At 43.8% G+C, this 144,179-nt stretch overlaps 2 protein-coding genes and 4 long non-coding RNA genes across 8 annotated transcripts; 1 reads left to right on the top strand and 5 right to left on the bottom strand.

The window, feature by feature from the left end:
• The first annotated feature begins 3,375 nt into the window (after window positions 1-3,375).
• Window positions 3,376-4,218, top strand: LOC113566222. The gene is made up of 4 exons (XM_026990941.1): window positions 3,376-3,432; window positions 3,491-3,671; window positions 3,728-3,883; window positions 3,946-4,218. Coding segments are annotated over exons 1-4 (612 nt in total). The 5' UTR covers window positions 3,376-3,430.
• Window positions 4,219-27,184: 22,966 nt separating this feature from the next.
• LOC113566228 lies at window positions 27,185-27,882 on the bottom strand. Its single transcript, XR_003409004.1, has 2 exons — window positions 27,718-27,882; window positions 27,185-27,657 (listed from the first exon to the last, which is right to left on the bottom strand). It is a non-coding gene; the product is annotated as an uncharacterized LOC113566228 (long non-coding RNA).
• A 4,874-nt stretch (window positions 27,883-32,756) lies between these two features.
• LOC113566227 lies at window positions 32,757-33,453 on the bottom strand. Its single transcript, XR_003409003.1, has 2 exons — window positions 33,290-33,453; window positions 32,757-33,229 (listed from the first exon to the last, which is right to left on the bottom strand). It is a non-coding gene; the product is annotated as an uncharacterized LOC113566227 (long non-coding RNA).
• Window positions 33,454-38,459: 5,006 nt separating this feature from the next.
• On the bottom strand, window positions 38,460-39,157 carry LOC113566223. The gene is made up of 2 exons (XR_003408999.1): window positions 38,993-39,157; window positions 38,460-38,932 (listed from the first exon to the last, which is right to left on the bottom strand). It is a non-coding gene; the product is annotated as an uncharacterized LOC113566223 (long non-coding RNA).
• A 5,002-nt stretch (window positions 39,158-44,159) lies between these two features.
• LOC113566224 lies at window positions 44,160-44,846 on the bottom strand. Its single transcript, XR_003409000.1, has 2 exons — window positions 44,682-44,846; window positions 44,160-44,621 (listed from the first exon to the last, which is right to left on the bottom strand). It is a non-coding gene; the product is annotated as an uncharacterized LOC113566224 (long non-coding RNA).
• Window positions 44,847-49,848: 5,002 nt separating this feature from the next.
• On the bottom strand, window positions 49,849-114,123 carry LOC6603470 (G1/S-specific cyclin-D2). 3 transcript variants are annotated; one of them, XM_002028413.2, is made up of 5 exons: window positions 113,569-114,123; window positions 77,182-77,403; window positions 56,615-56,789; window positions 50,371-50,516; window positions 49,849-50,310 (listed from the first exon to the last, which is right to left on the bottom strand). In XM_002028413.2, exons 1-5 carry the CDS (start codon window positions 114,115-114,117, stop codon window positions 49,990-49,992), a joined length of 1,413 nt encoding a protein of 470 aa, XP_002028449.2. In that variant the 5' UTR covers window positions 114,118-114,123; the 3' UTR covers window positions 49,849-49,989. The 3 variants fall into 3 exon arrangements, with proteins under 3 accessions (XP_002028449.2, XP_026846749.1, XP_026846750.1); XM_026990948.1 differs by lacking the exons at window positions 49,849-50,310; window positions 56,615-56,789 and having other exon boundaries at window positions 50,413-50,516; XM_026990949.1 differs by lacking the exons at window positions 49,849-50,310; window positions 50,371-50,516 and having other exon boundaries at window positions 56,726-56,814.
• Between the last annotated feature and the right edge of the window lie 30,056 nt (window positions 114,124-144,179).

Here is a 144,179-nt window from a genome sequence, read left to right as displayed (position 1 = left end):
ACAAAACAACCTGTCTGGGATCATCACAGTGGAGGCGATGCGGCCATCGGACTCAGACGAGGAGGTCCGAGCAGGCCGGGCCCAGCAGGAGCCACCAAGACGCCCACGCCGCCGCAAGCATCCAGGCCAAGGAACAGGCACCGCCGTCACCCCACGCGCGACTCGAAGACGCGTCGAGCCAGGACACGTCAACCTGGACCCCAGAGCAGCTCCCCAGTCGCGCACAAACTGCGGCTGCGGTCCCCACCACCACCGCCCTATTACCTGTACCTCATGGGAGAACCGCTGACCCCACGGCCGAACTACGACAGCAGCTCCGACGAAGGGTTCACCAGCCCGACGATGGAGGCCGACAAGCACTGGGAGCCGACCTGCCAGGCAAGCACCGATGGAGAGTTCTTGCACGACCGACGCTTCGGAAAAGCCGCCCATGGCCGCCCATGGGTCAAGCACTCCGTCCGGGAGCTAAACCGCCAACTGGAGGCCGAGCGGGCCACGACGGGCTCATACTCGGACGTGAGCGAGGACGAAGATGGGCCGGCCAACTGCCAGAAGAACACTCCAGCCAACATCGCGGTTGACGTGGCACCTTGGACCACCTGGAAGGACGCCGACAGGACCCTGCAACTACTGCTCGCCTATCCACGGCCCATCACCCCACCCAGGCCCGAGAGGGAGATCATCCCCGCGTCGGACAACGACACAACAAGCGACGACGAGGTACAGCTCCTAGGAGAGGACGACACCACTCCGCTACGGATCAGCGACGGCAGGCTGGGCGATGCGCTGCCCCGACGGCTCCGGAACCTCGGCCTTCAGGATGAACACGAGCCACCCAGACACGTAACCGGCAATGAGCTGCCACAACTGCTCCAGGAACTCGGCCTGGGGGACGGACCCGTGTCCCCGATACCCAGGGATGACGGAGACGAGGAGGTAACCTGGATCCTGGGAGGGCAGGAGAACCCAAACGGCCCGATCCCGGACACCAACTGGGACGACGGGTGGCACGCCAGACTGCAGGAGTGGGACGCGCAGAAGGAGGCGGCAGCCCCGGAAAGAAGGAGAATCCCGATTGGCAGCCGCTGGACCACGCACCAATGAAGTGGCTATCGCCAGTTCCCACCGACCACAACGCCCCGAACCCGGAACCGACGAGCTGCATGGCCCGAGAGACCGAACCAGGAAACCCGAGCCAACCAAAGGAGGACAGCGACCTGTCATTGGGCTTGGAAGAGGCAGAGGCCGGCGGACTGCTCACAGCATTCGAGGAGATGCCCGAGCTAAACGCGCTGCAGGAGGAGAAGGAATGGCCAATCGCCCCAGTCGCCTGGCGGGTAAGCACGCCTGACCGCCGCATCCCGCAAAGCCTGCTGGAAGGCGCCAGCGCTCAGGCAAATGCGGCGCGTCACGGGCGCAGCCGGATCCGCAGCCTAGAACACCACGACGGCCAACGCTTCCGCGTATGCATCAGCGGAAATTTGGTGCGCATTTCACCGCGCCCCAACCCGAAGTAGGAAGGGAGTGTGAAGGCATAAGCCTCCACAACACTGACCACGACACCATCCCCTGAAGGGACCGCCCCGACGGCTTGTTATCTAATTTCATTATTATCTCAGTTCATTATCACTATTATCCGATTTTATTACTTCTATTATTATTAGTATTACCAAGACAAACAACAATGAATCCTTATTTTCACCCATTAAAGTAAGAAATAGGCTAAGAAACCCCAAAACAGTAGGCCTTTTTACTTATTAGAACTAAGAGAACCAACACGTAAGAGAGACGCACACTACGGCCACGCAGCGAAGAGAGACGCACACTACGGCCACGCAGCGAAGAGAGACGCACACCACGGCTATACGAAGGCGAAGAGAGACAACATGAAAGGGAGCGAAGCGGCAGAGAAGCCGCCGATCGGTCTTACGCCCACGCAGCCGAGGAAAAGAGCCGACGGCGAAGCAGGCAATACACACACGCAGCCATACACCCACGCAGCCGAGGCCGGCAGCCGAAGGCGGCGCAGCAGCGAAGCGGCAAAGAAGCTACGAAAAAGAAAAGCCGAGGCCTGGCACGGTCCAGCGCGAGCCAAGCTCGAGAGTGATCTCCGAGGGCTGAGCCAGACCGGTTGTGCGGCGGAAGCCAAAATAAATGTGAAAAACTAGCCGTGACCGCGCCGTGTACGCAATAAGCTGTGTTCGCCCGCACGCGGTGAAAAACCAGCTGTGACCGCACCCACGCGGTGTGCAAAGGAAGCCCCCGAAGTGACGAGGACCCGCCGTGGGAGAACAGAACCCAAAGAAGGGACACAAGGGTGAGCCACCTCACGTATGTGAGCTCTGGGGGGGATAGATCGGTGCAGTAGGCAGGTATAAGCAGAACATTCCCGCAGTTTAGATATTATGCCCACGTGTTGTTTATGATAATTTTTTGGCGTTTATTTCCCCGCTGCAAGCGCGGGATTTTAAGTAGGGAAATGATCCGAAAACAATAAAGACACCAACCTCAACCCACCTGTCTCAGAACATTCGCCCGTAGGAGTCACTCACCCCCCTCCCCTTCTCTTCCCTTTTCCCGGGAGGCCCGGCGAAGTGGATGTGAGTCGTGGATTCATGCGGCATTCACCAAGCTGGGTTTTCCCTCTCCTATACCTTTCTCCCCTGGGGACCCGGCGATGCTGGATGTGAGTCGTGGATTCACGCGGCATTCGCAAAGCTGGGTTCCCTCTCCTACACCCTCGACCGGGGGACCCGGCGACGCAGATGTGAGTCGTGGATCATGCGGCATCTGCTAGGCTGGGCTCCCCTCTCCCACACCTTTCCGATCCCTGACCCAAACCCCGTCTCCCGCCACACATGACCCCCAACGCACGTCTCTGCAGCTCCCAAGCACGGCTTCACCCACGCCTCGTGGCCGGGCCAGGCCCGACCATCCCACGATCCACCCCACGGGCGCGCTTTCGCCACAAGCGGCTCTCCCCTTAGGTCCTCACACAACAAATTTTGCTGTGGGGAAGGACCGGGCCCTGGACAGACTGACAAGCTTTACCTCGGCCTGAGAACTTCCTTACAACAGCCAATACTGCCAATCAGCCAGGCTCCGTTTTTCACATTCACAAAAGCTTTCCGATTTACTTTTGAAATCACATAAATTGGGGCTCTCTTGTGCTTTCTTTATAAATAATTTTATTTTAACCCAAACTAAAATTTGGCTCGGAAAAAATTGGCCACAGCAACAACAAATTTCGTTTTGGTGTAAGCAGCTGACGCATTCCGATTTGGTTATCGGAACGTTGGCAAGTAATAAATTTTTGCGTATAACAGCACAAATGTGCATGTAACAGCTCAGACTGTGCTTGTAGCATGCGCTTAACAGAACATCTGGGTGAGCACAGCTGTTTCCCGCCCAATTTAATTTGGACTTCAAAATGTAAGTGCAGCAAATTCATTTTTTATTTCAAAATTACCGCTTTGTTCTTTATATCCAGGGTAAAGCATAAATCATCACTTCAAGATGAAATCCTGGTGGGTTTTATGAAAGACAACCCGTACTTGGCAAAAGGATTTGTGAAAGGCGACCGAGTTGTTGTCGATGCCAAGTGGGCAGAGCTTTGCGGCGCTCTCAATGCTGTTGGGCCGCCAATCAAGGACGCATTGGGTTGGAAAAAGGTATGTGTTGCACAACAAAAGGTAGCACACTACTATATTCAATTCTACAATTTCAGGTTTGGGCAGATTGGAAAACAAACATCCGCAAGAAGATGGCAAAAAACAAATCCGAAACTCGAGCTACAGGTGGAGGGCCCTTCGCTCAGCAATCGCTTGGGGAATTGGAGGAGGAAGTGGCCAAGCTATGTGGCCTCTACGAAATGGTGGAAGGAGTAGGTGGGCCATTGTATGGACTTCCCCCCATACGACCAAGGAGGCCGACACTGGGGTTAAGTGCGCGATTGAAGACCCCATTGAGGAGGAACCCTCAGAGAAGGTCGAACCCTTAGAGAAGGAGGAGCCCATGCCGAAGCGCCGTCGAACTAGACCAGCGCAGACCATGGACCTGAACGATCTCTGCGCTGCTCAGCTGAATGAAATGTCGGCAATTTCCAAAAAAATGTCGGAACATTTCGAACGAATGGAATCGTTAGAGAAGGAGAAGCTCGAGGTCCAAAAGGCGCTTGTAGATAAATTTAGCCAAATGTTGGACAAATTGGAGAAATAATTAGTTTCCTATTAGTTTTTTTGTGAAAGTTAGCTTTATTAGTTATAAAATCGAATGACACAAAGAAGAAAACATGACAAATTTTGCATTTCAATAAGGAATGGCCTGAGCTATTTCATCGCGTATAGATGATCCATTATTTTCAGTGTCGTCGAATTCATTTTCAGTGTCTAGAGGGTGGTCAAATCGAACATCCTCCTCGATTAAGACATTACGTCTTCTACAAATATTGTGCAGGGCACAGCATACATTTATAATTTGGCAACAAAATATTGGTGGGTAATTTAAAGTGCGTTGCAAGCAACGGAAACGGCTTTTAAGGACTCCAATGGTGCGTTCTATAATATTTCGTGCTCCAGTATGCTTTATGTTGAATCTGTGCTGATAGGTGGCTATCTCCGCGCTCCTATAAGGAGTCAGAACAAAACTCTCTAGAGCGTAGCCCGAATCAGCCAAAACAAACCCATTAATGGTCGTGGATAAATATTCCCTAACAGGGGAGTGATTCCAAATGAAGGAGTCATGGCAGGAACCAGGGTGCGTGGCATCAATAGCAATTATCTCCATGTTGTAGTTACACACCACCATGGCATTCATGCTATAAAATCCTTTCCTATTATAGAACACGGAGTGGTTTTGTACAGGCTTTAGTATTCTGATGTGAGTTCCATCCACACAGGCACCAATTCGAGGCAATTTAAAGTTCCGATAGAAATATTCATATGATTGTTGCAATTGATGATTATTCATCTGCAACGAAATGAACTCAACACATAACAGCGTGTCCATCAACGGAATAAGTTTGTGAAGAATCTTTCCAGATGTACTGCGTCCAATGTTTATATGGTGGTCTTTGGCAACTGCCCACTGGTAGCAGCCAGTGGCGAGATATCGCATTACTGAAGCCAATTGCGTAGAGGGAGATAACTTCCTGGTAACACCTAAATGGGGTTGAACTTTCTCCAAAATCATTTTGAATGTTTTTTTGTCGATCCGAAATGACTTCAGAAATCTGAAAGCTTTACCATTAGCAATTTAATTTTCAATACGCATGCTGTTACTCACAGTTCGTCAGACATGTTAAATACACAAGTGTTGCATCTAAGATGTCTAGATCTTCTTAGATCACGTAATTTCTGCAATCGTTTTGCTTCAAAACAAGCAATTGAAAAAATAAAAGGCATTTTAATCACGCTGTATTTTTACAAAGCAGCCAGGTCAGCTGTTTTTGTTTGCCAGAAACGATGAAAAAAGAAACATATCGATAAAAAAAATATGTGAAAAATGGAACCTTAAAACGAAAACGAAACGTTTTGGCTGAAAACGTAATCCGCAAAAGTAAATGAAAAACGGAGCCTGCCTGAATATGTTGGTTTTTTTCATCTGGTACAGAGGAAAGTTTGATCAGGTCTTCTGGTGTCTGCATATGTAGTATAGAGAAAAATATTTTTTAACAATTTTTTTACAGTCGGTCCGGTTCAGCGCATTTTATCATAATTTATTGTACCAATACGTTGTATTAAATGTAATTCGTTACATAATTACCCATACTAATAAATCGGTATGTATATATAAATGGAGTAAAAAAATTTACGGGATCTCATAAATTGAGAATGGCTGAGCCGATTTGTCTCATTTGGTTTTCAGCTGTTTAAATTTTCCAGGAGAAGGTTTATACGAAAACACTCCCGAAAAAATGTACTTTTTATTTTTTTTTTTTAATACTAGCCGTAGTAGCCGTATTAGCGGAGAATCCATTGCCATAGTCGGAGATCAGGTCAAAACTCTTTATATTCTCCATCAAGAAACAATCAACTGAGTTGTCTACATTTCTTATCCGTGCAATTACAATGAGCGCCACAGCAAAACGAGGCAGGGCCGGCTAGTTAAACAACAAAAATCGAAGTATAGAGGCCATATAAAGAAAATTCCGTTTTTTATAAATAGACTTTAAAAAAAATTTAATAACGTCAATTATTATGTATTCTTCTTTTTATGTGTAATTTAATTTACAAGGACTTGGAGGAAACTAATATATATTTAAATACTAATATTTAGTATATTGGCTCAAAAAATACTTTTCTCAAAATTGTATGTCTTGTAACTCATTTTTATTAGGCCGTCAGCCATCGGGTGCTACAGGGGGACAAACGGATGACGGGTCGGCTCGCACAACTGTGAACTCGGAACTGAGGCTCAGCCGCTCCGGTTGGTAATACCCGGTGCGGTCTGCGTCACACACCCCCCCCCCTAGGACACAGAGGGTTGCGAGCGAACCGTCACCCGCCGTAACTGTGCACACCGGTGGAAGTGCGACTATACTCTCCCCGTGAGGGCGGCTGGAAACAGGTCCTAGCACGGTCATGTCTCTGCTAGGATGCTGGCAAATGGTAGTCGGGCGGAGAGAAGAAAACTCACAGTGAAATTACCCCAATCCAAGGTGACACTGTTATATGCCGAGGGATGCATGGCCGGGGGGGTGCCCGGTCGCTAATATGCGGACTCTGCATACCTGCCGACCTCCAGTTTAAATCAGTCTTCCCGGGACAAGCGGGCTATGCCTCGGGTGACCATCCCCTTCCCGCCTACTCGTGGGAACTACTATGTCAAACACTCAAAATATAAAAACCAACAAAACCGCAAAGGAGCTCGGTACTCCTCTTAAAGTACCGGAGGGACAAGCCAATCCATCTGCACCAGTGCCTGGGAAACCGGGTCCAAAGAAGACGGGGAAAGAGACTGAGTCGGTCCACCGTCTTCAGGCAGCAGCCGCCGCGGAGGGGAGGCCCGAAAAGCCAATCGGGTCCTTCCAAGTCGGGTGGCTCCAAGGGCGAAGCGGATACCGGGGTGGCTGCCAAGCAGAACGTAATCGCGGCTGGTAAGCGCACCGGGACCGAAGGACCCATGGGAGCTCCGGCGGGCAGCGTCTCTGCACCACGGGGAGGATAGCCGTCGTACCAAGACAGGAGACGAGCGGCTTTCATCCTGCCCAACGAAGACCCGAACTTCAGGGCGTCAGCCGACGGAAAGGAGCAGAGGCTGTGGGCCTCCTCAATCCTTCCTCTGTTCCAGCCAGCCAAAGCCGGAAAGGGCGCAGCCAAGGCCCCCAACAAGCGGCAACGCTCAGCGGAGAACCCCGCAAATCAGCCAGGCCAAGCCCAGCAAGCCAGCGGGTGAAGACCCACCTCACGAACCGGTCGTTCGCTGAGGTGGCGAGGGGCAGGACCCTGATCGGTGTCCTAGACAGGGGCGCCGAGGACGGCCATGTCCCTCGCGATAAGTGGCACCTGGTGGAGAACGAGATCCAGGACCGGTTCCTACTGGAACTGGAGGAGAACGGCGGACCACCGCCAAAGTGTGAGGACGCAGGGTGGCATCATGGCAAGGTGAAAGCCATCGCCTGCCAAGACGCTCGCTCTGCGGCCCTCTACATGAAGGCGGTGGCGGCCCTCAAAGAGGTCTATCCAGGGGCGAAACTGGAGGCCGTGAAGTGGGAAGATGTCCCTAGTCGCCCGAGAGCCAGAGCGTGGGTCTCGGCTAAGCCTGCAGAGCCTGAGAAGATCCTCAGGTTACTGCAGGTCTGCAACCCCCACCTTCCTACAGCCGATTGGAAGGTGGCAAAGGTGGAGGATATCCAAGGCCAGAGGCGCCAGATCATCCTCGTCCTAAATGAGGAATCCATTGATCTCCTCGCAAAGTCGGACGGTGTAGTGGATTATGGCTACAAGAAGGTCACCATATCCACTTACAAGTCCGATCGCAAGGGCAGGCAAGCGGAGGTCGAGCCAGACCCGGAGCTGCCGGAGATCCTGAAAGAGGGGGCCTCGTGCGAGGAAGACAACCCGGCGTCGGATGCGGCGTCCATGATGTCGGACGACATCTTGGACGACTACGCGTTCGACGAGAGCGACCTAGCCAGAGGTCTCACTCACATCGTTGTCGGGGAGGAGCCGGAGTCCCCTGACAGCGATCTAGAAGCAACAATGGTGGAGGCGAGCCTCAGGAATGTCGTTGACGCTCCTGCAGATAAACCTCCACCATTGTTAGGCAGCATGCGCTGCTCTACTGCTCCACCTGGCCAAGGGTGGAGCCGACATAGTCCTCATTCAGGAGCCCTGGATCCTCGGAAACAGGGTCTCCGGTCTGAGGACTTCTGACTACAAGCTATATGTAGCTGAAACCGCAGGTTGCACTTATTTTTGCTCCCAAATTTCAGCAATGAAGACCACACCGCAGTGAGCCTCGAAGGCCAGGAGGCTCTGAACAACCAGACCCCCCTCCACACGCGCCTCTCCGGGCTTTAATCGCAGACTGCTCGGCCAAGGACATCGGCCTAATTGTGGGGTGCTATGCCAATGCACATCACTGTCAGTGGGGAAGCACTGACACAAACGAAAGGGGTGAGTACCTTTTCAGTTACTTACTGACCACTCAGATGGTCTTATTAAACCGGGGTAGTGATCCCACCTTTATCATTAAAAACCGCAAGGAGGTCCTGGACCTCACGCTTGCCTCTCATGAGATACAGCGTAACATTGTATCCTGGAGGGTCCTGGAAGAGCACTCCTTCTCGGACCACAGGTACGTGGAAACTGTCTTCTCCTTCTCAGTACCGAAGCCAGTCCGATTCCGGAACATCAGGCGGACAAACTGGACTCGGTACTCTGATTACCTCTGTCGTGTTCTCCCTGAGCCCCCATCTGAGGAGGAGTTCTTCACGGAGGCCACGACTCGTCTTCTTAAGATCTTTACCGACGCCTGCAATAAGGCGGTCGATAAATCCTGCCCCTCTGGCAAGACCAGAGGCCGGAAGAAACCTGAATGGTGGACTCCTAAACTGGGGGAACTACGGAAAGCCTCCCTGAGACTCTTTAACACAGCTAAGGCTGAGAACGTTGAGCGGATCTGGGCCGAATAAAAGGTCAGTCTGTCAACTTATAATAAAGAACTTAGGAAAGCCAAACGTGCCTCATGGCGTAAGTTCTGTAGCGAAATCGAGAATAGCTCAGAAGCCTTGCGCTTGCGCAAAGTTCTCTCGAAGACTATACCCACTCTGGGCTACCTGAAGAATGCCGACCAATCGTGGACAACGTCCAGCAATGAGTCGCTACATCTTCTCCTCAACACCCACTTCCCCGGCTGCGATGAAAACAGACCACACTACTTCCGTGGCCTCAAGTGATATTAAGAACCTGCTAAGCCAGCAGAACATTTCCTGGGCAATCAAAAGCTTCAAGCCATACAAGACTGCGGGGCCAGATGGCCCAACTCTCCCTCTCCCAACTATCCCTGCCCAACTGATTCAAGTTGGACAAAAAGCCACTAATTGGCTCAAAAGGATATACGAGGGAATCTTCTCCCATGGATATATCCCGGAAGCCTGGCTTCATACCAAAGACGTCTTCATTCCTAAGGCAGGCAAGCCCTCGCGTACTGCCCCCAAAGATTTCAGACCCATAAGTCTATCGTCTTTCCTTCTGAAGACAATGGAACGGCTTCTGTGGATGCATCTCACGGTGAATATTCCGCCTAATCTCAGACTTCCAGCATGCCTATCGGAAGGGAAGATCCACCGAAACGGCCCTACACACGATCACATCGATCATAGAAGCGTCTCTAACTGTAAGGAGTACACCCTAGTAGCCTTCCTTGACATAGAAGGCGCCTTTAATAACATCCTCCCGACCGCCATCACGGGTGCATTGACGGACCTGGGGGTTGACTCTCGGACGGTGAGCCTGATCGATCAGATGCTGCAATGCAGGACGGTTGAGGCATCACTGGAGACGTCAACGTGCATCAGATTTGTCAGCAGAGGCACACCGCAGGGCGGAGTCCTCTCGCCCCTCCTATGGAACGTGGCAGTGAACTGCCATAGATAGAGGGGGGTGGCTGCCGCGTGGTGGAGTATGCGGACGATGTTGCCATGGCATTCTGCGGTAAATTTCCGCAGACGTTGTGTGAGTGCATGACAAGTACTCTCACGAAAATGTCGAAATGGGCAGACAAATGCGGGTTAGGCGTCAACCCGTCTAAAACGGAACTGGTGCTTTTCACTAGGAAGTACAAAGTTCCGGCACTGATTCCCCCAAGACTATGTGGGGAAACGCTAGTCTTCAGCAACAACGCCAAGTATCTTGGCCTAATCCTCGATAGAAAGCTCGATTGGAAATTGAGCATAGAGGATAGAGTAAAGAAGGCCACAGTGGCCCTCTATACTTGTAGAAAACCATCGGACTAAAATGGTGAATTACCCCTATATAGTTCGGTGGCTTTACACCGCCATCATACGACCAATTATATGAGGTGCTGGTATGGTGGCCAGCCTTAGACAAAAGAACATGCCTCAATAAACTCAGCAGAGTTCAACGCATGGAAGAGCTATGCATAACTGGCACTACCTTAAGTGAAGCCGCCCTCGATACTATGCTGGACCTTCTTCCCGTAGACCTCATGGGAAAGAAGGTTGCAACACTTTCCGCCCTCAGAATGAGGGAAGCCAAACTATGGAAAGTATCCGCATTTGGTCACTCTGGGAATCCTGACAAGACTACCGCAATCACCAAAGAGGACAGATTATTGTACCCCTAGGGACCACCTCTCGTCGCCTTCACAGGTATCAATCACACCTAGGGAGGTGTGGGAGATGGGGAACCAGCACCCGCAAACGCGGTCCACTTTTACACTGATGGCTCAAAGTTAGACGGCCGCGTGGGTGGCGGAGTCTACTGCAACGAGCAAAACATCAGTCATTGCTTCAGGCTCCCGGATCACTGTAGTTTGTTCCAAGCGAAGGTTGAGGCAATCAAGAGGCCATCTGTATCGCCTCTAAACTATCCCTAGATACTCACGTGGTGAGCATTTTCTCGGACAGCCAAGCAGCTGTCAAAGGGCTAGGCTCACTATCATCAAATTCAACGACTGTAAGCGACTGCCGCAGGTCTCTGCAAGAGATCGCAGAGCAGCTAGCTATCTTCCTTACATGGGTCCCCGGACATAGGGACATCGTGGGGAATGATGCCACCGACGAGCTAGCCAGGCAGGGCACTACAATTCCTCTCTTATCAGAGAGGGAGTAGGTAGCGGTGCTTTTGGCTACGTGTAGGCTTCTTACGCACGAAATATTCGAGCAAAAGGCGAACGGGAGATGGCAGCAAACCATCTCCTGTAAAGTCTCGAGATCGATATGGCCTCATCGATCTAAAAAACGCTGGGCGGAGCTATATAGGCTCAGTAGAGTACAATGCTCTGCAGTTATCCAAGCAATCACGGGACACTGGCAGATAGGCCTCACGCCGTTAGGCTGTCAATCCCTCACAATGACTTCTGAAGGAGTTGTCGCGACGAGGAAGAGGAGGAATCGATCTCCCACTTCTTCTGTCATTGCTCGGTCCATGGAAATCGCCGTCTTCGGTTTCTCGGGGCCCCTTTTCTCACAGACATTTCGGACCTTTTCGAAATCAAACCTGAGACCTTGTCTAAATTTATCCAAGCCGCCGGATGGGACTGCTCTTAATTTGCAACAGTTTGCTCTCCACGGTTTTAGGCATTGAGAAGGGGCACACGCCCATGCGGCATCACAACGGACGTTGTTACAGGTCCAAGTGAGCTTGGGGGGTTTCATCGCTCCTACTCAGGCTACCGCCTAAACCTAACCTAACCTAGGGACGGCACTGACGGTCGGCTCCCTCGCGACAAATTGCACTAGTCGGAGAACGAGCTCAAGGACAGCTTTCTGCAGGAGCTGGAGGAGAGCGCGGGCACCGCCTAAATTTGGGGACGCCCAGTGGCAGTAAGGCAGAGTGAAAGTCATCACATGCCAAGAAGCTCGTACGGCGGCCCTCTACACGAAGTCGTTGGCTGCGCTACCCCCGGAAATCTACCCCGAGCCTAATTAAAGGTCGTAAAATGGGAAGATGTTCCCAGCAAAGCGAGACCTAGAGGATGCGTTTTGGCAAAGCCTGCGGAGCCGGAGAAGATTCCGAAGAGAGGCACCAGTTGATCCTCGTCATAAACGAAAAGTCGTTAGATGTTATCGGATAGACGGGCTATGGCTAGAAAAAGGTAACAATAGGTATCTGGTTTCAATAGGTTTCACCCCTATTCCCCTATCCCGCCTCGAAGGTGGAAATCAATCGTCCACCATATCGGTCGTAGCATCAGTGGTGGCAGACGATATCCTGGACGGCTACGTGTCTGACAAAAGCGACATAGTCAGGTTTCGGAGATTGATCGATGCCGATAAGACAATGGTAGAGGGAAATCTCAGTTATGGCACTGGCACACCTGTAAAGAAAACCAGGATCCCTGGTCTCCGGTCTGAGAACTCAAGACTGTAGCCCACACGTAGATGCCACCACAGGTAAAACACGTACTTGCATTCTTGCGCTTACTTATGCTCCCAAATTTCAGCAATGAAAACCAAACATCAGTGAACATCGAAGGCCAGGAGAGCTCACTAAGGATCTATTCAACATACATGAGTCACGAACAACATCACAGACTGAGAAGCCAAGTAAACCGTCTTAATTGCAGGGCTCGACAAAAATAAGTTTTAAATTTTCTACTGACTCAGATGGTCTTATTAAACTTGGAGGATCCCACGTTTATCATTAAAAACTATAACACCGCGAAGAAGCCCTGAACCTAACCCTTGCCTTTTACAAGGCACAGAGTTACATAGTATCCTGCAGTCCCTGAAGAGCATAGATCTGGATAGAAGAGCTACGTGGACCATAGATACGTGAAAACTATATCTTCTTTCGCCATACCGAATCCAGTTCAATCCCGGAACCTTACGCGGATAACCTAGACTACACTGAGTCACACTTAGAGAGGAGATTTCATGGGAGGCGAAACCTCTTCGAAAACTATCTAATGACGCCTGCAGGCGCTCAATAAATCCTGCCTTTTTAGTATAAGAATAGTTTAAGGTAAGTTTAATAGAGTACGGAAGAAGAAACGTGGTCACAACTTTGCGCCGTTTAAAAAAATATTTTCGAAATTTCCAACAGAAGTGGGGATACAAAATTTGGTTGGTATAGCTCTAATAGTCTAATAGAGCCCTAGGCGCTCATAGGGACTGACGGACGGACAGACATGGCTCAATCGACTCGGCTATTCATGCTGCTCAAGTATATATATATGTACATATACATCATGGGGTCGGAAACGCTTCCTTCTGGACGTTACTACACTCATCCATTTTCACCACAAATCTAATATAATTCTATACTCATTCTGAGTATCGGATATAATTATTGTCTAAAGAAAGTTTTTAAAAGTACCACAAAAATTTCCGTTTCTATTATTTTTTCCATGACTGTAAATCGCCTTTACGCATTATAAAGTACACTTTTTGTGCGGTCTTTTATGTTTTTTCATATTTTGATTCATTACTTACAAATTTAACTTTACCCTGCTGGCTCCCGTGTATGGTTCAATTTTTCATCTTTCCACCTTGGTTAAAGCTTTGAATCAAACCATTTGTTTAAATTAAATAGTCTTTTTTAACAAAATAAGTCCTATCAATTAAATATATTTGTCCAAGTATCAAAGGCTTCGATTAAATTAAGCGCATGTCCTATTTAAATAGCCCAAAATGATGCCCCATTAATGGTTTTTTCTATATATTTTAAGCATGGTCAAATTACAATCATTAAATATTAGAACAGGGACATCGATAAGAACGATGTTGCCGACAAACTGGCCAGGCAACGTACTACCTCTACAATCGGAGAGGGGACATAGCAATCCCATTGGCCACGTGCAGGATTCTCACGCTCGAAATTTTTTATGGACGTTGACATGCAATGACTGCATCTTACAAGAGGCGATGCAATTACTGCACTGTCATGTGGCCCGTGTGCCACCAGCAGAAGGCTGTTACGCGCGGATCCCAGGCAAAACGCAGCACCCCTCCCGCCCAACCGACCGAGGGGCGCTGCCGCATTACGCGAGGTGCGTAGCCGAACCAAACGCGAACATGCAGGAAAGATAGTTGTAGGACTAATATTCGAGGAAAATTAGCACTACACTTGCTAAGAAACTAAGCATGCATTCAAAATACAACTAAAAATACCACTACAATTACAAAACACTAGAAAGGTGTGGGAGGATTAGTAACTTAATAAGAGGAAGAGAAATAGTGGGTGATATAATATGGTAGAGGGAATTATAATTCGAGCATAAGTCCCTAAACAGTTCATGCTAGGAATAATTCGATCTACAAAGTGGAAGGAACAACGGTATAACATTTCTAGTGAGTCTAATAGGAATCGTGAAGTTTATGCGGCCTGTCTATGTCACCCCTGATCATGTTGTGCACAAAAATCACACCAAGCATTTTCCTACGGTTAACTAAGAATGGGAGGTTTACTAATAGTAGTCTACTAGAGTAAGACGGCAGTCTTACATCCGCATCCCAGTTAAGGCCCCGCAGAGGAAAGAGTAAAAAGTTTTTCTGTACTTTGTCCTTGTCTAGTACTTTGTACTGTGGGAACCATATACAGGAGCCGTATTCTAAGATCGGAAGAAATATCGAATGGCCTTATTTACCATGGTAGAAATGTGTTCAAAAAACTTAAGCTTGACTCTTAAAAAAGAGTGTGAAGAATAAGGGGACTAGATGGCTGCCATGTAGTACTCCCGAAGAAACCTTTACTGGTAAAGAGAGGGAGTTTTTGAAGAGGACTCTTTGAGACCTGGAACAATGGTAGCTAGAAATCCATCTCAGGAAGTTGGGCGGGAACCCTAGAAGATCAAGTTTATGCGCAAAAAGGGAATGGTTTACAGAGTCGAATGCTTTACTAAAGTCGGTGTAAATGACATCCGTCTGTAAGTTACCTTGAACGCCTTTAATAATGAAAGAGGTAAACTCTGTAGCAAGGTAATAATTAGCCCTCCAAATCGGGTGGCGGAGCAGCAGCTGATCCCTAGTCAATGACCTCAGTCGAGGTGGCGGCCACTAACCGTGGAGGCATTAACTCGGTCGCCGGCTTTTTACTATTGGAATCCTTCCAGACCTCTGTGATATGTCACTATTACAAGAATATTTCAAAACTTCGCCCCGCCCACTTCCGGCCCCACAAAAGACGAAAATCTTTGGCATCCACAATTTTAAAGATACGAGAAAACTGAAAACGCAGAATCGTAGAACGATATCTTTTAGACTGACGAATCTTAATTGGATCGTATCATTAGTATAGCCAGCATCAAGAAAACAATTTCATTTTTTCTCGCCCTGTCTCTCTCTAACACACACGTAGCATAGCCGGCTTTGCTTAGGTTAGGTTAGGTTAGGTTAACGCGGGCGGCCCTCAGCGCGGCCACGCATAGGCCAATCTGACCCTTAGTTATCCGGATAGCGGGGTGTATGAACCGTCGCGGGAGTGATTATGCATATAAAATATGTAAAAAAATAGTACAAATGTATTCCATCAGCATGTATGTATATGGGGTCGTGCAGATGTATGTATGTATCTTTATTTATGTTTTATCTGCATACCAGTGGGCTGTTTTTTCGGTTCTTTTTTTGGCTTTTATCAGCAAAAGAAATTGTAGGTTAAGTACTCGGCGACATTTACCATCAATTTTGGGTGACAGCGCACCCCGGATAGAACTGGCGGTAGGAGAGGCCAATTACTGAAATGGAAATAAATACTTGGTTCACTTTTCAACATAATCTGTTTTTAGAGAAATTAATTATATCGAGTGGTCCCCCAAATAGTAGCCAAGGTCGCCCCTCTCCTTCTGCTGAACTATTCTTTTTTAATAAAAAATAGAAGACAATATTCTGTGGAGAGAGCAAAGGGGAGTAGAGGTTGTTGCGGAAGTAATTTGTAGCCCAGTGTCCATTGGAATTTTTCGAGATAAAGATTGATCAGCCGGCCCTTCAGTGAGCATTTAATCTTAAGGAACATACATAAACAATATACTTACATAGAGAGTAAAATGCTAGGAATGGAACATGTTCAGACATCCTTGAGCAAAGCAGTTTTACTCACAGTCCTAATGGCAGTCGCTTATGGGAAACTTGTCCACTGAATCAACGTCATTCGCATCATTTGATCAATGTGAAACATTCATTACTTTTGAAATGTTAGAGAAGAAGATGTCTTAAGAGTATGGAGCTGAATACAAATGAAACCAAAGCAATGTCTTTGTACGTACACACTAGATGACATAATAGCTAGAGTGAATATAATATCATAAATAATGGTGCAATATCATATGGGCACAGGGTGTGGCATCTTTTAAGGCGTTTGTGAACCGATGGACGTGAATTCAGTTCAATTTGAGCCATGGATCGCTCTACATCGAAACAATCCGCTGAAGTAGTCCTTCATATCGTGTGCATATCGTCGAAACGCGTGAAAAAGGTCTGAACGCAGATCTCCCCAGAGTTGAGGCCTCCGGGGGCGTTATTTGCGGGTTAGCAAGCCTCAATGCCAGTGAATAGCTCAAGGCCGAAATCATCGCTTTACCTCCCGAGAAGCTCGAGGAAGCGATGATTGATATTGTGTATCGATTGCTTTCCCTTACAGTTATTCGATGTTTTAAAGTCCCCGAGAATCGAGGTGTTTTTAGCATAGGCCAGCAGTTCCTGTGGCATCCTTTTGAAGGCATCTTCCAGTGATGCCAGCACTGGGGCGCCCAGGTATCTTCTCCTTGCCCTGAGAGTGCCGGACAGTTGCAGATGAGATGTTCCAGGATTTCGATAGCCCCAGGCTCATCACATTTCCTACAACTGTCTCTGTTGGTGATGCCTAGCTTTGATGCATGTACAGCAGCCAGACAGTGACCTGTAAGTATTCCCACTAGCAATCTACAGTCCTTTCGTGGTAGGTGCAGTAGGTAGTGGCTAAGTTTCTCGTTGCGTTCCTTGCACATTATCTTCGAGGTTCTGCAGGTGATGGTACTCCTCCACCTGCTATCAGTCTGTGTTCTAGCCTGCTTCTCTAGATCGCCTTGCAGCGTTCTAAGGGAGACAGGCACGTTCTCGGCTCTCCTATTCTCAAGCCCGACGCCTTCCTTAGCTAGTACGTCCGCCGCTTCGTTTCCTTCGATGCCCTGGTGGGTGGGAACCCAATAGATTCGCACTGTCTTTGTCGTACTTAGGATGTCTAATTCCTCCCTGCTCGCCAAGACACTTCTGGAACTGACCGCGGACGACTGCATGGATATTATCGCCGCTTGGCTGTCAACGAATAGGTTGACCGCATCGTGTGCTCGTGCTGTGAGGAGAGCGACCTCCGCCGCTTTCCCGATGGCAAAAACTTCTGCCTGGAATATGCTGCATTGGTCTGGTAGCTTATACGACAGCCTTATCTCAGGGTCTGTACAGTATAGGCCCGCTCCTACTCCTCCGTCCATCTTGGAGCCGTCTGTGTATATATTGAGGTGCTCAGTTTGGTCCCTTCCAATTTTCCAGTCTTCAGGTCCCAAAGATGTGGTTGTTTTGACGTCAAGGCAAGTTTGGGGGGGTCATGTAATCAGTTGATCTGGTCATTTCCCTGCCGATTGAACTATGCCCGTATCCTTGTGGCGATAGATTTCCTGATGCTATGCGGCATTGTGCTGCCTTTCCCGCAATCAGGCGAGCGTGAATGTCCAGGGGGTCGATTCCGAGTACAGTTTCGAGTGCTTTTGTTGGGGTTGCCCTCAGCACCCTTGTAATACAGAGCAGAGCCTGTCGCTGAGTCTTTTCCATAAGCTTATGGTATGTCTTCTTTTCAGTAGCCAGCCACCACACTAAGGCTCCATACAGCAGAGTTGGTCGCACCACCGAGATGTAGATCCCCTGCATTAGAGCAGGTGACAGGCCCCATGTGCTGTTGAGCGCATAAAGCGCAATGGTGGCCTTCTTCACCCTTTCCACTACATTGGGTCTCCATGCCAGCTTGCTGTCCAGTACTGTGCCTAGGTATTTCACCTGTGCTTTTGGAGTCAGCCTAGTTTGGTCAATTTTCGGGGGGGGGGGGGTCCATATCGGTACCTTGTACCTCTTGGTAAAGAGGATGAGGTCCGTCTTGTCCACGTTGATACTGAGTCCTACCTCTTCCGCCCACTCATGTATCTCCCTGAGTGTACGTTCCATTAAGGAGCTGAGGGTCGATGGACATACACCCGTAATAAGTATGCTTATGTCATCTGCATAGGCTGTTATCTTCGGGGCCTTCCTTTCAAATCTCTTAATGAGGTCGTCGACCACCAAATTCCACAGTTGTGGCGACAGGACTCCACCCTGAGGTGTGCCTCTGTGTGCCCCCTTTACCGTGGAAGCAGTGCCCCACTCTGATTGCACCCATCTACAACTTAGGAGGTTTTTGATCCAGACGTTGATAGCAGGGTGCATGTTATTCGCTTCTAGGCGACTTGTTATTGCGGTTGTGGCCACGTTGTTGAATGCTCCTGAGATATCCACAAATGCTCGCAAAGCATACTTTTTGTTGTGAAGGGCGTTCTCGATGGTGGCTACTAGCGAGTGTAGTGCGGTCTCCACTGATTTCCTTTTGGTGTAGGCGTGTTGGTTTGTTGACATCAGTCCCCCTACCTCATTCCTGATGTGTAAATTAGACAGCTTTTCTAGTGTTTTTAGTATAAAGGAGGTAAGGCTTATCGGTCTGTAATCCTTGGGACTCACGTGGATGCACTTTCCTGCCTTAAGGAGGAAGACAACTCTCGAGGTTCTCCATTGGATGGGGATATAGCCCGGTCTTAGGCATGCTGGGGTAATAACCTCTTTGTTCAACTGCATCATGGCTGGGAATATCCCGTCCAGTCCTGGTGCTTTTATGCCCGCGAAGGAGTCTATGGCCCAGTGGATTCTCTTAGTGGTTAACAGACCTATTGGTGCTGTTCCTCGGTTGCTAGGTCCTGATGCTCCTTGGCGTCAGTGACCTCGGTGCATCCAGGGAAGTGCGCCTCCTTTAGTGCTGTTAGGGCTTCTTTACTGCTCTCTGTCCACTATCCGTTGTCTAGTTTTAGTTGGCTCTGTACTGTTGGCTGCTTTGAAAGCAGCTTCTAGAGCCTAGCGGTTTCGGGCACTTTCTCAATGTTGGAGCAGAAGTTTCTCCACGAGTTCCTTTGTGCCTTACGTATTTCCTTCTTGTAGCTTCTAAGTAGGATTTTCTATTCCTCATTGACAATCTCTTGTTTGGCGAGAAGAATTCCTTGAGGTTGTTCCTTTGGAGAGAGAGATCTCGGTTCCACCAGAGTGGATTGGACCTCCTATTCACTGAGCCCGGATCCGCGAGCTTCGAAGTAACTGTCTTTTCAAACTTTACCCAGTTTGTGTTCCGGGGGTTTCTATAGATTGTTATCTTCGAAAAGTGTGTTTGAATTCGCACTTGAACTGAATGTACTTATGGTCTGAGAAGGATGGTCTTTCGAGGACTCTCCAGTTAGATACCAAGGTATTCTTTCCCGTGACAAGAGTTAGGTCTAGCACGTTTGACGAGGTGGCACCCACGAAGGTGTGTTCCTCCCCCACGTTTGCTACGTCTAAGTTAGTGGATAAGATAAAGTCTAGGAGTGACTCACCTCTATCGTTGATGTCGGGGCTTCCCCACACATTGTGATGGGCGTTGGCGTCTGCGCCAATGAGGAGTTGCAGATTTTTGGAGCCGGCTTCTGTCACCAGACTCCTAAGTTCTTCCGGTGGGGCGGGCCTGTCGTGTGGCATGTAGCAGGAAGCTGCCATTAGGCGCTTTTCCTCGCTCTCCAGCATCACCACCGTCAGGTCATCCGTGCTGTAATGAGACATAAGATGAGCATGGATTCCCTTCCGTACGAGTACGGCGGTTCTGTTCCTGCTTACCGATGTTGAGTAGAGAAGGCTGTAATTTGAGGACTTTAGTCCGGAAACAGAGTTGGTCTCCAGACCTAGGTCCTTCTCGACCTCGCCTGTCTGGAGGGTGTGCGCATCTTTATCCTCGGGGTGGCGCTTTTTCAGCCGTAGGTATACGCTACCTACGCCCCACGCCATCTTCCCGAACTTGGGATACAAGATGTCCTCCGCCTCCTTGCTGATCTGGAGGATCACGTGCTGGCCCCCCTCGTTGGGTAATGGGCTACGGGCGTGCAGAACCTTCCAGTCAGCCGTTGGCACGTCCGGATCTTGCCTCTGCAGCAGCTTCAGTGCTCGCTCCCCCTGGACAGCAATGGGGAAGAGCACCTTCGCCTTTGGTATGGACGGGATCAGCTCCCTGTCTACCACCTCCAGCTTGGCCCCCTCCCACAGAGCTTCCAGTAGGGGCACCTTCTGCACCAGCCACTGCCGCGTTGGGTCGTCGTTGCACTTGAGGATTTTGACCCCGTTCAGCCATCCCGCTCCATCGAACGTGGGCATGGGAGCGCTAGGGTCCTCCTCCATTCGCGAGAACAGTGCCTCGACGAGCTGCGCGTGGACTAACTTCCACTGCGCCGCCGTCATCTTCCCGTTCTCGTCGCTGCGATCGATCAAGGCCACAATGAGATGTATCTTGGACACCTCGCTCATGGCCTTCTGTCTCGGCTTCCTCGTCTTTGGCTGGGGGATGGCCACCTTGGGCCCGCGTTGCCGCTTGCTCGCCGGAGTGTCTTTGGCAGCACTCTCGATCGAGCGTTGCTTCTTGGTGACCAACATCTCCTCCACCTTGTTGGCGAATCCACCGTTTGTTGCCTTCATCTGGGGCAACTGCGCGTAGTGTTCGCGGCCCTCCTGTACCCGTTGCTCAGCCCAGGCTAGCTTGGACTTCTCCTCTTGGGAGATATCCGCCTTGCCCCGGAGCCGGCTCAGTAACTTGAGGGCCGCCTTATACTGAGCTTTTGCCTTCATCCCCTCCCTGGAACGCTTCGGCCCTTCCCTACGCAGGGAGCTGGTACCTGGTTCCGGCGAGCGGAGAAGGCTTTCCTCTTCGGTCTTGCTTATGGATAGCACGCTCTCCAGGTCCGAGTCTGCGTCGACAACGGCACCCGCGCGGCTCACCCTCCAACGCGTCGTTTTAGTGGCAGTAGTATTACAACTGACATGACCTGCTCCCGCCATGCCCGAGGTGTGACCGCTGGCGACACGCAGAGAGGATTGCTCCTCCCCGTGCCCGCCGGTGGTAGCAGTCACGCTTTCCACCGACGTTTGGGTTGACATCCCAACCCGTGCTTGCTCCTTATCTGCCTCCATATTTGGCCCGAAGGTACATACCGGTTAATGTTTTTCGGGGGGACCACCCCCTAGCGTTTTCTGCCTGGCCTTGGTTCAGTTCCCCCGACTTTAGATCCGGAAGACGATGGACCATAGCCTTAGCTAGACACTGCATTACCCCGGGCAAGGCAAGCGACATTGCATTATCCTCGCCCGGGATAATGCAGTGTCCATTGCCCAGCCGGCACCCTCGTGGAGGGTTCAGCTAGAGGGTTTTTGCCAGCTCAAAATGAATATTGGGGTATATTAGATTTGTGGTAAAAGTGGATGTGTGTAACGTAACGAAGGCCGTCAGCCATCGGGTGCTACAGGGGGACAAACGGATGACGGGTCGGCTCGCACAACTGTGAACTCGGAACTAAGGCGCAGCCGCGCCAGTTAGTAATACCCGGTGCGGTCTGCGTCTCACACCCCCCCCTAGGACACAGAGGGTTGCGAGCGAACCGTCACCCGCCGTAACTGTGCACACCGGTGGAAGTGCGACTATACTCTCCCCGTGAGGGCGGCTGGAAACAGGTCCTAGCACGGTCATGTCTCTGCTAGGATGCTGGCGAATGGTAGTCGGGCGGAGAGAAGAAAACTCTCAGTGAAATTACCCCAATCCAAGGTGACACTGTTATATGCCGAGGGATGCATGGCCGGGGGGGTGCCCGGTCGCTAATATGCGGACTCTGGATACCTGCCGACCTCCAGTTTAAATCAGGCTTCCCGGGACAAGCGGGCTATGCCTCGGGTGACCATCCCCTTCCCGCCTACTCGTGGGAATTACTATGCCAAATAATAAATATATAAAAACAAACAAAACCGCAAAGGAGCTCGGTACTCCTCTTAAAGTACCGGAGGGACAAGCCAATCCCTCTGCACCAGCGCCTGAGAAACCGGGTCCAAAGAAGACGGGGAAGGAGACTGAGTCGGTCCACCGTCTTCAGGCAGCAGCCGCCGCGGAGGGGAGGCCCGAAAAGCCAATCGGGTCCTTCCAAGTCGGGTGGCTCCAAGGGCGAAGCGGATACCGGGGTGGCTGCCAAGCAGAACGTAATCGCGGCTGGTAAGCGCACCGGGACCGAAGAACCCTTGGGAGCCCCGGCGGGCAGCGTCTCTGCACCACGGGGAGGAAAGCCGTCGTACCAGGACAGGAGACGAGCGGCTTTCATCCTGTCCAACGAAGACCCGAATTTCAAGGCGTCAGCCGAAGGAAAGGAGCAGAGGCTGTGGGCCTGCTCAATCCTTCCTCTGTTCCAGCCAGCCAAAGCCGGAAAGGGCGCAGCCAAGGCCCCCAACAAGCGGCAACGCTCAGCGGAGGACCCCGCAAATCAGCCAGGCCAAGCCCAGCAAGCCAAGCGGGTGAAGACCCACCTCACGAACCGGTCGTTCGCTGAGGTGGCGAGGGGCAAGACCCTGATCGGCGTCCTGGACAGGGGCGCCGAGGACGGCCATGTCCCTCGCGATAAGTGGCACCTGGTGGAGAACGAGCTCCAGGACCGGTTCCTACTGGAACTGGAGGAGAACGGCGGACCACCGCCAAAGTGTGAGGACGCAGGGTGGCATCAAGGCAAGGTGAAAGCCATCGCCTGCCAAGACGCTCGCTCTGCGGCCCTCTACATGAAGGCGGTGGCGGCCCTAAAAGAGGTCTATCCAGGGGCGAAACTGGAGGCCGTGAAGTGGGAAGATGTCCCTAGTCGCCCGAGAGCCAGAGCGTGGGTCTCGGCTAAGCCTGCAGAGCCTAAGAAGATCCTCAGGTTACTGCAGGTCTTCAACCCCCACCTTCCTACAGCCGATTGGAAGGTGGCAAAGGTGGAGGATATCCAAGGGCAGAGGCGCCAGATTATCCTCGTCCTTAATGAGGAATCCATAGATCTATGGAACGTGGCAGTGAACACACTGCTGCGGGAGATAGAGGGGGGTGGCTGCCGGGTGGTGGCGTACGCGGACGACGTTGCCATAGCATTCTCCGGAAAATTTCCGCAGACGTTGTGTGAGTGCATGACAAGTACTCTCACGAAAATGTCGAAATGGGCAGACAAATGCGGGTTAGGCGTCAACCCGTCTAAAACGGAACTGGTGCTTTTCACTAGGAAGTACAAAGTTCCGGCACTGATTCCCCCAAGACTATGTGGGGAAACGCTAGTCTTCAGCAACAACGCCAAGTATCTTGGCCTAATCCTCGATAGAAAGCTCGATTGGAAATTGAGCATAGAGGATAGAGTAAAGAAGGCCACAGTGGCCCTCTATACTTGCAGGAAAGCCATCGGACTAAAATGGGGAATGACCCCCTATATAGTTCGGTGGCTCTACACCGCCATCATACGACCAATCATGCTCTATGGAGTGGTGGTATGGTGGCCAGCCTTGGACAAAAGGACAGGCCTCAATAAACTCAGCAGAGTTCAACGCATGGCAGAGCTATGCATAACTGGCGGGCTACGCACTACTCCAGGGGAAGCCCTGGATACTGTACTGGACCTCCTCCCTGTGGATCTCATGGGAAAGAAAGTGGCAACACTTTCCGCATTCAGAATGAGAGAAGCCAGACTGTGGAAAGCATCCGCGGTTGGGCACTCGGGAATCCTGATGAGACTCCCGCAATTACCAGAGAGGACAGATTACTGTATCCCCAGTGATCACCTCTCGACGCCCTTCCAGGTATCAATCCCATCTAGGGAGGACTGGGAGAACCAGGGGGCGAACCAGGACCTGCAAATGCGGTCCACTTCTACACTGATGGCTCAAAGCTAGACGGCCGCGTGGGAGGCGGAGTCTACTGCAGCGAGCTGAACATCAGTCATTGCTTCAGGCTCCCGGATCACTGTAGTGTGTTCCAAGCGGAGGTTGAAGCCATCAAGGAGGCCATTTCGATCGTCTCCAAACTACTCCTAGATACGCACTTAGTGTGCGTCTTCTCGGACAGCCAAGCAGCTATCAAAGCTCTAGGCTCAAAATCGTCGAACTCAGCGACTGTAAATGACTGCCGCAGGTCTCTGCACGAGATCGCAGAGCAGTTAGATCTCTTCCTTATATGGGTCCCCGGCCACAGGGACATCGAGGGGAATGACGCCGCCGACGAGCTAGCCAGGCAGGGTACTACGATTCCTCTCCTATCGGAGAGGGAGCAAGTAGCGATGCCCTTGGCTACGTGCAGGCTCCTAACGCACGAATTGTTCGAGCAAAATGCCAATAGGAGATGGCAGCAAACCGTTTCCTGTAAAGTGTCAAGATTGATATGGCCATATCGATCGAAGAAGCGCTCAGCAGAGCTGTATAAACTCAGCAGAGCACAGTGCTCTGCAGTTACTAGAGCCATTACGGGACACTGGCAGATCGGCACTCACGCCTCTAGACTGTCAATCCCTCATAACGACTTCTGCAGGAGTTGTCGCGACGAGGAGGAGGAGGAATCGGTCCCCCACTTCTTCTGCCACTTCCCAGCCCTTGGAAATCGTCGTCTTCGTATTCTCGGGGCCACTTTCCTCACGGACATTTCGGACCTGTCCGTAATCAAACCAGGGACCTTGTCCAAATACATCCAAGCCACCGGATGGGACTGCCCTTAACCTGCAGTAGTATGCTCTCACGGTTCGGACAACGCGAAGGGGCACATGCCCATGCGGCAACACAACGGACCTGTTTATAGGTCAAAGTGAGCTTGGGGGCGGGAGGCTCTTATCCCCCCCCCCCCCCTCCCGGCTGCCGCCTAAACCTAACCTAACCACCTCCATCCGCTCTCTGACTAAGCCGGGCTTACAACTAAATGCCGCAACCTACGTTATTCCGGAATTGGCCCTATGTGGTGGTTCTCTTGAGAAAATTACCCTGGTGGATGATATTGGTGTTATATTAGACGCCAAGCTAAAGTTTTCTAAACACATGTCGACAATGGTAAATATGGCCATGGGCGTACTTCGGTTTATAAAGAGGTGGTCAAAAGAATTTGACGACCCATATATAACAAAGACTCTCTATACCTCGCTAGTTCGTACAAAGTACACCAGGACCGTATAGAATCAGTACAGAAAAACTCTTTACTCTTTGCTCTGCGGGGCCTTAACTGGGATACGGGTGTGAGACTTCCATCTTACTCTAGTAGACTGCTATAAGTAAACCTCCCATCCTTAGTTAGCCGTACGAAAATTCTTGGTGTGATTTTTGTGCACAACTTGATCAGGGGTGACATAGACAGGCCGCATAAACTTCACGATTCCTATTAGACTCACTAGAACTGTTATAGCGTTGTTCCTTCCACTTTGTAGATCGAATTATTCCTTGCATGAACCGTTTAGGGTCTTATGCTTGGATTATAATTCCCTCTACCATATTATTTCCCCCACTAAATCTCTTCCTCTTATTAAGTTACTCACACACCTTAACCTTACACACCTTTCTAGTAATTAGAAATTGTAGTGGTATTTGTATTTGTATTTTGAATGCATGCTTAGTTTCTTAATTAGTGAAGTGAGTCTGACCAACTTAAATTTTTCATGTTTTTTACTAGACTAGAAGCTATTTTTACAAAAAATAATCATGACCATAGCGATAAGACTTCTTTATATTTTCGGATACCTTGATTTTTAATATTAAGCAGTCGATGTTTTTTGACTTATATCCCTTTTTGTAAATAGCTGGCCTTAACTGAGGCACATTTGCAGGTTTTGCAGCTTAGGCACGAACTCAATGCTTTGTTAAGTGCTTAACAAATGAGTGGGAAGCAGATCAAGGATAGTGGTGTTCAGTCTTCTTCAGATGAGACAAAGTTGCGACAATGTTTGAAATAAACAGAGAAATGTTGAAAAAACCCACAATGTTGCGAGAATGTTAGAAATAAACAGTGTAACGTTGAAAAAACGGACGCATGGTATGAGAAATGCTACATTGTGAAAACAGTCAAGGAAAACACTTAGAAAAGAAAGGTTTATCCAACGGCTTCGAGTTGTGCGATTATATGTGGTTAGTCTACACGTAATATAACATACGGCTTTTCCTGTGATTACGGATTTTCGGAAATTCCGCCAAGAATTTGCCGAAAAACCAAGAAGGTATTCCCATATATATGGGAGGATCTGAACCCAAAACAAGCAAAAAAAAAAGTGGCCAAGAGGCTTCAGAGTTTTCTGGCATAATGAGCAGACGCTATTATCATTCGCATAATACCTATCAACAAATTTTTTAAGCGTCGGAAGACAATTGTCCTTGTAATTTTGCGCATTTACAGCCAATACTGCCAATATGTTGGTTTTTTTCATCTGGTACAGAGAAAAGTTTGATCAGGTCTTCTGGTGTCTGCATATGTAGTATAGAGAAAAATATTTTTTAACAATTTTTTTACAGTCGGTCCGGTTCAGCGCATTTTATCATAATTTATTGTACCAATACGTTGTATTAAATGTAATTCGTTACATAATTACCCATACTAATAAATCGGTATGTATATATAAATGGAGTAAAAAAATTTACGTGATCTCATAAATTGAGAATGGCTGAGCCGATTTGTCTCATTTGGTTTTCAGCTGTTTAAATTTTCCAGGAGAAGGTTTATACGAAAACACTCCCGAAAAAATGTATTTTTTATTTTTTTTTTTTAATACTAGCCGTAGTAGCCGTATTAGCGGAGAATCCATTGCCATAGTCGGAGATCAGGTCAAAACTCTTTATATTCTCCATCAAGAAACAATCAACTGAGTTGTCTACATTTCTTATCCGTGCAACCACAATGAGCGCCACAGCAAAACGAGGCAGGGCCGGCTAGTTAAACAACAAAAATCGAAGTATAGAGGCCATATAAAGAAAATTTCGTTTTGTATAAATAGACTTAAAAAAAAAATTTAATAACGTCAATTATTATGTATTCTTCTTTTTTATGTGTAATTTAATTTACAAGGACTTGGAGGAAACTAATATATATTTAAATACTAATATTTAGTATAATGGCTCAAAAAATACTTTTCTCAAAATTGTATGTCTTGTAACTCATTTTTAGCCTGCCCTAGAATCTTAAATGTTTGCGTCCGATAGGGTAGGGTAGCCTTAAAGCAATTTTGATCAGCGTTGGCGTCAGCAGTAGTAAATGTTAAGGAGGGTATTGGCATTTGCCTCATGCGTTGCGGGCGCTGCTGATGATATTGCTGGTTTGGATGAGTCTGATAACGTCTCTGGCAGTACATTTTTGCAGAGTTAGGAGGTTCAATGTCAACAAAAAACGGCTGTAGGTTGCGACTGTGCTCTTCAAAAATGGTCTCCATATGCAACATACACTCTTGCAGTTGAACCTATTTATATAAAAATAAAATTTAGTCAATGCCTTGGACTTCACTCTTTCTTATACAAACTTGTTCGATGCTGGTTAAGTCCGTAAGTAGACCTAATAAAAAGGGAAGATTATGGCCTGTGCGTAGATGCCATTTTAGCCCACTCATTGAAGCGGCTATACTCGATGCTGCTATTGTGCTAGCTGGGTACTTTGCAAATTGATGTTCTGCGAATAACAGTTAGTATATAAACATTTTAATAAGAATAATAAAATATTAAAATACCGAATATTCGGTAAAATGCACATCCCCACAACAAAGAATGTCTGTCCAGAGAAGGGTTGGTAATTTCGGCTTCAGAATTCCAAAGGGGGCCATCCAAAACACATGATGGGTATATTTTGGTATATTGTAAGGAATGGGCAGATCAAGCAGGCCAAGAATTGGGTTCTCATGCCGTATTGACTAGGAATAGTTTTTCTTAGCTTAAACTTGGTTCGCCATGGAGCTTAAATTTTGTTTGAAATATTGTGATCCCATAATTGTAAAATTTAAAAGTAAGAGTTACTCTCTGTCTACATTCCTCGATTCAGAAAATAAAAAAAAACGGAAAGGATCGTTGTGAGGTGCTGTGGTGACCGCAACTCTACATTTATACCCGATACTAAGTCAGTATAGCTCTGACATCTAACAGGAGTGTGGATACCAAATTTTGAAATTTTGAAACTAGCTCGTCAAGATCCGATATCACAGGAGTGTGGATCAAAAATTTGGTTGCTCTAGCTTTTATAGTCTCTGAGATCTAGGAACTCACTTTTAGCAATAGGCAAAGCCGACCATGAAACCTGTGTGTTAGAGAGAGACAGAGCGAAGAGAATGAAATTTTTTTCATCATTTTGGCTGTAATAATTATACGATCTAGTTCAGATTTTGCAGTCTAGAAGATATAATCATTCTCTACGATTCAGCGTTTTCTCGTATCTTTGAAATTGTGGATGCCACAGATTTTCGACCTTTGTGGGGGCCTGTAACAGTGACATGTCACAGAAGTCTCGATACAAACTGTCGTTGCTCTAGCTCTTATAGCCTCTGAGCACTAGGCGCTCATAGGGACGGACAGACAGATATGGCTCTATCGACTTGGCTTTTGATGCTGATCAAGAATATATATACATTATGGGGTCGGAAACGGTTTCTTCTGGACGTTTCACACATCCACTTTCACCACTTATCTAATATACCCCTATACTCTGCGAGTACTAGATATAAAAATTTACTGACTCAATATGGCAGAAAAAAATTAAAACAAAAATTTCGACTCAAAATACATACTCCTTTTGAGACATTTCAGGTATTCAAAATTGAACAAGTTATACCTTTTTACAATGTTAAAATTTAAGAAGAAATTAGAAACCTGATGAAATTTTGTTACATTTACATTCATCTTCTATTTTTCATGGCTTTACACAATTACCCAAGATATCTGCTGTTCATTGAAATAGTGTTGCTTTCGAACAAAATCAAAAAAAGAAACTCAAATTAAAACCTATGTTATATGTTCTGTATGAGCTGCTTTACCCCGGCCTGGCATGGGTCAGTAAGGTCCTGCCAACGTTTCAATATGATTTGAGCCAATAATTTTAATAATTCTTAAACCACTTGCCAAAATTGAGTTCAGGTTGGCGGATTGCAGTTGGTAGAATTCCTTTGACCTTCGGCTATAAGATTTCGATGAGTTTAAGATCCAGTGACTGAGCTAAACATGGCAGAACGTCGATATTTTCGGAATATTTTTTGTTCAGGGCATCAGTAGATAATTGCCGCGCACTCGATGTCGCGCGTTTGGCGGTGCGCTCGGAAGATCCACAATCCACACGGCGTTCACCGCAGCGTAACGCTTAAGATAAGTTAGTTACGCTCCCACCACCGTTTTAACCGGCGCGCTACCAACACGTTACACCCAAGTGATCCAGTAGCTATTTCTTAATAATCTTGAACTTGAATCCCCCGCACATATTTATGTACATATGTCTATGGCTACTTATACATTTTGAATTAGCATATACTTGAACATATGCATACATATATATATTCACTCATGCCTTCATAGTTATATACCGTTTTACCCGTTGTTTCTCGTCAAAAGGGTGGTTCGTTAACCGAAGCCGCGGTAAATACCACTTACAGCCATACATACATACATGCAAGCAAAAGAAGCAGTGCATTCCTTTCGTTTTTTCGCTTCTCCACCGGTTGCTTGCGTTGTATTTGTTGGGATAGTTTTCGATGCCGCGCTAAAACTTAATGGAACGCCAACAACGCCCTACCTTGCATTTCGAGGGTATATTTTTTTTTTTAACTGCCGGTTGCAACCGACTCTATACATTGGTACCTCGTGCCTCAATATTATTGTTCGTCCACAATTTTCGCTCTTGGTTAAACATTTATTGATCGTAGTATTTATATCTGCACATTCCGGCCACATTTTACAATTTCCATAATATTGTTACGTTTATACAGTTCGTATTTTCTGGGTTGAGAATATGCTTTCGATGTCTTGTTGCTCCCCTCGGCAGTCCCTCTTACGGTTCCGAGCACTATGGACCAATCCGCAGCCATTTTCACACGGTCCAAGTTTGCCTTCGCTGCAAGCAGACTGACCCGCTTCGATCAGAAGCTCGACGCTCCAGATGCTAGCACTCCAACCTGCTCGCTCTCCCAAGTCCATCAAGATCAACTCCGAAGCCTGTGGGCAAAGGTGGACGCTGAGTTCGAGGCCTGTTCGGTGGCGATGTCGGAAGCGGATCCAAAGGGTGGTAGCTGATGTCCAAGGGATGTACGATGACTGCTACACGGTCTACGCGTAATGCCTTGCCGAACTGAACGATCAGCTCGAGCCCCCGACTGTCTCTCACACGCCGCAACTGGCCGTTCAAGTGCAGACTTCCGGCGGTAGCCGCCATTCTCCATGTGACACTGGGACTACCAGCAGTGGCCCACGTTCCGAGACCTGAGGTCTCCATTCTCAATTGCCGCTTAGTCAAAGAAGATCTGCAGTTTTTCCAACCTACGTTATTCCGGAATTGGCCCTATGTGGTGGTTCTCTTGAGAAAATTACCCTGGTGGATGATATTGGTGTTATATTACGCGCCAAGCTAAAGTTTTCTAAACACATGTCGACAATGGTAAATATGGCCATGGGCGTACTTCGGTTTATAAAGAGGTGGTCAAAAGAATTTGACGACCCATATATAACAAAGACTCTCTATACCTCGCTAGTTCGTACAAAGTACACCAGGACCGTATAGAATCAGTACAGAAAAACTCTTTACTCTTTGCTCTGCGGGGCCTTAACTGGGATACGGGTGTGAGACTTCCATCTTACTCTAGTAGACTGCTATAAGTAAACCTCCCATCCTTAGTTAGCCGTACGAAAATTCTTGGTGTGATTTTTGTGCACAACTTGATCAGGGGTGACATAGACAGGCCGCATAAACTTCACGATTCCTATTAGACTCACTAGAACTGTTATAGCGTTGTTCCTTCCACTTTGTAGATCGAATTATTCCTTGCATGAACCGTTTAGGGTCTTATGCTTGGATTATAATTCCCTCTACCATATTATTTCCCCCACTAAATCTCTTCCTCTTATTAAGTTACTCACACACCTTAACCTTACACACCTTTCTAGTAATTAGAAATTGTAGTGGTATTTGTATTTGTATTTTGAATGCATGCTTAGTTTCTTAATTAGTGAAGTGAGTCTGACCAACTTAAATTTTTCATGTTTTTTACTAGACTAGAAGCTATTTTTACAAAAAATAATCATGACCATAGCGATAAGCCTTCTTTATATTTTCGGATACCTTGATTTTTAATATTAAGCAGTCGATGACTTATATACCTTTTTGTAAATATTTTTTTTCGAATTTGCTCAAAACTTTTTAACTGGCCTTAACTGAGGCACATTTGCAGGTTTTGCAGCTTAGGCACGAACTCAATGCTTTGTTAAGTGCTTAACAAATGAGTGGGAAGCAGATCAAGGATAGTGGTGTTCAGTCTTCTTCAGATGAGACAAAGTTGCGACAATGTTTGAAATAACCAGAGAAATGTTGAAAAAACCCACAATGTTGCGAGAATGTTAGAAATAAACAGTGTAACGTTGAAAAAACGGACGCATGGTATGAGAAATGCTACATTGTGAAAACAGTCAAGGAAAACACTTAGAAAAGAAAGGTTTATCCAACGGCTTCGAGTTGTGCGATTATATGTGGTTAGTCTACACGTAATATAACATACGGCTTTTCCTGTGATTACGGATTTTCGGAAATTCCGCCAAGAATTTGCCGAAAAACCAACAAAGGTATTCCCATATATATGGGAGGATCTGAACCCAAAACAAGCAAAAAAAAAAGTGGCCAAGAGGCTTCAGAGTTTTCTGGCATAATGAGCAGACGCTATTATCATTCGCATAATACCTATCAACAAATTTTTTAAGCGTCGGAAGACAATTGTCCTTGTAATTTTGCGCATTTACAGCCAATACTGCCAATATGTTGGTTTTTTTCATCTGGTACAGAGAAAAGTTTGATCAGGTCTTCTGGTGTCTGCATATGTAGTATAGAGAAAAATATTTTTTAACAATTTTTTTACAGTCGGTCCGGTTCAGCGCATTTTATCATAATTTATTGTACCAATACGTTGTATTAAATGTAATTCGTTACATAATTACCCATACTAATAAATCGGTATGTATATATAAATGGAGTAAAAAAATTTACGTGATCTCATAAATTGAGAATGGCTGAGCCGATTTGTCTCATTTGGTTTTCAGCTGTTAAAATTTTCCAGGAGAAGGTTTATACGAAAACACTCCCGAAAAAATGTATTTTTTATTTTTTTTTTTTAATACTAGCCGTAGTAGCCGTATTAGCGGAGAATCCATTGCCATAGTCGGAGATCAGGTCAAAACTCTTTATATTCTCCATCAAGAAACAATCAACTGAGTTGTCTACATTTCTTATCCGTGCAACCACAATGAGCGCCACAGCAAAACGAGGCAGGGCCGGCTAGTTAAACAACAAAAATCGAAGTATAGAGGCCATATAAAGAAAATTTCGTTTTGTATAAATAGACTTAAAAAAAAAATTTAATAACGTCAATTATTATGTATTCTTCTTTTTTATGTGTAATTTAATTTACAAGGACTTGGAGGAAACTAATATATATTTAAATACTAATATTTAGTATATTGGCTCAAAAAATACTTTTCTCAAAATTGTATGTCTTGTAACTCATTTTTAGCCTGCCCTAGAATCTTAAATGTTTGCGTCCGATAGGGTAGGGTAGCCTTAAAGCAATTTTGATCAGCGTTGGCGTCAGCAGTAGTAAATGTTAAGGAGGGTATTGGCATTTGCCTCATGCGTTGCGGGCGCTGCTGATGATATTGCTGGTTTGGATGAGTCTGATAACGTCTCTGGCAGTACATTTTTGCAGAGTTAGGAGGTTCAATGTCAACAAAAAACGGCTGTAGGTTGCGACTGTGCTCTTCAAAAATGGTCTCCATATGCAACATACACTCTTGCAGTTGAACCTATTTATATAAAAATAAAATTTAGTCAATGCCTTGGACTTCACTCTTTCTTATACAAACTTGTTCGATGCTGGTTAAGTCCGTAAGTAGACCTAATAAAAAGGGAAGATTATGGCCTGTGCGTAGATGCCATTTTAGCCCACTCATTGAAGCGGCTATACTCGATGCTGCTATTGTGCTAGCTGGGTACTTTGCAAATTGATGTTCTGCGAATAACAGTTAGTATATAAACATTTTAATAAGAATAATAAAATATTAAAATACCGAATATTCGGTAAAATGCACATCCCCACAACAAAGAATGTCTGTCCAGAGAAGGTTTGGTAATTTCGGCTTCAGAATTCCAAAGGGGGCCATCCAAAACACATGATGGGTATATTTTGGTATATTGTAAGGAATGGGCAGATCAAGCAGGCCAAGAATTGGGTTCTCATGCCGTATTGACTAGGAATAGTTTTTCTTAGCTTAAACTTGGTTCGCCATGGAGCTTAAATTTTGTTTGAAATATTGTGATCCCATAATTGTAAAATTTAAAAGTAAGAGTTACTCTCTGTCTACATTCCTCGATTCAGAAAATAAAAAAAAACGGAAAGGATCGTTGTGAGGTGCTGTGGTGACCGCAACTCTACATTTATACCCGATACTAAGTCAGTATAGCTCTGACATCTAACAGGAGTGTGGATACCAAATTTGGTTGCTCTAGCCTTAATAGTCTCTGAGATTTGTGGATGCCCCAGATTTTCGTCCTTTGCGGGGGCGGAAGGGGGTGTGGCGAAATTTTGAAACTAGCTCGTCAAGGTCCGATATCACAGGAGTGTGGATCAAAAATTTGGTTGCTCCAGCTTTTATAGTCTCTGAGATCTAGGAACTCACTTTTAGCAATAACCATGAAACCGACCATGAAACCTGTGTGTTAGAGAGAGACAGAGCGAAGAGAATGAAATTTTTTTCATCATTTTGGCTGTAATAATTATACGATCTAGTTCAGATTTTGCAGTCTAGAAGATATAATCATTCTCTACGATTCAGCGTTTTCTCGTATCTTTGAAATTGTGGATGCCACAGATTTTCGACCTTTGTGGGGGCCTGTAACAGTGACATGTCACAGAAGTCTGGATACAAACTGTCGTTGCTCTAGCTCTTATAGCCTCTGAGCACTAGGCGCTCATAGGGACGGACAGACAGATATGGCTCTATCGACTTGGCTTTTGATGCTGATCAAGAATATATATACATTATGGGGTCAGAAACGGTTTCTTCTGGACGTTTCACACATCCACTTTCACCACTTATCTAATATACCCCTATACTCTGCGAGTACTAGATATAAAAATTTACTGACTCAATATGGCAGAAAAAAATTAGAACAAAAATTTCGACTCAAAATACATACTCCTTTTGAGACATTTCAGGTATTCAAAATTGAACAAGTTATACCTTTTTACAATGTTAAAATTTAAGAAGAAATTAGAAACCTGATGAAATTTTGTTACATTTACATTCATCTTCTATTTTTCATGGCTTTACACAATTACCCAAGATATCTGCTGTTCATTGAAATAGTGTTGCTTTCGAACAAAATCAAAAAAAGAAACTCATATTAAAACCTATGTTATATGTTCTGTATGAGCTGCTTTACCCCGGCCTGGCATGGGTCAGTAAGGTCCTGCCAACGTTTCAATAGGATTTGAGCCAATAATTTTAATAATTCTTAAACCACTTGCCAAAATTGAGTTCAGGTTGACGGATTTGCAGTTGGTAGAATTCCTTTGACCTTCGGCTATAAGATTTCGATGAGTTTAAGATCCAGTGACTGAGCTAATCATGGCAGAACGTCGATATTTTCGGAATATTTTTTGTTCAGGGCATCAGTAGATAATTGCCGCGCACTCGATGTCGCGCGTTTGGCGGTGCGCTCGGAAGATCCACAATCCACACGGCGTTCACCGCAGCGTAACGCTTAAGATAAGTTAGTTACGCTCCCACCACCGTTTTAACCGGCGCGCTACCAACACGTTACACCCAAGTGATCCAGTAGCTATTTCTTAATAATCTTGAACTTGAATCCCCCGCACATATTTATGTACATATGTCTATGGCTACTTATACATTTTGAATTAGCATATACTTGAACATATGCATACATATATATATTCACTCATGCCTTCATAGTTATATACCGTTTTACCCGTTGTTTCTCGTCAAAAGGGTGGTTCGTTAACCGAAGCCGCGGTAAATACCACTTACAGCCATACATACATACATGCAAGCAAAAGAAGCAGTGCATTCCTTTCGTTTTTTCGCTTCTCCACCGGTTGCTTGCGTTGTATTTGTTGGGATAGTTTTCGATGCCGCGCTAAAACTTAATGGAACGCCAACAACGCCCTACCTTGCATTTCGAGGGTATATTTTTTGTTTAACTGCCGGTTGCAACCGACTCTATACATTGGTACCTCGTGCCTCAATATTATTGTTCGTCCACAATTTTCGCTCTTGGTTAAACATTTATTGATCGTAGTATTTATATCTGCACATTCCGGCCACATTTTACAATTTCCATAATATTGTTACGTTTATACAGTTCGTATTTTCTGGGTTGAGAATATGCTTTCGATGTCTTGTTGCTCCCCTCGGCAGTCCCTCTTACGGTTCCGAGCACTATGGACCAATCCGCAGCCATTTTCACACGGTCCAAGTTTGCCTTCGCTGCAAGCAGACTGACCCGCTTCGATCAGAAGCTCGACGCTCCAGATGCTAGCACTCCAACCTGCTCGCTCTCCCAAGTCCATCAAGATCAACTCCGAAGCCTGTGGGCAAAGGTGGACGCTGAGTTCGAGGCCTGTTCGGTGGCGATGTCGGAAGCGGATCCAAAGGGTGGTAGCTGATGTCCAAGGGATGTACGATGACTGCTACACGGTCTACGCGTAATGCCTTGCCGAACTGAACGATCAGCTCGAGCCCCCGACTGTCTCTCACACGCCGCAACTGGCCGTTCAAGTGCAGACTTCCGGCGGTAGCCGCCATTCTCCATGTGACACTGGGACTACCAGCAGTGGCCCACGTTCCGAGACCTGAGGTCTCCATTCTCAATTGCCGCTTAGTCAAAGAAGATCTGCAGTTTTTCCATCCGCTCTCTGACTAAGCCGGGCTTACAACTAAATGCCGCAACCTACGTTATTCCGGAATTGGCCCTATGTGGTGGTTCTCTTGAGAAAATTACCCTGGTGGATGATATTGGTGTTATATTACGCGCCAAGCTAAAGTTTTCTAAACACATGTCGACAATGGTAAATATGGCCATGGGCGTACTTCGGTTTATAAAGAGGTGGTCAAAAGAATTTGACGACCCATATATAACAAAGACTCTCTATACCTCGCTAGTTCGTACAAAGTACACCAGGACCGTATAGAATCAGTACAGAAAAACTCTTTACTCTTTGCTCTGCGGGGCCTTAACTGGGATACGGGTGTGAGACTTCCATCTTACTCTAGTAGACTGCTATAAGTAAACCTCCCATCCTTAGTTAGCCGTACGAAAATTCTTGGTGTGATTTTTGTGCACAACTTGATCAGGGGTGACATAGACAGGCCGCATAAACTTCACGATTCCTATTAGACTCACTAGAACTGTTATAGCGTTGTTCCTTCCACTTTGTAGATCGAATTATTCTTTGCATGAACCGTTTAGGGTCTTATGCTTGGATTATAATTCCCTCTACCATATTATTTCCCCCACTAAATCTCTTCCTCTTATTAAGTTACTCACACACCTTAACCTTACACACCTTTCTAGTAATTAGAAATTGTAGTGGTATTTGTATTTGTATTTTGAATGCATGCTTAGTTTCTTAATTAGTGAAGTGAGTCTGACCAACTTAAATTTTTCATGTTTTTTACTAGACTAGAAGCTATTTTTACAAAAAATAATCATGACCATAGCGATAAGCCTTCTTTATATTTTCGGATACCTTGATTTTTAATATTAAGCAGTCGATGTTTTTTGACTTATATCCCTTTTTGTAAATATTTTTTTTCGAATTTGCTCAAAACTTTTTAACTGGCCTTAACTGAGGCACATTTGCAGGTTTTGCAGCTTAGGCACGAACTCAATGCTTTGTTAAGTGCTTAACAAATGAGTGGGAAGCAGATCAAGGATAGTGGTGTTCAGTCTTCTTCAGATGAGACAAAGTTGCGACAATGTTTGAAATAACCAGAGAAATGTTGAAAAAACCCACAATGTTGCGAGAATGTTAGAAATAAACAGTGTAACGTTGAAAAAACGGACGCATGGTATGAGAAATGCTACATTGTGAAAACAGTCAAGGAAAACACTTAGAAAAGAAAGGTTTATCCAACGGCTTCGAGTTGTGCGATTATATGTGGTTAGTCTACACGTAATATAACATACGGCTTTTCCTGTGATTACGGATTTTCGGAAATTCCGCCAAGAATTTGCCGAAAAACCAACAAAGGTATTCCCATATATATGGGAGGATCTGAACCCAAAACAAGCAAAAAAAAAAGTGGCCAAGAGGCTTCAGAGTTTTCTGGCATAATGAGCAGACGCTATTATCATTCGCATAATACCTATCAACAAATTTTTTAAGCGTCGGAAGACAATTGTCCTTGTAATTTTGCGCATTTACAGCCAATACTGCCAATATGTTGGTTTTTTTTCATCTGGTACAGAGAAAAGTTTGATCAGGTCTTCTGGTGTCTGCATATGTAGTATAGAGAAAAATATTTTTTAACAATTTTTTTACAGTCGGTCCGGTTCAGCGCATTTTATCATAATTTATTGTACCAATACGTTGTATTAAATGTAATTCGTTACATAATTACCCATACTAATAAATCGGTATGTATATATAAATGGAGTAAAAAAATTTACGTGATCTCATAAATTGAGAATGGCTGAGCCGATTTGTCTCATTTGGTTTTCAGCTGTTTAAATTTTCCAGGAGAAGGTTTATACGAAAACACTCCCGAAAAAATTTATTTTTTATTTTTTTTTTTTAATACTAGCCGTAGTAGCCGTATTAGCGGAGAATCCATTGCCATAGTCGGAGATCAGGTCAAAACTCTTTATATTCTCCATCAAGAAACAATCAACTGAGTTGTCTACATTTCTTATCCGTGCAACCACAATGAGCGCCACAGCAAAACGAGGCAGGGCCGGCTAGTTAAACAACAAAAATCGAAGTATAGAGGCCATATAAAGAAAATTTCGTTTTGTATAAATAGACTTAAAAAAAAAATTTAATAACGTCAATTATTATGTATTCTTCTTTTTTATGTGTAATTTAATTTACAAGGACTTGGAGGAAACTAATATATATTTAAATACTAATATTTAGTATATTGGCTCAAAAAATACTTTTCTCAAAATTGTATGTCTTGTAACTCATTTTTAGCCTGCCCTAGAATCTTAAATGTTTGCGTCCGATAGGGTAGGGTAGCCTTAAAGCAATTTTGATCAGCGTTGGCGTCAGCAGTAGTAAATGTTAAGGAGGGTATTGGCATTTGCCTCATGCGTTGCGGGCGCTGCTGATGATATTGCTGGTTTGGATGAGTCTGATAACGTCTCTGGCAGTACATTTTTGCAGAGTTAGGAGGTTCAATGTCAACAAAAAACGGCTGTAGGTTGCGACTGTGCTCTTCAAAAATGGTCTCCATATGCAACATACACTCTTGCAGTTGAACCTATTTATATAAAAATAAAATTTAGTCAATGCCTTGGACTTCACTCTTTCTTATACAAACTTGTTCGATGCTGGTTAAGTCCGTAAGTAGACCTAATAAAAAGGGAAGATTATGGCCTGTGCGTAGATGCCATTTTAGCCCACTCATTGAAGCGGCTATACTCGATGCTGCTATTGTGCTAGCTGGGTACTTTGCAAATTGATGTTCTGCGAATAACAGTTAGTATATAAACATTTTAATAAGAATAATAAAATATTAAAATACCAAATATTCGGTAAAATGCACATCCCCACAACAAAAAATGTCTGTCCAGAGAAGGGTTGGTAATTTCGGCTTCAGAATTCCAAAGGGGGCTCTAAAACACATGATGGGTATATTTTGGTATATTGTAAGGAATGGGCAGATCAAGCAAGCCAAGAATTGGGTTCTCATGCCGTATTGACTAGGAATAGTTTTTCTTAGCTCAAACTTGGTTCGCCATGGAGCTTAAATTTTGTTTGAAATATTGTGATCCCATAATTGTAAAAGTAACTCCCTGTCTACATTCCTCGATTCGGATTTAAAAAAAAAAACGGAAAGGATCGTTGTGAGGTGCTGTGGCGACCGCAACTCTACATTTATACCCGATACTAAGTCAGTATAGCTCTGACATCTAACAGGAGTGTGGATACCAAAATTGGTTGCTCTAGCCTTAATAGTCTCTGAGATTTGTGGATGCCCCAGATTTTCGTCCTTTGCGGGGGCGGAAGGGGGTGTGGCGAAATTTTGAAACTAGCTCGTCAAGGTCCGATATCACAGGAGTGTGGATCAAAAATTTGGTTGCTCCAGCTTTTATAGTCTCTGAGATCTAGGAACTCACTTTTAGCAATAACCATGAAACCGACCATGAAACCTGTGTGTTAGAGAGAGACAGAGCGAAGAGAATGAAATTTTTTTCATCATTTTGGCTGTAATAATTATACGATCTAGTTCAGATTTTGCAGTCTAGAAGATATAATCATTCTCTACGATTCAGCGTTTTCTCGTATCTTTGAAATTGTGGATGCCACAGATTTTCGACCTTTGTGGGGGCCTGTAACAGTGACATGTCACAGAAGTCTGGATACAAACTGTCGTTGCTCTAGCTCTTATAGCCTCTGAGCACTAGGCGCTCATAGGGACGGACAGACAGATATGGCTCTATCGACTTGGCTTTTGATGCTGATCAAGAATATATATACATTATGGGGTCAGAAACGGTTTCTTCTGGACGTTTCACACATCCACTTTCACCACTTATCTAATATACCCCTATACTCTGCGAGTACTAGATATAAAAATTTACTGACTCAATATGGCAGAAAAAAATTAGAACAAAAATTTCGACTCAAAATACATACTCCTTTTGAGACATTTCAGGTATTCAAAATTGAACAAGTTATACCTTTTTACAATGTTAAAATTTAAGAAGAAATTAGAAACCTGATGAAATTTTGTTACATTTACATTCATCTTCTATTTTTCATGGCTTTACACAATTACCCAAGATATCTGCTGTTCATTGAAATAGTGTTGCTTTCGAACAAAATCAAAAAAAGAAACTCATATTAAAACCTATGTTATATGTTCTGTATGAGCTGCTTTACCCCGGCCTGGCATGGGTCAGTAAGGTCCTGCCAACGTTTCAATAGGATTTGAGCCAATAATTTTAATAATTCTTAAACCACTTGCCAAAATTGAGTTCAGGTTGACGGATTTGCAGTTGGTAGAATTCCTTTGACCTTCGGCTATAAGATTTCGATGAGTTTAAGATCCAGTGACTGAGCTAATCATGGCAGAACGTCGATATTTTCGGAATATTTTTTGTTCAGGGCATCAGTAGATAATTGCCGCGCACTCGATGTCGCGCGTTTGGCGGTGCGCTCGGAAGATCCACAATCCACACGGCGTTCACCGCAGCGTAACGCTTAAGATAAGTTAGTTACGCTCCCACCACCGTTTTAACCGGCGCGCTACCAACACGTTACACCCAAGTGATCCAGTAGCTATTTCTTAATAATCTTGAACTTGAATCCCCCGCACATATTTATGTACATATGTCTATGGCTACTTATACATTTTGAATTAGCATATACTTGAACATATGCATACATATATATATTCACTCATGCCTTCATAGTTATATACCGTTTTACCCGTTGTTTCTCGTCAAAAGGGTGGTTCGTTAACCGAAGCCGCGGTAAATACCACTTACAGCCATACATACATACATGCAAGCAAAAGAAGCAGTGCATTCCTTTCGTTTTTTCGCTTCTCCACCGGTTGCTTGCGTTGTATTTGTTGGGATAGTTTTCGATGCCGCGCTAAAACTTAATGGAACGCCAACAACGCCCTACCTTGCATTTCGAGGGTATATTTTTTGTTTAACTGCCGGTTGCAACCGACTCTATACATTGGTACCTCGTGCCTCAATATTATTGTTCGTCCACAATTTTCGCTCTTGGTTAAACATTTATTGATCGTAGTATTTATATCTGCACATTCCGGCCACATTTTACAATTTCCATAATATTGTTACGTTTATACAGTTCGTATTTTCTGGGTTGAGAATATGCTTTCGATGTCTTGTTGCTCCCCTCGGCAGTCCCTCTTACGGTTCCGAGCACTATGGACCAATCCGCAGCCATTTTCACACGGTCCAAGTTTGCCTTCGCTGCAAGCAGACTGACCCGCTTCGATCAGAAGCTCGACGCTCCAGATGCTAGCACTCCAACCTGCTCGCTCTCCCAAGTCCATCAAGATCAACTCCGAAGCCTGTGGGCAAAGGTGGACGCTGAGTTCGAGGCCTGTTCGGTGGCGATGTCGGAAGCGGATCCAAAGGGTGGTAGCTGATGTCCAAGGGATGTACGATGACTGCTACACGGTCTACGCGTAATGCCTTGCCGAACTGAACGATCAGCTCGAGCCCCCGACTGTCTCTCACACGCCGCAACTGGCCGTTCAAGTGCAGACTTCCGGCGGTAGCCGCCATTCTCCATGTGACACTGGGACTACCAGCAGTGGCCCACGTTCCGAGACCTGAGGTCTCCATTCTCAATTGCCGCTTAGTCAAAGAAGATCTGCAGTTTTTCCATCCGCTCTCTGACTAAGCCGGGCTTACAACTAAATGCCGCAACCTACGTTATTCCGGAATTGGCCCTATGTGGTGGTTCTCTTGAGAAAATTACCCTGGTGGATGATATTGGTGTTATATTACGCGCCAAGCTAAAGTTTTCTAAACACATGTCGACAATGGTAAATATGGCCATGGGCGTACTTCGGTTTATAAAGAGGTGGTCAAAAGAATTTGACGACCCATATATAACAAAGACTCTCTATACCTCGCTAGTTCGTACAAAGTACACCAGGACCGTATAGAATCAGTACAGAAAAACTCTTTACTCTTTGCTCTGCGGGGCCTTAACTGGGATACGGGTGTGAGACTTCCATCTTACTCTAGTAGACTGCTATAAGTAAACCTCCCATCCTTAGTTAGCCGTACGAAAATTCTTGGTGTGATTTTTGTGCACAACTTGATCAGGGGTGACATAGACAGGCCGCATAAACTTCACGATTCCTATTAGACTCACTAGAACTGTTATAGCGTTGTTCCTTCCACTTTGTAGATCGAATTATTCTTTGCATGAACCGTTTAGGGTCTTATGCTTGGATTATAATTCCCTCTACCATATTATTTCCCCCACTAAATCTCTTCCTCTTATTAAGTTACTCACACACCTTAACCTTACACACCTTTCTAGTAATTAGAAATTGTAGTGGTATTTGTATTTGTATTTTGAATGCATGCTTAGTTTCTTAATTAGTGAAGTGAGTCTGACCAACTTAAATTTTTCATGTTTTTTACTAGACTAGAAGCTATTTTTACAAAAAATAATCATGACCATAGCGATAAGCCTTCTTTATATTTTCGGATACCTTGATTTTTAATATTAAGCAGTCGATGTTTTTTGACTTATATCCCTTTTTGTAAATATTTTTTTTCGAATTTGCTCAAAACTTTTTAACTGGCCTTAACTGAGGCACATTTGCAGGTTTTGCAGCTTAGGCACGAACTCAATGCTTTGTTAAGTGCTTAACAAATGAGTGGGAAGCAGATCAAGGATAGTGGTGTTCAGTCTTCTTCAGATGAGACAAAGTTGCGACAATGTTTGAAATAACCAGAGAAATGTTGAAAAAACCCACAATGTTGCGAGAATGTTAGAAATAAACAGTGTAACGTTGAAAAAACGGACGCATGGTATGAGAAATGCTACATTGTGAAAACAGTCAAGGAAAACACTTAGAAAAGAAAGGTTTATCCAACGGCTTCGAGTTGTGCGATTATATGTGGTTAGTCTACACGTAATATAACATACGGCTTTTCCTGTGATTACGGATTTTCGGAAATTCCGCCAAGAATTTGCCGAAAAACCAACAAAGGTATTCCCATATATATGGGAGGATCTGAACCCAAAACAAGCAAAAAAAAAAAGTGGCCAAGAGGCTTCAGAGTTTTCTGGCATAATGAGCAGACGCTATTATCATTCGCATAATACCTATCAACAAATTTTTTAAGCGTCGGAAGACAATTGTCCTTGTAATTTTGCGCATTTACAGCCAATACTGCCAATATGTTGGTTTTTTTCATCTGGTACAGAGAAAAGTTTGATCAGGTCTTCTGGTGTCTGCATATGTAGTATAGAGAAAAATATTTTTTAACAATTTTTTTACAGTCGGTCCGGTTCAGCGCATTTTATCATAATTTATTGTACCAATACGTTGTATTAAATGTAATTCGTTACATAATTACCCATACTAATAAATCGGTATGTATATATAAATGGAGTAAAAAAATTTACGTGATCTCATAAATTGAGAATGGCTGAGCCGATTTGTCTCATTTGGTTTTCAGCTGTTTAAATTTTCCAGGAGAAGGTTTATACGAAAACACTCCCGAAAAAATTTATTTTTTATTTTTTTTTTTTAATACTAGCCGTAGTAGCCGTATTAGCGGAGAATCCATTGCCATAGTCGGAGATCAGGTCAAAACTCTTTATATTCTCCATCAAGAAACAATCAACTGAGTTGTCTACATTTCTTATCCGTGCAACCACAATGAGCGCCACAGCAAAACGAGGCAGGGCCGGCTAGTTAAACAACAAAAATCGAAGTATAGAGGCCATATAAAGAAAATTTCGTTTTGTATAAATAGACTTAAAAAAAAAATTTAATAACGTCAATTATTATGTATTCTTCTTTTTTATGTGTAATTTAATTTACAAGGACTTGGAGGAAACTAATATATATTTAAATACTAATATTTAGTATATTGGCTCAAAAAATACTTTTCTCAAAATTGTATGTCTTGTAACTCATTTTTAGCCTGCCCTAGAATCTTAAATGTTTGCGTCCGATAGGGTAGGGTAGCCTTAAAGCAATTTTGATCAGCGTTGGCGTCAGCAGTAGTAAATGTTAAGGAGGGTATTGGCATTTGCCTCATGCGTTGCGGGCGCTGCTGATGATATTGCTGGTTTGGATGAGTCTGATAACGTCTCTGGCAGTACATTTTTGCAGAGTTAGGAGGTTCAATGTCAACAAAAAACGGCTGTAGGTTGCGACTGTGCTCTTCAAAAATGGTCTCCATATGCAACATACACTCTTGCAGTTGAACCTATTTATATAAAAATAAAATTTAGTCAATGCCTTGGACTTCACTCTTTCTTATACAAACTTGTTCGATGCTGGTTAAGTCCGTAAGTAGACCTAATAAAAAGGGAAGATTATGGCCTGTGCGTAGATGCCATTTTAGCCCACTCATTGAAGCGGCTATACTCGATGCTGCTATTGTGCTAGCTGGGTACTTTGCAAATTGATGTTCTGCGAATAACAGTTAGTATATAAACATTTTAATAAGAATAATAAAATATTAAAATACCAAATATTCGGTAAAATGCACATCCCCACAACAAAAAATGTCTGTCCAGAGAAGGGTTGGTAATTTCGGCTTCAGAATTCCAAAGGGGGCTCTAAAACACATGATGGGTATATTTTGGTATATTGTAAGGAATGGGCAGATCAAGCAAGCCAAGAATTGGGTTCTCATGCCGTATTGACTAGGAATAGTTTTTCTTAGCTCAAACTTGGTTCGCCATGGAGCTTAAATTTTGTTTGAAATATTGTGATCCCATAATTGTAAAAGTAACTCCCTGTCTACATTCCTCGATTCGGATTTAAAAAAAAAAACGGAAAGGATCGTTGTGAGGTGCTGTGGCGACCGCAACTCTACATTTATACCCGATACTAAGTCAGTATAGCTCTGACATCTAACAGGAGTGTGGATACCAAAATTGGTTGCTCTAGCCTTAATAGTCTCTGAGATTTGTGGATGCCCCAGATTTTCGTCCTTTGCGGGGGCGGAAGGGGGTGTGGCGAAATTTTGAAACTAGCTCGTCAAGGTCCGATATCACAGGAGTGTGGATCAAAAATTTGGTTGCTCCAGCTTTTATAGTCTCTGAGATCTAGGAACTCACTTTTAGCAATAACCATGAAACCGACCATGAAACCTGTGTGTTAGAGAGAGACAGAGCGAAGAGAATGAAATTTTTTTCATCATTTTGGCTGTAATAATTATACGATCTAGTTCAGATTTTGCAGTCTAGAAGATATAATCATTCTCTACGATTCAGCGTTTTCTCGTATCTTTGAAATTGTGGATGCCACAGATTTTCGACCTTTGTGGGGGCCTGTAACAGTGACATGTCACAGAAGTCTGGATACAAACTGTCGTTGCTCTAGCTCTTATAGCCTCTGAGCACTAGGCGCTCATAGGGACGGACAGACAGATATGGCTCTATCGACTTGGCTTTTGATGCTGATCAAGAATATATATACATTATGGGGTCAGAAACGGTTTCTTCTGGACGTTTCACACATCCACTTTCACCACTTATCTAATATACCCCTATACTCTGCGAGTACTAGATATAAAAATTTACTGACTCAATATGGCAGAAAAAAATTAGAACAAAAATTTCGACTCAAAATACATACTCCTTTTGAGACATTTCAGGTATTCAAAATTGAACAAGTTATACCTTTTTACAATGTTAAAATTTAAGAAGAAATTAGAAACCTGATGAAATTTTGTTACATTTACATTCATCTTCTATTTTTCATGGCTTTACACAATTACCCAAGATATCTGCTGTTCATTGAAATAGTGTTGCTTTCGAACAAAATCAAAAAAAGAAACTCATATTAAAACCTATGTTATATGTTCTGTATGAGCTGCTTTACCCCGGCCTGGCATGGGTCAGTAAGGTCCTGCCAACGTTTCAATAGGATTTGAGCCAATAATTTTAATAATTCTTAAACCACTTGCCAAAATTGAGTTCAGGTTGACGGATTTGCAGTTGGTAGAATTCCTTTGACCTTCGGCTATAAGATTTCGATGAGTTTAAGATCCAGTGACTGAGCTAATCATGGCAGAACGTCGATATTTTCGGAATATTTTTTGTTCAGGGCATCAGTAGATAATTGCCGCGCACTCGATGTCGCGCGTTTGGCGGTGCGCTCGGAAGATCCACAATCCACACGGCGTTCACCGCAGCGTAACGCTTAAGATAAGTTAGTTACGCTCCCACCACCGTTTTAACCGGCGCGCTACCAACACGTTACACCCAAGTGATCCAGTAGCTATTTCTTAATAATCTTGAACTTGAATCCCCCGCACATATTTATGTACATATGTCTATGGCTACTTATACATTTTGAATTAGCATATACTTGAACATATGCATACATATATATATTCACTCATGCCTTCATAGTTATATACCGTTTTACCCGTTGTTTCTCGTCAAAAGGGTGGTTCGTTAACCGAAGCCGCGGTAAATACCACTTACAGCCATACATACATACATGCAAGCAAAAGAAGCAGTGCATTCCTTTCGTTTTTTCGCTTCTCCACCGGTTGCTTGCGTTGTATTTGTTGGGATAGTTTTCGATGCCGCGCTAAAACTTAATGGAACGCCAACAACGCCCTACCTTGCATTTCGAGGGTATATTTTTTGTTTAACTGCCGGTTGCAACCGACTCTATACATTGGTACCTCGTGCCTCAATATTATTGTTCGTCCACAATTTTCGCTCTTGGTTAAACATTTATTGATCGTAGTATTTATATCTGCACATTCCGGCCACATTTTACAATTTCCATAATATTGTTACGTTTATACAGTTCGTATTTTCTGGGTTGAGAATATGCTTTCGATGTCTTGTTGCTCCCCTCGGCAGTCCCTCTTACGGTTCCGAGCACTATGGACCAATCCGCAGCCATTTTCACACGGTCCAAGTTTGCCTTCGCTGCAAGCAGACTGACCCGCTTCGATCAGAAGCTCGACGCTCCAGATGCTAGCACTCCAACCTGCTCGCTCTCCCAAGTCCATCAAGATCAACTCCGAAGCCTGTGGGCAAAGGTGGACGCTGAGTTCGAGGCCTGTTCGGTGGCGATGTCGGAAGCGGATCCAAAGGGTGGTAGCTGATGTCCAAGGGATGTACGATGACTGCTACACGGTCTACGCGTAATGCCTTGCCGAACTGAACGATCAGCTCGAGCCCCCGACTGTCTCTCACACGCCGCAACTGGCCGTTCAAGTGCAGACTTCCGGCGGTAGCCGCCATTCTCCATGTGACACTGGGACTACCAGCAGTGGCCCACGTTCCGAGACCTGAGGTCTCCATTCTCAATTGCCGCTTAGTCAAAGAAGATCTGCAGTTTTTCCATCCGCTCTCTGACTAAGCCGGGCTTACAACTAAATGCCGCAACCTACGTTATTCCGGAATTGGCCCTATGTGGTGGTTCTCTTGAGAAAATTACCCTGGTGGATGATATTGGTGTTATATTACGCGCCAAGCTAAAGTTTTCTAAACACATGTCGACAATGGTAAATATGGCCATGGGCGTACTTCGGTTTATAAAGAGGTGGTCAAAAGAATTTGACGACCCATATATAACAAAGACTCTCTATACCTCGCTAGTTCGTACAAAGTACACCAGGACCGTATAGAATCAGTACAGAAAAACTCTTTACTCTTTGCTCTGCGGGGCCTTAACTGGGATACGGGTGTGAGACTTCCATCTTACTCTAGTAGACTGCTATAAGTAAACCTCCCATCCTTAGTTAGCCGTACGAAAATTCTTGGTGTGATTTTTGTGCACAACTTGATCAGGGGTGACATAGACAGGCCGCATAAACTTCACGATTCCTATTAGACTCACTAGAACTGTTATAGCGTTGTTCCTTCCACTTTGTAGATCGAATTATTCTTTGCATGAACCGTTTAGGGTCTTATGCTTGGATTATAATTCCCTCTACCATATTATTTCCCCCACTAAATCTCTTCCTCTTATTAAGTTACTCACACACCTTAACCTTACACACCTTTCTAGTAATTAGAAATTGTAGTGGTATTTGTATTTGTATTTTGAATGCATGCTTAGTTTCTTAATTAGTGAAGTGAGTCTGACCAACTTAAATTTTTCATGTTTTTTACTAGACTAGAAGCTATTTTTACAAAAAATAATCATGACCATAGCGATAAGCCTTCTTTATATTTTCGGATACCTTGATTTTTAATATTAAGCAGTCGATGTTTTTTGACTTATATCCCTTTTTGTAAATATTTTTTTTCGAATTTGCTCAAAACTTTTTAACTGGCCTTAACTGAGGCACATTTGCAGGTTTTGCAGCTTAGGCACGAACTCAATGCTTTGTTAAGTGCTTAACAAATGAGTGGGAAGCAGATCAAGGATAGTGGTGTTCAGTCTTCTTCAGATGAGACAAAGTTGCGACAATGTTTGAAATAACCAGAGAAATGTTGAAAAAACCCACAATGTTGCGAGAATGTTAGAAATAAACAGTGTAACGTTGAAAAAACGGACGCATGGTATGAGAAATGCTACATTGTGAAAACAGTCAAGGAAAACACTTAGAAAAGAAAGGTTTATCCAACGGCTTCGAGTTGTGCGATTATATGTGGTTAGTCTACACGTAATATAACATACGGCTTTTCCTGTGATTACGGATTTTCGGAAATTCCGCCAAGAATTTGCCGAAAAACCAACAAAGGTATTCCCATATATATGGGAGGATCTGAACCCAAAACAAGCAAAAAAAAAAAGTGGCCAAGAGGCTTCAGAGTTTTCTGGCATAATGAGCAGACGCTATTATCATTCGCATAATACCTATCAACAAATTTTTTAAGCGTCGGAAGACAATTGTCCTTGTAATTTTGCGCATTTACAGCCAATACTGCCAATATGTTGGTTTTTTTCATCTGGTACAGAGAAAAGTTTGATCAGGTCTTCTGGTGTCTGCATATGTAGTATAGAGAAAAATATTTTTTAACAATTTTTTTACAGTCGGTCCGGTTCAGCGCATTTTATCATAATTTATTGTACCAATACGTTGTATTAAATGTAATTCGTTACATAATTACCCATACTAATAAATCGGTATGTGTATATAAATGGAGTAAAAAAATTTACGTGATATCATAAATTGAGAATGGCTGAGCCGATTTGTCTCATTTGGTTTTCAGCTGTTTAAATTTTCCAGGAGAAGGTTTATACGAAAACACTCCCGAAAAAATGTATTTTTTATTTTTTTTTTTTAATACTAGCCGTAGTAGCCGTATTAGCGGAGAATCCATTGCCATAGTCGGAGATCAGGTCAAAACTCTTTATATTCTCCATCAAGAAACAATCAACTGAGTTGTCTACATTTCTTATCCGTGCAACCACAATGAGCGCCACAGCAAAACGAGGCAGGGCCGGCTAGTTAAACAACAAAAATCGAAGTATAGAGGCCATATAAAGAAAATTTCGTTTTGTATAAATAGACTTAAAAAAAAAATTTAATAACGTCAATTATTATGTATTCTTCTTTTTTATGTGTAATTTAATTTACAAGGACTTGGAGGAAACTAATATATATTTAAATACTAATATTTAGTATATTGGCTCAAAAAATACTTTTCTCAAAATTGTATGTCTTGTAACTCATTTTTAGCCTGCCCTAGAATCTTAAATGTTTGCGTCCGATAGGGTAGGGTAGCCTTAAAGCAATTTTGATCAGCGTTGGCGTCAGCAGTAGTAAATGTTAAGGAGGGTATTGGCATTTGCCTCATGCGTTGCGGGCGCTGCTGATGATATTGCTGGTTTGGATGAGTCTGATAACGTCTCTGGCAGTACATTTTTGCAGAGTTAGGAGGTTCAATGTCAACAAAAAACGGCTGTAGGTTGCGACTGTGCTCTTCAAAAATGGTCTCCATATGCAACATACACTCTTGCAGTTGAACCTATTTATATAAAAATAAAATTTAGTCAATGCCTTGGACTTCACTCTTTCTTATACAAACTTGTTCGATGCTGGTTAAGTCCGTAAGTAGACCTAATAAAAAGGGAAGATTATGGCCTGTGCGTAGATGCCATTTTAGCCCACTCATTGAAGCGGCTATACTCGATGCTGCTATTGTGCTAGCTGGGTACTTTGCAAATTGATGTTCTGCGAATAACAGTTAGTATATAAACATTTTAATAAGAATAATAAAATATTAAAATACCAAATATTCGGTAAAATGCACATCCCCACAACAAAAAATGTCTGTCCAGAGAAGGGTTGGTAATTTCGGCTTCAGAATTCCAAAGGGGGCTCTAAAACACATGATGGGTATATTTTGGTATATTGTAAGGAATGGGCAGATCAAGCAAGCCAAGAATTGGGTTCTCATGCCGTATTGACTAGGAATAGTTTTTCTTAGCTCAAACTTGGTTCGCCATGGAGCTTAAATTTTGTTTGAAATATTGTGATCCCATAATTGTAAAAGTAACTCCCTGTCTACATTCCTCGATTCGGATTTAAAAAAAAAAACGGAAAGGATCGTTGTGAGGTGCTGTGGCGACCGCAACTCTACATTTATACCCGATACTAAGTCAGTATAGCTCTGACATCTAACAGGAGTGTGGATACCAAAATTGGTTGCTCTAGCCTTAATAGTCTCTGAGATTTGTGGATGCCCCAGATTTTCGTCCTTTGCGGGGGCGGAAGGGGGTGTTGCGAAATTTTGAAACTAGCTCGTCAAGGTCCGATATCACAGGAGTGTGGATCAAAAATTTGGTTGCTCCAGCTTTTATAGTCTCTGAGATCTAGGAACTCACTTTTAGCAATAACCATGAAACCGACCATGAAACCTGTGTGTTAGAGAGAGACAGAGCGAAGAGAATGAAATTTTTTTCATCATTTTGGCTGTAATAATTATACGATCTAGTTCAGATTTTGCAGTCTAGAAGATATAATCATTCTCTACGATTCAGCGTTTTCTCGTATCTTTGAAATTGTGGATGCCACAGATTTTCGACCTTTGTGGGGGCCTGTAACAGTGACATGTCACAGAAGTCTGGATACAAACTGTCGTTGCTCTAGCTCTTATAGCCTCTGAGCACTAGGCGCTCATAGGGACGGACAGACAGATATGGCTCTATCGACTTGGCTTTTGATGCTGATCAAGTATATATATACATTATGGGGTCGGAAACGGTTTCTTCTGGACGTTTCACACATCCACTTTCACCACTTATCTAATATACCCCTATACTCTGCGAGTACTAGATATAAAAATTTACTGACTTAATATGGCAGAAAAAAATTAGAACAAAAATTTCGACTCAAAATACATACTCCTTTTCAGACATTTCAGGTATTCAAAATTGAACAAGTTATACCTTTTTACAATGTTAAAATTTAAGAAGAAATTAGAAACCTGATGAAATTTTGTTACATTTACATTCATCTTCTGTTTTTCATGGCTTTACACAATTACCCAAGATATCTGCTGTTCATTGAAATAGTGTTGCTTTCGAACAAAATCAAAAAAAGAAACTCAAATTAAAACCTATGTTATATGTTCTGTATGAGCTGCTTTACCCCGGCCTGGCATGGGTCAGTAAGGTCCTGCCAACGTTTCAATAGGATTTGAGCCAATAATTTTAATAATTCTTAAACCACTTGCCAAAATTGAGTTCAGGTTGACGGATTTGCAGTTGGTAGAATTCCTTTGACCTTCGGCTATAAGATTTCGATGAGTTTAAGATCCAGTGACTGAGCTAAACATGGCAGAACGTCGATATTTTCGGAATATTTTTTGTTCAGGGCATCAGTAGATAATTGCCGCGCACTCGATGTCGCGCGTTTGGCGGTGCGCTCGGAAGATCCACAATCCACACGGCGTTCACCGCAGCGTAACGCTTAAGATAAGTTAGTTACGCTCCCACCACCGTTTTAACCGGCGCGCTACCAACACGTTACACCCAAGTGATCCAGTAGCTATTTCTTAATAATCTTGAACTTGAATCCCCCGCACATATTTATGTACATATGTCTATGGCTACGTATACATTTTGAATTAGCATATACTTGAACATATGCATACATATATATATATTCACTCATGCCTTCTTAGTTATATACCGTTTTACCCGTTGCACTATGGTCCAGAATTCGTTTTTTTTGGCATAAAGTCGAAATTTTTATGTGAATGGATTACGTTTTTTCTTGCAAATTCTCAAAGTTAATTCATCATACATATTAAAAATGAAAAAAAAAAAATTATTTAGCTTCCCTGAAGATTTTGGCGAGCTTTTGAAAGTGAACAATCGATCAACTGATTGTGATTGTGTGATTGTGTAAACTACTTGTTTACATTTTTACGTGGCGATCGAGTAAATTTGCTCAAATAAATTCGGCTAAAAATGGAAAATGAAGATAAAGGTATGTAGTATCTAATGTATTTAGTTATTTTATGTGTAGTCTCAAGATTTAAGTGTTGTGCAATGGCCAATTTATGTGTATTTTTGTAGAAAATTTAACTGCGTCCCCTGTGTTTCGTAGAATATAACAAATGAACTGAGTTCTGCTGAGAAAAACTAACTATGTGAGTTTGTACCTACAAATGTTGTAATTGACTGGAAAGTAACAACTTTGGCCCCTTTTCTTTAAATTTGTTAATATTCAGGAAAGTTCGAGTTTTTGCATAGCGATCTCATCGATATTTGGCGCAACAACAATCGACAAAAAAAATCTGTCTCACATTGGATTTACAGTAAAATCAATAACAACCATTTGGAAAATGAAAAAAAAGAGAAATAGATAAAAAAATCAGTAATTTTGAATCCTTCATTAAAAGAAACCTTCTGAAGTGCAACAAAATGATGGAACGGTTTATGACCACCCATGCTAAATGGATGGCTTCTAAAATAACAATTATTGTTGATGAAAATTGAAAGACACCAAAGAAAATCTTAATCGCAATTTCGTGTAACTATTATATAAATTCGGAAAAATTTCGTTCTTTTTGTGAGAGTACTTTTTGCTTATATATGCAAACATATCCGTGGTACCCAATGTCTCCTACGATTCATAAAGTATTAGTCCACGGTTTTCAAATAAACAATTCGACGTTGGTTCCACTTGGATGTTTAGGAGAAAATGCTTCAGAGGCACGGAATAAAATGTACAAAAAAGACAGATTATCACATGCAAGAAAAAATAGTCGGGTAAATACTATGACTGACATTTTTTATAGAGCGATAGATTCCTCGGATCCATTACTATCGAGTGTCTGTTTAAAGGAGAGGGAAAGGAAAAACAAGAAAAAGCCTCTTTCCAAAGAAGTATTAAGCCTTCTGGAGTTGCCATCTACCGAAAGCAAAGATTCATGTGAATACGAAAATGACTCGCAATCTGATTCTGATTCTGATTATAATATATACGACATAGAACTAGAAGAAGAAGATGAGGTCATTTAAGAAAAAAATTAGTGTGTAATAAATTTCCAAAGTTTATATATAAATATAGATAATTTGAAATAAGATTTTATGTATAATGATTTAACAACAAAATGTAATAAATTTTAAGTATGTAATTTAAACTTCCGACTTTATGCAAAAAAAAAAAACATGAACAAGTACAAGTATACAAGTATATGTACAAAATTTAAAAGCTCTAGCTTTAATTTCGAGCTCTGTGTTAAACAAATCTGAGGTGCTCTGGGGAAGGGGGTCGATGGCGTGGTCGAATCTAAAACAAAAAAAAAACGAAATTTTATAAAAATACTCAAAATAATTGTGCAAAGTTTCAAGGCTCTAGCTTTAAAACTAGACTTCATGCCAAAAAAAACGACTTCTGGACCATAGTGCGTTGTTTGAATCTCGTCGAAAGGGTGGTTCGTTAACCGAAGCCGCGGTAAATACCACTTACACTTACATACATACATGCAAGCAAAAGAAGCAGTGCATTCCTTTCGTTTTTTCGCTTCTCCACCGGTTGCTTGCGTTGTATTTGTTGGGATAGTTTTCGATGCCGCGCTTAAACTTAATGGAACGCCAAGCAACGCGCTACCTTGCATTTCGAGGGTATATTTTTTTTTAACTGTTTGCAACCTACTCTATACATTGTTACCTCGTGCCTCAATATTATTGTTCGTCCACAATTTTCGCTCTTGGTTAAACATTTATTGATCGTAGTATTTATATCTGCACATTCCGGCCACATTTTACAATTTCCATAATATTGTTACGTTTATACAGCTCGTATTTTATGGGTTGAGAATATGCTTTCGATGTCTTGTTGCTCCCCTCGGCAGTACCTCTTACGGTTCCGAGCACTATGGACCAATCCGCAGCCATTTTCACACGGTCCAAGTTTGCCTTCGCTGCAAGCAGACTGACCCGCTTCGATCAGAAGCTCGACGCTCCAGTTGCTAGCACTCCAACCTGCTCGCTCTCCCAAGTCCATCAAGATCAACTCCGAAGCCTGTGGGCAAAGGTGGACGCTGAGTTCGAGGCCTGTTCGGTGGCGATGTCGGAAGCGGATCCAAAGGGTGGTAGCTGATGTCCAAGGGATGTACGATGACTGCTACACGGTCTACGCGTAATGCCTTGCCGAACTGAACGATCAGCTCGAGCCCCCGACTGTCTCTCACACGCCGCAACTGGCCGTTCAAGTGCAGACTTCCGGCGGTAGCCGCCATTCTCCATGTGACACTGGGGACTACCAGCAGTGTATCACGTTCCGAGACCTGAGGTCTCCGTTCTCAATGCCGTAGCCGATCAGTCAAAGAAGATCTGCAGTTTTTCCATCCGCTCTCTGACTAAGCCGGGCTTACAACTAAATGCCGCAACCTATGTTATTCCGGAATTGGCCGCGGAATATTCGCGGCCAATCGCATCCGATCTCGCAAAGTTTCATGAGAGACTTGCCGAGACTTTCATGGGCGGACCCCACATTTTTCAAGAGCTCTCCAATCTATCTCCTGATTGGAGCTGATGTCCTACCATCCGTCCCGCTAAGCGACTTGCAGACCAACATATGTGGATCTGCCCTCAGACAAGAAACAGTTTTCGGTTGGGTACTCACCCAGTACCTAATGTGACAAATCAAATTTTATCCGTTTCAAAGTAGAATTTCCAGACTACCTATCAAACTGGTAGAAGACTCGGGGTCATACTACGAAAGTAATTTCCTTCCAGCCTCCTCCGCAGAATTTGTCGAACTGTCTCCTACGCTGGACCGAAGGGAATATTTCCAAAATAATAACGGAATGAAATATAAACGCTCCGTGCCGAATTCAAGCCGGCACTTAAATGTAAATCCGTTTTCAGACCAACATGGCCTCATCAGTAATTTTCAATGTTCTAAATGTGCCCTTAACCCGTTCTAAGCTCCTTACTAATACTTTGACTTTTTTATTCCATCCTAGTTTTTTGCATCCAGACGGAGAGCCTCCGGATTAGCTTGTGCCGTTGCCGGGTCTGCCGAGGGGTCCATCCTACGGACCTGCCACCATTTTCGTCGCCTGAGCTTCGAGAAGAGACTCCGAGCCGTCCTAATTAATATATATTGCGTCAACTGCCTGGCTCACCAACATTCCGACAAGGATTCTCGCTGTGGCGGGCTGTACCGGGTGTGTGGGGGGGCTCGGAAGATTCACGATCCACACGGTGTTCGCCGCAGCGTAAGGCGTCCCACCCCCGTTTAAATCGACCGCGCTACCTACACGTTACACATGCATACCCTACGAAACCACAAACAAATATATGAATATATGAAGATTATTGGAAATATTCAATCCTGACCTCGTTCAAGTACTCTGCGTACACAATTGTTAAATTTTGCATCTAATGTTCAATCTGAATACTATAAATGTTCAATTTGAATACTATAAATGTCTCAAAAATAAATTTGAAAGTAGTGACATCTATTTCATTGTACATTCATTTTGACATCAACCTCCTCTGACAGACATCTTATTTATAATTTAATTTAATAATTTTTCGTTTCACTTTTTTTTTTGCGCAATTTATTATACGCTCCGTAGGAGTATTTCTTTTTTTTCTTTATTTATAAAATGTTGTATTGTACTAAAATGAATTTAATAATTTATAATATTTGTGCATATATATATTGTTTTTTTCTTTTTTACAGTTAAATGTAAAGTCACTTTCGATTAAGTTTCATTACCACTCACAAGAAGGTTTTCATTGGATCGTTAGTTGGTGATTAGTGAACGAAAGGTATTGTGTGCTGATGAAGACCTATTGACTTACCTTTGGCTGCCATCGATATAAAGGCCTGAGCATGTTGTCTAACTTTAGCAAAGCTTATATCAGGGATTTTTGTAATATTTATTGGCACTCGTCTAATTAAAAGATCAAGAAAGTCCAAGGGGGTCACAGATGAAAGGTCCCATCCCAGTCGGCTTAGCACGTACAGTTCCCATTTCTTAAGGTTAGAGAAGAGAATCAAACTGTTAAAAAAAGGAAAACTGCATTGTGTATTAAGAAGTCGAGGACAATAAAATGTAGTTTCCTACTTATGTAATTTTTCTATAAATTTTTTAATAATAAAGGAACTGATCCAGATTCGGAAGATTCGCCATAGATTTTTGCACTTGTTGTGGCAACGCCTTGGCCTTCTAGATATGGGCGGCACTGGCCGTCAGCCATCGGGTGCTACAGAGGAATAAACGGATGAGAGGTCTGCTCGTCACAACTGTAAGCTCGGATCGGGGCACAGGCGTCTCAGGCTCATGGCTTGCCCTGAATCCAAGGCGACTGTGCTTCACGCCATAGGATACAGATGGTCACGAGCAAACAGGCACCCGCCGTAACTCTACACACCGGTGGAAGTGCGACTATACTCTCCCCGTGATGCTGGCTAATTGTAGTCGGGGGAAAAAGAGAAGAAAACTCTCAGTGAAATAACCCCAATTCAAGGTGACACTGTCATATGTCGAGGGATGCATGGCCGAGGGGGTGATCGGTCATTAATATGCGGACTCTGGATACCTGCTTACCTCCAGTTTAAATAAGACTTCCCGGGGCACGCGGGCTATGCCCCGGCCGACTAACCCCTTCCCGCCTACTCGTGGGACCAACAATGCCAAATTGAAAGATAAATATCAAAAACACCGCAAAGGAGCTCGGTACTCCTCCTGCCGGAGGGAAAAGACCATCCCTCTTCAAACGCATCTGGGAAACTAGTGCCCAAATCGACGGGGTTACCGGGGTGACTGCCATGCAGAGCAATATCGCGGCAGACCCCTTGGACCCATTGACAGCCCCGGCAGCCTGCGCTTCTGCCTCGAAAGATAGGCCCAAGATTCAAGACAAGAGACGTGCAGCCTTCATCCTGGGCAACGAATCGTGGCGATGGGCCAAGACGGTCCTTCCCGACTACCAGCCAGCAAAAGCTGGCAAGGCCGCAGCCAAGGCCCCAAGCAAGCAACAACGCTCTGCGGAGGACACCACCACGCAAGTCCAACCTTCATTATTAAAAACCGCAAGGAGGTCCTGAACCTCACACTTGCCTCTCATGAGATTCATGGGAACATCGTATCCTGGAGGGTCCTGGAAGAGCACTCCTTCTCGGACCACAGGTACGTGGAAACCGTATTCTCTTTTACACTACCGAAACCAGCTCAATTCCGGAACCTCAGGGGGACAAACTGGTCTCGGTACTCAGACCACCTCTGTCGTGTTCTCCCTGAGACTTCAAGGAGGAGTTTTCCAGGGAGGCCACGACTCATCTCGTTAAAACATTTACCGACGCCTGCAATGAGGCGGTCGATAAATCCTGCCCCTCTGGCAAGACCAGAGGCCGGAAGAAACCTGAATGGTGGACTCCTAAACTGGGGGAACTACGGAAAGCCTCCCTGAGACTCTTTAACACAGCTAAGGCTGAGAACGTTGAGCGGATCTGGGCCGAATAAAAGGTCAGTCTGTCAACTTATAATAAAGAACTTAGGAAAGCCAAACGTGCCTCATGGCGTAAGTTCTGTAGCGAAATCGAGAATAGCTCAGAAGCCTTGCGCTTGCGCAAAGTTCTCTCGAAGACTATACCCACTCTGGGCTACCTGAAGAATGCCGACCAATCGTGGACAACGTCCAGCAATGAGTCGCTACATCTTCTCCTCAACACCCACTTCCCCGGCTGCGATGAAAACAGACCACACTACTTCCGTGGCCTCAAGTGATATTAAGAACCTGCTAAGCCAGCAGAACATTTCCTGGGCAATCAAAAGCTTCAAGCCATACAAGACTGCGGGGCCAGATGGCCCAACTCTCCCTCTCCCAACTATCCCTGCCCAACTGATTCAAGTTGGACAAAAAGCCACTAATTGGCTCAAAAGGATATACGAGGGAATCTTCTCCCATGGATATATCCCGGAAGCCTGGCTTCATACCAAAGACGTCTTCATTCCTAAGGCAGGCAAGCCCTCGCGTACTGCCCCCAAAGATTTCAGACCCATAAGTCTATCGTCTTTCCTTCTGAAGACAATGGAACGGCTTCTGTGGATGCATCTCACGGTGAATATTCCGCCTAATCTCAGACTTCCAGCATGCCTATCGGAAGGGAAGATCCACCGAAACGGCCCTACACACGATCACATCGATCATAGAAGCGTCTCTAACTGTAAGGAGTACACCCTAGTAGCCTTCCTTGACATAGAAGGCGCCTTTAATAACATCCTCTCGACCGCCATCACGGGTGCACTGACGGACCTGGGGGTTGACTCTCGGACGGTGAGCCTGATCGATCAGATGCTGCAATGCAGGACGGTTGAGGCATCACTGGAGACGTCAACGTGCATCAGATTTGTCAGCAGAGGCACACCGCAGGGCGGAGTCCTCTCGCCCCTCCTATGGAACGTGGCAGTGAACTGCCATAGATAGAGGGGGGTGGCTGCCGCGTGGTGGAGTATGCGGACGATGTTGCCATGGCATTCTGCGGTAAATTTCCGCAGACGTTGTGTGAGTGCATGACAAGTACTCTCACGAAAATGTCGAAATGGGCAGACAAATGCGGGTTAGGCGTCAACCCGTCTAAAACGGAACTGGTGCTTTTCACTAGGAAGTACAAAGTTCCGGCACTGATTCCCCCAAGACTATGTGGGGAAACGCTAGTCTTCAGCAACAACGCCAAGTATCTTGGCCTAATCCTCGATAGAAAGCTCGATTGGAAATTGAGCATAGAGGATAGAGTAAAGAAGGCCACAGTGGCCCTCTATACTTGTAGAAAACCATCGGACTAAAATGGTGAATTACCCCTATATAGTTCGGTGGCTTTACACCGCCATCATACGACCAATTATATGAGGTGCTGGTATGGTGGCCAGCCTTAGACAAAAGAACATGCCTCAATAAACTCAGCAGAGTTCAACGCATGGAAGAGCTATGCATAACTGGCACTACCTTAAGTGAAGCCGCCCTCGATACTATGCTGGACCTCCTTCCCGTAGACCTCATGGGAAAGAAGGTTGCAACACTTTCCGCCCTCAGAATGAGGGAAGCCAAACTATGGAAAGTATCCGCATTTGGTCACTCTGGGAATCCTGACAAGACTACCGCAATCACCAAAGAGGACAGATTATTCAACGACTGTAAGCGACTGCCGCAGGTCTCTGCAAGAGATCGCAGAGCAGCTAGCTATCTTCCTTACATGGGTCCCCGGACATAGGGACATCGTGGGGAATGATGCCACCGAGGAGCTAGCCAGGCAGGGCACTACAATTCCTCTCTTATCAGAGAGGGAGTAGGTAGCGGTGCTTTTGGCTACGTGTAGGCTTCTTACGCACGAAATATTCGAGCAAAAGGCGAACGGGAGATGGCAGCAAACCATCTCCTGTAAAGTCTCGAGATCGATATGGCCTCATCGATCTAAAAAACGCTGGGCGGAGCTATATAGGCTCAGTAGAGTACAATGCTCTGCAGTTATCCAAGCAATCACGGGACACTGGCAGATAGGCCTCACGCCGCTAGGCTGTCAATCCCTCACAATGACTTCTGAAGGAGTTGTCGCGACGAGGAAGAGGAGGAATCGATCTCCCACTTCTTCTGTCATTGCTCGGTCCATGGAAATCGCCGTCTTCGGTTTCTCGGGGCCCCTTTTCTCACAGACATTTCGGACCTTTTCGAAATCAAACCTGAGACCTTGTCTAAATTTATCCAAGCCGCCGGATGGGACTGCTCTTAATTTGCAACAGTTTGCTCTCCACGGTTTTAGGCATTGAGAAGGGGCACACGCCCATGCGGCATCACAACGGACGTTGTTACAGGTCCAAGTGAGCTTGGGGGGTTTCATCGCTCCCACTCAGGCTACCGCCTAAACCTAACCTAACCTAGGGACGGCACTGACGGTCGGCTCCCTCGCGACAAATTGCACTAGTCGGAGAACGAGCTCAAGGACAGCTTTCTGCAGGAGCTGGAGGAGAGCGCGGGCACCGCCTAAATTTGGGGACGCCCAGTGGCAGTAAGGCAGAGTGAAAGTCATCACATGCCAAGAAGCTCGTACGGCGGCCCTCTACACGAAGTCGTTGGCTGCGCTACCCCCGGAAATCTACCCCGAGCCTAATTAAAGGTCGTAAAATGGGAAGATGTTCCCAGCAAAGCGAGACCTAGAGGATGCGTTTTGGCAAAGCCTGCGGAGCCGGAGAAGATTCCGAAGAGAGGCACCAGTTGATCCTCGTCATAAACGAAAAGTCGTTAGATGTTATCGGATAGACGGGCTATGGCTAGAAAAAGGTAACAATAGGTATCTGGTTTCAATAGGTTTCACCCCTATTCCCCTATCCCGCCTCGAAGGTGGAAATCAATCGTCCACCATATCGGTCGTAGCATCAGTGGTGGCAGACGATATCCTGGACGGCTACGTGTCTGACAAAAGCGACATAGTCAGGTTTCGGAGATTGATCGATGCCGATAAGACAATGGTAGAGGGAAATCTCAGTTATGGCACTGGCACACCTGTAAAGAAAACCAGGATCCCTGGTCTCCGGTCTGAGAACTCAAGACTGTAGCCCACACGTAGATGCCACCACAGGTAAAACACGTACTTGCATTCTTGCGCTTACTTATGCTCCCAAATTTCAGCAATGAAAACCAAACATCAGTGAACATCGAAGGCCAGGAGAGCTCACTAAGGATCTATTCAACATACATGGGTCACGAACAACATCACAGACTGAGAAGCCAAGTAAACCGTCTTAATTGCAGGGCTCGACAAAAATAAGTTTTAAATTTTCTACTGACTCAGATGGTCTTATTAAACTTGGAGGATCCCACGTTTATCATTAAAAACTATAACACCGCGAAGAAGCCCTGAACCTAACCCTTGCCTTTTACAAGGCACAGAGTTACATAGTATCCTGCAGTCCCTGAAGAGCATAGACCTGGATAGAAGAGCTACGTGGACCATAGATACGTGAAAACTATATCTTCTTTCGCCATACCGAATCCAGTTCAATCCCGGAACCTTACGCGGATAACCTAGACTACACTGAGTCACACTTAGAGAGGAGATTTCATGGGAGGCGAAACCTCTTCGAAAACTATCTAATGACGCCTGCAGGCGCTCAATAAATCCTGCCTTTTTAGTATAAGAATAGTTTAAGGTAAGTTTAATAGAGTACGGAAGAAGAAACGTGGTCACAACTTTGCGCCGTTTAAAAAAATATTTTCGAAATTTCCAACAGAAGTGGGGATACAAAATTTGGTTGGTATAGCTCTAATAGTCTAATAGAGCCCTAGGCGCTCATAGGGACTGACGGATGGACAGACATGGCTCAATCGACTCGGCTATTCATGCTGCTCAAGTATATATATATGTACATATACATCATGGGGTCGGAAACGCTTCCTTCTGGACGTTACTACACTCATCCATTTTCACCACAAATCTAATATAATTCTATACTCATTCTGAGTATCGGATATAATTATTCACTAAAGAAAGTTTTTAAAAGTACCACAAAAATTTCCGTTTCTATTATTTTTTCCATGACTGTAATCGCCTTTACGCATTATAAAGTACACTTTTTGTGCGGTCTTTTATGTTTTTTCATATTTTGATTCATTACTTACAAATTTAACTTTACCCTGCTGGCTCCCGTGTATGGTTCAATTTTTCATCTTTCCACCTTGGTTAAAGCTTTGAATCAAACCATTTGTTTAAATTAAATAGTCTTTTTTAACAAAATAAGTCCTATCAATTAAATATATTTGTCCAAGTATCAAAGGCTTCGATTAAATTAAGCGCATGTCCTATTTAAATAGCCCAAAATGATGCCCCATTAATGGTTTTTTCTATATATTTTAAGCATGGTCAAATTACAATCATTAAATATTAGAACAGGGACATCGATAAGAACGATGTTGCCGACAAACTGGCCAGGCAACGTACTACCTCTACAATCGGAGAGGGGACATAGCAATCCCATTGGCCACGTGCAGGATTCTCACGCTCGAAATTTTTTATGGACGTTGACATGCAATGACTGCATCTTACAAGAGGCGATGCAATTACTGCACTGTCATGTGGCCCGTGTGCCACCAGCAGAAGGCTGTTACGCGCGGATCCCAGGCAAAACGCAGCACCCCTCCCGCCCAACCGACCGAGGGGCGCTGCCGCATTACGCGAGGTGCGTAGCCGAACCAAACGCGAACATGCAGGAAAGATAGTTGTAGGACTAATATTCGAGGAAAATTAGCACTACACTTGCTAAGAAACTAAGCATGCATTCAAAATACAACTAAAAATACCACTACAATTACAAAACACTAGAAAGGTGTGGGAGGATTAGTAACTTAATAAGAGGAAGAGAAATAGTGGGTGATATAATATGGTAGAGGGAATTATAATTCGAGCATAAGTCCCTAAACAGTTCATGCTAGGAATAATTCGATCTACAAAGTGGAAGGAACAACGGTATAACATTTCTAGTGAGTCTAATAGGAATCGTGAAGTTTATGCGGCCTGTCTATGTCACCCCTGATCATGTTGTGCACAAAAATCACACCAAGCATTTTCCTACGGTTAACTAAGAATGGGAGGTTTACTAATAGTAGTCTACTAGAGTAAGACGGGAGTCTTACATCCGCATCCCAGTTAAGGCCCCGCAGAGGAAAGAGTAAAAATTTTTTCTGTACTTTGTCCTTGTCTAGTACTTTGTACTGTGGGAACCATATACAGGAGCCGTATTCTAAGATCGGAAGAAATATCGAATGGCCTTATTTACCATGGTAGAAATGTGTTCAAAAAACTTAAGCTTGACTCTTAAAAAAGAGTGTGAAGAATAAGGGGACTAGATGGCTGCCATGTAGTACTCCCGAAGAAACCTTTACTGGTAAAGAGAGTGAGTTTTTGAAGAGGACTCTTTGAGACCTGGAACAATGGTAGCTAGAAATCCATCTCAGGAAGTTGGGCGGGAACCCTAGAAGATCAAGTTTATGCGCAAAAAGGGAATGGTTTACAGAGTCGAATGCTTTACTAAAGTCGGTGTAAATGACATCCGTCTGTAAGTTACCTTGAACGCCTTTAATAATGAAAGAGGTAAACTCTGTAGCAAGGTAATAATTAGTGAGGCATTCAACTAGTATTTAAAATAGCATACAGCGCGCATTGGTATTTACCGCACCATCGATACACGCGGCGGGAAATACCAATAGTGAGATATCGGATAAGAAACATCGATAATAGAGTAAGTTCACTTTGTAAATGGCGATTGTGAGAGACAGACGCGCAGCTAATAAAAAAGAGTTATATCAAATCGCCGGGCTTGTGTTTTTATACCTAGACGGTTCACCCACGCACCGATATTGGTCACTACAATTCCCGGGTTAGACGGCCTACAATTTCAGAAGTGGGATAGGATCAACCGCCGCCAGTGAAAAATAGCGAACATTTTTCTTTTCTCGTCCGTCGAAGACGCCATCGCTGAAAAAAACATGTCGGACTTGGTCGGCACGGAGGAGTTCTCGGCCGCCCAGCTGCGCGGATGGCTGGAGTCCCTCAATCTACCAAAAGGTGGAAGCAAAGCTGCCATGGCAGCGAGAATTAACGAAATACCAGTAGAGCTGCGGGGACAGGGACCACCGGCAGCCGAAACATGCGAGAACGAGAGGGAAGATGAGGCAGCCGCAGATCAAGACTCGACGAAGAGCGAACGCAAAGAGAAGAACGAAAAAGCACCGCAAGCGCCTGGGCACAACAACAACCACGGCGAATATCGAGCATATGTTGAAATGTTAAAATTGCAAATCGAGCTGCTGAAGCTGCAGAGCGAGAGGGAGAAGGAAGGGAGAGGAGAGAACACAACACCAGCCGCCAACAATGACGCTGGCGTCATGTTGCTAAATGCCGCCAAAGACATGTTGCCAACATATCATGGCAACATTTCTGGAAACAACGATGACGTCACAACTTGGATCGCGCAGTTTAAGGCCATCGCAAAAATGTACAAACTGAAGGATGAGAAGCTACTTATGCTGCTAATGTCGAAGCTTAAGGACAAAGCATTGGTGTGGCTGCATTCGAGTCCGGAGCACATGTCGTTGCCAATCGATCAGTTGTTGAACGTCATGGAAGACACTTTCCATCCCAAGGAAAGCAAACTGTTGCTCCGTCGCAAGTTCGAGTCCCGTTCATGGGCACGTGACGAGGAGTTCTCGATGTACTTCAACGCCAAAGTGTCGCTGGCATCCCGCATAGTCATTGACGACGAGGAGTTTATTGACGGAGTCATCGAAGGTATCCCAGATGTAGGCCTGCGTAGGCAAGCCCACATGCAGTGCTTTGGTGCTCCACATCTACTACTCAAGGCGTTCGAGAAGATCATGCTGCCAAAGAAGTACGGTTCAACTGAAGGGGCAAACACTGGAGCCTCGCCAACACCCATTCGCTGCTACAACTGCAACTCTTTGGGCCACGTGGCAGGGGAGTGTGCTACGGATGCGGCAGCATGAGTCACCAGGTGTCACACTGTGACGAAAAGAAGTACAAGGTACATAACGATTACATATACAAATTTAATATATACATTAGCAATTACAATAACAAATGCTTGTCCTTAGATTGCCTCATCGACTCAGGGAGCCCAATAAGTTTTATAAAGTTATCATGTCTAGAGCACCAGTCGGAAAATAATCTAAATAAAGCGGAAGAGCGCTCACGATTAAGTTCGAATGAAATCAAAGAAGATGATTTAAGTTTATATAAGTTTAACAAAGACAAGAAAAACAGAGAAATTGAATTTATTTTGAATAAAAATGCGGATTACGCTTATGTTGGACTAAACAATAGCAAACTTAACATGTTTGGTAAAATACCCAGTTTTGTAATTATTAACAACTAGTAGTGGCAGACGAGTCGATGGGCTATGAGGCTGTGTTAGGTAGGGATTTTATGAATTTATGCAAATTTAAAATTGTAAGTGACATTTGCAAGGAGAAGGAGAGTGAGACAAAAAACGAGTGTGAAATAAAATATGAGTGTTTAGGAGAAAATGTGTGTTTAGAAGAAAATGAGTGTGAAATAAAAAATGAGTGTTTAGGAGAAAATGAGCGTTTAGAAGAAAGTGAGTGTGACATAAAAAATGAGTGTTTAGAAAAAAATGAGTGTGGAATAGAGAATGAGCGTTTAGGAGAATATTAGTGTGAAGTAAAAGATGAGGGTGGTAAAGAGAACGAGCATGAAGTAGAAAGTGAAGGCAAGGTAGAAAATGAGTGTTCTGCAATGGTTGAGTGTCTGGAAGACAGCGATACCTGCGAGAGCGTAAAAGCCAATTTCAACGAACTACCAAGCCAGTATCCAGACAAAGAAAACGATTGGGAGTTGAAAGTAGGGACAGATTGTAGCCAAGAACTCGCAGGACGACTTAAATACATGTTTAGTACAGCGTATGTAAACGCAGAAAGACCAAACTTACCACAAACCAAGTGGGAAATGAAGCTGAATTTCGAACACGAAAAACCGTTTCATTGCCCACCTAGAAGACTGTCGTATAGCGAAAAAGCCCAAGTACAGAAAATGATAGACGATTACACAGAAAAAGGTTACATCAGAACCAGTGAGTCAGAATACGTTTCGCCTATAGTACTGGTAAAAAAGAATTCGGGAGAGTTGAGACTGTGCGTCGATTATCGCACACTTAATAAAGGAATGATAAAGGACAATTACGCAACACCTCTTATAGACGACCTACTAGATAAACTGTCAGGGAAAAGACTTTTCACCAAGTTAGACCTGAAGAATGGATACTTCCACGTATTTATGCATAAAGATTCAGTTAAATACACATCGTTCACGACCCCCATGGGACAATACGAATGGTTGAGGATGCCGTTCGGGTTACGAAATGCATCGGCGGTGTTTCAAAGATTCACAAACAAAATTTTTGCAGACATGGTAAAGGAAGACAAAGTTATAATATACATGGACGATATTATGGTAGCAACAAAAGATAGTGATAGTCACATGGAAATTTTACAAGAAGTGATGAGACGATTGGTAGAGAATACACTTGAATTAAGGATTGATAAATGCGAATTCTTACAGTCAGAAGTTAAGTACCTGGGCTATTCCATATCGGGTAACGGAATTAAACCAGATACGAAGGGATTGCAGGCAGTAAAAGGGTTCCCAGTCCCCACGAAAACGAACGAAGTGCAAAGTTTCTTAGGGTTATGTTCTTACTTTAGACGGTTCGTAAAAGATTTTTCTACGAAAGCTAAGCCCCTTTATGATTTGGTCAAAAAAGACAGGAAGTTTGAATTCGGTATCATAGAACTAGAATGTTTCGAACAACTCAAAAGTAATTTGTTGGAAGCACCGATCTTGGCACTTTACAATCCCAGAGATCCGACAGAATTACATTGCGATGCAAGTTCGTTAGGTTTCGGGTCAATTCTAATGCAGAAGAAGGGTGATGGCAGAATGCACCCGGTGTTCTATTTCTCCAAGCGGACAACAATTACCGAAGCAAAATACCACAGCTTTGAACTGGAGACACTAGCGATAATTTATGCACTACAACGGTTTAGAGTATACGTGCAAGGCATACCCTTCAAAATAGTGACAGACTGCAACGCGCTGACTATGACTCTAAACAAAAAAGAACTCAATCCACGCATTGCCCGCTGGGCGTTAGAGTTACAAAATTATGACTACAAGTTAGAACACAGGTCAGGAAGCAGAAGTAGATGCAACACCTTTGAAGAAAATTTAATTATATGCCAAAACAGAGATAACAAACTGATGGAGCTGAGAGAAACGTTACAGAAATCAGAACACAAACATTATGAGATGAGAAACGGAATAATATACAGGAAAAAAGATAACAATACTATCCTATTCTGCGTACCCGAGGAAATGGAAGGCCACGTACTCTATAAGTACCACGATGAACTAGGGCACGTCGGTATAGACAAGATGACCGACGCTATATCGAAAAGCTACTGGATCTCAAACGTAAGGTATAAAGCCAAGCGACACATTGAAAACTGTCTAAAATGCATAGCGTACTCAGCAAAACACGGAAAAGAGGAAGGGTTTTTACACAACATACCAAAAGGGTCAGGACCATTCGAGGTAGTACATATCGACCATTTCGGACCAGTCGACAAAGGCAGGGCCAACAAACATGTTTTAGTAGTAATAGACGCGTTCACCAAATTCGTAAGACTTTATACGACCAAAACCACTAGCACAAAGGAAGCAGTAATTGCAATGAAAGATTATTTCCGAGCTTACAGTAGACCCAGATGCATTGTGTCAGACAGAGGAAGCTGTTTCACGTCAAAAGAGTTTGAAGAATTCTTAGAACAGAGCAATGTTAAACACGTAAAGATAGCAACAGGGTCGCCACAGGCCAACGGGCAGGTAGAAAGGGTGAACAGAAGTTTGGGACCCATGATTGCAAAGCTTGTTGACCCGGAAAAAGGATTACATTGGGATATGGTAGTAGAAACAGTAGAACACGCGATGAATAACACAATTCAAAGAACAAATAATGAACACCCGAGTAGAATGTTGTTTGGGGTCGTACAAAAAGGAAAGGTTTCAGATTTACTAAAAGATCATCTAGACGAACTAACCGAACAACGGGCAACAAGGGATCTAGAAAAGATTAGAGCAGTAGCAGGCACTCATCAGGGAAAAATACAGTCTTATAACAAACAAGCAGCAGATTCAAAGCGAAGGGAGCCACACGTGTACGTAGATAATGATCTAGTTATGGTGAGAAATTTCGACAGTCATATAGGGGTGTCTAAAAAGCTTATCCCGAAGTTCAAAGGACCTTATAAGATATCAAAGGTGTTAAAAAATGATAGGTATTTGCTAGGAGATGTAGAGGGGTTTCAACAATCAAGGATCCCGTATAAAGGAGTTTGGGCGGTGGCAAATATGAAGCCGTGGATTGAAAATGGTAATAATGCAAATGTCACAGGGAATCAAAATGAAGAAAATGATTGTAATACGTAAACTTAGAATGTTAAGAGTAAACCACACCCAACTGTAATAAATCAACCTATCTAGAAACTAACTTAAATGTAAGGAGTTCAGGAGCACTCCGGTCAGGATGGCCGAATTGTAGCAAGGTAATAATTAGTGAGGCATTCAACTAGTATTTAAAATAGCATACAGAGCGCATTGGTATTTACCGCACCATCGATACACGCGGCGGGAAATACCAATAGTGAGATATCGGATAAGAAACATCGATAATAGAGTAAGTTCACTTTGTAAATGGCGATTGTGAGAGACAGACGCGCAGCTAATAAAAAAGAGTTATATCAAATCGCCGGGCTTGTGTTTTTATACCTAGACGGTTCACCCACGCACCGATATTGGTCACTACAATTCCCGGGTTAGACGGCCTACAACTCTAACAAATTCGTGGTGATTGAGCGCCGCCTTATAAATCCATGCTGAGTTGGAGATATAAGTGACTTGCAGAGATGTTGCAAGTGCGGAGTTAAAACTTTCTCAAACATTTTTGCATCAGACTTGCTAACTTTTTTATGGAGAGGAATTATAAACGATTCCTTCCAGATTGGGGGGAAGCAAGAGGAATAGATGGACAGGGTGAATAGTTTAAGCAAAGGTCAACACAGAGCCACGGCGCAGTACCTGAGTACACAACCTGGAACCCCGTCTGGATCCGGTGAAAACACCGGCTTAACTAGTCGAAGATCATGAAGTAAAGAACATTCATTTATTTAATTTAAACCGTATGGGTACGGATGACCAGAGTAGCTTTCCTCAGAATTGGTCGTCTGGAAAAATTGGGCAAAAAGATCGGCAATTGCCTGATCATTATTTGCCGACGTATTACAAAATGATAGCGAGGATGGGTGTGCGGACGTTCTACGCTTACTGTTTACGAAGCAGTAAAGCTGTTTAGGGTCATGGGAAACTTATCCTGCATCGAGATAAGTAGTTCTTATAGAATTGAGCATTAAGAACTGAAAAGTTTGACCGAGTTATTAAATAGCGAGAGTGAGAAGTAGCAGAACCAACTTCTTGAAATTTTGTATAAAGTCTTGATTTTAAATTTTTGGACTGGATAACTCTTTGGTAAGCCAAGGTCCTCTTGAGGTTAATAATGAATAATAATGAGGTTAATAAGCTTCGCACACTCGGCTTTACGAAAGCGGCGGACACGTTCAGGTAGCCTACTCGACCGATCCAATACAGTTAGTCCTATATCTAGCGACACTGCGATAGTAGGATGGCAGGAGTCTTCAGGTATAGTGAGCGGAAGGGCTCGGGTTATCAATACTATGGTCGGATCCGATACAAAGCACAGATCAAGCAATCGACCCAAGGAATTTTTTACATGGTTGACTTGAGACAGGGACAGGTGCAGCAAGCCGTCAACAAAGTCATGTCGTGAAATGGGCATTAGGTTACTAGACTAGTTTACCGAAGACCAAACAGTTCCTGGCAAGTTGAAGTCACCAAGAACTATCATATGATCTTTATCAGATAGCGAGGAAGAAACAGCGGTTAAAGCGGACAAGTGCTGCTCATAAATAGGGATATCCGAAAAAGGTGGAATATACGAGCAAGTAATGAATATAGCGAAAGCGGGAAGAATTAGTTGTACATACATACAGGAATTCCAGTTCCTGTTGAACTGTGAAGTGCTCAGACATGAAGTGAGAGTCCACTGATCTCAGAACCCCTCCTGCACGTCGAGACGAACGATCCTTTCTAAAAGTTGTGTACCGACCAGACAACACTTCTTAACTAAGAATGCAAATGCAAAAATATCTCGAAAAAGGATTTCGAGCTTACTGCGTAAGCCTTTAACATTTTGGTAAATTAATAAGAGGAAAGTTAGTTTTTTGAATGGGTAAAAGAAGTAAAATGGGAAGATGTGGATGGCACGTTGGGCTGATTTGGGAGATTTATGGGGGGCCTATCGTTTTTCATAGCCTTAAACTGCTTCACCACCAAGTGCTTCGGCCAAAATTTGGCAGAGCAACTGGTGTCAAATTGAGTGATCGAGAGTGATAGAGGGCACTTACAGAAAGCAACACACAAACACACCATTAACCAACGCACAGAATTAATACCAAAGAATAAGGTTTTTTGAAAACAATAGGCATGCACACGCGTTAAAGAACAGATTTTTTACTGTAGGTTAAATGGGGATTTTTATCAAGGCTTATTTTGAAAAACACCAGCTGTAATTGCAAAATAAAAGGAAAAGAAGTGGAGCGCAAAACAAAAGACGTCTGGTCACTACGAAAGAGAACGAACGATGAACGAATATTTGAAGTAAACATGCACTTGCCGAACGTCACGATCGATAAGGCCAGAAGTCGGTTAAATTGAACTAGGGCCATGGCCACAGGTGCCTGGCGGGTAGGAATAAAACGCCAGGGGGTGGTTCTACGTATGGACCTTCGGGTCAAATATAGAGCGGACGGAAGATAAATCCGGGTTGGGATGTCAACCCCAACATCAGAGGAGAGAGTGGCTGCTACCACCGGTGGGCCGCGCGGATGCTGTTGTCGAGACAAACTCGGACCTGGAGAATAATAAAAAAAAATCATAAGAAGAAAGTCCCCTGAACTAGTTACCAGCCCTCAGCGCAGGGAAGGGCCGAAGAGTTCGAGGGAGGGGATGAAGGCGAAAGCCCAATACAAGGCGGCCCTCAAATTACTGAGCCGGCTCCAAGGCTCCCAGATGCAGGCGGCGAAAGGCGGATTCGCCAACAAGGTGGAGGGGATGCTGGCCACCAAAAGGCAACGCTCGAGCGAGAGTGCTATTAAAGGCATTCTGGCAAGAAAAACGAGCGACGACAATGGGAAGATAATGGCAGAGTAATGGAAGGTAGTTCACGTGCAGCACGTATTATCGCGAATGATGGACGAACCCAACCCATGTAATAATCCTTAAGCGCAATGACGACCCAACGCAGCAGTGGCTGATGCAGAAGGTGCCTCAGTTGGAAGCTGAGTGGGAGGGGTCCAATCAAGAGGTAGTAGACATATAACAAGGAGGGCGAGCACTGAACATTTTGCAAAGGCAGAACACAGATGTGCCAACGGCAAACTAGAAAATGTTTCATGCTGATAGCCCATTACCCAACGAGGGAGGCCAGCATGTGATACTCCAGATCAACAAGGAGGCGGGGAACCTGTTATACCCATAATTGTATAAGATAGCGTGGGGCGTGAGCAGTTTCTCCATACAGCTTAAAAAGCGCCCCCACGAAGATAAAGATGCGCACACGCCACAGCTCCTCATAGCCATAGGTAAAGGTCCAGGAACCATGGATTGCGCGAGGAAATACAGTGAGCGGACTGAAATCCTCTTACCAAAACTCATTCCACTCAACATCGATAAGAAAGAACAGATCCGTCGTACTCGTGCGAAAGGGAATCCATGCTTACCTCCTGTCTCATTACAGAACGGATTATCTGACAGTAGTGATACTGGATGGAAAGGAAAAGCTCTTTCTGGTATCTTCGAGCTACATGGCACACGACAGGACCGAAACACCTCAAAAGCTAAAGAGTCTGGCGGCAAAAACCGGCTGTAAAGATCAGCCACTATTTTTTGGAAAGCTCCCACATCAATAATAGAGTTGAGTCACTTTTAGTCTTTATACTATTCTTACATAGACATAGATATCTGGCTGAAGAGTCTTCGAAAGACCATACTTCTCAGATCATAAGTACATTCAGTTCACGTGAAAACCTAAACACATTCCGAATATAAAGGTCTATAGAATCCCCCGGAATACAAACTGGGAAAATTTTAAAACGAGCTCTGTGAAGTTCGCAGAGGATATAGAGAAGTCCCTAGAGACCCTATCCTATTACTGGATGCCTACCACGAATCTTGTCCAACCACAAAAAAGAGGACCAAGCCACTCTGGTGGAATCATTCTCTGTAAGAAAACGAGCTCAAGGAATTCTTTAAGATCGCCAACGAGAAATACAGAACCATACTCAGGAACTACAAGAAGGAAATACGTAAGGCCCAACGAAACTTGTGGATTCACTTCTGCTCCAACATCGAGAAAGTACCTGAAATGGCTCAAGCTACACGACGGACAGTGGGCAGGGGGCAGTGAAGAAGCCCTAACAGCAATAACGCAAGTTCCCTTCCCAGGATGCACCCAGGTTACAGATGCCAAAAATCATCAGGACATAATACCCGAAAGGAATACGTACCATAAGCTTATTGAAAAAACTCAGCGACAGGCTCTGCTCTGTCAAGACAAGGCCTAATTGCATAGGGAAACATGTCGATACAAGGATACGGGCATACCTCTATTGGCATTTATGGGAACCACCGACTGGATAAAGAGACGGGATCAGATTCAGCACCTTAACATACACTCCCCGACACTTGAATACGACATACTAAAATGTACACTTTAGGCACCAATATTTCCGGCACAAGCCAAAGAAAACGGTGAGTTTGAATTTTCCTCAAATCTCTATTCAATTTAGCATAAATTAAAAAAAAAATAATAGCAATATTCATCAAAGTAGATTGAGAAAAAAAATTTAATTGACATAACTCAAATTTCCGCTCCCAAAAAATGCGACACTTGAATACGACATTCGCATTGAAAAATTTTTTATTTTGGATGTGGTCGCGACCGGACATTGAATAAATTCTCAAAAATCAATTAGGGTGTCCTTATTACGAGAAAAAAATGTGGGTTATGGTAAGTCCTTTTCAAAGGACGAAAGCTCCACAATAAAAGCCTCGAAGGAAGTAGGTCCATCAATAATGAAAATAAGTGATGAAATTGGTAAAACTAGGTGTGTTCTGAGTGATTTCATAAAGAACGGGTCAAATTATGGCAAAAACATAAAAAACCGAACCAAAATTGCTACTTCCGAGACCTCCATAAAAAACACGACTAAAACTCGATTTAAAAATCGAAAACTGTACTTTTAGCTAGTGCTAAAATAATAAAACATGTTTTTTCGAAGACTCCACACCATAAGGGACTTAATAAAAAACCCCTCAACTTTGTTGCATATTTGATAAACTCGACTTAATGAAAAATCAACTGGTCCACGCCGTTTTAGGATCTTGCTCACCACAGCAAACTATCCAATTGTAATTCTTCTTTACTCCTCACTTCCTTTACTTCCTTGAGTCCTTATAAATATAAAAAAGAAACCCTTATGACCCTTCAAATTAAAATTTTTGTCCCTTTGAAAATGCTATATAGCGACAGTCTCTACTCCACGCCATATGAATATGCAAAAGTACGGGAGTATTCTAAGTTTTCGTCCGTTGGCTGAGGTTTTTTATTAATTACAGTCCCTTATGGTGTGGAGTCTTCGAAAAAACATGTTTTATTATTTTAGCACTAGCTAAAAGTACAGTTTTCGATTTTTAAATCGAGTTTTAGTCGTGTTTTTTAGATGCGGCTCGCAGATGAGATCTTATGGCGGTCTCGGAAGTAGCAATTTTGGTTCGGTTTTTTATGTTTTTGCCATAATTTGACCCGTTCTTTATGAAATCACTCAGAACACACCTAGTTTTACCAATTTCATCACTTATTTTCATTATTGATGGACCTACTTCCTTCGAGGCTTTTATTGTGGAGCTTTCGTCCTTTGAAAAGGACTTACCATAACCCACATTTTTTTCTCGTAATAAGGACACCCTAATTGATTTTTGAGAATTTATTCAATGTCCGGTCGCGACCACATCCAAAATAAAAAATTTTTCAATGCGAATGTCGTATTCAAGTGTCGCATTTTTTGGGAGCGGAAATTTGAGTTATGTCAATTAAATTTTTTTTCTCAATCTACTTTGATGAATATTGCTATTATTTTTTTTTTAATTTATGCTAAATTGAATAGAGATTTGAGGAAAATTTAAATTCACCGTTTTCTATGGCTTGTGCCGGAAATATTGGTGCCTAAAGTGTACATTTTAGTATGTCGTATTCAAGTGTCGGGGAGTGTATATACAGACGTCATCAAGATGAATGTTATCAATAAGATAAGGCTGTCATACACACTACTGAACCGATGCAGCAGGACGAAGATCGAGCATACGATGTGGTCAACCTATTAAAATTAGCGTTTAGAGAAGCAAATGGAGAAGTACCACTACCTGCAAAATCTTGAAACCCATATCCAAAGAACGCAATAAAAACTCAATCACTACTTACTTACTACCGTGGTAAGTACAACCACGGTCACTGTCTAGCTGCGGTGCATGCAGCCGAGGCATCATCAACAGAGACCGCTCTAGGAAATGTGATGAACCTTGGGCCATTGAAACCCTGGAACATCCTATCAGCAATTGCCCGGCTAAGATACCTGGGCGTCCCGACGCTGTGGTCATTGAAAGATGCCTCCAAGAGGACGCCAAGGAAAAAACAGCTCGATTCTCGAGGACTTTCAAACCGCAACAACAGGCGGACATCCACTCGGCTATATATATATGTACATATATACTTTATGGGGTCTGAGACGCTTACTTCTTGCTGCTACATACATGTACACTAGAGGTGGAGAACTATCGATAGCACTATCGAGAGACCATCGATAGTGGCTCGTCACTATCGATAGCGTTCGATATTTTTTTAGTGAATGCTTTACACAGTGAAAAAAGTGCCGTCTGAAGCTATCTGTAATGCTAATTTTGCCGCATTCGATGGTAAGTTCTGTTGGGATCTGTTGGATATTTGATTTTTTACAAGAAAATGCAATGGAAAACAAAAATACCGCTCGAAGTAATGCCATTATAACAAATCGTCCCTATTTGGAGAGATCAATTGCCACGGAGGAGACTGATCCACTGCTTTGGATAAACGTAAATATAAATATATTTAAATAATATTTTACAAAAATACTTATTATTTTCATATTTTTCAGGTCAACGAAAATTAATTGGATTTAGTCAAAATCCTTATGTTCAAATATTTATGCGTAGAATCCGAACGCATGTTCAGCAAGGCTGGACAAATCGTCTCTGATAGGAGGATCCGTCGTAAGGAAAAAATATTAATATGTTTCTGTTCTTAAATACGAATTTTTGGCTTATAAAGATAGATGACGTATTGCACTTTTTGCCGAATTCATGTTCCGGGAGTAAAATTTATTCATGTTCCGAAATGTGCATTGAAGCGGAAGTTGTGGGAGCAAAACCTCGGGTGCAGCCTTGGCGCTAATTCTAAAATTTGCGATAGTCACTTCAAAGCTTCCCAGTGGAAGTCTGCACCTAACAAAGTTCCACATTCACCTACGTGGATGAGGTTTCGCATGGCGGACTAATAAAACCGTCAGAAGAATTTAAACATAAGATCAAAGAATTAGAATTAATATTTATAACATTTTAATTTAACCACAAATGTCAAGGCAAAATTATTAATGGCTGCACAAAATGTAAATATTGACATAGTGGTTAAATCATTAGATTTTAAAATTAGAATTTATTTTAGAGTTAAGAGCCTTAACAGAAAAATATGCATGCAAAATAAAAATAAAACTATAAAAAAAACTTCAAGTCTTTGTATTATAGTAGGAAATTTTAAACCCCACGGGCCTGTTAAGGGTTAATCAACATCGACATATGCCGTCTCACTCAAACTCACTATACTATGTGCCTTTCATTCGCACTTATTGCTAGCATACGTTAAGGGACTGACTTTTGCCGACGAGACCACCTTGTATAATTGCATCATGGGCTGGCGATGAGATTTAATGCGGCATGACCGAGTCTGCCAGGCTGAAGTTGCAAGTGTGTGGCGAATAAATGGCAGACGACTGACAACATAGAACAAATATTTCTATGCTCTGTAAATGCTTTAAGTTATGCATAAATTAATCTTTAATAATGAGTTTTTTTTCTAACATTATCGAGTTGGATCTGGACGGATTATGTAGGTCCAGCACCTTTTCTGGCGACAAGGGGCCCCGCCAAAGCGAACCAAAAAAGACTCGATCTGGAGAAATAAAAATAAATAAGTTTATAATATGCATTATGGTCTAAACAATATTTTGCGATTGCAGAACGTATCTGCTCTGCTGACTGGATGGAACCAAATATTAATAAATCTTCCGCGCAAATTTAATGCTCTTGTTATTGGCATCAGCTGTTTTTGACGGATGGTGGATGGTGCCAGTGTGAATCGGAGTTTCACATCTGTCAAAAAATCCCACCATTACCCCGGGATGGGCTCAGTGTGCAGAGCCTATTACCCTATCCTGAATTAACACGATTATATCGTTTTCATTATACGTATCGAGCCTCATACCATTTCTAGGACCACTTAATGCTAAAGCCATTGCACGTGAACACATTAATATTTTAAATATTTGATAAGAGAAAAGCTTACAATTAAATCATCCTTGTATATGCTGTTGTCCGTATAAACGACTAGTAATTCCACGGAGAGTGCACGACAGCTGGGTTCCCGAAGTTTTGAAGCAAGTAAAAGACAGGCAGCAGCTAAAATTTGAAGATGGGTCTTGCGTACTGATTTAGTTGAAAGAAAGCGATCCATGTAATTCAATGCCAGTAATACGACCTCTTCCTGGCAGTTTTCTTCGGCACATACCTGCATCAATAAAATTTTAATTTTTGAGCCGCATTAAAAAAGTGGATATATATTTCTGCTTTATTATATAAATAATATTATTTGTAGTGATTCTTATTTATAAAATTGTATATACAGATAATATATAATTCAATAATATAATATAATTACAAATTAAACTGTCACAACTACCTCCAGCAACAACTTCATGCACTTGTGACTTCTCTAGTCGGTGGTTTTCGCAAATGTTATCCTATTCGTCTAAATTTAATATTTTGTTTGTCGCTTAATTAATTTCAAACAGAAGTCCATACTAATTTGTTGTTATATTAATATTGTTCGGACAAAGCCCGAGTGTAAATTCTTTACTCGTCTTTCTATTTCGTATTCTATTCATTTTCTGTACCTTTTGGTCATTGTACCTTCGCCTTTGCTCGCTCAGAACCATGCTCTCATTGCATCATCTATTTTTTATCTATACTCGCTCTTGTTATCTTTTCTTTTCTATGCCGTCGGTTAACCGTCAGCAGCTGTGCCTACTTTGGAAGTTACTACTTGATATAGTTGAAGAACAGACCTTTTTTGTCCCCAAGATTTAAAATTTAGCTCGAGATCGGCTCGCTTGCCATCTTCGGCCACACAAGTCTTTTTAAAACAAAATTGTTTCCAATAGGTTAATTTTTTCAGTAAACTGGTCACTCAGACCACTCAGAATGACCCAAACTTGGGTTTTCCTTCGACCAATTTTAAGAGACAGGCTAAGTGAGAGGTAAGGAGAGAGCCAGAATAGAGCATCGATAACACAAGATGCGAATAAAGCTATTCGCTCGTTGCTAAGCTTAAGCGAATAAATTTAAGAAAATTCTTTTTGAAAATTGGTTGCTCTTTTGGCCTCAGTGCAAGTTGGCAGTACTCGAAAACCCTGCCTTAGACTCAGCAACTTAATTCCAAAATATGAATGAGTTTCTTACTAATGCAGCAGCAGTGACAATGTCTGGATATATTCCAACTGAGGCGTGTTATAAAGATGTTTCGTAGTGACCAGACGTGTTTTTGTTTTGCGCTCCGCTTCTTTTCCTTTTATTTTGCAATTGAGCCTGTGCTTTTCAACATAAACCTTGATAATAAACGTGTGTTGCTTTCTGTAAGTACGCTCACGCTCAGTTCAGCCCACTCGTATCCCGTAGCCTTTACGAGGGTTGCTATTTATATTTCGGGAATACGAAATAAGAACAACAATTTTTAAATGAAAATGGTTTTATTGTTTTTCAAAATATTCCTCCTCATGATCAATACACTTTTGCATTCGCTTGAACCATTGGTCATACTCGTAAGGAGCTGACCGTTGGTTTTAAGAACCAATACGATCGGCTCCCAGCCATGGAGGCTCAGATAGCGGTTTGAAGCTGCTTAATGAGTCTCCGAGGCGTAAAAGGGTCACTCCGCGGGATCTGCACGTGCCAGCCGTCACTCAGCCGTTCGCGACCGAAAAACTGACTCCGACCACTCCAAGGGTGCAGCCAGTTGATCTCGTTTGCCACTCCAAGGGCAAAGGCAGCTGCTGGCGATGCAGACTCGGTAGCCGAATTCATCGCTCCGGAGAACGTGCAGCCAAGTACGTCTGCAGCGTCCGTGTCCGTGGTGGCAAGCTCGCTAGCTGTCCCGTCTATTCCGATCCCACCAGTGATCAGAAGATCCGGACCTCCGGATATTGCCACCATAGGTACTAGGCCCTAGGTGGCTAACCACTGGTGGGGATCCACCAAAACGACAAGTTTTTGTTTCACGGCTGGCCCCTGACCACATAACTAATGATGTAATTGCTTTTACTCAAAGCTAAATAAAAGCCGTGGGTTTAAAGGTGGAGAAGTTTAAGCATCTCCCCAACTGATTTTGATACCACTTGTTCTGCCAAATTTTGGCCAGAGCATTTGGTGGTGAAGGTTCAAGACTAAGAAGAAGAATAGGACCACCATAGCCCTTAAAAATCATCCCAGTGTGCCATCCTCCTCCTCATCTTCCCGTCCTGCTTTAACCCGTCCAAAAAACGAACTTCTCTTTAAGTAACATATCAGAATGTTAGGGGCTAACGTAGTAAACTCAGCATTCTTTTCCGGTATAGTGTTGCATTTGCTTCCCACGTTATTGTGCTTACCAAAACCTGGTTAAAGCCAGACATTCTTAGTTCCGAGGTTTTGGCCGGCCGGTACACAACTTTTAGAAAAGACCGTTCGTCTCGACGTGCAGGAGGGGTTCTGATTGCGGTGGACTCTAACTTCACGTTGGAACACTTCACAGTCCAAGTTCCACAGGAACTGAAATTCCTGTGCGTAAAACTGATTCGTCCCGCATTCGCTATTTTCATTACTAGCTCGTATATTCCATCTTCTTCGGATATCCCTATTTATGGGCAGCACTTTTCAGCTTTAACCGCTGTTTCTCCCTCACTATCAGATAAAGATCATAGTTATTTAGTGGACGTTGACATGCAATGACTGCATCTTTCAAGAGGCGATGCAATTACTGCACCGTCAAGTGGCCCGTCTGAAACCAGCAGAAGGCTGTTACGCGAGCATGCAGGAAAGATAGCTGTTAGACTAATATTCGAGGAAGATTAGCACGAAAGTTTCTAAGAGAACTAGACATGCATTCAAAATAAACATAAAGATAAAAATACCACTACAATTACTAATTACTAGAAAGGTGTGTAAGGATTTATAATTTAATAAGAGGAAGAGAATTAGTGGTGGATATGATATGGTAGAGGGAATTATAATTCGAGCATAAATCCCTAAACAGTTCTTGCAAAGAATAATTCGATCTACAAAGTGGAAGGAACAACGGTATAACATTTCTAGTGAGTCTAATAGGAATCGTGAAGTTTATGCGGCCCAACCGATCAGGGCTGTCTCTGTCACCCCTGATCAAGTTGTGCACAAAAATCACACCAAGCATTTTCCTACGGTTAACTAAGAATTGGAGGTTTACTAATAGCAGTCTACTAGAGTAAGATGGGAGACTCACACACTCACGAAGAGCAAGGAGTAAAAAGTTTTTCTGTACTGATTCAGTGGTCCCTTGGAAAGCAATATTTGTTTCTCGTCTTATTCCTGAGGCTACAACGGAGGACGTTAAACAACATCTTTTCTCTAAACTTAACTCTTCGCCTGATGATATAGTTGTGACTAAATTTACATTTAAACATAAGCGCAACATATCATCTTCTAAAATTCTTCTCCCTGATTCTTTACTATCCAATTCTCTAGAACCGTCGATATGGCATGAGCATTCAATTATGCATGAGTTCCTTCTCAAAGATTCGAATCCAAGAATTACCGAACCTGCTGCTCCAAAAAACTGATGTACAATTTTTCTATGCACTATCAGAACGTTCGCTGTTTGTTGGGCACATGGCGTCAAATTCATACTAATAGTGCGTCCTTTGATTTCGATGCCATCGCGTTTACCGAAACCTGGCTTAACTCCTCTGTCAATGATCATGAAATTTTCATTGATAGTTACACTATTTATCGAATGGACCGCCCATCTTTTGCAGGTGGGGTTCTGATTGCAGTTAAATCTGTTTTCTCATCTGAGTTATTCCCATTCAATAACATCCATGGAATTGAATTTTTTGCAGTCAAAGTTCGTGTTGGCTCCGCATTTTTCTATTTAACCTGCTCTTACATTCCTCCCAGGTCTGATGCTGAGCTTTACTTACACCACCTCTCAGCAATTAATACTGTTGTTTCTGCATTAGGGTGCAATGATCGAATTATTGTCATGGGGGACTTTAACCTCCCATTTCTTTCTTGGCTGCCTTGTGATGACGCTAACCTGTTGTTTCCCAATTTCCATAATGACTTTATCAATGGGCTAACGGATATTTCCCTTGTCCAAATTAATGCCGTTAAAAAAATTAGGGACAGACTTCTTGACCTCATGTTTGTTAACGATGCTTCTCTTGCTACGGTATCAAAAGCAAGCCCAATATCACTCCCTGAAGATCCTTACCATCCAACTTTGTCGATATCCCTGCAGTGTACACGATCTGGTGGTGCTGACAGTTCCATGGCTCCTTGTCACATAAAATGTTTTCGCAAAACAAACTTTATCGATTTAGATCTACATCTCTCGCGTGTTGAATGGTCGTTTCTTTATTCATTACCGAACATAGATGCAACTGTTAACTCGTTTTATAGCTCTATTTACTCCGCCCTTAATCAATTTGTTCCAGATATCACTACCCGTATCGTCCAAGCCTCCCTGGTTCTCCAAGTATTTGTCATACTTAAAAAACAATAAATCCAGACTCTATAAAAAGTACCAGAGGTCAGGCTCCACGTCGCCCTTAGCTCTATACTCCTCCGCTCGCTCTCTGTTCCTTGCCGTTAATAGTCAGTGTTCACAATGTAGTAGTAACTTTCGTAGTTATCCTAAAAGATCATATTCGTTCGTTAACTCTAAGCGTAAGTCAAACGCTTTTCCTCCGTCCCTTCATTACCAGAACAAAACAGAAGCTTCTGCTGATGGTATTGCAAATTTATTCGCTACCTTTTTCCAAACAACGTACTCGTCTCAAATTTACAACGCATCCACTCCGTATCCGTACCAGCTACCTCAAGCTAACAGCATTTTTCTGGAAGTTTTGTCATCTATGGACATATCGTTTTCTGCGGGTCCAGAACCGTCAATATGGCCTGAGCATACAATTATGCATGAGTTCCTTCTCAAAGATTCGAACTCGAGTCACATAATTACCGAACCTGCTGCTCCAAAAACCTGATGTACCATTTTTCTATTCACTATCAGAATGTTCGCAGTTTGTTGGGCAAGTTGCGTCAAATTCATACAAATAGTGCGTTTGATTTCGATGCCATCGCTTTTCCGAAACCTGGCTTAATTTCACTATCAATGGTCATGAAATTTTCATTGATAGTTACACTATTTATAGAATGGACCGCCCATCTTTTGCAGGTGGGGTTCTGATTGCAGTCAAATCTGTTTTCTCATCTGAGTTATTCCCATTGAGTAACATCCATGGAATTGAATTTGTTGCAGTCAAAGTTCGTGTTCGTATGCCACCTCTCAGAAGGTGTCTATCTTACTCTGATTGGTATTTGCACACACGCCTTCAACTGGATCTAAGTGAACTACTATTGTGGTGCTCAACTAATCTTCTTTTTCTGAACCTTTCTAAATGCAAACTTATGGCATTTTACCGTCGCGCTCCACATTTCATGTTCTAGGAATTCATGTCCTCGAGCGAATTTGGAGTTCAAATATAGCCATATAGCTGCAACTGTAAATAAAGCTAAGGGTGTTGTAGCGTTAATCAAGCGTTGGTCCAAGGAGTTTGACGACCCGTACGTTACGAAACAACTGTATATCTCGTTAGTACGTATTAATTGGAGTATTGTTCTTGTGTGTGGAGCCCGCAGTATAAAGAGCAGCAGGTTGTTATTGAATCCGTGCAAAAGCAATTTTTAATTTTTGCCCTTCGGAACTTTAACTGGGACCCGGGTAGAATCTTGCCACCCTACCGGTCTAGGCTAAATCTTATTGACCTGCCGTCGTTGCACCATCGCAGAATATGCAATGGCGTAATGTTCGTGCACAAGCTCCTTCTCGGGATTGTTGACTCCCAAACTCTCTTGGGTCAGATTGACTTGGCCGTTCCATCTAGACCTACCCGTACTTTTAGGCCTATCCGTTTACCCATATGTAGGTCTAATTATGCCGATCATGAACCTTTTAGGGTTTTATGCCATAATTATACCTCCCTCTGACATACCCTATCTTCTTTATAATCATTTAAATTTACCTAACTTTTAACATATCTTTTTCCGCCTTTTGTAATTAAATACCATTATTAACAGATAATTTGTTAATTTAATAAATAAATAAATAAATAAAATTCAATACGGTCCTGGTGTACTTTTTACTGAGGGCACCATACACAGGAGCCGTATTCTAAGATCGGACGAACAGGCGAGGTATAGAGAGTCTTTGTTATATAGGGGTCGTCAAATTCCTTTGACCACCTCTTTTTAAACCAAAGCACGCCCATGGCCTTAGTTACCATGGTAGAAATGTGTTCGGAAAACTTGGGGTCTAACATAACACCCAGATCATCCACCAGGGTAATTATCTCAAGAGAACCATCAATTAGGGTATAGGGAGCCAACAAGGGGCTAGAACGATGAAATGTCATAACTTGGCGTTTCGAGGCATTAAGGTGAAACAAGTTTGCACAACACCATGACTGAAAGTTATTGAGATCGGATTGAGAAGTTATTGAGCGAGAATGAAATGAAATGTCCTTATATAGGACATAGAGTTTAACATCATTCGCATACATACATATGTAAGTACTCGAGAGTATGTTAATACCGAAGGCAGGTCATTAATAAAGAGTGTGAAGAGTAAGGGGCCTAGATGGCTGCCCTGTGGTACTCCCGAAGAAACCTTTACTGGTAAAGAGAGGGAGTTTTTGAAGAGGACTCTTTGAGACCTGGAACAAAGATAGCTAGAAATCCATCTCAGGAGGTTGGGTGGCATCCCTAAAAGGTCAAGTTTATGCGCTAAAAGGGAATGGTTTACAGAGTCGAATTCTTTACTAAAATCGGTGTAAATAACATCCCTCTGTAAGTTACCTTGAAAGCCTTTAATAATGAAAGAGGTAAACTCTAACAAGTTCGTGGTGGTTGATCGTCGCCTTATAAATCCATGCTGAGTTGGAGATATAAGTGACTTGCAGAGATGTTGCAAGTGCGGAGTTAAAACCTTCTCAAACATTTTGGGAATAGCGGATAACTTTGCTATACCTCTATAATTTTTTGCGTCAGACTTGCTACCTTTTTTATGGAGAGGAATTATAAACGACAAACGAATTATAACGACAAATCGATGGACAGGGTGAATAATTTAAGCAAGGGTCCACACAGAGCCTCGGGCAGTACCTGAGTTCCTGGAACCCCGTCTGGACCCGGTGAAAACACCGCCTTAACTAGTCGAAGATCATGAAGTAAAGAACATTCATTTACCAAGGGACTGAAAATGCCGTTCGAACTCGGTAAAGTAGCTTTCCTCAGAATAGGTGGTTTGGAAAAATTGGGCAAAAAGATCGGCAATTGCCTGATCATTATTTGCCGACGTATTACAAAATGATAGCGAGGATGGGTGTGCGGAAGTTCTATGCTTGCTGTTTACGAAGCAGTAAAACTTTTAGGGTCCTGAGAAAAACGTATCCTGCATCGAGATAAGTAGTTCTTATAGCATTGTGCATTACTGAAAAGTTTGACCGAGCTGTTACAAAGCGAGAGTGAGAAGTAGCAGAACAAACTTCTTGAACTATTTTATAAAGTCATGATTTTAAGTTTTTTAAACTGGATAACTCTATGGTTTTCCAGATCTAATCGGACAAGAAAGCGGGACTCAAGAATCAAACGAGGGGGAACGTTGTGAGTTGCTGCGGACACCGCAACTCTACATTTATACCCGATACTTAGTCAGTATGGCTCTCCTCCACCAGACGGCGCTAGCATTGCATGACACGACAAATAGTACGTGCGAGAGAGACAGAAAATCAGTCTGAGCGTGACGTCGGGCGCTGCGTAGCCACTGCAAATTGATTTGTTCCTTTTGGCTATACAATTTATCCGATCTGATCCAGATTCAGCAATCTAATAGATATGGTCGTTATCTATGATTCTGCGTTTTTAGTTTTCTCGAAACTGCAATATTGTGGATGCAACACATTTTCGTCCTTTGTGGGGGCGGAAGGGGGTGGGGCGAAATTTTGAGATATACGTTTTATAGTGACATCTTAAAGGAGTGTGTGTACCGAATTTGGTTACTCTAGCCTTAATAGTCTCTGAGATTTGTGGATGCCTCAGATTTTCGTCCTTTGCGGGGGCAGAAGGGGGTGTGGCGAAATTGTGACACAAAAAGGTCAAGGTCCGATATCACAGGAGTGTGGATACCAAATTTGGTTGCTCTGGCTCTTATAGGTTCTGAGATCCCTTGAACTCATATTTTGCAATTGGCAAAACCGACCATGAAACCTGTGTGTGAGAGAGAGAGACAGAGCGAGAAAGAATGAAATTGTTTTCTTGATTCTGGCTATAATACTTATACGATCTGGTTCAGATTTTGCACTCTAGAAGATATAGTCATCTTCTACGATTCTGCGATTTTAGTTTTCTCGTATCGTCGAAATTGTGGATGCCACTGATTTTCGCCCTTTGTGGGGGCGGAAGTGGGCGGGGCAAAGTTTTGAAATATTCTTGTAGCAGTGACATATCACAGAAGTCTGGATCCAAAACATCGTTGCTCTAGCTCTTATAGTCTTTGAGCACTAGGCGTTGAAGGGGACGGACAGACGGACGGACGGACAGAAGGACGGACAGACAGACATGGCTCAATCGACTCGGCTATTGATGCTGATCAAGAATATATATACTTTATGGGGTCGGAAACGATTCCTTCTGGACGTTACACACATCCACTTTCACCACAAATCTAATATACCCCAATACTCATTTTGAGTATCGGGTATAAAAATGTGCCAAGAGCATTGTAAAATATGTTTTTGCGGACCAATCAAAATCCCTAATGAGGTTATACTCATTTAGAGTATCGGGTATAAAAATGATAAGACGATTACACATCGTTCACGACCTCTATGGGACAATACGAATGGTTGAGGGTGCCTTTCGGGTTACGCAATGCGTCTGCGACGTTCCAAAGATTCCCAAACAAAATTTTCTCAGAAATGGTAAAAGAAGACAAGGTTGTAATATGCATGGGCGACATAATGATAGCAACAAAGGATAACGATAGTCACATGGAAATTTTACAAGAGGTGATGAAACGTTTGATAGCGAATAAACTTGAGTTAAGGAGTTAAGAATAAATTCGAATTCTTAAAGTAAGAAGTTAAGTACCTAGGTTATTCCATCTCGGGTAACGGTAAAGCAAAGCCTCTTTATGATTTGGTCAACAAAGACAAGAAGTTTTAATTCAGAATCACAGAACTAGAATGTTTCGAGCAACTGAAAAGTAATTTTTTGTAAGCACCGATCTTGGCACTTTACAATCTCAAAGACCCGAGAGAATTACATTGCGATGCAAGTTCGCTAGGTTTCGGTTTAATAATATCGATATCGATATCTATCGTTGCTGATGGTCGCGTCTTTTCTTCGCTCCGCTTAACAATTATTATTTTCGGTGATTTAAGGAGAGTAATTGCGTTCTATAAACATTTATCGTGCATTCCGTTTGCTATATGTGCATAATCAGTACTCGTGTTTTCGTGTATTTTTTCCCCGATATTAATCCAACATGTGTGTTCTTACCTACCCCGCCATTCTTAGTCACTGCTGAATAGTTGTTGACATATGTATTGCCGGTGCCCTCGCTCTGAGCCAATCTCTCGTTTATATATCTCTTCTGCATACATACTAACACAGCCGGTTCGCGTTTGTCGCCTCCCTCTCTCCCTCTCCCTAACTTAAAGTTGTCGCTCAAGCGTTTTTCTATTTCTTTTATCCAATTTCTAATAATTCATAATGAGTACTTGCTGTGCTAAATGCTGCCGCTCGGCTGTCACACGGCAAACATTCACCTTCTGCTGGTTGTGTGATAACATGGCACACACTGTTTGCGCCGACTTTGGCCAAATTGGAGGACGCGTAGTCGACCTCACAAAGAGTAGCTGCGGTCTCAACTGGACTTGTTGGGACTGCAGAGCTATTTAGATCGACCTGCGTGTTTTTATGAGACAGACTTATAATGAATTGAGGGCAGACTCTGGATTCAAAATGCTCCAGGATAAGTTTCTCGCGATGGAGGCTCATTTCAAAGACCTAAAAATGATGACTGATTGGCCAAAGAGAAAGAAGATTAACCACTATTTGCCAAACTCTAATACGGTCCTTTGCATTTTAACTAATTTGAAATCGTGTAACTTTTCTTTCTCCACTGGTCCAGATTTGGTTCCCAGTGCCGTTCTTAAACTTTGTGCGGATTCTCTTTGCGTGCCTCTCTTAGAACTGTTCAAACTCTCTCTCGGGCTTGGTGATTTTCCCACCGTCTGAAAAGAATCTTAAATATTTCCCATTCATAAAAAGGAGTCTAAATCAGATGTTTCAAACTACCGTTGTATCTTCAATTTTTCTCCCAATCCTAAAATCTTCGAAAAAATTATTACTACTCACCTCCAACACTTTTTAGTTCCCTGTTTTCAGAATCACAGCACGGATTTGTAAAACGTCGCTTTTTTCATCTAACCTTCTCGAATTTTCCACCTATGTAACCTCCGGATTTTCAAAACAATATCAAGCTGATGTAGTCTATACTGATTTTAGAAAATCTTTCCACTCAGTGAATAACAATCTTCTTATCCACAAAATATCTCTACTAGGATTCCGGACTAAACTTCTTCTCTGGACTAATGCGTTCCTTTTCAATCGTTCTCAGCGTGTCTGCTTCCAATCTTCTCTTTCTAAACCAGTTTTTCCCCTTATTATTTAACCTCTTTATCTATGATCATCCCAAAGTTTTAACTTATTCCCGAGTCCAAATGTATGCTGATGATGTCAAGCCATGTTTTTTCTATAGCGATCCTCAGTCCCTCAGTCTCTCAACAATTGGTGTATAATTAACGCTCCTCCTCTTAACATTTGCCAATGTAACGCCATGACCTTCCATCGCAAAAAGCCTTACCTCTTTGACTTTTCAATTAATAACATTTCCTTGGAACGCCTGTACAAAATTAATGACTTGGGAGTTATCTTTGTACTTAACTAATGTTTTAATTTTCTGTCTTGGAATATGGTTCCTGTATCTGTTCTCCTCATTACCAAAAATATCAAGATATGCGAGTCCGTTCAGAATCAGTTCCTTATCTTTGCCATGCGCGGTCTTAATTGGGACCCTTCTCATCACCTTCTTTCTTTTGAGAGTCGGTTACGTCTTAAATTGCATTCTTTTAAAAGCCGTAGGACTTGTTATGGAATTGTTTTTCTGCATAAACTTCCCCTAGGCAAGGTTGAATCCTCGGCCCTCATTAGCCTTATCAGTATTGCTGTCCCACCTCGACCGACCGGTCAGAAAGAAAGTCGCCAGAACATAAGTAAGGCAGAGGAACACCTACGGCGCATTTGCGACAATATCCAAGATGACATAGACCAAAAGATGTCGAAAAATTAAAAAAAAAAAAAAGATATTAAAGATATTAAATTAAAGTTATAGAAGAGTCGGTATCGTAGTCTCACAGAAGAAACCAGAAGAATTTATCGAAAATTAGAAGACTTAATCGGATGAATAAGAATCAGAAGCTCGATAAAGAAGGAATTCGACACTTTGAACAAACCGTTCAAAAACCTAGAGATATTCAAAAGATGTCAGATGTGCTAGACTTTATGGAACAGCAGTATCAAACACTAACAGCAGTAGCAGGAAACAATCATGCCAAGAGAGAAAGAAAGGCGAATCAAAAGCAGGTAACGTCCGCCTACTCACAAATTTTAAAATGTAAGCAACACTTACAACTTTGATGGTTTTTATACCCGATACTCAAAATGAGTATTGGGGTATATTAGATTTATGGTAAAAGTGGATGTGTGTAACGTCCAGAAGGAATCGTTTCCGACCCCATAAAGTGTATATATTCTTGATCAGCATCAATAGCCGAGTCGATTGAGCCATGTCTGTCTGTCCGTCTGTCCGTCCCCTTCAGCGCCTAGTGCTCAAAGACTATAAGAGCTAGAGCAACGATGTTTTGGATCCAGACTTCTGTGATATGTTACTGCTACAAGAATATTTCAAAGCTTTGTCCCGCCCACTTCCGCCCCCACAAAGGGCGAAAATCTGTGGCATCCACAATTTCGACGATACGAGAAAACTAGCAGAATCGTAGAAGATGACTATATCTTCTAGAGTGTAAAATCTGAACAAGATCGTATAATTATTATAGCCAGAATCAAGAAAATAATTTCATTCTTTCTCGCTCTGTCTCTCTCTAACACACAGGTTTCATGGTCGGTTTTGCCAATTGCAAAATATGAGTTCAAGGATCTCAGAACCTATAAGAGCCAGAGCAAACAAATTTGGTATCCACACTCCTGTGATATCGGACCTTGACCATTTTGTGTCAAAATTTCGCCACACCCCCTTCCGCCCCCGCAAAGGACGAAAATCTGAGGCATCAACAAATCTCAGAGACTATTAAGGCTAGAGTAACCAAATTTGGTACACACACTCCTTTAAGATGTCACTATAAAACGTTTATCTCAAAATTTCGACCCACCCCCTTCCGCCCCCACAAAGGACGAAAATCTGTTGCATCCACAATATTGAGGATACGAGAAAACTAAAAGCGCAGAATCATAGATAATGACCATATCTATCAGATTGCTGAGTCTGGATCAGATCAGATCATTTTTATAGCCAAAAGGAACAAATCAATTTGCACTGGCTACGCAGCTCAGACTGATTTTCTGTCTCTCTCGCACTCATTCTTTGTCGTGTTGTTTAATATTGGCGGCGTCTGCCGGAGGAGAGCCATACTGACTAAGTATCGGGTATAAATGTAGAGTTGCGGTGTCCGCAGCAACTCACAACGTTCCCCCTCGTTGAAATTGTGGATGCCACAGATTTTCGTCCTTTGTGGGGGCGGAAGTGGGCGAGGCGAAGTTTTGAAATATTCTTGTAACAGTGACATATCACAGAAGTTTGGATAAAATGTGGTTGCTCTAGCTCTTATAGTCTTTGAGCACTAGGCGCTGATAGGGACGGACAGACGGACAGACAGGGCTCAATGGACTCGGCTATTGATGCTGATCAAGAATATATATCCTTTATGGGGTCGGAAACGATTTCTTTTGGACGTTACACACATCCGTTTTCACCACAAATCTAATATACCCCAATACTCATTTTGAGCATCGGGTATAAAAACGGTGAACGAAACAAGTCTCACGACTTTAAAGTCAGATAAGGCAGTATATCGTGATCCACTATGCCAAGTAGAAGTTATTGAGCCCAATGGAATTTGATCGTATTATACTTTGATATGAATTAATTTCTGGAAATCAATGATCACATAAATATTATGCTGCTTCAGATAAACAATATACGTCATCGGTAATATGCGATGACAAATATCGCGCATAGAAGATACAAATAAACACATGTTTGGGCACAGAAATGCGAGAGTCAACCGAGCACCATTCGGATTTTTGGGATCATACTACCACATATTGTTCGGACTGATGGATGAAGAAGATCGAGAAATCATGGAAATTAACATGAAGTGCTTCTCAAAAGTCAAAACCTTTTGAATTTTCTGATCAAAAAGCAGACGACGATAGTTGAATCCACTCTTAATATTTTGACACGAACCAAAACGGAAATCAACAAACGATTCAAGAATACTGATCTTCACGTTAACAAAATGACAAAACGGTTCAGCAGAATTTCTACTTCTATCAAGAGACAATCAGATTGTGTATGCTTACTAAACAAGTTAGAATTTCGATTTCGGAAAGCGAAAGGATTCAAGCGGACATAGTTGGATTGCCAGTGCAGCATAAGTCGACGACAAATTCGCTATTAGCGTAAGCATTCCCTTGATAAGCAGTCAGTCATCTCAACTATATAAAATAGTCCCATTCCTTTTGAGATGCATAACCACATGATTCCAGTAGTACGAGACTACTATCTTGTTTTCAACTTCATACTTAATTAATACCATATAATGTCCGAAGCATCTTTACATAGATGTCTGCGAAGGAAATTGGGCATGAGCCCATGCAAATGATGATGCATGCGAAATAGTACCTCTGAAGCGGACAACTACCTACCAATGCACGTTTATTGAAGACAATCCACTACTGTTTTGGGTAAGGTTAAAAAAGAACAACGACTGGCTGACCGTTGACTTTAAAAAGCAGTACGATCGGCTTCTAGTCTTTGGCAGTCTGCAACTGCTGAATGAGTCTCCGAGGCGTAAAAGGGTCACTCCGCGGGATCTGCACGTGCCAGCCGTCACTCAGCCGTTCGCGGCCAAAAAACTGACTCCGACCACTCCAAGTGTGCAGCAGTTGATCTCGTTTGCCACTCCAAGGGCAACGGCAGCTGCTGGCGATGCAGACTCGGTAGCCGAATTCATCGCTTCGGAGAACGTGCAGCCAAGTACGTCTGCAGCGTCCGTGTCCGTGGTGTCCACAAGCTCGCTAGCTGTCCCGTCAATTCCGATCCCACCAGTGATCAGAAGATCCGGACCTCCGGATATTGCCACCATAGGTACTAGGCCCTAGGTGGCTAAACCACTGGTGGGAGTCCCACCAAAACGACAAGTTATTGTTTTACGGCTGACCCCTGACCTCAAATCTAATGATGTAATTGCTTTTATTCAAAGCTGAATAAAAGCCGTGGGTTTAAAGGTGGAGAAATTTAACTTCTCTTATGCCAGGGAGATAGCCTCGTTTAAGATAAGCATCTCCCCAACTCAATTTGACACCATTTGCTCCGCCAAATTTTGGGCGGAGCATTTGGTGGTGAAGGAGTTTAAGGCTAAGGAGAAGAATAGGCCCCGCAGAACTCTTCGAAATCATTTCATTGTCCCACCCTCAACCTCAACTTCCTCTTCATCATCATCTCGCCCTGCTTCCTCCTCTCCAAAAAAACGAACTTCTCTTTTGGTAACTTATCAGAATGCTTACGTAGTAAGCTCAGCATTCTTTTCCGGTATAGTGTTGCATTTGCTTCCCACGTTATTGTGTTTACTGAAACCTGGTTAAAGCCGGACATTCTTAGTTCCGAGGTTTTGGCAGGTCGGTACAAAACTTTAAGAAAGGACCGTTCGTCTCGACGTGCCGGAGGGGTTCTGATTGAAGTGGACTCTCACTTCATGTCTGAACACTTCAGAGTCCAAGTTCAACAGGAACTGGAATTCCTGTGTGTAAAACTGATTCTTCCCGCTTTCGCTATATTCATTACTTGCTCGTATACTCCACCTTTTTGGATACCCCGTTTTATGAGAAGCATTTGTCCGCTTTAACTACTGTTTCTTCCTCGCTATCAGATAAAGATCATATGATAGTTCTTGGTGACTTCAACTTGCCAGGAACTGTTTGGTCTTCGGTAAACTAGTCTAGTAACCTAGTGCCCATGTCACGACATGACTTTGTTGACGGCTTGCTTGACCTGTCCCTGTCTCAAGTCAACCATGTGAAAAATTCCTTGGGTCGATTGCTTGATCTGTGATTTTTATCGGATCCGACCTTAGTGTTGTTAACCCAAGCTCTTCCGCTCACTATACCTGAAGATGCCTACCATCCCACTTTCGAAGTGTTGCTAGATATAAGACCAACTGTATTGGATCGGTCGAGTAGGCCACCTGAACGTGTCCGCTGCTTTCGTAAAGCCGAGTTTGCGAAGCTTAATAATCTCATTAGCGATTTTGATTGGTCCGATTTGTACTTGTGCACTGATGTCATAAAAGGCACAAACATTTTTTACAATGCTCTTGGCACATTTTTTAATTCTTGTGTCCCGCTTTCTTGTCCGATTAGATCTGGAAAACCCCCTTGGTTTGCCAAAGAGTTATCCAGCCTAAGAAACTTAAAATCAAGACTTTATACAAAATTTCAGGAAGTTGGTTCTCCTACTTCTCACTCTTGCTATGTAACAGCTCGGTCAAACTTTTCAGTTCTTAATGCACAATGCTATAAGAACTACTTATCTCGATGCAGGATACGTTTTTCTCAGGACCCTACAAGTTTTACTGCTTCGTAAACAGCAAGCATAGAACTTCCGCATAGATCCGGCAATTGCCGATCTTTTTGCCCAATTTTTCCAAACCACCTATTCTGAGGAAAGCTACTTTACCGGGGTCGAACGGCATTTTCCGTCCCTTGTTAAATGAATGTTCTTCACTTCAAGATCTTCGACTAGTTAAGCCGGTGTTTTCACCGGGTCCATACGGTTTCCAGGTTGTGTACTCAGTTACTGCGCCGAGGCTCTGTGTGGACCCCTGCTTAAACTATTCACCCTGTCCATCGATTCTTCTTGCTTCCCCCCGATCTGGAAGAAATCGTTTATAATTTCTCTCCATAAAAAAGGTAGCAAGTCTGATGCAAAAAATTATAGAGGTATAGCAAAGTTATCCGCTATTCCCAAAATGTTTGAGAAGGTTTTAACTCCGCACTTGCAACATCTCTGCAAGTCACTTATATCTCCAACTCAGCATGGATTTATAAGGCGACGATCAACCACCACGAACTTGTTAGAGTTTACCTCTTTCATTATTAAAGGCTTTCAAGCTAACTTACAGACGGATGTTATTTACACCGACTTCAGTAAAGCATTCGACTCTGTAAACCATTCGCTTTTAGCGTATAAACTTGACCATTTAAGGTTTCCGCCCAACCTCCTGAGATGGATTTCTAGCTATCTTTGTTCCAGGTCTCAAAGAGTCCTCTTCAAAAACTCCCTCTCTTTACCAGTAAAGGTTTCTTCGGGAGTACCACAGAGCAGCCATCGAGGCCCCTTACTCTTCACACTCTTTATTAGTGACCTGACTTCGGTATTAACATACTCTCGAGTAATTACATATGTATGTATGCGGATGATGTTAAACTCTGTGTCCAGTATAAGGACAGTTCATTTCATTCTCGCTTGCCATCCGATCTCAATAACTTTCAGTCATGGTGTTGTGCAAACTTGTTACACCTTAATGCCTCGAAATGCCAAGTTATGACATTTCATCGTTCTAGCCCCTTGTTGGCTCCCTATACCCTAATTGATGGTTCTCTTGAGATAATTACCCTGGTGGATGATCTGGGTGTTATGTTAGACCCCAAGTTTTCCGAACACATTTCTACCATGGTAAATAAGGCCATGGGCGTGCTTGGCTATATAAAGAGGTGGTCAAAGGAATTTGACGACCCCTATATAACAAAGACTCTCTATACACCGCTTGTTCGTCCGATCTTAGAATACGGCTCTTGTGCATGGTGCCCTCAGTACGAAGTACACCAGGACCGTATAAAATCAGTACAGAAAAACTTCAGAACTGACAATACTAAATTCTACGCGAAAGCAAGTAAACGACCAACGTGCTACGGATGGTTGAAATAACATTGCCCATAACCATGCCTCACAGCCAACTGACGACTCTCATGTTTCTTGGCAGGACAGAGGAGTTCCTCCTCCTCCAAAAAGAATCCCCCCACTCAACTGAACGCAGTCTCCCAAGTAGTCAAAACCCTGCTTCTGCAAATTACTATGCGCCACTCGCGGACATTGACGACCCAACTGCCGACGGTTCCTAGGAGATGGACCTCAGCCCTCACAAGGAGTGTAACGAATCCCCTATAACCAAACGCAACCCTCTGCATCCTCCAATCATCATACCTGGGGTAAACGACATCACAATGTTCTGGTCAATGTTGGATACGTTGGCAAGCCCCGAAAATTACCGTATAAAAACAATCACAGGAGGACAAATTAGACTCCTATGCAACGAATCAACCACTTACCGCAAAATTGCCTCCGCGTTGATGGCTAAAGGCGTTCTCTGTCATAGCTACCGGTTGAAAGAAGAACGGTCATATAGAGTGGTAATCAAAAATCTTCACCACTCCACCATAACTGATTATATTAAGCAAGATCTCATGCCCAAAGGGCATCTAGCACGATTCACCCGCAATCCTCTTAACAGAGCGACCAAGAAGCAGCTCAGCTTATTTTTCGTGGATTTAGAGCCAAATGAAAATAATAAAGAGATCTTCAAATTATCAGACCTCCGCAGACAAAAGATAACTGTTGAGCAGCCACAACGTAAACAGGAGATATCACAGTGTCACCGATGTCAAGAATTCGAACACACTAAAATATACTGCAACAAAAAATTTGTTTGTGTTAAATGTGGGCCACCATAGAATGCTCAAAGCCACGAGACGTCGAGCCCAAGTGTACCAAATGTCTTGGCTCCCACACTGCCAATTATAAAGGCTGTAGGGTCTACCAACAGCTTCTATTGAAATTGTACCCATAAGCACCACAGTCAAATTTGGGAAACACTCATCAGGCGCATCCTAGGGGAAAGTCCGGGCGCACCCAGACAAACTCTCGCTCGCTCTCTAGAAGCGGCAGACGGAGGGATATGCCACGCAACGACATGCTCATTTCCCAGCCAAAAAATCAGGAAAATCATATATCTTGTGCTGAAGTCGCTAGAGGAGCCCTCTAGCCTCTCTAGCCCTAGCCTCTCAAAATGCCTTACCGTATAGGTATTTGGAATGCGTCGGGCATAGCCAACAAAAGCCTAGAACTCTCTCGGAAACGCACTTCTGCAGCAGAACAACATTCAAGCTAATAGGGTATGAACTCTACACTGCAAATCATCCCTCCGATAGTTTCAGAGGAGGATCTGCTATTCTCATCCGCAGCAGTCTCAAGCACTTCCCAATCAACCCCATTACAGATGGCCAAATTCAAGCCGCTAACATGGTGCTAAGCACCTCTCTAGGAGAAACAACTATCTCTCTCTACTATCGCTATTTATTATCTAGTTTTGGGCCAAAATACATTGCAGCTGGGGACTGGAATGCGAAGCACCAATGGTGGGGAAACCCTCGCTCCTGCCATAGAGTTCTCGAAATCACGACTATATAGTCTCAAGTAGAGCCAAAATTCTTGCCACTGGCTCCGCAACCCACTACCCATATGACTCCAACAGATCGCTTAGTGCCCTGGAATTCGCTATCTACAAAGGCTTTCCCCATAGATTCCTGCACATACAAGCGAGCTTCGACCTTTCTTCCGATCACCTACCGCTTCTCATAGAAATGAACTCATCCCCTGTCGACTACCCTACTAAACAGAAGCTCCTGCACAGTCGAGAAAACATTGCGATTTTTCAAACCCATTTGGAAGAGCACATTCGACTTAACGAGAGATTCGAGTCTCCAGAAGACATTGCCGCGGCTGTACGCTCGCTTAATAGCCTCATCCAGGAAGCAGCTCTCTCCACAGAACCACCCACGACCGAGGCGCGCTCGACCCGACCTGCTGCATCACCTGACCCTCACATCGAAAACCTTGTGCGTATCAAGAGAAGATTAAGGAAAGCTTTCATTAGAACTCGCGACCCGGACACTAAAGTTCAGATGCACAGAGCAGGCAGAAACTTAAAAAAGTATTTCGCTGAGAAAAGCAGCAAACACTTCGGCGAAATGCTAAAAAGAGCCGATAAAGTAGCCAGGTCAACTCACTGGAAACTCACCCGTGGCATCAAGAGGCAGCCACTATGCAGCTTTCCTTTAAGAAACGACAACGGTACATGGGTTAAGTCTGACTTTGAAAAAGCAGAAGCGTTCGCTAGAAATTCAGAGACCAGATTCACTCCAGCCAATGTAGCACCTCAAGATCACACGCGAGCACTCTCCTGGTACTTAGAAGCGCCCCTACAGATGTCGATACCAACCAAGCCAGTTTCACCTGCTGAAGTCCAAGCGGAAATAAAATCTCTTGTAAACAATAAAGCTTCTGGGCACGACTTAATAGATACCCGCATCGCAAAACTGCTTCCATGTAAGGGAAATAATGTTTCTAGTTGCACTTTACAACGCCATCCTTCGCATCGGCCACTTCCCCACCCAATGGAAGTGTGCAATGATTGTGATGATACTAAAGCCAGGTAAACCAACGTCAGCCCTAGAGTCATACAGACCAATAAGCCTACTACCAGTTTTCTCAAAGATATTCGAAAGAATATTCTTGAGCAGAATGGTGGCAGAAAGCTGCGTCAAGGAAGCTATTCCACAGCACCAATTCGGTTTCAGAAGACAGCACGGGACCCCGGAACAAGTACACAGAGTGGTTCAACACATCCTCAACGCTTATGAAACTAAGCAATGTTGTTCAGGGGTTTTTCTCGACGCGAAACAAGCTTTTGACTAAGTCTGGCACAAGGGACTCTTATATAAACCAAAGATTCTACTACCCGCCCCACAGTATTCAGTAGAGCTGGGAAAACATCGATAGTTGAGACATTCGATATTCTCGAGGTTTTTAAACAAAATTTGTTTAATCATTATTAAATTAACATAAAAAAATTCAATTTCACTATAGCACTATAGTTAGTTAAAATTATTCGCTCTATCATATAAAATGCGCTGTAGACCTTGTAGACACTTCTTGTTTCAAGCTGTACTTTTCTTTGGTTTGTTGCTCTGCTTTCAATTTGCTAAGTGCAATTGGACTAGACTTAAAATACGTGACAGTCCGTTTGCACTTTCCGGTAGTATATATTAAGCACAACTAAATTTATTGTGTGTGCAAAGCACGGTAGACGTTATTTTTTTAACAGTTCACAAGCTTTCTTCATAGAATTGGCACTATCAGTTGTAACTGCTAATATTTTAGTAAAAATATTCCACTCTGCAAAGATCGCCTGTAGGAAATCAGCTATTTTTTGAGCTGACTGATTTAAACTATCAAGTAATGGTTTGGTGGCCAATACTGCTGTACGCAAAACAAAATCCTTCGTTATAAAGTGGCATGTAACCGTAATATATGCTTGGTTAGCTCTCGAAGTCCAACTGTCCGTTCTTATGGCGCAGCTTTCAATACCATCCAAAAGTGCACACAGTTTGTCTTCAATTCATTGTACATGCCACTCAAAAGCACGTTTTTTAGTGTTTTTCATAAAGGCAGGTTGTACCGAGGATCAAGGATATTTACAAACTCGCAAAACCCGCGACCCTCCAGAATCATTCATTGATGGCGATTCATCAAATGAAATGCCGGGATGCAGGCTTTCAACGTGGTCGAATAAATTGGACGTGTTGCCACATGTTCTATAATCATTAGAACAGTATATGCACCTGGCGGTCTTGCCATCTTTGGACCTCTCAAAATGAAGCCAGACCTTCGCTTTGCCAATTCGCTGCCTTTTGAAGGTAGGCGATTCTCCTTCACTGCTATTGTTGGGATCTGCTTCATACGCAAAACTAAAATGAAAATTTGCACATAGCAATAATTAAATTTGTCCATATTTGGAAAATAAAATGCCATTAACACCAATATACACGCGTCTGTTTGTGACAAATGCAAATCAAATAGTGATGTGATCAAAAAATGTTTGAGCACTATCGCTTACTATCGAATCAAATCGACATCAAAACATCGATAGTGTCTATCTCACACACACTAGTCACAGTGGGTCGACTAGCTCTAGTATTCAGTCAAAGAGTGATTTTTGAGAGAAAGAACATTTGTCACAATCAAGGAAGCTATTTAAGACATTAAAATTATCAGAGCTGGAGTTCCACAAGGCAGCGTTCTTGGGCCAATCCTGTACACATTATTTACATGCGACATGCCGTTACCACACGTCAACCCAAGCAACTTCCTGGTCGCCACTTACGCTGATGATACTGCTATTCTCTCATCATCCACCTGCTACAGAGCCGTTGCAGAACAACTTCAAATGTACCTCGAATCCGTGGAAAAATGGGCAAAAAAATGAAACATCACAATTAACGAAACAAAGTCAGTTAACGTACTTTACTTTACTTTAAGGAGCAAGCACCCACCATACCTAACCTTCAACGGAAATATTATTCCACGCAAGAGCAGTCTCTGACTTGGGAACCACACATCAGAGCGACAATCATCAAGTCAAAGCAAACTTAAAAGTTGCACTGGCTCATGAACTGAAAAAGTAAGCTTCCCCTACGCAATAAAGTTTTATTGTACAAGGCAACGATAATCCCTATATGGAAAACTCCGTTCAAGTCTGGGGATGTGCAGCGAAGACGCATCTGAATAAAATCAGAGTCATGCAAGCGAAGGCTCTAAGGGCGATGACAGGTGCCCCGTGGTTTGTTCGGACCACAATGCTGGAAAGAGATCTCCTCATCCCAAAAGTTGGAGATCAAATAAACCATCACAGCAGTCGATACAACGATAGGCTCATTAACCATCCAAATGAAGCAGCTAGAGGATTACTGCACCTTCAAATCCCACGCAGACTCAAACGTCTTATCCCATCGAACATAAAAAATAGAAAAATTTGCTAAATAAAACATCATAAACCTAACCATTAAACTCTTAAAATATACAGTAAGCCAGTGCAAATATCACTAATATTAGATCATAGTTTAAGTAAAGCTGATTTCTAATAAAATTTAAAAAAACGAGGCGGAACGTTGTGAGGTGCCGCGGAGACCGCAACTCTACATTTATACCCGATACTTAGTCAGTATGGCTCTCCTCAGGCAGACGCCGCCAATATTAAACAACACGACAAAGAATGAGTGCGAGAGAGACAGAAAATCAGTCTGAGCTGCGTAGCCAGTGCAAATTGATTTGTTCCTTTTGGCTATAAAAATGATTTGATCTGATCCAGATTCAGCAATCTGATAGATATGGTCATTATCTATGATTCTACGTTTTTAGTTTTCTCAAATCTGCAATATTGTGGATGCAACAGATTTTCGTCCTTTGTGGGGGCGGAAGTGGGCGGGGCGAAGTTTTGAACAGTCTAGTCTAGTCTAGTCTAACAGCTATCTTTCCTGCATGCTCGCGTTCGGTTCGGCCACGCGCCGCGCGTCATGCGCCAGCGCACCTCGGTCGGTTGGGCGGGAGGAGGGTTGCGCTTTGCCTGGGACCCGCGCGTAACAGCCTTCTGCAGGTTTCAGACGGGCCTTCAGACTTGACGGTGCAGTAATGGCATCGCCTCTTGTAAGATTCAGTCATTGCATGTCAACGTACAAGAGATCGGATTATTATTAAAGCGAAAAGGAACAAATCAAAATGCAGTGGCTACGCAGCGCCCGACGACACGTTCAGACACGTTTTCTGTCTCCTCACTCTTTGTCGCTGAATGTAGCCATACTGACTATGTATCGGGTATAAATGTAGAGTTGCGGTTGCAGCAGAAACTATCACATTGTTCCGCCTTGTTTGAATATGTTCTTTGAATATTCCTTAACCTCAGTTTTCAAGCGCATTCTGCGATTTTGAGCCGTTCGGCTTCAAAAATATCGGGGAAAAATCACTAACACATTTTTTTCAAGTCAAAGTTGAAAAACAATCAAAAAAAGTTCGATGGTTTGGAAAATAAGTATTTCTTCAGAACTATGCAACGGACCATTTTTCTATAATTAATTTTAATAAGAATGAATACAAAATTATTATCATTTTCTAGTCTGATGAGCTCGTGAGGTGGCTCAAAGGGGGCCTAGCTGAGGCCACCGAACGGGTCGCAGGTTACGGATAGCGAACGACCTACCTATATACAGGTCATATAGGTAGGTCAGCTGCGAATAATCTCCCTAGGGAGAGTACCGAAAATAGGCAGCCCCGGACAGCCAGCGGGTGTTCGCGAAGTAGCAACACTGACGATGCGCTTGTGGTGCCGCCTCGTATAAGTAGCTCACACACTCCCCTATCCCTACACACTACCTACCCACATCCCAACCCCCACATTCAGCTCACACCGGGCCGGACTAAGAGTGTTATTCGACCCGTGCCGAGAGTCAGCCTGGCTGGGGGACCGGTATATAAAACTAGCCCAGTCGTTAACGGAGAGCTCAGGGACTTGGCAGCCCCCTGTTCTAAGTATGCCTTATCCGGGCAACGTGGATCTCTGCCCGGACGGACCGTACCCCTTCTCTGCAGCTCGTGGGACAAACAAAAACAAACAAAATGAGTCTGGCACTCCACACATGCCAACAGGGAGCAATCCCAAACAGGGGAAGGCAGCGGCCCAAAGGCCTGGCCCAACCCGCAAACCAGTAGTGAAAACCTGCGCGGCGGAAGATGCTAGGGAGAGCACACAGGGGTCCCATCCCGGTTTCGGGGTGGGTGGTGAATTGGCTCCCAAAACCGATACCTTGGCAGAGTGGCTATGCAATCCTGCGGCTGCTCTGCCTGCTGGTAAAGTGGCGGGTGATGAGTGCCCATCTACTAGTGTCCAAGCCAAACCTTTTACATATGCCGATAGAAGGAGTGCTGGCAATATACTCCGTCGGCAGAACGCAAGCCAGATGTCCAGCCCAACGGACAAATGGATAAAGAAGGTTAAGTGGGCCTCGAAGGTGCTGCCGAACTTTGGCAAGGAAGCACCGAAGAAGGAAGCCCCTCAGCCAAAAAGGCAGCGCTCGCTGAGACTCCTGGGACTGAGACTCCTGGGCCAACACTGAAGCGCTCCAGTTCATGCAGATTGCCAGAGAAAGGAGGCTGATCCTAGAGGCGTCCTAGACAAAGGCGGAAGGTGGAAGCGGCACTGGCCGACCGCTGCTTCGAGCTGCTGGAAAAGCAGATAAATCTCCACCACTGTAAAGCAGCATCCGCTGCTCTTATACTCCGCCTCGAAGAGAGTGGAGCAGACGTAGCCCTAGTCCAGGAACCTTGGATAGTGGAAGACAAGGTTTGTGGACTAGCGTCGAAGGAGTACAAGATAATTGTAGCTCAAGCACCTTAATATCTTTCTGCTCCATAATTATAACAATAGCGACAACACGGCGGCAAGCCTAGAGCTCAAAGGGACACATCTAATGCTGATGTCGTCCTACATGGCCCATGAGGAAAACGATCCTCCCAACGACCTTGTTCGCAAACTAGCCAGCGACAGCGAAAGGTCGGACAGAGACCTGCTAATAGGTTACGATGCCAACGCTCACTACACCCAATGGGGAAGCACGGACACAAACGTAAGGGGTGAGTCACTTTTCAGCTTCATCCTGGACTCAAACTTATTTATTTGTAATCGGGGCAACGACCCCACTTTTATAATTAAAAATCGACAGGAGGTTATTGACCTCACCTTAGTGTCTCCCAACCTGTTAGATATAGTCAAGTGTTGGCAAGTCCTTGATGACCACTCTTTCTCTGACCGCAGATACATCGAGACCACACTATCCCTCGAGTGTCCGAAACCTAAGGACTATATTAATCCCAGGAAAGCCAACTGGGAAAAATATAGCTCAGCCCTGGAGGACTTACTCCCCTCCAAAGCACCATCATTCCCTGACACAAAAGACGACCTAGATCGCCTAGTGAACAGGTTCACAGAAGCATGCAACAAAGCCTTCGCGGCAGCATGCCCCTCTAGCAAACCTAGGGGGAAAAAGAAACCCCCCTGGTGGTCAAAACAAATAGATATCCTACGTAAAAGCTGCAGGACCCTCTTCAACAGGGCCAAAAGCGCGAACGAGGAGAGCCACTGGGCAGACTACAAAATCTGTCTGTCACTATATAAAAAGGAAACAAGGAAAGCAAAAAGGGCCTCTTCGCAAAAATTTTGCTCGGAAATTGAGGAAACGTCAGAGGCCGCAAGGCTTCGCAAGATTCTCTCAAAAACTAACCCCTCGGTAGGGTATCTTAAAAAGAATGACGGCACGTGGACCAACTCCAGTGAGGAGTCCCTGCACATTCTACTAGACACGCATTTCCCAGGGTACACAACTATCGAGACGGTACATCTCCCAGGAGAGGGACCGGTAACCTCGATGGATCATATCCTCACAAAACGTAACATAAGCTGGGCAATAAACAGCTTCAACCCGTTCAAATCGCCAGGCCCAGACCAGGTAATCCCGGCCCAACTTCAGAAGGCCGGGGATACGGCCATCAACTGGCTACAAGGTATCTTCAGGAAGATACTGGCTGTGGGTACAATCCCGCAAACATGGCTTAAGGCAAAGATAGTCTTCATTCCCAAAGCTGGGAAAGCCTCGTAATCAGCTGCAAAAGACTTTAGACCAATCAGCCTATCGTCCTTCCTCCTCAAAACCTTTGAGAGACTCGTCGGGCTGCAACTGAGGACAACTATACACCCTCAGTTGCTGTCTGGCGCACAGCATGCCTACCGGAAAGGAAAATCCACGGAAACGGCTCTTCATGAAGTGATCTCAGCGGTAGAGAAATCTCTGCATCCCAAAGAGTACTCACTCATAGCCTTTCTGGATATTGAGGGAGCTTTCAACAACGTTGTACCGGGCGCCATTACAGAAGCCCTGACCGACCTGGGGGTGGACCGTCACTTGGTGATGCTCATTGATCAATTGCTCACATGCAGGACGGTGACATCATCGATGGGATCGTCCGCCCAGTCAAGGTATGTCAACAGAGGCACCCCGCAATGTGGTGTCCTGTCTCCTCTTCTGTGGAACATAGCAGTCAACAAGATTCTATGTGACCTAGAAGGGGGGGGCTGCAAAGTCGTGGCCTATGCGGATGACGTTGCGATTATCTTCTCGGGGAAATACCCCCAAACACTGTGCGACTTAATGTCCACAAAGCTAGCGCAACTGTCGGATTGGACGGAATCGCGCGGTCTGGGAGTAAATCCCTCAAAAACGGAACTCGTATTATTCACAAACAAATACAAGGTCCCGCCCCTCAACCCTCCAATACTACAAGGATGCAGGCTCTCCTTTAGCGACAGTGCCAGTTACTTAGGGTTGGTAATTGACAAGAAGCTTAGCTGGAACCTGAATGTCAAAGACAGAGTGAAGAAGGCAATGACTGCACTCTATACATGCAAAAAAGCTATTGGGCTAAGATGGGGTATGATCCCAAGCATAGTCCAATGGATATATCAAGCTATAGTTAGACCAATACTACTCTACGGAGTTACGGTGTGGTGGCCGGCCCTATCAAAAAGGGCGATCACCAAGCAACTGGGCAAAGTCCAGCGGACTGCCGCCCTATGCATCAGCGGAGCTCTTCGCACCACCCCAAATGATGCGCTAAATGCCATCCTATGCCTACAGAGCCTTGACCTCGCAGGAAAGGAACGGGCAGAAGCAGCAGCAATACGTCTAAGAGACTCAGATCAATGGGTGACACAGTGCATAGGTCACTCAGCCATATTAAATAATAGCAGTACCGTCCCCTCAAAAACAAACTACCAAGTTCCAAGAGAGTACACAGTCACTCCCTTCGACACAATCGTCCCTCACAGAGACGAATGGCTCGACGGACTCCCAGGCCCAGATGGGGCCATAAACATCTTCACAGATGGATCAAAGCTGGACGACAGAGTCGGAGGGGGAATCTACTCTGAACAGCTAAACATAAGGCATTCCTTCAGGCTCCCAGATCATTGCAGTGTCTTTCAAGTGGAAGTCATAGCAATCAGGGAGGCTCTAGACTGCCTACAAGCGGCTGCCGTTACGGCAACCAAGCTAAACATTTATAGCGATAGCCATGCTGCGATCAAATCGCTAAGTGCGATTTCCTCGAACTCGGCCACCGTGCCAGACTGCCGCAAATCTCTGCACGAGATGGCTGAGCAATTTGCTATTAGCCTAATTTGGGTCTCGGGCCACCGGGACATCGAGGGCAACTGTATAGCGGAAGAGCTGGCCAGATCTGGCACTACAATCCCCCTTCTCCAAGACAAGGAGGATATCTGTATGCCAATGGCCAGCTCATTAAGCTCATTATAAGGGAGCAATACAAGCGACTAACAAACGATATGTGGCAAATAGTGCCACGATGTTGCACAACTCGGCAAACATGGCCGACCATGGGCATGAAGCGCACCTCCGAGCACTGCAAGCTAAGCAGGAAAAGGTGCAGCGTAGTCATACGTTCCCTCACGGGACACTGGCTAATAGGCACCCACGCTAACAGGCTGGGGGCCCCACATAACGATTTGTGTCGCAGCTGTAGCAGAAGAAGGCTACAGCACCTGAGCTCAGCCTTTCTACACGACATCTCAGAGATGTCCAAACTATGTCCCAGGAAGATAGCGAAGTTTATGAGAGCATCTGGATGGGATACTTGCTGATAGGAAGTCTCACAACGCAGGAAGGAATGACGGGCTCCGAGCGAGCCCGGTAGCCGCCTCAACCTAACCTAACCTATTATCATTTAGAAAGTTATCTTTTTGAAAGCTCTGGAAATGCTCTAGTATATCCAAGCGCTGATAAAATTCTTCAAAAAATTCGACAAAGAAAAAGATGAGACGAATAACAAGTTGCAAAAACCACCGTCTAAAGAAATCAGAAGTGCATGAAATTTAAGGCACGGTAGATCTACACATCGATAGTGGGTCTAGACAAGGTCTGCGATGCCGCAGTGCATCCTCAGAATCATTCGGTGCTCCTAGAGATAACAGGAAAGTAACAAAGATCGAAGAACCTATTTGACTGTGGTGCTAGATATTGCTTATGAATCTACCACTATTAACACCAGCCGTTTTATCTCGCACCCCTCCGTGTTCACTGCACACTGAACAAGGAACAGTGTGTGTGTGTGTGTGAGAGAGAAAGACGCAACGTAACCACTGCAAATCGATAGGTTCTTTCTGGCTATAAAATTGATCCCATCTGATCCAGTTTCGGCAATATGGTAGTTATGGTCATTCTCTAGGACTGCGGGTTTTTAGTTTTCTCGTATCTTCAATATTGTGGATGCCACAGATTTTCGTCGTTTGTGGGGTCGGAAAGGGGTGAGTCGAAATTTATATATACTTTTTTAGTGAGATCTAACAGGAGTGTGTGTACCAAATTTGGTTACTCTAGCCTTAATAGTCTCTGAGATTTGTTGATGCCTCAGATTTTCGTCCTTTGCGGGGGCGGAAGGGGGTGTGGCGAAATTTTGACACAAAATGGTCAAGGTCCGATATCACAGGAGTGTGGATACCAAATTTGTTTGCTCTGGCTCTTATAGGTTCTGAGATCCTTGAACTCATATTTTGCAATTGGCAAAACCGACCATGAAACCTCTGTGTTAGAGAGAGACAGAGCGAGAAAGAATGAAATTGTTTTCTTGATTCTGGCTATAATAATCATACGATCTGGTTCAGATTTTACACTCTAGAAGATATAGTCATCCTCTACGATTATGCGATTATCTGTTTTCTCATATCTATGAAATTGTGGATGCCACAGATTTTCGCCCTTTGTGGAGGCGAAAGTGGGCGGGGCAAAGTTTTGAAATATTCTTGTAACAGTGACATATCACAGAAGTCCGGATATAAAATGTCGCTGCTCTATAATCTAGAATCATAGAAAATGTCCATATCTATCAGATTGCTGAATCTGGATCTGATCGGATCATTTTTATAGCCAAAAGGAACAAATCAATTTGCAGTGGCTACGCAGCGCCCGACGTCACGCTCAGAATGATTTTCTGTCTCTCTCGCACGCACTCTGTCGTGTCGCTTAATATTCGCGACGTCTGCCGGAGGAGAGCCATACTGACTAAGTATCGGGTATATATGTAGAGTTGCGGTCTCCGCAGCAACTCACAACGTTCCCCCTCGTTCATATTAATTCTGTGCGTTGGTTAATCGTGTGTTTGTGTGTTGCTAAATGTAAGTACGCTCACGCTGAGTTTAGCCCGCCCTTATCCCGTAGTCTTCGCTTTAGCTATCACTCGTTCCCTATTATCCAAACTCAAAGTGTTCTTTCTCTCTCGCTCTTTAAACTTTCTGCAATAGAGCTCTCTGTTTTGTAGCTCTCGCAGTTGATCTCGTTTGCCACTCCATGGGAAACGGCAGCTGCTGGCGATGCAGACTCGGTAGCCGAATTCATCGCCTCGGAGAATGTGCAGCCAAGTACGTCTGCAGCGTCGGCGTCTGTGGTGTCCGCAAGTTCGCTAGTTGTCCCGTCTATCCCGATCCATCCAGTAAATAGACGTTCCGGACCTCCGGATATTGCTACCACAGGTACTAGGCCTGTGGTGACTAAACCACTGGTGGGAGTCCCACCAAAACGACAAGTTTTTGTTTTACGGCTGGCCCCTGACCTCAAATCGAATCATGTAATTGCTTTTATTCAAAGCTAAATAAAAGCCGTGTGTTTAAAGGTGGAGAAATTTAACTTCTCTTATGCCAGGGAGATAGCCTCGTTTAAGATAAGCATCTCCCCAACTCAATTTGGCACCATTTGCTCCGCCAAATTTTGGGCGGAGCATTTGGTGGTGAAGGAGTTAAAGGCTAAGGAGAAGAATAGGCCCCCCATTTCCTTTACAAATCTTTCCAGTGTGCCACCCTCAACCTCAACTTCCTCTTCCTCAACTTCCCGTCTTGCTTCCACTTTTCCAAAAAAAATAACTCCTCTTTTAGTAACCTATCAGAATGTAAGAGGCTTGCGTAGTAAGATCAGCATTCTTTTCCGGGATAGTGTTGCATTTGCTTCCCACGTTATTGTGTTTACTGAAACCTGGTTAAAGCCGGACATTCTTAGTTCCGAGGTTTTGGCAGGTCGGTACAAAACTTTAAGAAAGGACCGTTCGTCTCGACGTGCCGGAGGGGTTCTGATTGCAGTGGACTCTAACTTCACGACGGAACACTTTACAGTCCAAGTTCAACAGGAACTGGAATTCCTGTGTGTAAAACTGATTCTTCCCGCTTTCGCTATATTCATTACTTGCTCGTATATCCCACCTTCTTCGGATATTTCAATTTATGAGCAGCACTTGTCCGCTTTAACCGTTGTTTCTTCCCCGTTATCAGATAAAGATCATATGATAGTTCGTGGTGACTTCAACTTGCCAGGAACTGTTTGATCTTCGGTAAACTAGTCTAGTAACCTAGTGCCCATGTCACGACATGACTTTGTTGACAGCTTGCTTGACCTGTCCCTGTCTCAAGTCAATCATGTTAAAAACTCCTCGGGTCGACTGCTTGATCTGTGCATTGTATCGGATCCGACCTTAGTGTTGTTTACCCGATCCCTTCCGCTCACTATACCTGAAGACGCCTACCATCCCACTTTAGAAGTGTCGCTAGATATAGGACCAACTGTATTGGATCGGTCGAGTAGGCTACCTGAACGTGACCGCTGCTTTCGTAAAGCCGAGTTTGCGAAGCTTAATAATCTCATTAGCGATTTTGATTAGTCCGCTCTGTACTTGTGCACTGATGTCATAAAGGGCACAAACATTTTTTACAATGCTTTCGTTACATTTTTGTGTCCCGCCTTTTTTTGTTCGATTAGATAATGACTTGCCTTCGGTGCTAACATACTCTCGAGTACTCATGTATTCGGATGATGTTAAACTCTGTGTCCAGTATAAGGACATTTCATTTCATTCTCGCTTGCAATCCGAACTCAATAACTTTCAGTCACGGTGTTGTTCAAGCTTGTTACACTTTAATGCCTGGAAATGCACAGTTATGACATTTCATCGTTCTAGCCCCCTTGTTGGCTCTATTTACCCTATGTGGTGGTTCTCTTGAGAGAATTACTCTAGTGGATGATCTTGGTGTTATATTAGACGCCAAGCTAAACTTTTCTGAACACATTTCTACTATGGTAAATAAGGCCATGGGCGTGCTTGGGTTTATAAAGAGGTGGTCAAAGGAATTTGACGACCCCTATATAACAAAGACTGTGTATACCTCGCTAGTTCGTCCGATCTCAGAATACGGCTCCTGTATATGGTGCCAACAGTACAAAGTACACCCGGACAGTATAGAATCAGTAAAGAAAAAAGTTTTACTCTTTCCTCTGAGGGGCCTTAACTGGGATGCGGGTGTGATACTCCCATCTTACTCTAGTAGACTACTATAAGTAAACCTCCCATTATTCCCATTATTCGTTAACCGTAAGAAAATGCTTGGTGTGATTTTTGTGCACAAATTGATCAGGGGGACATAGATAGCCCTGATCTGTTGGGCCGCATAAACTTCACGATTCCTATTAAACTTACTAGAAATGTTATACCGTTGTTCTTTCCACTTTGTAGATCGAATTATTCCTTGCATGAACCGTTTAGGGTCCTATGCTCGGATTATAATTTCTCTACCATTTTATATCCACCACTAATTCTCTTCCTTTTATTTAATTACTAATCCTCACTCACCATTCTAGTAATTAGTAATTGTAGTGGTATTCGTAAATGTATTTTGAATGCATGTTTAAGTTTCTTGTTAGTGTAGTGCTAATTTTCCTCGAATATTAGTCTTACAACTATCTTTCCTGCATGTTCGCGTTTGGTTCGGCTACGCACCTCGCGTAATGCGGCAGCGCCCCTCGGTCGGTTGGACGGGAGACGGGCTGCGTTTTGCCTGGGATCCGAGCGTAACAGCCTTCTGCTGGTGTCACTCGGGCCACTTGACGGTGCAGTAATTGCATCGACTCTGGTAAGATGCAGTCATTGCATGTCAACGTCCATTAAAAAAAAATTAGGGAACAAATTGGGAAACTTAGAAAAACAAATTTTCGTATAAAAAATGTCTTTGCCAAAGACGTCGGATTGCTCTGACTAGTAAATTTGCTTGTATGTATGCAAACAAGAGAAGCAAATATGTACATACATATTCTCTTTATGTTATTTCTTGTTTTCGTTTGGTTTCTAGCTGCTTGTGAGCTATGTGTGTTTTATGTGTGTTGAATGGAATAAGACCGTGTACAAAAATTTAAAATTTTTGGTTTTCAAACCGTGTTATTTTAAAACCGTGTAAAAACAGAAATAGGTGTACTTGTGTTGTTCCGTGTAGTGACAGTGAATGTAGTGAATTATACTAATCGCACTCAACCAGTCAAAGGTAGCTAGTTATCGGGAGTGTGTGAGAGAGAGACAGAGATATAGAGATAGAGAAATAATGGTAAAAGCGTGGAAGGCGTCTCTTGTATCAAGAGAGTTATCAAGCAGTCTGTGTAAGCAATAAAGAAAAAATTTGCCAAAATCGCTCTCGGCAGCAACAACAACATGACGAAAATCGACTCTCTTCATTCGCGTACTTCTCTATACGCGCACCCGTAAATTTGCAAACGAACGCGGAGAGAGCACGCTCTGCCTACCTTTGATATTATGCTCAAGCAGCAAATTGCAAAGTATGGCGTGGAGTGCCCGTCCCCCGACCTTTACGACCAGTACAATGACTTACAGCTTACAACTGTGACTTCAACAACGACAACAACAGTAGTTTCTCAGAGCCCGGTATTGTCAACTCATTTCATTAAGCTCCTCCTCTCCAAACCGAAGAGTACGCAAAACGTTAACGGAACGCTAACAGACTGGGCTTGATCGCATTGTGCAAATAAAAAGAAAATTGCCAGCAAAATAGTGCACCCAAAATAACCGAAACATCTAAAAACATCGCGGTTCTTAGCGACCCAAAAAGAAGAGGATGATAGCGCTCAAACACCTAAGTTAGGTAAATTTTACTGAATTGGTTTAAAAATTAACTGGTACAATTTGAGAAAACAAATTTTATGTCACGTCTATAAAAAGGAGAACAAGATAGTGGCCAAATACCTCGACAATGAAAAAAATAAATACTTAATTATAAGTGTCAAAGGAATCGAATCAACAGCTTCAGTCAATGAGATAATTGCTGGACTTAAAGATAAGGGCTTTGAAATGAAAGTGGCTTTGAACATAATAAATATAAATCTCCATTCTTTCCATTATGCATAGTAGATTAAGAAACTGAACACCTCGAAACCAAATTTAAATAAAATAAAATAATAGACAATATCACCTTTAATTAATAATAACTACTGTAACATATTTACATATTTAACTGAATTAGAATGAACGATAATATAATCATATTAGTTTAGTTTGACTTAACCAAAACCAATGTGACGTTTAGTGACTAGTGCTCTAATTATAAGCCCCTTGCTTGTAGCACTAGGAAAGCCAAATAAATAAATAAATCCCATGTTCAAGTTAGAACTGACACCTGAAAGTATGTCTATAAGTAAAAGCGAAGCTCAAATTACAATATCTACTGAATCACCGTTGAGGAACCGCACAAACAAAATCCCGTCCCATGCAATGTTGAAGGTAGAACAGTAACTTACCAGGAATATGGACACACGAAAACTGATTGCACCCAACGTGCAGTCTCCGGTGCCTGCTGAGCACAGAGTTTTGCCCCATAAATATGCCGTCTGCCAAAAAATGTAGCAACTGTGGGGGTAACCATACTGCTAACTATCGAGGTTGGCCTGTCTATAAAGAGTTTACAAAATCGCCTAAGCCAACAATCCGACGAAACTTGTCATATGCAACATCAACTACAACCCCAGGAGTTTCTTTTCCTAAGGCGCTTAGTTACACCAACGAGTCGTACACCTCAGTCTTCAAAAAACCACTGCCGGACTAATGAAATTTCAGGCATCGCAACAGTGGCTAGAAATGACTACCCAATATACCCCTGCGAATCCATTCCGATTGCCTAGTGGAATTGAATCAATGCTGGTAACGACATATAACAAATACAATGGCAGCAATCCAATAAACGATGGAGGAACTTTTGCGCAATTAAAATCTTCTCCTTGAGCTTCTAATCAAACAGAAATCTGCTTAAATGGTTCTTCTAATGCGAGCTCTTGCAGTTCGTCGATCGACATGACATTGGCGTCATGCTCAAAAATTAAGTTCATCTCAAAGGCTACCACTTCCAGGCTTATGTGGGTATTGGAATTCATATCAGACGTCCTATCAGGCACTATCAGTTGCCAATATTTTCTACAACTTATTAACAGGCAACATCAATTCATATCAAAACTCAAAGCGGTTACTTAAACCTAGCCGCAGTTTCCAAAGCAGAATTATATCAGACGTCCTATCAGGCACTATCAGTTGCCAATATTTTCTACAACTTATTAACAGGCAACATCAATTCATATCAAAACTCAAAGCGGTTACTTAAACCTAGCCGCAGTTTCCAAAGCAGAATTGGTAAAATTCTTCGACCTATTAGGTGACATCTTTATTGCAGCTGGTGACTACAATGCCAAGCTTAGGCCAATAAGCTTAGGCTTAGCTTAGGCCTACACAGATCTGAAGAAGCAACCTGACTTGATTAAATTTGATGTTACAGAGGTGTGCAACAATTTCACACTTTGGATCAAATACACGAAATAAAGAAGTGGCTGCAAAATTATTTACTGTAAAGATGACATAGATAGCTCAGTTGAAGCATTAGGGCCTGTAATGTCACTGGCTCCAAAACCTTCCACTCCAATAGTAACAGCTAATAAACTTCACAACAGCAGTTGTGTTCCCAGGCATATTGAAGAGCTGCCATGCAATAAGAAAAAACTTCGGCGAGAGTGGCAAGCCGAAGCTGTGATGCCTCGAAGGAGCGGTTAAAAATAACCAACCATCTACTACGCAAAGAAATGGAAGATGATAGAAACCAAGCTCAAATACAAAATATTTTTTTGCAACTCTCCCCAAACAGCCAACGATTTCCAGTGCGGAAAGCTAAATGAGTCGTATGTCCACTAAATGAGAGTGAATCACCGTTACATACACGAACAGGAGAAGGCTCGCAGCAATAAATAGAAGGCAAATACATTTTCTGTCCATTTAGTTAATGTCTTCAAGTCACATCCAGCAACTAGCTTTGTGCTTTCACTAACCAACAAGATACCACATATTCCAAGCAGGGGAAGATACAAGTGTCATTAAGGACCAGGGATCTGACCGAAAATGATCATAGAATTGCCGAGCTGTGTAGAATACTTTCTCACCATAATATTCAACAGAATGATGAAATGGAGCAATTATCCTCAACAATGGGGGAAATCTACAATTCCAATACGACAATTTGGATTTCGCGAATGATATGGACCAATAAACAAGCATTGTTCCGGTGTTATTCTCTTTTGAATCCAAAATTTTCAAGATCAATCTAATATAGCTAAAGTGTAAGCATTTAGTTTGTGCTTTGGTTCATCCTTTAATATTTCATGGTTTGAGCCCTATTATGCTTGGTCAAAGCTACATATGTACTGAATTTAAATGGGGTCAATCTAAAAAGCGTGGAAATTATGTAAACATATTCAGATTTCAAGCTCAACGAGTTGACTCCGCCAGTAAATTCACAAAGCCCAACATTTTTCTGTCAAATAAAGGTTTCTGGCTATTAGTTTTAGTCCCGCCATTTCATACAATAAGTAACATGTATTGATATTGTCAAGTCTATAGTTTGAAACAATGATTAAGTACTGGGTATAATAAAGGGACATACATGCAGACATTGCTCATTTACCGGGGTTTGATAGTATATATTTTTAGTACGTATATTAGCTTCCGAGGTCTAGGCGATTACACTCGATAAATGTTGAGTACCAGCTCAACATACTCATTTTACTTGTATGAAGACTATAAAACTTAAAGTAGGAAATAAATCATGTATAGCGTTTGAATTTCTTAACGGCGTCTGGTCACTAGATTACTCACTTCCATCATCCACTCAGCGACAATTTTACGCATTGCCGGAGTTATATCTCTTTGCACAGTTATAAAATATGTATCGACTATATTTTGGTGCTTTTCCTCAGTTTTCAACACATTTTCCAGACATCGATCTGATTTAAAAGTAGGATCTCCAATAGCCGTATTGACGTGATCTGTACCGCGTGAGTAGGATTTAGTCTGCCACTCTTGAGGTCGAAGAGCCGAAGGCTCCTTGCTGCAGCTGCGAGTAAATCTTTCCTTAATACCTTGTTCTTGAAGTTGGAGTGATTGGTTTTGTGTGATTAATGAATCTGCTGTATATATATAAACAATTTCACTCCTTTTGCATACGACGGAATTAGGCGAGACGTTGGGTTGACTTGAAACTGCGATTGCGTCGTTACCAGCACCAGTAGAAGTAATAGAGGGGCATATCGAGGCGAGATCAGTTCTAATTTTGGGCGCAGCAAGCGTTTGTTTGTTAATGCGATACAATGACAAATCTGAATCACATACAAGACTTTCCGAACACAATAGATCCATTTTTTGCATTTAGAACAACCACTTAACGTTTAATTGTTTTTTTTTATATACGTGTTTGTTTAATTGGTTTTTTTCTCTTACTGCTTATATATGTGTTTGTTTAATATGAACTCCGTTTGTATGTACATACATATATATGAAGAATGTTTCCTCTAAAAAACCTTACATGTAAGCATTTTGGTACATTCACAGTTTTCCACAATGACGTATTCATATACATAAAATGTTCCTAATTAATAATTCATTTTATTTAGCGTATTCTTCTTTTTTTAATTACAGTGATGACAGCAACATATACAGACACAAGCTTAGAATTCAAACAGTTTTCTGTTTTGACGTTGAAGAAGGTCACGAGTAAGGTACACACTTAGCTCCAATGTACAAGCATATTTTGTATAGTTCGAGTTCAGAATTTATAATTAATTTTTAAAGCCATAATTGCACTAAATTCGAGGTGTTCCCTCTAATTTAAACTGTTCTACCATGCACATAGACACTATCGATAGAACCATCGATCACTATACAAGCAAATAGTAGCGGGATTCCTGAAATGGATAAAGCAGATGCAGATCGAACACAGTTGTTGGAAAGGTCCAGATTTCGATGTGAGTATAGTCGTATCACTAACCATACAGTCTATAGATGTACCAGTTCATAGAACGAACATGTCGCACGTTGAACACAGATATTCCGTCCCATGGGGGTCTGGCGTTCGGCTACCGCCGCGTCATCATGAGCCAAACTCAGAGAGATCATCTGCATGTGTTAGTACTTTTTGTGTGTATTATTGTTTTGCTGGCCGCTAGAACTAAAATTTGAGTTTGGTTTTCGTTTGAGTCTTCAGCTTATTGATGGACTGACCTTACCGAATCAAAATAAATACAAAATGGGCAGGGTGGGTGGTGGTGCGGGACACTTGGGCGTGGGCTATAAAATAAAAGCTGTTATTTGTTTGATTTATTTAAATACATAGATATTAATATGTAAATGTGTGTTTACTAACACATGCGAAGATGTTCTCACTGCGTTTGGCTTAAAACCAATCTAGTCTAAAAGACATAAAACGCCATATTAGGAGCTGTAGCGCTTGTAGCAGAAAATGCTCAGTTTTTTTGTGGCTAGTGCTCAGAGTGGCAGGCGAACGATGGGTCAAGGGAAAACCAAAAAGACGGTAACAGCTCAAAACGTCAGGCTATCTCTGTTGAAAATGCATCCAGGGACCTGTTAGAGGATTTGCCGCCAGAACGTTGGCGTCGCTATTCCCTCGTGAAAGTCAATTGAGTCGGTTGCGCATCGGTCCGACGAAAAGGAAAAAGAAAGAATTTAGTGAAAGAAAAACTCTAGGAAATCTAAATATCTAAATCCAATATTCGACTGCGAGTTTCTTTGTTGAGGGCGAGTGGGCGTCGTATTCAGTCGTCAGAAGCCGTATAGCGCTGAGTCCAATTGGGGTAAGTGCTGCGGGAAAAGAAGAGAAGGGCTAAAGGAAAATATCAAAGAGTTGTCCCATTTGTAGTCTTGGCGCTTAGTAAATCGAGTTAATCAGTGCGGATTCGATCGTCCAAGGAAGCCAGCCAGCAAACAACAGCAGCCGCAAGCCTAACAAAGTGGCGTTTAAACCTTTGGGGTTGTCTGGAAAGCGCTCAGCCATCGGAGAAGCGAGCGTGGAAGCAGAGGGAGAAGACATTTGGGGAGCGCTCGGTCCCCCCAAGCGGCTAGCTTCCCGAGGCGTTGGCGTCGGCACTTTAGTAGTCGAGCGCGACGCGGCAGATAAGGAGGGCCCGTCCCTTGGTCGCGAGCAGATCGGCGGAGAGAAAGTGTCGATCTAGCACCGTCGGAGATTGGCCGTTTAGCCTTTTCTTTGCTTTCGCGTACCTTTCACCTGCAGAAGCAGGGGAAAAAATTTGTGCTGTTCCCTTTCGCCCAGGAGGTGGAAAGGAAACATAGATAACAGTCGGGAGAAAGAGAATAGAAAAAAAGAGGAAGCAACGGATTGACGGAGTAATTGTATTCGCGTTTGTAAATGTGTTATTAAGTATGATTTTTGTGCGGAGTTAATTAGGAGAGAATTTGATTTGATTCCGGTAGTGGCTTATAGTGACTCTCGCCGATCTGCAAATATGATATCCCCCAACCTTGTGCCCATTTAAGTGTTTTTCCACCACAGCAGCTTTAGGTATTCATCGAGGAAAGCGCTTTCGCCGATGGAGCCATAAACTGGAGAAAAGGTATGAGTGGACTTAAATTCTGTTATTAATAAATTACAACTTGAAACAAGGGAACTAGGGCCGGTCGGTGAGTGAGAGGAAGAAGTGCCCACTCGAAATGGTTTCGTAACATTACGGAGTCAGCAAGCAAGTTAGTTTGTCCATTTCGGACTTGTTTAGTATATCATTTGTATGACACATAGCCAAGTATTTGTAGGGATTTTATACATATATTTCATTTAGCTATTTTTTTAATGCGGGGGATTATATTATGGTATTTGCGGGTAATGTTATTGTTTTAGCCAGTAAGTGAATAAACTTTATAATGTATTAATCTACCGCTTTGCTTTCGCTGGCAAATTCCCCATGTAGGATGCCCAGGACAAAGGGGCCATTCCGTCATTAAATCGAACGGTTTGGAATGGCCATGGTAGGGTGGGCGACACGACCTCGACAACACCAGAGGCGGAGCTGAGATACCTTTCCAGCACACATCCACAATTCTATTCAGGGATAAACAGTGTCTCCCGGTTAAGCATTTTCGTCGTGACACGCTACTTCATTCGCGGTATAATGCGTATAGGCCACCAGCAGGAGGGGGGCAAGAACATTACTCCAATAGCCAACGAGCAGAGGCCGGAAACCCAAAGCGTGTGCTTCCCTTCGCTGAATAACAGCTAGCATGGTAGGATTTATATACACAGACGTGCGTGACACGTTACAAAACGGAGAGGAGAGCACGGTTATGGAGGAGTGGCGATTGCCTATAAAAAAGACTTAAGAGTTCAAAGACTGATATATGAGACAGAGCAAGACATAATTATAGCAAGTACCATCAACAATAAAGAAAAGTTTTTTATCCCCTCAGTATATTTTGAACCTTTGTTGTCTCTTGCATCCTTCAAACAAGCAATTGACAATCTCCTTGAATATTTAGACGCATTCGGAAAAGTCATAATTGCAGGCGATTTTAACCCAAGACATCCCTTTTTTGGAGACAGAAGCAACAGTGGAAAGGGAACTTTTCTCATGCAAGCTATGTCAAACGCTGGCTAGCAAATGACCACAGTCTCACATTCTAAAAACACATCGACTCAACATCAGGGTCTGTGCTCGATTTAACGTTCACAAAGGGCATTCATTGTAACAAACCAAAAAGGTTTCGATACAATCCGTCCCCCGACTTATAATGAGCACACCCCGCAACCAACGCCCCCTCTGCGCACGCAGCCACCGATCAACTCGCGCCAACTCCATAACGCTGACTAAAGACATCAGGTCACGGAGACTTTCCCCACTCCAGGCCAAGCCATCGGCCAAGTGCGGTCTTCCGGGTTCATCAACTGCGGAAAGATGACACCGCGATAGTCTGCGACGGTCACCAAGAACGGCGAAGTGCACCACGACGCGGAAGTGCACTTTCAAACCCGCGGACCCAGCAATACGGGCCTTTAAAAAGACGACGACGAGAACCAAGAAGGGACTTGCGCAGAAATTTGGTTCGGAGTACGGACGTTGTACCAGGAACCTACGGGAAACACCGGCGACCAATCAAAATGAGTTAATTTAAAGTGCTAAGATTTATAATAAAGTGTCAAATTATCAGAGTAACACCCAATTGCGTAAGTTCATTCCAACTAGCCGAGGCACCGACGCTACCCCACCCCGAGTCCACGCACGCCGTTCCGTATACACGACGAGCGACGCCCACTCTAGCCCCGATCCACCTCTCTACGATAGGCCGCCTCCGACGCCGCCCTTGAGGTTCCATCTATTTCTACAAATTTCTTGTGGATTGACCCCTGGACGTGACTGAGCTCATATAGAAAAATGGAAATGCGAAAATTTTTTCTTATGAGGCAGCCACCATCACTCAATAACCTTTGAAACAGCAGGATATCAATACAAACTCAAAACTTTCCTTGCCAAAAACAGGCTACTTAAAAAGCTAATCCAGTTTGAGGCTAACAAAGATATGGATAGTTTTGGAAAGAACATCCAACAGGAAATTAAAGCCGCTACTTATGAAATAAAAAAAAAAACAAATGTCCATAATTATGGTGGGACGAAAATGTATCCAAATTATTCAGGGAGTTTGCAGAGTCGTAGAAGAAGGCAGTTTCAGAACCCTCTTTTCAAAATTATTGTTCTGCTGTTAACTTCAGGGTTAAATGGAAAAAAGCTGTTAAAATTGCCAAGAGAACAAGCTATGCCAGGAAGTTAACAGAGATAAATGTAAATTGCAATACAAGAGAATCCTGGAGATTCCTCAGAAATCTAAAAAACTGTCAAGAGGACACCCCAGAAATGTAAGAAATAAAGCTGGGCCATACCTGGATTTCCTTAACGAACAAATAACCTCTGAAGCAAAAGATGTAGACGAAGAAATGTACTCAACCAAGGATAACGAAAATCCTTTCTTTTCCTAGGAAGATTTAGAAGCTGTGTTAGTCAGAAACAAAAGGAGGGGGAACGTTGTGAGTTGCTGCGGACCTCCGGCAGACGCCGCTAATTTTAAACGACACGACAAAGAGTGCGTGCGAGAGAGACAGATAATCAGTCTGAGCGTGACGTCGGGCGCTGCGTAGCCAGTGGAAATTGATTTGTTCCTTTTGGCTATAAAAATGATCTGATCTGATCCAGACTCAGCAATCTGATAGATATGGTCATTATCTATGATTCTGCGTTTTTAGTTTTCTCGAATCTGCAATATTGTGGATGCAACAGATTTTCGTCCTTTGTGGGGGCGGAAGGGGGTTAGGCGAAATTTTGAGATATACGTTTTATAGTGACATCTTAAAGGAGTGTGTGTACCAAATTTGGTTACTCTAGCGTTAATAGTCTCTGAGATTTGGGGATGCCTCAGATTTTCGTCCTTTGCGGGGGCGGGGCAAAGTTTTGAAATATTCTTGTAGCAGTGACATATCATAGAAGTCTGGATCCAAAATATCGTTACTCTAGCTCTTATAGTCTTTGTGCACTAGGCGCTGAAGGGGACGGACTGACTCATTTTGAGTATCGGGTATAAAAAGGGCCACTACAAATGATAGTAATATGGAACATAATGTAGACAGAAACATGAACTAACAGAGAGAAGCGAAACTTTTTAATAACATCTTAATAAATATGAAATTTGTACAACATAACATTCAATCTAATAAAGCCAATAAAAATGACCCAGAATTCAACTTAAACAATGAAAACTTCGACTTTGCCATTCTGGCTGAAGTTTTCTCTCACGATCTCCGTTTTAGGAAACCAGCCAACTTCAATATGTTAGAAAAACTGTCGCGCTTGTAGCAGGAAATTCTGAGTATTTTTTTGGGGCGCCATCTGGTGTTTAGAGTGGCAGCCGAACGATGGGTCGAGGGAAAACCAAAAAGGCGTTAACAGGTCGAAACGTCAGGCTATCTCGGTTAAAAATGCATCCAGGGACCTGTTAGAGGATTTGCCGCCAGAACGTTGGCGTCCCTATTGGCTATTCTCTCGTGAAAGTCAATTGAGTCGGTTGCGCATCGGTCCGACGAAAAGGAAAAAGAAAGAATTTAGTGAAAGAAAAACTATAGGAAATCTAAATTTCTACATCCAATATTCGACTGCGAGTTTCTTTGTTGAAGGCGAGTGGGCTATTCAGTCGTCAGAAGCCGTATAACGCTGAGTCCGATTGGGGTAAGTGCTGCGGGAAAAGAAGAGAAGGGCTAAAGGAAAATATCAAAGAGTTGTCCCATTTGTAGTCTTGGCGCTTAGTAAACCGAGTTAATCAGTGCAGATTCGATCGTCCAAGGAAGCCAGCCAGCAAACAACAGCAGCCGCAAGCCTAACAAAGTGGCGTTTAAACCTTTGGGATTGTCTGGAAAGCGTTCAGCCATCGGAGAAGCGAGCGTGGAAGCACAGGGAGAAGACATTTGGGGAGCGCTCAGTCCCCCCAAGCGGCTAGCTTCCCGAGTCGTTGGCGTCGCCACTTTAGTACTCGAGCGCGACGCGGCAGATAAGGAGGGCCCGTCCCTTGGTCGCGAGCAGATCGGCGGAGAGAAAGTGTCGATCTAACACAGTCGGAGATTGGTTGTTGGCCTTTTCTTTGCATTCGCGTACTTTTCACCTGCAGAAGCAGTGGACAGAATTTTTGCTGTTCCCTTTCGCCCCGGAGGTGGAAAGGAAGCAAAGATACCAGAGGGAGAAAGAGAATAGGAGAGAAGAGGGAGAACGGATTGACGGAATAATTGTTTTGCGATTGTAATAGTGTAATTAATCATGGTTTTTATGCGGAGTTAATTAGGAGAAAATTAGATTTGATTCCGGTAGTGGCTTCTCGTGACTCTCGCCGATCTGCGAATATGATTTCCCCCAACCTTGTGCCCATTTAAGTGTTTTTCCACCACAGCAGCTTTAGGTACTCATCGAGGAAAGCGCTTTCGCCGATGGAGCCATAAACTGGAGAAAAGGTATGAGTGGACATTGAGTAAATTCTATTATTAATAAATCAAAACTTGAAACAAGGGAACTAGGGCCGATCGGTGAGTGAGATGGAGAAGGGCCCACTCGAGTTGAATTCGTAACATTACGGAGTCAGCAAGCAGATTAGCTTGCCAATTATTTTTAGGAATTTTATACATATACTTCATTTAGCTATTCTTTCAATGTGGGTGGTTATATCATGGTATTTGCGGTAATGTTATTGTTTTAGCCAGTAAGTGAATAAACTTTATAATGTATTAATCTACCGCTTTGCTTTCGCTGGCAAACTCCCCATGTAGGACGCCCAGGACAAAGGGTCCATTCCGTCATTAAATCGAACGGCTTGGAATGGCCATGGTAGGGCGGGCGCAACGACTTCGACAACACCAGAGGCGGAGTTGAGATACCTTTCTAGAACACATCTATAATTCTATTCAGGGATAAACAGTTTCTCCCGGTTAAGCATTTTCGTCGTGACACGCTACTTCATTCGCGGTATAATGCGTATAGGCCACCAGCAGGAGGGGGGCGAGAACATTACTCCAATAGCCGACGAGCAGAGGCCGGAAACCCAAAGCGTGTGCTTCCCTTCGCTGAATAACAGCTAGCCTGGCGGGATTTATATACACAGACGTGCGTAGGTGACACGTTACAGAGCCTAGGCTGGAACTTGTCGTGTTGGCGCCCTTTTCGACCCTTTTTATGCATCGATCAAATCCATAATAGATTCTATAGACTTTTACAACTAAAACACGCTGAATGTATGTAAAAATACTCAAATTACTTATGTATTGTATATATGACATCCATTTATAACATATGTAAGTATTTAATCAACTGCAAAAGAAAAATCTGGCCTTATAGGAAAAAATAGAGTGATAGCGAGAGAAATACATATATGCTTTAATGCGATTATATTTGCAAAAGCCCATTAATAAAATAACAAATTGTATATGGACGGCACCCCGCTAAAGACTGCGTATATGTTGTAGGATTCTGGTACGGTTTCAGCTGCTCAAGAAATTGACGAGCAGACGAAGCCGAGTGGGCAGCGGAGCCGCGATCATTCGCAAATGAAAAATAGCTTAAAATATATATTAAATACCAGGAGCGGTGCGCCCGAACCAAGAAGCGTCGAACGAAAACTGAAATGGAATTTGCTCGTAATGCAATAACTTGCTAACTGCATGTCTTTGATCAAATTCATGGTTTTCGGTCAGTTAGCAAAATGTCTCATAATAACAAGAAAATTGCAAAGGTTGTTATTGCAGACCTTAATAGCCTATGCACACTGCCCACCATCCATTTCTGGGATGCTCCTTAAGGTTTTGCCGTTCCACTATCTGTCTTGGAAGTTCCTATGCGCAATTTTCTATGCGATATTTAGCTGATAGTGAATAGCAATAAAAAATAGTTCGTTGCTAGGCATATTTCAAATCTTATTTCGAATTTCTTATCCTTGAAGAACAACAAAAGACAAAAATACACCAGAAACAATACAAAATAAAGTATGCAAATTATTGGTATTTGTAGTTTAATAATATATGTCGGGTTCTTATTTGTATTTTTATCGGTTAACAGGTGAGTTTTGGATTACTCCGAGGGGCAACTGTGTGGGCAGACCTAAATAGGCATGCGCAGCGAAAGTATGTTTGGAGGACAATAAAAAACGGTAAATCGTAAAGAAGGCAACGGACGATAACACTGCGAACAATATCGTAGTGAATTCTTTTACATCAAGCATATCAAAATACACTAAGTGCAATTTTAGAATAGTTTTTCTAAATGAAAGAGACCGAAAACTTGGGTGGCTGCAAATTATTGTATTTTACGACGAAAAAAAAGGATTGCGTGCTTTCGTTTCAATAGATTTTCTCGACTTTTCCAATGTATTCGAAAAGAATTTCTTCTTAGCCTATCTTACCTACGGTGGCAAAGCGGAGCGAATTCGCCAAGAGCGAGAGAGCGAGCTTTTATTGCTCCCGCTTTGCCCTAGCCTAACTTACACCAGACTTCATAAAATTCGATCCTAATAATCATTATAATACAGATTATACGCCAAATGGCGCTACACCGGCCCCGTTGAAGGCCTGGAAGGCGTCAAGCCAGTGGCAGAAGCGCCAACTTGTGAATTGGCCTCCTGAACGTGGCTCCGCTGCTCGTCCTTAGGTCGACCACCCTTACCCTTCCGTCCTGCCCGGCGGTTGTTCCGACCACCCTTCCGAGCCGCCACTGTTGAGGGGCAGGTTGTCCTCGGCGACGATTACGATGTCGCCTTCCTTGACATTTGGTTCCTCCTGGTGCCACTTACATCTTATTTGCACGCCCAGCAAATACTCCCGGTATCATCACTGCCAGAACATTTGCCTGGCTGACGACACAAGCCGCCATCGCTTTAAGCAGCTTAGACCCTCCTGGTCCGGGGTCCTGGGTGCTGGGGGTGCGATGAGCGGCCCGCCTGTCAGCAGGTGCCCGGGAGTCAGCGCGTCTCCGTCGCTTGGGTCTGGGCTTAGGGGTCCTAGCGGGCGCGAGTTGAGTACCGCCTCGATCCCGACCAGCACGGTCTCCAGCTCCTCTGCGGTGAGGAGAGCGCTTCCGACTGCCCGTAGGCGTAGGCCTTTGGCAGACTTCACACCGGCCTCCCAAAGTCCGCCCATGTGCGGTGCTCGAGGCGGTATGGAGGCAAACTCGCACCCGCTTCTTGACGCAAATTCGCGTATCGCGTCCGCCGCCGCCTCTATCTTCCTTCGCAGTTCGCTGAAGTGGCGACTTGCTCCGACGAAATTTGTCGCGTTGTCGCAGCTGACGCGTTGCGGACATCCTCGACGATCGACGAGCCAATCGGAGACAATTTCTAAATGAACCGCCTTGGACGCAAAACAGATAATAAACAGAAAATAACGCTATGTAGAACTTATAAGGGGGCCTTCCACGAATTTTCAGAGTCGTATAGACTGGGCCACAATAATCAACGCCACATACTGAAAATGGGCGGAGAGCACGGAGCCGGTTTGCGGGTAAGTGCCCATCATTTGGGTCTGGAGTAGAGGCTTGCATTTAAAGCAACGAATACACGACCTAACTAACGCCCTGCAGACCGCCTGAGCATTCACTATCCAAATGCGCTGCCTAAGGATACTCACTAGTGCTCGTGGGCCGGCATGAAAATTCGTTTGATGCAGATAGCGAACGTATGTCTGCACAAACTGCGAGCGTTTTGTCAATAACAAAGGAAATTGGCATTATATGACATAGGAGCGTTAACTAGTCGCCCCCCAACTCGCAACAACGAAAAGGAGCACCAAGTCCCAGACTCTTCATGGATGAAGGGATTCAAACGCTGAAGACTGGGGCCTAACTTGGTGCCTTTACGAACCCTTTCAATATCTTCTTGAGACTCATTTTTCTGTGTTATTTCGAATATTTTTAGAAACGCCTCGTCGTATTCTACGGATGACGGGCGGGACGGTCAGTCCGACCGATTTCTTCCGACTTTCCATCTGTAGCTCTTCTTCGGAAAGCTCGAAGTGTGGTTTTCGGGGCCAGCTCTCTTCTTCAAACTTTAAGAAGGCTGGTCCACCAAACCAGTTCGACTACACGATTTCCTCTAAGTCACAAGCTCTCGAAACTATATCTGCTGGGTTCTGTTTCGTTGGTACATGCCGCCACCTAGATTCACTTGACCACTCCTGAATCTCCGCTACTCGGTGACTCGGTGTCAACGAATGTTGACAACGACGAAGGGTGGGATCGGATCCAATGAAGAGTAACTTCTGAATCTGACCAGTTTATTATTTTCTCAATTGGAACTTTGAGCAGCGATTTGATTCGGTGACAAAGGTCTGCGAGAAGGTGAGCGGCACATAGCTCAAGCCTTGGGAGCGTTTTCGTCTTGAGCGGCGCTACTCCATAAATTCCAGGCTCCATAAGCTCTCATGGATGCGTCGGCAAAGGCATGTACTTGAATCGGTGACATAGGATCAGTATGCACAAATCGAGGTATGGTAATCTTCTCCAACTGACCCAAGGATTCCTTTAATAAGTTCCATGCTGTTTCCAAGTTCATTGGAATTGACTCATCCCAATCTAGCTTGTTGAGCCAAAGCTCCTGCAGTAGGATCTTTCCCTTAATTACTGAAGGACTTACCAAGCCAAAGGGGTCAAACAGCTTTGATGTCACCGATAATATGTTCCGTTTTGTCGCTCGGAGACCCATAACTGACGTGTCAATTTGGAACTTAAAGACGTCTTCGTGTGGCAGCCACGATATTCCTAACGCCTTAGTTGACTCTGAGTCCGAGATCGTTATCGGCTTAACTGTGCTCTCGGATGCGGTGACCTCAGGTGAGTTGACATCGGCTGTCAAGGCGTACCTGTGTAGTCTGAATCGGAGCAATGTCGAATACAGCTCATCCTGTATCGTAGGACCGACCATCAATATGTCGTTCAAGGCCACCTGAGAGGACGTTTTACAAGACGCATCGAAAACGACACGGAGCTTGGTCGACGTGCTTTGGGGCCCAACACACACTGATGTGGAATGAAATAATGTGGAGTTTTGGGGATTGTGTTGTCTGTGGTAGACATGTGACCCAAGAAGAGGTACTCTTCCATGAACTCTAAAGACATCTTCTGTAACTCGGGGTCACGAGACAATCTTTTTTCAAGCGATAAAAACCGCCGTTTAGCCCCTTCAAAGGAGTTGCCTAAGATACTGGGATCTGATTTGAACGGTAGTTTTACATCAAACCGACCTGAAGGCATGACCTGAGTAGTCCTTCTATAAAGCTCTTCAGGAGATAAAGACTTTTTAGACGACGGCAATTCTTCCAGCGACCAAAACTTTTGTAATGTGTTGTCGATGTGTATCACTGACTCTTCTCGACAACTCAAACAATTCCTCGCTTCTTGGGTGGCAGTCACCTTTGGAGTGTATCTGCCCGACACAATCCAGCCGAGAAGCGTTTTCTGCAGAGTTGGATAGTCAGGACCTTGTCGAATCTGACCAACAGATAAAAGTTCGAAAAATGTTTCTGCACCTATCATATCACATATCTATCTTTTGTGGCTTGAAGAAATATGGGTCTGCAAGTGGTAAGTTCTTCGGGATTTTCCAGTCACTCACGTTAAGTGTTTGATCAGGGTGATACCCGGAAATGGACCTTAAAATCCAGAAATCAACCGAAAACTCACTACCAGTAATTCGCGACTTCACCACCGTGTGTATCTTTTTCTTGACTTGTGAATTGGATTCACCAATACCAAGCAAGTTGATACACGACTCCTCCCTACGGATCTGTAAGCTCTGTGCTAGATCCTCAGTTATAAAATTGGTTTGAGACCCCGAGTCAAGCAGAGCTCGGGCCAAAACATTATTACACCATTATTTGTTCGGACGCTTACGATCGACGTTGCCAGAATAACGTCATCCATAGCTGTCGCATGGAGAGCATGCGAAGGGGAAGGTTGATTCTGATTGGGAGGAGGAAACGAATATTCTGGGGGGATGGTAACGCCAGACTTTTATTCGCCACTGTGTACCTATGCAATATGGTATGGTGTGAGCAGCCACACAATCGACACTTCTTAGCTTTGCATCGTACTACAGAGTGGCAATTGATGCACAGGGATGCAGTTTTTGCGAATTCGAACATTACATTGCATTACTGCCAGGCGACCAAATGGACAGCAATCTGTCAACAAATGGTCTTTCGCATTGCAGTAGCTGCATTGTTGGTTTTTGGTATTCGCGGTAGAACATGCGAATGAGCTCCGGCTTGCTTGGCACAGCTTTCTGCTAATGCTTTGGTTTGTCCGAATTTTCGGCCGAAAGATGCTGATGTCTGCGATTAAGCAACTTTTCACAGTCCGTCCAAAGTGGCAGTTTGTCATAATCGAGCTGTTCTTCCCATTTCTCTTTGGTCACCGGATCCACTCTGCTCAAGACGAGATGAATAATCATCGCATTCGAGATCTTTTTATCATCGCCTATCGACAACAACGAACCATACATGGATGAGGCGGTATCGATAAGGTTCCTTAAGGACGATGCTGATTGCTGGGTCATTTTGGGAAGACTAAATAGGGCATCAATGTGATTTTTAAAGATCAGACAATCATTATCGTAGACCCGTTTTAAGCTAGCCATTGATTTCTCGTAGTTGGTCTCGGTTACTTGAAAAGCCCAAACGGTTCCCAACGCTTCACCGGAGAGACACGAAAGCAAATGGTTGAACTTTTCGATAATTGGAATGCTTTCGTCATTGTGAACCAGAGTTTCAAATAAACCTATGAAGCTTTTAAAGTCCGAAAAGTTGCCGCTGAACTGCGGCAGTGCTAACTTCGGAAGGCGAGCACGAGTTGGGCCACCATAAGCTGGTACTGCCGGTATTGTCTCATCAGCTGTCTTTAATGCGCAAATGAGAGACATTAAGTTTGCCTTTGTGACAGTTGAGACTTCTTCCAACTCGGCTCCAAATTCATCTTCAATCTTCTCTTGAAGTTTGCGTGCCGTGTCAATGCTACTCATCAGCGTTTCGAGTCTGCACTCGTCTGCTCCGTCAATACCAGCGGAATATCCCCCCGCTTCTAAACGGTCCGCTAATAAACGAATGCCTTTGACTGCAACTGCGCTTTTTCTTCAGATCTTCAAGGACGATATTGTTGACTATGGAGGTCATATTGATTCTCAATACAAGCAACTAAAGGCGAAAAGTCGTTTCTAATAATCGTATTCAATGCCGAGGCATTCAATGAAATAATGGGTAATTGTACCCAAACTAGGTAAAAACCCAACATACCCCACAAATTTAGGGTATTGCGTTACGTAGCTGAAGTACTGGCGTATCTATTTCGAGGTTGTACCCAAAGAGGTGAAAATCAATATACCCGACCAATTTAGGGTAGAGCGTCGCTTGGCTGGCGCGTACACGAAAACCACACAAGAATAGCAACGAACAGCAATGGTGACAAGGCGAAAACGAAAAATTTCACCGCTGTAGTTCTGAAGAATGGATGTTGTGTATACGTATGCACCAATGACTATCGATGCTAAATTGATTTGCGACTTTGTCTTAACTGATAGTATACTGACACCAAACGAATATACCCGACGACAACAGGGTAGCGCGTCACTTGGTGTTTGGTTTGGATCAAGCGCGCCAAACAAAGCGATAAGCAACGGTGAGGAACGAAACGAAAAAATTCACCGCTGCAACTGCGTATTGGAGAAAGGGAGAGATATATGTGTAGTTATTGCGTCCAAGAGGGTTAGATGTTTGGATATATGTATTAATATATATGCTCAACTCTAACTATAGCATGCAAATCTAGCTCTACTATGTCATACGTATGTGCCAAAAATTGAAAGCGAGGTGCAATTGTTTCAGCACAAGACAATAATTGCGAGTGTTTTAATCTTTTCGTCTTCACTCGAGCTTTCAATTTTTGCACAAATACCTCTTTATCTACTCTCCTCTTCTGATGCTGGATGCTCCACTTGGATCTCCTTTGGTAGATGGTTTATACATATACCTCCTTTGGTATATAGCTGCAGACAGGGTATTGCACGACCGACGCGGTGATTTTCAGTTTGTTTGCTGTATTCTTTGCACACACGTCGCGGTCAATTTGGCAATTTAGCTGTAGCTCATATGCATGTACATAGGTATGATAGATCTTGGCTATTGATCTATTCTACACTCGTGTCACTGTCACTTTTGCCTTTCACTTTTTATTAATACGTTTAATTTGCGAGTCTACCCGGGGGCGCCGTGAAATTGTAGAATAGTTTTTCTAAATAAAAGAGACCGAAAACTTGGGTGGCTGCAAATTATTGTATTTTACGACGAAAAAAAGGAGTGCGTGCGTTCGTTTCAATAGATTTTCCCGACTTTTCCAATGTATTCAAAAACAAATTTCTTCCTAGCCTACCTTACCTTTTATTGCGCTCCCGCTTTGCTCTAGCCTAACTTACACTAGACTTCATAAAATTCGATCCTAGGTTAGGTTGAAGCGGCTGCCGGGCTCGCTCGGAACCCGTCACACTTAGGCCGGTTTCGGCCCGTTGTGATACCTCATAGGATCATTCTTTCCTGCGTTGTGAGAGTTCCTGTCAGCAATTATCCCATCCAGATGCTCTCACAAAGTTCGCTATCCTCCTGGGACATAGTTTGGACATCTCTGAGATGTCGTGTAGAAAGGCTGAGCCCAGGTGCTGTAGCCTTCTTCTGCTGAGAGCTGGGCAGGAGCAGAACAAATGTTCCACTGTCTCCTCCTCTTCCTCGTCTCTACAGCTGCGACAAAAATCGTTATGTGGGGCCCCCAGCCTGTTAGCGTGGGTGTCTATTAGCCAGTGTTCCGTGGGGGAACGTGTGACTACGCTGCACCTTTTCCTGATTAACTTGAGGAGCTCGGAGGTGCGCTTCATGTCCATGGTCGGCCATGTTTGCCGAGTTGTGCGACATCGTGGCACTGTTTGCCACATATCGTTTGTTAGTCGCTTGTATTGCTCCCTTATAATGAGCTTAATGAGCTGGCCATTGGCATACAGATATCCTCCTTGTCTTGAAGAAGGGGGATTGTAGTGCCAGATCTGGCCAGCTCTTCCGCTATACAGTTGCCCTCGATGTCCCGGTGGCCCGAGACCCAAATTAGGCTAATAGCAAATTGCTCAGCCATCTCGTGCAGAGATTTGCGGCAGTCTGCCACGGTGGCCGAGTTCGAGGAAATCGCACTTAGCGATTTGATCGCAGCATGGCTATCGCTATAAAAGTTTAGCTTGGTTGCCGTAACGGCAGCCGCTTGTAGGCAGTCTAGAGCCTCCCTGATTGCTATGACTTCCACTTGAAAGACACTGCAATGATCTGGGAGCCTGAAGGAATGCCTTATGTTTAGCTGTTCAGAGTAGATTCCCCCTCCGACTCTGTCGTCCAGCTTTGATCCATCTGTGAAGATGTTTATGGCCCCATCAGGGCCTGGGAGTCCCTCGAGCCATTCGTCTCTATGAGGGATGATTGTGTCGAAAGGAGTGTCTGTATACTCTCTTGGAACTTGGTAGTCTGTTTTTGAGGGGACGGTACTGCTATTTAATATGGCTGAGTGACCAATGCACTGTGTCACCCATTGATCTGAGTCTCTTAGACGTATTGCTGCTGCTTCTGCCCGTTCCTTTCCTGCGAGTTCAAGGCTCTGTAGGCATAGGATGGCATTTAGCGCATCATTTGGGGTGGTGCGGAGAGCTCCGCTGATGCATAGGGCGGCAGTCCGCTGGACTTTACCCAGTTGCTTGGTGATCGCCCTTTTTGATAGGGCCGGCCACCACACCGTAACTCCGTAGAGTAGTATTGGTCTAACTATAGCTTGATATATCCATTGGACTATGCTTGGGATCATACCCCATCTTAGCCCAATAGCTTTTTTGCATGTATAGAGTGCAGTCATTGCCTTCTTCACTCTGTCTTTGACATTCAGGTTCCAGCTAAGCTTCTTGTCAATTACCAACCCTAAGTAACTGGCACTGTCGCTAAAGGAGAGCCTGCATCCTTGTAGTATTGGAGGGTTGAGGGGCGGGACCTTGTATTTATTTGTGAATAATACGAGTTCCGTTTTTGAGGGATTTACTCCCAGACCGCGCGATTCCGTCCAATCCGACAGTTGCGCTAGCTTTACGGTCATTAAGTCGCACAGTGTTTGGGGGTATTTCCCCGAGAAGATAATCGCAACGTCGTCCGCATAGGCCACGACTTTGCAGCCCCCCCCTTCTAGGTCACATAGAATCTTGTTGACTGCTATGTTCCACAGAAGAGGAGACAGGACACCACCGTGCGGGGTGCCTCTGTTGATATACCTTGACTGGGCGGACGATCCCATCGATGATGTAACCGTCCTGCATGTGAGCAATTGATCAATGAGCATCACCAAGTGACGGTCCACCCCCAGGTCAGTCAGGGCTTCTGTAATGGCGCCCGGTACAACGTTGTTGAAAGCTCCCTCAATATCGAGAAAGGCTATGAGTGAGTACTCTTTGAGATGCAGAGATTTCTCTACCGCTGAGATCACTTCATGAAGAGCCGTTTCCGTGGATTTTCCTTTCCGGTAGGCATGTTGTGCGCCTGACAGCAACTGAGGGTGTATAGTTGTCCTCAGTTGCAGCCCGACGAGTCTCTCAAAGGTTTTGAGGAGGAAGGACGATAGGCTGATTGGTCTAAAGTCTTTTGCAGCTGAGTGCGAGGCTTTCCCAGCTTTGGGATTGAAGACTATCTTTGCCTTAAGCCATGTTTGCGGGATTGTACCCACAGCCAGTATCTTCCTGAAGATACATTGTAGCCAGTTGATGGCCGTATCCCCGGCCTTCTGAAGTTGGGCCGGGATTACCTGGTCTGGGCCTGGCGATTTGAACGGGTTGAAGCTGTTTATTGCCCAGCTTATGTTACGTTTTGTGAGGATGTGATCTACCGGTCCCTCTCCTGGAAGATGTACCGACTCGATGGTTGTGCACCCTGGAAAATGCGTGTCTAGTAGAATGTGCAGGGACTCCTCACTGGAGTTAGTCCACGTGCCGTCATTCTTTTTAAGATACCCTACCGAGGGGTTAGTTTTTGAGAGAATCTTGCGAAGCCTTGCGGCCTCTGACGTTTCCTCAATTTCCGAGCAAAATTTTTGCCAAGAGGCCCTTTTTGCTTTCTTTGTTTCCTTTTTATATAGTGACAGACTGATTTTTTAGTTTGCCCAGTGGCTCTCCTCGTTCGCGCTTTTGGCCCTGTTGAAGAGGGTCCTGCAGCTTTTACGTAGGATATCTATTTGTTTTGACCACCAGGGGGGTTTCTTTTTCCCCCTAGGTTGCATGCTTCTGTGAACCTGTGCACTAGGCGATCTAGGTCGTCTTTTGTGTCAGGGCATGATGGTGCTTTGGAGGGGAGTAAGTCCTCCAGGGCTGAGCTATATTTTTCCCAGATGGCTTTCCTGGGATTAATATAGTCCTTAGGTTTCGGACACTCGAGGGATAGTGTGGTCTCGATGTATCTGTGGTCAGAGAAAGAGTGGTCATCAAGGACTTTCCAACTCTTGACTATGTCTAACAGGTTGGAAGACACTAGGGTGATGTCAATAACATCCTGTCGATTTTTAATTATAAAAGTGGGGTCGTTGCCCCGATTATAAATAAATAGATTTGAGTTAAGGATGAAGCTGAAAAGTGACTCACCCCTTACATTTGTGTTCGAGCTCCCCCATTGAGTGTGGTGAGCGTTGGCATCGCAACCTATTAATAGGTCTCTGTCCGACCTCTCGCTGTCGCTGGCTAGTTTGCGAACAAGGTCGTTGGGAGGATCGTTTCCCTCATGGGCCATGTAGGACGACATCAGCCTTAGATGTGTCCTTTTCAGCTCTAGGCTTGATTATAACTCTACGGCGTGTTGTCGCTATCGCTATATTTATGGAGCAGAAAGGTATTAAGGTGCTTTCTGGCGAGAATGCAGGTGCGGGTTTTACCTTCATGTTGAGCTACAATTATCTTGTACTCCTTCGACCCTAGTCCACAAACCTTGTCTCCCACTATCCAAGGTTCCTGGATCAGGGCTACGTCTGATCCGCTCTCTTCGAGGCGGAGTATAAGAGCAGCGGATGCTGCTATACAGTGGTGTAGATTGATCTGAAGGAGCCTCAAGGACATCCTTAGTGTTCTCCACCACTGTAATGTCGGCATCCGGATCGTCCTCGACTTCCTCGTGGCAACACATCGCCTCGAAGTCGCATCTCAGCGTGCCATCGGTGGAGTAGCCCTCTGGGTGTATCTCTGTGTGATCGTCGGGTGCTTCGATCTCCGAGGCAGCGTCCTGCTCGACTGGCTTGTCGACAGGACGTGCCCCGGCCGCCGCATCCGACTTGTAGACCTTTACGGTCCCAGAGCTGAACCCAAAATTGAGCTCGCCTTTGGCAGCCTCATTCGGGGCCAGCGATTCTTTGTTGAGGACGACCACCGCCTGGTTTGTGGGGCCCTGTGTCGTCTCAACTTTGACCACCTTCCAATCCGCTGTTGGGAGGTGGGGGTTGCATCTTTGCTGCTTTTCCAACAGCTCGAAGCAGCGGTCGGCCAGTACCGCTTCCAACCACTTCCACTGGTTCATAGGGATCCGGGAGTCCGCGCCGCCTTTGTCCAGGACGCCAATCAGCGTCCTTTCTCTGGCAATCTGCGCGAATGAAGTGTTAGGCAGTACTCTGGAGCGCTTCGGTGTCGGCCCCGGAGTCTCTTGCGCCGCGCAGGTTTTCACTGCTGATTTCCGGGTCGGGCCAGGCCTTTGGGCCGCTGCCTTCCCCTGTTTGGGATTGCTCCCTGTTGGCATTTGGGGAGTGCCAGACTCATTTTGTTTGTTTTTAAATTCTTCCATTCTTTTCCCACGAGCTGCAGAGAAGGGGTATGGTCCGTCCGGGCGAGATCCACGTTGCCCGGATAAGGCATACTTAGAACAGGGGGCTGCCAAGTCCCTGAGCTCTCCGTTAACGACTGGGCTAGTTTTATATACCGGGGCCCCAGGCAGGCTGACTCACGGCACGGGTCGAATAACACTCTTAGTCCGGCCCGGTGTGAGCTGAATGTGGGGGTTGGGATGTGGGTAGGTAGTGTGTGGGGATAGGGGAGTGTGTGAGCTACTTATACGAGGCGGCACCACAAGCGCATCGTCAGTGTTGCTACTTCGCGAACACCCGCTGGCTGTCCGGGGCTGCTTATTTTCGGTACTCTCCCTAGGGATGTCCGATTATTCGCAGCTGACCTACCTATATGACCTGTATATAGGTAGGTCGTTCGCTATCCGCAACCTGCGACCCGTCCGGTGGCCTCAGCTAGGCCCCCTTTGAGCCACCTCACGAGCTCATCAGACCAGACCGATTCGATCCTAATAATCATTATAATACAGATTATACGCCAAATGGCCCTAAACATATACATATGTATATCCTTTTTTTTGATTAGCATTTTGTAGCTTTAAATAAAAAAAATAACAAACGTATTACTTTAAAGTAGACTGCGTAAATCGAAAATCTAGCTATAAACATATTGCATGATAGTAATAATGATACTTAATAGCCTTAAGGAAAACACCAATGGTGAGTCGTCGTTTAACACAATGGGTGGGGTAAAAAACGGAAACAGATCCAACATTAACCACTGGGAGTATCACTAGCAGCAGACCCCACCTTTGGGATTTAATCTACGCTATACGAAGGGGAAATAAAAGCCTAGAGAGAGCCAGGGCTGGAGCGATCTCACTCCCACGCCACACCGAAGGGGAAACAGCAGCTTACGTCGAAAAGAGGGGAAACGCAGCCAGAGCAGCCGCCGCCAAGAGCAGCGTGACAAAAATGCCCAGTGAAAGAGCATGAAAAGGGTGGGAGAGATACCAATGATCGCTCCCGCACCCACGCCACACCGAAGGGGAAACAGCAGCTCACGTCAAAAGGAGAGAAAACGCAGCAGAGCAGCCGCCGCATAGGGAGCCGAGCGACAGAAAAGTCAAGAGAGCCGAGCGACAGAAATTCCAAGAGAGCCACCCATGAAATAGAGGGAGAGGGAGATAAACAGATGATCGCTCTCACACCTACGCCACACAGGCAGAGACGCCGCCACCAAGAAAGCCAAGATGAAATAAAGGGAGAGGGAGATATGCAGACGATAGATCTCACACCCACGAACAGAAGCCGGCAGTATCAAAGCAACAGAGGCTGCTGAAACGGAAAAGAGAGGCCAGGCACGTGCCATCAGAAGACAGGCTCCCGAGTGATTATATGGCATTCAATTAGAGAAAATTAGAGAATTGGAGAAAACCAACACCCGCGTAATATAGAAAAGAACAGTACAGCACACCATTTCTTACAGTTTTATATAGCCACCACCACTTTGATCCCTTGACTCATGTACAGCTGAGGCTGGTTTGATTAATACCCCAAGAGACGACCACCAGCACGTGTCAAAGACCCGCCGGTAAAAAACAACCGGCAAACACGCGGCCGGCAGCCCTCGTGCCAGAGAGAGCCAGCAAGTGACGCCCAAAATCAGAACAACATGGCAGGAAGGAAAATGGCTGCAACAGATGGCTACAATTTTGGCACGCGTCAGGGTTTTTGGCCCACAACAGGGCTACAACAGCGACACGGGGACACAGAAGCAGCAGCTACGCAGCTGGCGGCAGAGCCCTCTGCCTCGTAGTCGCCTCGTATCCAAGGATATTAAATTCCTCAGGACAGTACCCACAAGGCCCAGTACAAGCGTCCCGACTCGCTGGATAGCATCCCGAAGGAAGGACGGGCAGCAGGGCTTGGCCAGGGCGTAGGAACTCGGAGAGACCAGCACCGTGGAAGAGCTACGCAGCCGGATCTCTGCTTTCACCGCACGCAATGCACACTCGAAAATAGTACAGGCCCGGCTTGAAGAGCTGAACACGCACTTTGGCAACGTCCCGAGCCCCAGGGATCATCGAAGCCCAGCCACGTCACCCGGACTAGAAAATCGAGACAAAACGGAGGACGAGATGGATCAAAAGAACCTCCAGTTGAGGCGATCAACGTCTACAGGGACCAAGACACCAAATTTCCACACACCGGGAGTGGCCGAGCCAACGACGAGTGACCTGCAGCAGCCGTTGTTACAGGGACCACGACGAGTGATCATGCCCGAGCTACCCAGATTTCCGAAGGGAATTTCTGGAGTTCTTCCTACCGCCCAGATATATCCAACGTCAAGAGACACCATCCGAGGCCGGGAAAAAAACCCAGTGAACCCTTTCAAAGAAGTGATCCGTGCAATGGTCCCATTCTCGAATCCGAGGGACCATGCCGCTGGATTGTGGATTACAAAATTAGAGCGTTTATTATGGCACCAAATTCAGAGGCAGACACATTCATGCGGCTCGACACTTCAGAAAATTATAACCAATTTAAAAACAACTTTCTGGAAACATTTGATATGTTACTTCAGGTGTGCCATAGGGAAGTCATCTTGGACCGCTTCTGTTTATTTTATTTGTGAATGATGATGCTAAAATCTGTCTTTCTTACTCTGATTGGTATTTGCACACACGCCTTCAACTGGATCTAAGTGAACTACTATTGTGGTGTTCAACCAATCTTATTTTTCTGAACCTTTCCAAATGCAAACTTATGACATTTTACCGTCGCGCTCCACATTTTGTCAAATGACTTCGGAGTTCTTTTTATACCCGATACTCAAAATGAGTATTGGGGTATATTAGATTTGTGGTGAAAGTGGATGTGTGTAACGTCCAGAAGGAATCGTTTCCGACCCCATAAAGTATATATATTCTTGATCAGCATCAATAGCCGAGTTGATTGAGCCCTGTCTGTCTGTCTGTCTGTCCGTCTGTCCGTCCGTCAGTCTGTCCGTCCCTATCAGCGCCTAGTGCTCAAAGACTATAAGCTAGAGCAACGAAGTTTTATATCCGGACTTCTGTGATATGTTACTGCTACAAGTATATTTCAAAACTTTGCCCCGCCCACTTCCGCCCCCACAAAGGGCGAAAATCTGTGGCATCCAGAACCAGATCGTATAATTATTATAGCCAGAATCAAGAAAACAATTTCATTTTTTTTCTCGCTGTCTCTCTGTAACACACAGGTTTCATGGTCGGTTTTGCCAATTGCAAAATATTAGTTCAAGGATCTCAGAACCTATAAGAGCCAGAGCAACCAAATTTATTATCCACACTCCTGTGATATCGGACCTTGACCGTTTTGTGTCAAAATTTCGCCACACCCCCTTCCGCCCGCGTAAAGGACGAAAATCTGGGGCATCCACAAATCTCAGAGACTATTAAGGCTAGAGTAACCAAATTTGGTATCCACACTTCTGTTAGATCTCACTATAAAACGTATATCTCAAAATTTCTCTTAAATTTAGCTAACTTTTAACTTAATTTGTTAATTTAATAAATAAATAAATGGCATGTTCGACAGGACTTTCTACATTTTGGCAAAAACATCCGTTATGGGGAACATTTTGCAGATGCAAGAGGTGGCTTGCGTGACCTACCGTCCCGGCACCCTCCGAGATGCCCCCCGCTAAACCACTACGACTCAACTCAGCATAAACATCCACAACTCAAGTTACACGAGCACAATGTTTATGCCGTCTAAGCATATGCCATCAGCACAGTCAACATTTTCTACAATACAAACCGGATGGACCCCAGCCAAGAATCAGCAAACTGACCTTAAATGCAACATCAGCATTTTCTTAGGAATCCCAGCTGCAACTACGCCGACAGCCACGCCAAGAACCAGCAGCAGAGCCGCCTACATAAGTCAGTGATCGCCACTGACCAGGCAGTCAGTTCCTGAATCCCACCCAGAATACTTTTGTCACTCCAGATATATCTAGAAGCTTCAATAAGCGTTTTATTATATTCACATAAAGAACACCTTCAAATCGGCATTCATCATTTAACGGAACCCTTTTCCCCTTCAACAGTTTCCAGTACCGGTAGTAAGGTCAACTATCCCCTCACTGGAACCTATAACTCGTGCAAGTGTATGTGAGATTGAAGCAGTCCACTTTATCATCGATGGTTTCTGTGACACTTCGCCGGCCATTGCCTTGCTGTATGGAGCGAATCAACGAGTTTAAGAAATTATCTCATCGATATGCGGACTTACGAGCAAAAAACAAAACTAAATTGAACTCATCGAATATCTCTTCAGCTTCGACACAATCTTCATTATCATCGAATGGTGAGACGCGATGCTACAATTGTTCGCTGTTTGGACACTACGCTTCAAATTGTTAGTCCTGCTTCCGTTGCGGCTCTCTCAGCTACACTATAAATACGTGCCTCGAGGTACAGCAAAAGTAACCAAATCAGCAATGGAACCAAAAGCTCACAGTGATGAAGACAGCGACGAATATCCATTTGTTCCGATTTGACTAGGTAAGTGTATATTTTTACACTGATTTATGTTATGTTCGACACGGGCAGTGCCGTTAATATTGTAAATACTTCAACATTACCATTCCAAAACATCAAAAAATATACTCTGTCACCATCGAGCCTCCGTAGTGTCAGCGCCTCACATCTTTTCACTTATGAAAAAAATTTACTTACACATAACCTATCATGACATTGAAAATATGATTTTGTTTTATATTATGCCATTATTATTATAATGCGCTTCTAGATACAATTCATCAAACTTCCGATAGTCAGAATATTTACAATATAGACGAAATTGACATTGAGGATTACAATATTGATTAGAAACTTAGTGAAAACCTGCGTAGTGAAATCCGAACATTAATTCAATTAAATTACTTAGACTTGCCCAACATACCAGCTATTGAACATATGTAAGTATGAAATGAAAATACAAATTATGTCACAAGCCCCAAATATTCAACACCAAGGAAGCTCTCATATCATGATTAGTTGACAAACTTATTGAAGAATTGCTGGCTGAAGGCCATATTAGACCGAGTGATTCCCCTTATACATACCTCCGCAATTGCACTGGTTAAAAAAAAACCAGGCGAGAAAAGGCTGTGCGTTGTTTATAGACAATTGAATAAAACAGGGAGACGTAGTTGTATACATGGATAACATTGCAATCGGAACTAAATCTATAGAAGAACACTTTTTTGTCTTAAGTAAAGTATTACGCCTCCTAGAAGAATATAGACTAGAGTTAAGCAAGTGTCTGTTTTTTACACTAGTATAGAATTTTTTTAATTTACATTAAGCAAGGATGGAATTAAGCCAAATAATGACCACACCACGACAATCAAGCAACTCCCAAAACCAACTAATTCCGCAGATATGCAAAAATGCTTAGGACTCTTTTCTTACTTCAGGAGATTCATTCCGGGTTACTCGAAAGTTGCTAACCATTGCAAGCTCTGACAAAAACTATAGGGAAATTGTAGCTAGAATACAAATGTGTGACAATATTTAATTATCTCTGTGAGAGACTGTTCTCAGTACCAGTTCTAACCCTATATAGTGCCGAATGTTTTAGAGGAATTTTATTACAAAAACAGGATGATCACAAATTTCATCCGAACTCATATTTTTCTCAAGCAACAACGCCAGCAGAAAACAGGTATCATAGTTATGAATTAGAAGCTCTAGCCATAATCTACTCATTGAATAAATTTAAGATATACTTTGAAAGATTACCGTTCCGAATAACAACCGATTGTAGTGCCCTTATTTTAACCTTATGTAAGAAAACTTTAAATTCAAAAATTGCTAGATGGGCAATTGAACTTGAAAATTATGACTACACAGTGAATCATCGAAGTGGTAAATACATGCCTCATGTAGATGGCTTAAGTAGATACTCCACAATAAGTCCAGAGATCAGTTACGAACCAAAAGTTTCAGTTCTGGAAAACAAAAATTAGGATCAAATAGTTTCAGTTATAGATATAGATGAATTAATTTTCAGATTCAGGTTACGCAAAATAGAGATAGCACTATAATTCAGTTGAAGGATAAGTTAGAGAGAGAACCAGTTAAAAATGTTGTATTGGAAGATGTTTGTATATGTATATGTTTATAGAATAGGTGCTGATTTCGAATTGCTTTATGTTACGTCAGAAGTGGAAAATAATTTAATAAGAACTGTTCATGAAAAATTGTGCCATTTGGGAGTTGAAAAATGTGTAACCGCGATTAAGAAACATAATTGGTTTCCGAATATGACTGCAAATGTTGACTGTATTATAAACGAGGGGGAACGTTATGAGTTGCTGCGGACATCGCAACTCTACAGTTATACCCGATACTTAGTCAGTATGGCTCTCCTCCGGCAGAGCCGGAGAGTGCGTGCGAGCGAGACAGAAAATCAGTCTGAGCGTGACGTCGGGCGCTGCGTAGCCACTACAAATTGATTTGTTGCTTTTGGCTATACAAATTATCCGGTCTGATCCAGATTCCGCAACCGGATATATATGGTCATTCCCTATGATTGATCTGATCTGATCCAGATTCAGCAATCTGATAGATATGATCATTATCTATGATTCTGCGTTTTTAGTTTTCTCGAATCTGCAATATTGTGGATGCAACAGATTTTCGTCCTTTGTAGGGGCGGAAGGGGGTGGGGCGAAATTTTGAGGTATACGTTTTATAGTGAGATCCAACAGGAGTGGGTATACCAAATTTGGTTACTCTAGCCATAATAGTCTCTGAGATTTGTGGATGCCCCAGATTTTCGTCCTTTGCGTGGGCGGAAGGGGGTGTGGCGAAATTTTGACACAAAACGGTCAAGGTCCGATATCGCAGGAGTACGGATACCAAATTTGGTTGCTCTCTCTGATAGGTTCTGAGATCCTTGAACTCATATTTTGCAATTGGCAAAACCGACCATGAAACCTGTGTGTTAGAGAGAGAGACAGAGCGAGAAAGAATGAAATTGTTTTCTTGATTCTGGCTATAATAATTATACAATCTGGTTCAGATATTACACTCTAGAACATATAGTCATCTTCTACGATTCTGCGCTTTCAGTTTTCTCGTATCTTTGAATTTGTGGATGCCACGGATTTTCGCCCTTTGTGAGGCGGAAGTGGGCGGGGCAAAGTTTTGAAATATACTTGTAGCAGTAACATATCACAGAAGTCCGGATATAAAAGTTCGTTGCTCTAGTTCTTATAGTCTTTGAGCACTAGGCGCTGATAGGGACGGACAGACGGACGGACGGATAGACGGACAGACGGACAGACAGACAGACAGGGCTCAATCGACTCGGCTATTGATGCTGATCAAGAATATATATACTTTATGGGGTCGGAAACGATTCCTTCTGGACGTTACACATATCCACTTTTACCACAAATCTAATATAACCCTTTACTCATTTTGGATATCGGGTATAAAAAAAAGGAATCATTTTTACGGTCCATAACTCTAAGACCAGTGTGCCAGATAAACGTGGAATTGGTAAGAATGGAGTTAGCAGAGGAGAGCAGTAGCAGCAGCAGCTAATGACAGAGAGCGCTACTGTACAGAAAGTTTCGAGAGAGAAAGCGCAGTTATTTAAGTTTAGGTGACAAGGAGAGAGAGAGTGATAAAACAACAAAAATATAAAGTATCAAATATCGTTCATTCTCTTTCGTAGATCAGATACCTTCCTAATCCAACCTTCTATCTGGAAATCTATTCTATTCCGCGAGTGCATGCCTTTTGATTTGTGTTTTATTATTATTTATTGAACTTAAAATTTTTCGGTGTCGACTTGTTGTGTTTGTGGTATTGCCGTGAGTACATTACATTGCATTACAGCTTTCATCTCTCGTCTTGTAGCTTTTATTGTGATACTCTCTCGCTATCATCTCAACTTCAATAACTGTTCTTTCTCTCTCGCTCTTTAAACATTCTGAGCAATAGCGCTCTCTGCTTAGTACCTCTCTCTATAACCGCTCTCCACTCTGCTCTCCTTTTTTACCAATTCCGCTTTGAGCGTTGTCTGGCAATTTGGTTGATACCAATTTGTTTTGGAAATTTTCTTTGAGTTTCTTGAGTAAATAAATAAATAATAAAAATGGAATACGCTGTGGTCTGTGCCAAAAAAACCTGTAAGAAGCAGATCACCCACGATCAGCCGAATGTCCCCTGCTGGCTCTGCGACAGCGTAGTGCACGCAAAATGCGCTGGATTTTCTGGCCTCGTGAGTGATGCTATAGCCAAACGTAATGGCTTGCATTACAGTTGCGAGGCATGCCGTGCGGTGGAGAATGACATGGTGGCTTTTATGAGGCAGACGCGGAAGGGCTTTGAGGAGCTGACCGTTGGCTTTAAAAAGCAATACGATCGGCTCCTAGCCATGGAGTCTCAATTTGGCAGTCTGCAACTGCTGAATGCGTCTCCGAGGCGTAAAATGGTCATTCCGCGGGATCTGCAAGTGCCAACCGTCACTCAGCCGTGCGCCGCCGAAAAACTGACTCCGACCACTAGAAGTGTGCAGCAGTTGATCTCGTTTGCCACTCCAAGGGCAAGCTGCTGCTGCTGGCGATGCATATTCGGTAACCGAATTCATCGCCTCGGAGAATGTGAAGCCAAGTACGTCTGCAGCGTCCGCGTCTGTGGTGTCCGCAAGTTCGCTAGCTGTCCCGTTAATTCCGATCCCACCAGTGATCAGAAGATCCGGACCTCCGGATATTGCTACCACAGGTACTAGGCCTGTCGTGACTAAACCACTGGTGGGAGTCCCACCAAAACGACAAGTTTTTGTTTCACGGCTGGCCCCTGACCTCAAATCGAATCATGTAATTGCTTTTATTCAGAGCTAAATAAAAGCCGTGGGATTAAAGGTGGAGAAATTTAACTTCTCTTATGCCAGGGAGATAGCCTTGTTTTAGATAAGCATCTCCCCAACTCAATTTGCCACTATTTGCTCCGCCAAATTTTGGCCGGAGTATTTGGTGGTGAAGGAGTTTAAGGCTAAGAAGAAGAATAGGCCCCCCATAACCTTTACAAATCTTTTCAGTGTGCTACCCTCAACCTCAACTTCCTCTTCCTCAACTTCCCGTCTTGCTTCCACCTTTCCAAGAAACTAACTTCTCTTTTAGTAAGCTCAGCAGTCTTTTCCGGGATAGTGTTGCATTTGCTCACCACGTTATTGTGTTTACTGAAACCTGGTTAAAGCCGGACATTCTTAGTTCCGAGGTTTTGGCAGGTCGGTACACAACATTTAGAAAGGACCGTTCGTCTAGACGTGCAGGTGAAGTTCTGATTGCAGTGGACTCTATTTTCACGTCGGAACACTTCACAGTCCAGGTTCAACTGGAACTGGAATTCCAGTGTGTAAAACTGATTCTTCCCGCTTGCGCTATATTCGGTACTTGCTCGTATATTCCACCTTCTTCGGATATCTCTATTTATGAGCAGCATTTGTCCGCTTTAACTGCTGTTTCTTCCTCGCTATCAGATAAAGATCATATGATAGTTCTTGGTAACTTCAACTTGCCAGGAACTGTTTGGTCTTAGAGTTATCCAGCGTAAAAAACTTAAAATTAAGACTTTATAAAAAATTTCAGGAAGTTGGTTCTCCTACTTCTCACTCTCGCTATGTAATAGCTCGGTCAAACTTTTCAGTTCTTAATGCTCAATTCTATAGGAACTACTTATCTCGATGCAGGATAAGTTTCTCAGGACCCTAAACAGCTTTACTACTTCGTAAACAGTAAGCGTAGAACGTCCGCACACCCTCGCTATAATTTCGTAATACGTCGGCAAGTAATGATCACGCAATTGCCGATCTTTTTGCCCAATTTTTCCAGACGACCTATTCTGAGGAAAGCTACTCTGGTCATCCGTACCCATACGGTTTACCGATGTCGAACGGCATTTTCAGTCCCTTGATAAATTTATGTTCTTTACTTCATGATCTTCGACTAGTTAAGCCGTTGTTTTCACCGGGTCCAGACGGGGTTCCAGGTTGTGTACTCAGGTACTGCGCCGAGGCTCTGTGTGGACCATTGCTTAAACTATTCACCCTGTCCATTGATTCCTCTTGCTTCCCCCCAATCTGGAAGGAATCGTTTATAATTCCTCTCCATGAAAAAGGTAGCAAGTCTGATGCAAAAAATTATAGAGGTATAGCAAAGTTATCCGCTATTCCCAAAATGTTTGAGAAGGTTTTAACTCCGCACTTGCAACATCTCTGCAAGTCACTAATATCTCCAACTCAGCATGGATGTATAAGGCGACGATCAACCACCACGAACTTGTTAGACTTGTTTGAGGTAAACACCTCTTTCATTATTAAAGGCTTTCAAGGTAACTTACAGACGGATTTTATTTACACCGACTTTACTAAAGCATTCGACTCTGTAAGCCATTCGCTTTTAGCGCATAAACTTGACCTTTTAGGGATTCCGCCCAACCCCCTGAAATGGATTTCTAACTATCTTTGTTCCAGGTCTCAAAGAGTCCTCTTCAAAAACTCCCTCTCTTTACCTATAAAGGTGTCTTCGGGAGTACCACAGGGCAGCCATCTGGGCCCTTACTCTTCACACTGTTTATCAATGACTTGCCTTCGGTATTAACATACTTTCGAGGACTTATGTATGCGGATGATGTTAAACTCTGTGTCCAGTATAATTAAATTTCATTTCATTCTCGCTTGCAATCCGATCTCAATAACTTTCAGTCATGGTGTTGCAAACTTGTTACACCTTAATGCCTCGAAATGCAAAGTTATGACATTTCATCGTTCTAGCCATTTGTTGGCTCCCTATACCCTATTTGGGGGTTCTCTTGAGAGAATTACCCTGGTGGATGATCTGGGTGTTATGTTAGACCCCAAGTTAAAGTTTTCCGAACACATTTCTACCATGGTAAATAAGGCCATGGGCGTGCTTGGGTTTATAAAGAATTTGGTCAAAGGAATTTGACGACTCCT

The sequence above is a fragment of the Drosophila persimilis genome, unplaced genomic scaffold, assembly GCF_003286085.1.
Source record: "Drosophila persimilis strain 14011-0111.01,24,50 unplaced genomic scaffold, DperRS2 tig00000631-arrow-arrow-pilon, whole genome shotgun sequence".
In the NCBI taxonomy this organism is placed as follows: Eukaryota; Metazoa; Arthropoda; class Insecta; order Diptera; family Drosophilidae; genus Drosophila; species Drosophila persimilis.
This window is presented reverse-complemented; position numbering and strand designations above follow the sequence as displayed.

What these genes read in the sequence shown, in the direction of transcription:
- LOC113566222 (XM_026990941.1), top strand. An exon ending in ACGCATTGGGTTGGAAAAAG is followed by an intron (nt 3,672 to 3,727) that starts GTATGTGTTGCA and finishes CTACAATTTCAG; the next exon opens with GTTTGGGCAGATTGGAAAAC. An exon ending in TCTACGAAATGGTGGAAGGA is followed by an intron (nt 3,884 to 3,945) that starts GTAGGTGGGCCA and finishes ACTGGGGTTAAG; the next exon opens with TGCGCGATTGAAGACCCCAT.
- LOC6603470 (XM_002028413.2), bottom strand. Translation starts at nt 114,117, where the DNA reads ATGCAAAAAATGGATCTATTGTGTTCGGAAAGTCTTGTATGTGATTCA. An exon ending in TATACAAGGATGATTTAATT is followed by an intron (nt 56,790 to 77,181) that starts GTAAGCTTTTCT and finishes TCTAACCTTAAG; the next exon opens with AAATGGGAACTGTACGTGCT. An exon ending in TATATCGATGGCAGCCAAAG is followed by an intron (nt 50,517 to 56,614) that starts GTAAGTCAATAG and finishes TGTTATTCGCAG; the next exon opens with AACATCAATTTGCAAAGTAC.